This window comes from Podarcis erhardii (genome assembly GCF_964252035.2).
Source record: "Podarcis erhardii genome assembly, chromosome: 1".
NCBI lineage: Eukaryota > Metazoa > Chordata > Lepidosauria > Squamata > Lacertidae > Podarcis > Podarcis erhardii.
In genome coordinates this window covers 102,636,691-102,780,869 of record NC_138497.1, presented here as the reverse complement: position 1 = coordinate 102,780,869, position 144,179 = coordinate 102,636,691, and the positions used below count along the sequence as shown (strand labels likewise).

Below are 144,179 nucleotides of genomic sequence, written 5' to 3'. Positions count from 1 at the left end.
GTCCACCTCTTCCTCTCTTTCCTTTTCCGCAGGGTCTTTCTGCCCCCCTGTGTTCTCTCCCTTCGGGACTCCCCAGAGGCTGAATCCTCTGGCACCTCCTCCCCCCTCCTTCGCGCTTTGGGACCAGGCTCCTCCCCAGGACTCTCTTCACTTCCGCGCGCCTCCCATTTTGAACTTGGCGCGCGTACGTTGCTCCTGACCTTCCCTTCGACAGTTACACTGCTCTCGCTACTACTTTCCGCCCCTTCCGGCAGGACGTCTTGCCCTGATCTCCTTCCCCTCTCTGCTTCCTGTTCTGCTCCTTCTGACACACTGGTCACTCCACCCCCTTCACTCCGTTCCGGCGGAGCAGCCGGTCCCGATCTCCAACTCCCACTGGGGGTTCCCCCTTCGTTCCCCTGCTCCAGACTGCTTCCCCCTCTAGCTCCCCTTGGCTTGACCAGAGGGGCTCCCTTTTGGGAGTCCTCCGATTCACTGGACGGACTCATGGACAATCTTGGGTCATTGTCGTCCTCTTCCTCGTCACCCTGGAATCCTTCCCCCTCGCTCTCTGTCTCCTCCCTCATCTGCGCCTCTCTCCCTGAACCCCTGACAATACCATTTTTTAATCTCCCCCCGCCCCCATCTGGAGGGCATTTTCCGCACTGCTTTTAAGAAAGTGTGCACAAACTGGGGGGAAGGTCCCAAGTCAATAAGTTTTGAAGGAACATGATGGATAGATGTTGCTGAAGTTAAACAGCTCTGAGGATTAAGCCTGCCTGGCAACCATAAGCACACCACCTTAATGGGAGAAGGTGGAATCAAATCATAGAATTGTAGAGTGGGGAAGGACCCCAAGGGCAATCTAGTCCAACCCCCTGCAATGCAGGAATATTTTGCCCAAGATGGGGCTCAAACCCACAGATTAAGACGAAGAGAAAACATAAACATAAACAAAAGGACTAACCAAAAGCAGTCTACTAATATGGTCATCCACCAGTGTCTCTCTGTGTTTGTGAAGTACGAATGGAAAATGGCTTGTATGAAAAATCATTTGTAACTTAATACAATGTTTTGAAAGAGGTCATTTCTCTTTAGACCTGGATGCTCCTGAGCATTTTCACCAGCGTCATTTGCTGCTGGGGTGCATGGGAATGCCTGCTAGCTCAATTCATGGAACCAGGACACACATGAAACAATTCCCATGCCTTCCAGCAGCAGTGCAGGCTCAAATATGCTCAGAAGCATCCAGACCTTCAGGAGGAGGCTTTCCCATTGGTTCCTCCTCTTCATAAAGGTTGGTTGAGGCAATAGGCACACTGAGTGGCCTAGCAGCCAGGGAGCCCATTTTGTGTTCAACCCAAACTTCATTGGAGATCTCAACTTGGCTCAGATGGCTCCCATTTCCCATACTTCATTGTGATACATTGTGAATTGCAAATTTCCCATTTTTGCAGGAAAATATAAGTGTGAAGGAGCGAAGTTGTGTGCGTGTTTTTTAACAAAATGAATAGATAACTTGCTTTTGTTGTTTTTCCCCATTGTTATTTTACTCGTGTTTGAGCTTATAAAAGCTTTGGATGACTTCTCCCGAGAGCTTGTATAAAATGTTTGGCATACGAAGTGGAAGGGAATGTAACTGATCCTTTCTACTCAAGGTATTTTAACCTGTGCTCTGAGACAGAAAGTAACTGCATTAAAATGGTCAAAGCTTGGAAACAGTGATTGCTCTCAGCTGAGGGTGGTTTTCTTTCTTTCTTTTTTTCCTTTCCCTTAAATGTGAAATGTGGAACTTAGCATCACAAGGCAATTGAGTCACAGGCTGCTTTGCTTCTAAGGACATGCCTCTCTTTAAATTGACATTGGAATCTGGATTAATAATCACAGCTCCATTGCAGCAATTATCTCAAACCTAGCATGGAAGGTACAAGTGTTCTAGGGAGAGCAGTTACCCTTGAGAGGGAGGAAGGAAGGAAAAAGGGGAAAGATACCCTCCTGAACCATAAGCATATGCTTCTTGCTGCATGGAGAGACGCAGAGAGGTTGGCACTCTCAGGGCTTTGCTGAAGATGAACCGCCAGCTGTATAACCCTTTGAAACCCGGCACACATTTTCTAGGTGAGGTTAATAAATAAGCGGCCATCTATGCAGCCCAGCTGTTTGAACGAACGGCAGCTATCACTTCAAAGTATCTTTGTGCAGCAATTCACCCTCCCCGATTAAATATGAAAATCTCACAACATATTGTATATTGCACATGCTTTAATTTATTCTAATACTTTCACCAATTAAATTTTTTTGAAGCCCCATTTCGTAACTGAAGCATTGCAGAAAAGAACAGGCTGCTTCCTGCATATGTTTCTAGTTTTTATTTGCTTTTCTTTCTTTCTTTTTTTAATCACTATGGTTAACTATGGATAGCACTTTAGGAACTGATCGTCTGGAGAGAGGACTGTCTTCGCAGCAGCAGGTATTCTATATAACAGGAAAATTTCAGTGTCTCTGCATAGGTATCACACTATAACTGACCTTCATTATTTACTTTTGAACACACGGTTTCACATTCTCTCACACAAATCCATTACGCTAGTAGCATTGTCTAAAAATTCAGCTTGGTTAAGAACCATGCAATAGTTGTACAAAACAAAATTCCACTTCTCCGTAGCTCCTTAAAGTGGAAGAAATATGTAAGCTGCAATCGCTTGTGAAATTCTCAAATCTTAGCCATATGCTAATTGTTTTAAAGCTGGCCTCTTTCATTTAGAAGTTTATAACACATATTTTTTTCCTAATACAAGTAAGTGAAAGATGCCCTCAACCATAAACTAATCTTTAATACGCTATCAAAATTAATGTAGGGTCTTGCAGGAGACAGACCAACTTGTAAAATGTACAGTGGTACCTCGTGTTACATACCGTCCCTCTTATGAATCCTTCGCATTACGTGTTCCGCTAACCCAGAAGTAGATGCCCCTTGTTGTGACCTTTGCCCCGGGATGCGAGCGGAAATTGCGCTCCGGCGGCGCGGCAGCAGCGGGAGGCGCCATTAGCGAAAGCACGCCTCACGTTACTAATGGTTTCCGGTTACGAAAGGACCTCAGGAACCGATTAAGTTTGCAACCGGAGGTACCACTGTATATTTTTAGGGTTATTTCCTCTAATACAGGTGTATTGACCCTCCCCCCCCCCCCCCGGGGAACTGCATTCTCTCATGGGGAATATTCCAGGGGCTTTTATACCACATGCTCAGCAAAACCGGATACACCGTTTGGTGCAATACTGCATCTGACTCCTATCTTCATCCTTTAGGCAACATTCCAGCCATGTAAAAGCCACACCTCCATGCAGGCAAGCAAGAGGCAAAAGCACTCAAGGGAACAGGGCTGGGAAGGTATGCGTGCTGGGGAGAAAGGTGTGACTTAGGAAGAGCCCTGAGGGCCAGAGAAAGATGTGCACCTGACTTTGTTCACTCAGTGGTCTCAGGATGTGCAAAGCACACATTATTATTATTATTATTATTATTATTATTATTATTATTAAATTTATGTAGCTCAGTTATCATGAGTGACATCCAGGTGAGGTTAGCTTCTAGGCTTCCTGCTCCTGAGCCTGCTGTGTCCTTGATAGCTGCTAAATCGGAAGAGTGAGTTGGTCAAGATAAAATGTTGAAGGGCAGAGATATATATGTGACCCCACAGGGCCTGTGCTGCATTCCTTAAGGTAACCTGCTCTCCTCAGTGTGCAGTGCTGTGCCAGCGCTGAAAGAGGAGTCAGCTGTCAGCTCAGTTGGCTTTTGTACATGAAATTATGGAGATGGAAGCAGAAAGTCAGCCCTGCTAAGGGGCCTCCAGAAGGCTAACTGATGCAGGTTCCTAGTCTTGCTTGGTAGCTTATGGCATCATCTCTGTTAGTGGCTGGCAGCGAGTGCCATTGCATCATCCTAATCATAGCCAGCATCTCATTGTTTGAACTTCACACACACATTAACAGAGCAATCTTAAATATAGAAAGCCAACTATTTTGAACTCCCTTCAGGAGGAATTTGATTTATACCACCCTTTTTGGCTGGCTAAGTTCCACCAAGTTGCTAGGTCACATGACTAAGCTGAAAGGAATTCACCCCACCACCATCCTGCCATACCCCCTTTTGGAGACTTATATGGGAGTGGGGTGAGGGATTTACCCCAGGGTCTCTCTAGCTGAGACTGTGGGAGAGACTTATTTATTTCATTTTTTTTATTGATTGAATTTATATTCTGCCCAATAGACAGAGGGCGGTTCACAGAAAAGATCAAAGATCAACATAAAAACCACAGTATATATAATCAAAATAAAAACAACAACCCAATAACCCCCCCCCAAAAAAAGAGTGACATTTTAAAAGGGCATAGGGCATAGGAATTAGCCAAAGAACCACCAAATTCAAACTCATCTTGGTGTGTCTTGGGTTGGGATCACACTGCAAGGCAGGAGAGAAAACAGCTCAGCTACAACAGCAGCTCATGTCAAAATTGGGCTAAGGCAGTGGATCTTCTCCATGTTGCCTCATGCTCCTGCATTTTCAAGACACTCAGATAAGATTGACAGATGAACTGAATCCATCCATCACCTCCACCCCAACATATAGCAATTGCTAGGGCAAGTGCACTCCATTGAACAAATCAGCCTAGCTGGAATGCAATCTGTCCTCCTGGGTTGTGAAAATCCTCCTTTCTGAATTTTCAGGCAGGGCAGGTGGAATGGGAAGCAAATTCACTGGGACTTTGGTAAGTTATTGTGCTTGGTGGGCTGTGTGGGCTGTGTTCGGTTTGATAGTCCCAGGTTGTCAGGTCTTCACTAAGGCTGCTCTCTGCTGCAAAGTTCTCCAGTCCAGAACTCTATGAAGCAAAGTGGGGCAGCTCAAAGAGCACCGCTCTGCTATGAGCTTCTGCTCTGATGCAATTTCTAGGAGAACTTCCTGGCCAATTCTAGCTAATAACGATGGCTTTTAACAAAAGGTAATTTTAAATAGCTTCAATGGACCAAGTGGGTGTTAAATAATTCTGCAGGCAGGTCTGCTCACCACTTTCCTGACCTTTATGGCATTTGTTATGCATAAATTATTCAGTCCAAATTCCTCAACTGTCTACTAAAGTTTAAAAGGCGTCACTTACAGTAAGTCCTAAAAGATAAACTGTGTGAAAATGACAGCTGATCCTGTTTTTAAGAAACTTGTCACTGTCACACACGAAAACCGTGCACTCCCTAAGCTTAACGACGTTCCGTGCAACTGCTTTCCAGCATATTTTTACATTGCATGCATTTTCACTTCCAGCAAAAGCCATGAATCTAGTATTTAACAAGACAGAAAATTAATAATTCAGCTGAACATGCTAAACCAGGTAATGCAATAACACGGGTGAAACTCACTTTCCCCCTTTAATCTCTTAAATGGGAGCTGGGAGCAACAAAGTGACCACAGCCGTTTCCAGAGTTATGTAATATTAACGCCAAGGGGGAGGGGAGGGGAGGGGGAGAAAGGTACTTTTTATGTAACATTCATGGGATAGAAATCAACGGAAGTGGAAAATTTCAAAGCTGACATTCTATCTATAGCTTGTTGCGCAGCACTTCTTCCTGCAGCACATATGGCAAGAGCTACTGAACAGGAATCTGCAAAGATTTCAAGCTAGACACTCAAAAGAGTGTCTGGCTTCTCTCCCCCCCCCTTCCTTCAACTCTGAATACTGTGATTTTTGTGAAAGTTTAGCTATAGGTGACAAAACAGGCAAAGTCAAACAAAGTTAATCAATTTGTATCAAGCGTACAAATATCTCTTTTCAAGGCTAAGCTTTTTGGAGTGGAAATTATCCTTTTAAAAAATATTTCAGTGCTTCTGGCCGGTGTGTGGGTGCAGCGCTTGGTTTTTCTTGCCTTTTCTTTCTGCTTTTTCATTTTTATACCTTCTGTTCACTGAAAGCTTAAAATATAAACAAAAATGGGGGTTTTTAAAGGGAGAAAAAACCAGAAAGCAAGTTGTTGGTTAAAAAAATTTTTTATTTTTTTTTTAAAAAGGAGATAATATTGAGTATTTCTCAGTGAGTGAAAATTTGCAGCACTTCCGAACACACTTCAGCTATACCATTTGGTAAAATTTAAATATCCTAATTCTTAATTGTTAAACATCCTAATTTTAAAATAGTTGATTGGTTTGACTAATTGATTTAATTCGTTTTCTGAGCTGCTTCCCATAAAACATTTCAAAGTGAGTATCCACATTTTCCCTGCCAAAGGCAAAACTTCTGATTTTTGGAACGATTTTCATATTTATTCTCAACCTGGCAAAGTAGCAATAATGTAACGTTTTATGTATAAGCTTTTTGTATGGTGAATATTTCCTCTCAGGAAATATGCTGTTGGGTGTCACGTTCTGAGATTTATTGCATTCTAGAGCTCTATGAAAGGGCTAAATTCTCAAGGATTTGGTAAATCTCAGAAATCTCCATCTGAAGACTGATGGCACAGAAATGGTCACCATATATTTTGGGGGATTTGAAATGTCCAAAAATAAAATGAGAATTCATATGACAGCATGCCCTGCAACATTTCTCTGATGAAAATAGATATGTCATTATTATTATTATTATTATTATTATTATTATTATTATTATTATTACCTGCCCATCTGACTGGGTTGCTCCAGCCTCTCTGGGCTGCTTCCAGCATAAGCAAAAACATAATTAAACGTTAATTTAAAAAAAAAAAAACCCTTCCCTACACAAGGCTGCCTTCAGATGGCTCAGGGGTCAGATAACTCCAACATTTCTCCAATGAAAATAAGGACTTCCTACTATACGCTCCGGCATTTCTCTGATGAAAATAGGGATGTCCTAAGGAAAAGCAAGGCATTCCATGATCAAATCAGAAACCAGGACAGCTTCTGTTCCTGGAAAATAGGGACACTTGGAGGGTCTTTGAGAATGTGACAAAAGGTCATTGTTTGGTCCAAGTGACTATGTTCACTGCTAGGAAAATGTAGGCCTCATCCATCAGATGCATGCCTCTATTTAGTGTTCAGACTCAGTGTATAAAGGAAGTGGGATGATTTTGAAGAAAGTGAGTTGGTTTCAGAATGGGAGGGGCAGGGCAAAAGTGAGGTAGGAAGGCTCAATTGTTTCTGCTTGAAAAGACATGGGATGCCTATGGGACCACATGAAAAGAATTCTACCCCAGCATTCTACCCCACTTTGAGCACTCCACATAACCCACTCATTTGTCCCATTTAGGTAAAGGTAAAGGGACCCCTGACCATTAGGTCCAGTCGCGGACGACTCTGGGGTTGTGGCGCTCATCTCGCTTTATTGGCTGAAGGAGCTGGCGTACAGCTTCCGGGTCATGTGGCCAGCATGACTAAGCCACTTCTGGCAAACCAGAGCAGTGCACGAAAACGCCGTTTACCTTCCCGCCGGAGCGGTACCTATTTATCTACTTGCACTTTGACGTGCTTTCCAACTGCTAGGTTGGCAGGAGCAGGGACCGAGCAACGGGAGCTCACCCCGTTGCGGGGATTCAAACCATCGAACTTCTGATCGGCAAGCCCTAGGCTCTGTTTAGACCACAGCGCCACCCACGTCCCATTTAGTCAGGATCAATTCCCTCTGGTTCAATTGCCCCTGGTTCACCCCATTCCCAACCAATAGGCTCTTTCCTCCAGAATCAAGTTGTTGGTAACTGGTGTCTTATTATGAGGCCAACCAGACATTTAACAGCAGCCTTATCAGACTCAATTCTGCATTTTGGGTGGCAGGAGAATCTGTATCCCCTGCTGGCTCATGCAAAAAGCATCATATAATAAAAACAGATGCTACCTTATTTCAGAGACTCATTAAAAGCCATCCTAGGCTAACATTTGGAAATGTGAGGGAAATATTGCAAATCCATCCTGTAAAGCCAGGTTTTGGGGTTTTTTTCCTACTGAATAATATTGCTTGAAGCAAAATATAAAGAAACAGTAACGCTCATGAAATGGATTGCCATTTATCACAGACATTGATTGACTTTGAAAAGTCGCCTCAATAATACCAGGGAATGAGTACCTGTATAATGCTAGAAAGCAATGAGCGAGCTCTCTTCGTAAAGCAAGATTCAAAGGATGGCACATTTACATAGAGTCCTAATGCATGGTAATACATGTAATATAACTCAGTCAAAGGGTGAATGAGATGAAGCAGTTTCCCCGGCTCTGGACTGCCCTGATGAGGGTGTTATTATCACACAAATTAGTATGACTTGAATGTCTCCTTTTAAATGTATTAGGATAACAATAAAGACAGTTCACCCTAATGTGACCTCCTTCTTCCATAACATTTAACACAGTCAAATTAAAAGTGCAAATCTGTTACCACTGCCTATAAAAATAATGTACCTCATATTATTTTAAGACTCTATTTATTTTTGCAAAGAATAGAACAGGAATTACTGTAAAACCTATTTCCTTTCAACTGCAAAAAAGTAATTTACAGTCTTTGAACACAGATAGATGCCATATTGTTATGTATAAGGTTTGTTGACTTTTAATAAACAGCCTAATTAAGAATTCATAGTTTTAATATGTCCGCGTCACTTCACTTCAAGCAGCAACCATTTAATACCTCCTTCACTACGCCTTTAAACATATTCAGCTTTTATATCATTTGCAATTGGGGCTGAGGTTTTCCTCCCCCACTCCTCCCCACCCCTCAGCAAAAGGCAGAGAATTCAGAAGATGCTAATTCCCGTGCTGAAATGCCTCACCAGCAAGAGGCGCAGTGCTGGGATCTGCCACAGGAGCCGAGCACTGTGGAGAATTGTCCTCGGAAGGCCAAATAAAATCTGGCCCTTGCCTACACCGACACCACCAGATGGAGGGAGAACTCTATTCTTCTCACATTTTGACACTTTAATTTCTCACCCACAGGAGGGGGTGAGGGAGCCAACAGATCATGAAGAGAGGCAAGTGGACTCAGAAGAAGACAAGTTGAGAAATCAGCATGTGGTGGGCCCTAGGGTGGAGGGAAAGGATGGGAAAGCTTTGAGGCACTGACCTAGTGAGATGGACACAGAACTGGAGACCATCCCAGGTAATAAGAAGCCTGCATTTTGTTTTGTTCCTGATATGGTCTAAGCAGAAAACTCCAGTACCCCAGTTAGCACACTGAGAAAGCACTTCCCCAATAGCGACCTAAAGATTCGTAAAATGGCACCACCAGGGAGGTCTGTTGTGTTGCCAGGAAAGCACAAACCCTCTGCAGATAACAACAAACTGGTAGATGTGTCTTCATGGGGTCCTGCCTCTTGATATCCTTGGAGACTATAGGGTAAAGGTGAAAGGTAAAGGACCCCTGGACGGTTAAGTCCAGTCAAAGGCGACTGGACGGGGTTGTGGCGCTCATCTCACTTTCAGGCCGAGGGAGACGGTGTTTGTCCACAAACAGCTTTCCAGGTCATGTGGCCAGCAGGAGTAAATGCACAGAGGACCGTGACAAGTGCCAGAGTGCACAGAAATGCTGTTTACCTTCCCACCGCAGGGGCACCTATTTATCTACTTGCACTGGCATGCTTTTGAACTGCTAGGTTGGCAGGAGCTGGGAGAGAGCAACAGAAGCTCACCCCATTGCGGGGATTCAAACCACCGACCTTCTGGTCAGCAAACCCATGTACCCAGACTGTAGGATACATTCTAGTGCACTGTAGACTCTAAAAGCACAAGAAACATGCAACACTTTTGCATGATTCAGAGTTGTATGTGCACAGCCCCTTGTACAGAAGTCATGATCCATGTCTGGAGAGCACAGGGAGTCCCAGCAATCCTCCCACACATTCCCCCCCCCACATTGACCACTTGTACTGACAACAGCTACCTGCACAACCACATTCCTCACCACCCTCACAATAGCAATATATACATTAGCCGGCAAAAGGATTTCAGCTTCACAGCAACAAAATAATAGGCTTTGATTGCTGACAAATCAATGTCCCCTCTCAACAAATTGTTGTGAAGGCAAATGTCAGCATATTAAGCATACTAGTTTGTTTGGGTTTTTTTGTTTTTGTTTTTTTAAAAAGGAAGTTGAACAGGAAATTCAGAAAGATCCGATCTCTCCATAATGTTTGGGGGATTGTTCAAAACCACAACAGTAGAGGCTCAGATAGAATGTATATCACAGATCAGAAAAAACACCAACAAGTCAAAGAAGATGCAGCATGGTTAACAAGCAGGGTCATGGAACCATGATAGGAAAGAAGGCTTCCTTCAAAATATGTAAGTCCTGGCCGAAAAGGACCACGAATGTTCGCCCCAAAATGCAAGCAGAAAATAGTCCTATGAATGCATTGCTGAAGTGAGGCTGCACTTTTTGCCCTAGCCTCAGTGCCACATCTTCTTAGAATCATAGAATTGTAGAGTTGGAAGAGACCCTGGGAATCATCTAGTCCAAACCCCTGTTAACAACAGCTTGTGGACAGTCGTCTGTATAGGAAGGCCAATGTGCAACCACTTCTTTCATGTAGGGACTATTTGTAATTGGGATGCCTGGTTATATAGGGGTCCTTGTTGCATACACCAATTATATCTGAGGCAGTGATAAAGAGTATTATAAGGCATCACCTCACTAGAGTACAAAATTCTGGCAGGCTATTTGTTGAGCATCTACAAAATATCAGGTTTTATTAGGAAATACTCCCTGAGAAAAAGCAGGGGTGGGAGTAGGGGGTGCGTGCAGGAAATAATGGTCAAATCCTGAAAACTCTTACATAAAATAGTATCATTGAATTCAACAGGATTTGCAAAAATGAGGCAGAGATTAGTGTTCATTTATGTAAACTATACCGGGTTGCGTTTGACGAACTTTCACTTAGAGTGGACACACTGAAATTAACGACCATGAGTAACTCAGGCCCACTTTTATTCATGGTCTCCTGACTGCGACCCAACTGCTTTGGTATGTGAAACAGCAGTGCTTGTTTTAAAAGGATTCCCTGGGAGTTTAAATCAACTTACAGCACTTAGGGAGAATTTTCAGAAAGGAGCCACCATCAGCCTTATAAAATCAGTGCCAGCAGATGGACATTTGGCACACACAAATTGGGCAATTACATGCCTTAATACCCATTTGCACATGCTATTACCTAATTTGTACTTTTGGGGATTGGACCTGCAGAGTACAATTGCTGGACCTAATGAGAGCCTGGGATGAGGTGAACGGGCAGAGCAGCAGACTTACGTAAGGCCTGCTTGCACATAAAGTATATACCAAATATATATCTATCATAACAGTGCATGTTTAAGAGCAGGCACATGGATGTTTGCTCCTTAAAGACACTGAGGCGTATTACAACCGCACTGTAGCCGTTTCCAGTATCACTTCAAAGTGTAAAATCTTTCTATTAAAACAGCACCATGTCTGGCTAATGGCTTTTAAAATGATGGAAGATGTTTGGCTTTTCAAGAAAATCTAAGTTTAGAAAAATATGGCACTGTTTCTATGAATTCTTTTTTAAAGAACACAGTAATATGCTATTCATTTCTGCAGTCCAAAGCTGAGATCAGCCCCACCTGTAAAACATATGTAATGCTCTGATAATTTTAAATCACTTTGCATTGCCAAACTCCAGATTCCCTATCACTTTCAAACTGAAACGCTTTTGATAAATATGAAAGTCTCCAATAATTTTAAATCATTGTATATATGCTGCACATGCTCTGAGCCACAAATGCTTCCAAATCCAAGGGCATATAAAATTTTGAAGAGCTTCAATTATTTTAAATCACCATGTGCAGCGTTAAAGAGAGCGATTGAAATTGTTGTCATGCCTCGCATTTTTCCAAGCACTTCAGCTTGGAAAATGAGTCAAAGAGCAACATAGACATCAAGACATCTTGGACTTTGAATATGCACAGTCCGCTTCCAAAGTCGAAATTAAAGGCAAAGTGGGAGCAGCTTAAAGGAACCTAGGAAAATCCCTTTCACACATTTGACCCATTTGTCTATCTAGCAGAGGCTCTCCAGGTTTTTCAGACAGGGAACATTTCCAGCCCTACCTAGATGCCCTAGACCAGGGGCCAGCAAACTTTTTCAGCAGGGGGCCGGTCCACTGTCCCTCAGACTTTGTGGGGGTCTGGATTATTGTGGGGGTCTGGATGAACGAATTCCTATGCCCCACAAATAATCCAGAGATGCAGTTTAAATAAAAGGACACATTCTACTCATGTAAAAACACACTGATTCCTCGACCATCCGCGGACCGGATTTAGAAGGCAATTGGGCCTTAGTTTGCCTACCCATGCCTAGACTGAACCTTCTGCATGAAAGCCTCTAGGTTTTAGAAGGCCTCCAACTGCCCCCTCTCTGTATGGGTACTCTTCTTCTCTCTAAGGCACCACTCACTTGGGGCCTAATTTGCCCCGAGGGAGAGCACAAGGTAAGTGAGGGTACTGCTCCATTTTCTGACTCTTTGCATGCTCAGAGAAGGAAGGCCAAAGAGGCAGCAACTGCAAAGAGAAGGTAGTCCAGGAAGCTCCAGGGAGTTGCAGTGGGCCTCCAGTGGCATTTGGGCCTCCTCAGCTGCTCCCAAAATGCCCACCTCTGATGCCAACCCTGGAAATAAGCATAAATTGAAACTAAGGTGACCAGATGCAAAAGAGGACAAGCCTTCTGCACCTTTGATATTTAGGTGCCTCCAGGCTTGTCACTATTTTGCAGAAGGGATTCTGGCACCTTCCAGGACTTTAGGTTTGCAGAATAAAAGTGAATTAAAGTTCTCTGTTGCCCTGGCACAACAAATACGCTCTATAAAAAGCAGCCACCATAACTGAAAATAGTTCTGAGGCCTATTGACTCTTTCAGGGAAGTAGAGCTGCAAACTTGTAATCGGTTCGATTATGCATTTAATCAAGCCAAGCTTGATTCCTCCATGGGCTTGAAAGTCAAATGCAAGAGTCATTTCCCTTTGGGCACTATTTTGGTGCTGGTGTGTTACTGGACATAAGGGCAAGAAAGAAAATATGAAAGGTGGCCCCGAGCATTAAGAAGTGTGACAGCTTTTGTTCAGTTAAGTAAGGTGCTACCTCATGCATCATTTGGTATCTCAAACAGGCCCCTATATTGACTTTTGGGGAAATACGCATTTATTTGAATTTATGGCAATTAGCCACCGGCCTTTGAAAGTGATGATTCAACTTAAAAAGAAATGTCAACCAGTTGAAAACCAGAGGTTGGGGTGGGGTTGTTATTCCTGGTATCATTTGACTCATTACTTCACCCAAAAATGTGTGTGTGTGTGTGTGTGTGTGTGAGAGAGAGAGAGAGAGAGAGAGAGAGAGAGAGAGAGAGAGAGATTAACTTGGTATTTGCCTCTGTACTGCCTTTGGGTTTTCACCTCAAGCTGGCCTGACACTACCCAGCAAGCAGGGCATTCTGCATAATTCTGCTTCACTGAAAACATACTGTCCTGGAGTTAGTAGGAAAAAGGGAAATGGCGTGGGGGGGGGGGAAGCCTGGAGGCACTGGAATAATTAAGCAAATGCAGTGACAGCTGTGGCAGGTCCTGGGCAGGACTGGCTCCACTGAGCTGAATTAATGGCATCAACAGCCCAGCATCTCCATTAACATTTGATCATTAATTATTACCCTCTGACAGTAAGATTTGAAACCTTCTTATGAGTGTTCTGTTATTAATCTAGCTTACCTGCCCTGGAAGGGAAGGGTGGGGAGAGATCCAGCATGTCTCCCACCTCAATAGATGCTCTGCATTTTTTCTCACATTGCCAATTGCTTAGAGAATTGCCTAATAACACACACACACACACACACACACACACACACACACAGCGCCATGCTTTTAAATTAATCAGGCACAATCTTTCAACATCAGCAAAACTCCCCATCACGTTGCTTAACGTGTAATTGCTCCTGCCTTTATTTTTATTAGCCGTTGTGCTTTTAACATTACAGAAAGAAATAGGCAGTTATGCTTCTGAGTTGCACATCATAACCAAAGGAGGGAGTGGGGGGGGGGAGAGAGAACTGAAATAATGTTTGGTTGCTAAGCAAGTACAGGAGCGAAACTTTACTTTTGCACTAGGATTTATGGCAAGCACAATCCAAAGAGCCAGTGGCAAGGAAGGACTAAGTCCTCGGCAGTGAGAGGGTACATGTTAGAGGGTGCCAAGTGCAGATCACTGAAATGCTTCCTCTGCAGATTAAGGCTGCAATCTCATACATGCTTCACTGGGAATAATTCCCACTGAACTCAACAGGACTTCCTGCTCTTAGGAGACATGCATATGAAGGCAGTTCACAAGACCAGTATTCATCTCTGCTTAGCATTAAGACCTGTATGTGTGTTTCTCTCTGTGTGTGAGAGAGAGAAATAGTTGTGTCCAATAGCATGTTCAAAATGCTATCACCACAAATCTCAATGCCCATGTACACATTTGCATATTTTTCCATTCATTTCCACAGAGGCACAGAGAAGCTCCTCAGATAAAATGAATGGACAACACATCCATGTATGCATCAGACCCTCGCAGCTGACCAGTGGTCAAGGCCGGATTCCCAGTTACAGAGAGAAAGCTCTTTGCAAATACAGTACAGTTAATTATGCAAGGCCTCTCTATGCCCATTATAATGAACATGTATTGGCTGGGAAGGGGCCTATTATTGTGTTGCCAATGCCACCCATACATTCATTTAGGAAATGGATCGAGCACTTGCAGCTCTCTGGCTGTTGCTGGGCTCCCAACTCCTGACATTCCCAGCCTATAATGGATTGTTGTGGTCCAGCAACATGTACAGGGCCATAGCTTCCCCATCTCTTTGGGCCTCCAGTAAGTAGGGGCATGAGTATGTGTAGAGGTAGAAGAAAATACTAAGAAAGAAGAGGAAACACACCACCTGATGATGACTTTATGAATTGCCTTCCACATAAATTTCAAGGATTTACAACCATATACAGTGGTACCTTGGGTTAAGAACTTAATTTGTTCCAGTTTCTTAACCTGAAACTGTTCTTAACCTGCGACACCACTTTAGCTAATGGGGCCTCCCGCTGCTGCCACACCGTCACACGATTTCTGTTCTCATCCTGAAGCAAAGTTCTTAACCTGAGGTACTATTTCTGGGTTAGTGGAGTCTGTAACCTGAAGCGTCTGTAACCTGAAGTGTCTGTAACCTGAGGTACCACTGTAATAAAGCAGCTAAACATTAAAATAGAAAAACAATATGGAGAACCCTGCCAAGGCAGAAATCTAAAAAATCTTCCATCCTGTTGGGAAAGCTCACTGAAAACTACAAATGGTGTGTGCCTGTTGAATAGTAAGAGGATTTTTGTTCCACAAAGCAGAGGGAACGGCACTGAAAAGCCCTGCCACAAGTTGTTGTGGAGCAGGGTTTTTGTTTTTTTCATGAGTGGCTAAACTACTGCCTGCATCATTATGTGGTTCTGCCTCTCTCTTGTGCTCTTTGAGTTATAAAAGCCATTTATGCCACACCCCACAGCAGCCATTTTGTGACTGGCACTCACGGAACTTACTCAGAATTCCAAATGTGCTCACTGACCCGAAAAGGTTGGTGACTTGTGGATTAGAGAAACATCTAAATCAGTTACACAGCGTTTGCTCTGCAACCATACAGCTTGAAGGCTTGCCCCTCTCATGATTGGCAGTGTTCATCTTTCTAAAATAATATGTGATGACCACCTTCGGCTGGTAGGGAACACCCAAATGAAGTCATAGCCCAGGGCCTGGGGAATGCTGTGACAGCAACTGTTATTTCCTCATTCATAAAAGACAACACCGATTCCAGGAATCAAGGATAAAATGAACTTCACGATGTGGTGCTTAAGGTAGTCTGTTCAAATAGCTTTTAGCTTTAAAAACTCAATTGTATAGCATCTGTTCACAAGTACGTTTTGTCGTGTTCAATGGGGCTTACTACCAGGATACATAGAACTGCAGTCTAAATCTTTAAAAGCCACTCTGCAGATTTGTAGAGAATATAGTGTATGTCATATAGTTGTAGAGCTATGTATGTGGAGGCTGAAAGAAATCATAGAAATTATAGAATTGTAGAGTTGGGACTGCAGGGGTCATCCAGTCCAATGCAGGAATCTTTCATCCAACATGGGGCTTTAACCCACAACCCTGGGATTAAGGGTCTTGCACTCTATTAACTTGTTATTGCTGCTACCACTGCCACGCACCCAACTTTACAAAGACCAGTCCTCTTTGGGAAGGAGTCCTGAGAAGTAGTCTGGTCTAAAGGTAAAGGTAAAGGGACCCCTGACCATTAGGTCCAGTCGTGACCGACTCTGGGGTTGCAGCGCTCATCTCGCTTTATTGGCTGAGGGAGCCAGCGTACAGCTTCCGGGTCATGTGGCCAGCATGACTAAGCTGCTTCTGGCGAACCAGAGCAGCGCACGGAAACGCCGTTTACCTTCCTGCCGGAGCGGTACCTATTTATCTACTTGCACTTTGACATGCTTTCGAACTGCTAGGTTGGCAGGAGCAAGGACCAAGCAACAGGAGCTCATCCTGTCGTGGGGATTCGAACCGCCAACCTTCTGATTGGCAAGTCCTAGGCTCTGTGGTTTAACCCACAGCACCACCCGCGTCCCTTAGTCTGGTCTAAGCCTTACCAAAAAGTAAAGAAACATTAAAAATGGAGAGCAGAAGAGGTCTTGCAGTGGTCCAGCCACAGTTTGCAGCTCCTGGACAGCAGACAGCACAGGCAAACAAGTCAGCTAGCCACAGGCTTCCACACTATGAAGAGATGCATCTGGTATTTCTATTTAAATTATAATAATTACTGTTGGTGGTAATTGCAGTGAACACTGTTGGTGGTGGAATGTATATCACGACACTTTGGGCGTATGCAGCTGAATCTCATCCTGACCGCCAAGTTCAGCATAGATTGGGGGTTAGTCATGCTCCACCTGTGTGGATCAAACCAAATGCACTTAGGGCAATCCTGAAAGGATGCAGAGCAAATAATTCCTCTCAAGTCCAACAACCGAGTCAGTCCCTACACATCTTTGTTTGAAACCAGATCCCATTTAAATAGTTTGCACGGTAACAATGACAGGTCGTAGACATATAAGTACAGCACTGGGCAAAAATGATTTTGTTGCTTCCCCCTCCCTTGCAAAATCCTATGTCTACTATATCTCTCAATATACTTTTAGAACTGACAAGAACTATTTGAGTGCTATTAAAGGCAGCTGCCCAACCTGACAAGAGATAATATCTGCATACACTGACAGCAGGTGCTCAGTTTTGGTTTGGTTTTGGTTTCCCTTGGGCTGAAAAAGCCTAGTCCAAAAATGGGGGCTTGAGTTAGGCTGCCAGAAATAGCACCCATCATTGTTGTTATGAGTTTGTGGGTGCTTGAAAGGCTGTGTAATGTGACCTAGAAGTAAAGATGCAGACTGGAAAGCCAGAGGTTTGATTTCTGTATGAGTCCAAAGCTGCTGCTATGGGAGAAACAAGACCCTTTGAGGGTTTGAACTGTAAGTTCAGGTTGTGTTTATGTTTAAATAAACCACATATTATAAAGACACCACAGTCTCTGCTGTGCCTCATTCCCAAAAGGAAACACCAAACCTGGATAAATGCCTGGAACCTCTGGAATCTTGCAATGCTCTGAGATTGGGGTGGTATGCAACATTATGCTTGTATGAGGGCTGGATTCAGTCTGAGGATCTCAGCAAATAGTTACAGTGACAGATTCAAACAATGGTTGGCTTTATTGCTTCAAAGGGGGAAACGGTCATTGGTTATTTGTCCCAGCATGCTTTGGTGCACTCTGTGATCTTTTGCACCTGAGCACAAATTTATCAGCTTAGCCTGCAAAATGCTTCTTGACTCAAAACCTTGAGACCATAATAAGTTGCACATGAGACTTCTATCTAGCTCTTGACAACTTTTTCTCACCTCGCCTATTTATCTTCTTTAGCACTGAGCCTGAAAAAGAATTCTGTGAGATCTTAAAGCTAGCTCACTGTTCTGCTATTTTTCGTAAAGACGTTATGGCACAGTTCCTCTTTGGATTCCCCAACCCAAACCTCGATGGTTTGACATGGTGCCTCCATTGTTTCATTTAGTTACAGTCTTAGACTACCAGAGCAGTAAATTCCACCTGATTGTACTTTCCAATACTGATACAGCAAAATATTTTTTTAAAAAAATCCAGTTTTTCACTGTGTAATTTTTGTTGTTGTTGTTTTCAATGCAGCTCCAAAGAATGTAAGAAACATGGTAAATTGTCCCAATCCTCACAACAGCTTTGGCACAAAGAGCCAAACCGCTCCACACATGTACCAGATAAAGATGTATAAATCAGCATAAATAGCCAAATGGTGAATTTGTGATCTAGGCTAGTGATCTAGCCTAGAACTGGCAAGAGGGCATTGTTTTTACTGTCCTGTCACGGGGACGCAAAGGGCGTTAATAACGTTTTGCACATGCACTGAGTTATTCCCACCCATACTGCCCCATTGCTCATGGTGCAGCTTTTTGGGTGGGAAGACTAGGGAGAAAATTAGCAAGCTTACCCACACTTAGGTCCATGCACAGAAACACTTTCTGCTGACACGTTGGTCTGGCCTATTTGATTCTATGTTACCTTCACAGCATGCTTTTAACTACGTAGCCTTATGGGGAAAACAATGGCTACTTTCTAAAAAGACTTATGTAGCCTCTTGCAATACCCTCTAGCTTTAAAGGCCTGTCCTTTAACCCTGGATGCACTTTTCACATGCTTAAAAGCTCAGCCTTCTTTATCGTTAGCCCTGGCTTCTGGATATAGGCTCAATGAACAATGAAAATGACTGAATAAAAATAAACCCTGAAGCATAAACCTGAACATAACCAAGCCAAAATGTTGCAAGAGCATACATGAAATGTACAAAAAGCTGAACTGCAGTAAAGATAGCTGCATCCATAACTCATCACTAATGTTATGCAAAGCAGGCCTGCCAGATGTCAGAAATTAAGTCCTGACCAAATGGTCTGGACAGATTGTGCAGCCCATTAGACTACAGGCCAGGGACTCCTGCTAGGGTCAGGGTTGGCCTCAAAATTGCCACCTTTTGTAACTGTGCCTTTTAACAGCAGCCGAGATCCAGCAGGTGAAGGTTCGTCCATCGTTTAGCTAGGGGAATTAGCTCAGTTCAAATGGCATGCAGCTTGCCTAGCAGGTGACAAGTAGCAGGATCCACAAGGGCGGGCTTTGGGTGTCTGCCTTGCTTGCAGAAGGCCCTGGGTCCAAGTCCTGGCATCTTCAAGTAGGGCTGAGAAAGCGTCCTTTCTGAAAACGCTGTCTTGCCACTGAATCAGTGTAGACAGTACTGCCCAGGTGGACCAATGGTCTGATTCAGTAGGAGAGAGCTCCACACTTTCTCATTTTATTTCCATGCCAGGAGTTAATTCACCTGCTGGATTTTCTGCTGGGCCACACGCTGCTGGATCAGGACCAAGCTGAGCTTAAGAAGTATCAGCCTTAATCTGGCAACACCTGATCATACTTTATTACACACCTTAACAATTCAACAGCAGCTTTTATTAGAGACTAGAGCTAGGGAGGCAAAACTCCGTCTCATAAATCTTCTTCCCCCTTCTCCTCCTTATTTAAATGCCAACTTTAAACCTCTCATTTCTTTTGGAAGATGAGCCCATTAATGGATGTGTGGCCTGCATCTAACTTAAACTGCCCAAAGTGACTAGTTAATATCAGGAAAATGAGAAGCAATCGTTCACTCCTCATCCCGTGGCTCACATGTCACCATACATAAAATCCGTTACCTTCTATAGCTCATCAAGCTTCTCCCCCCCTTCATTTATTATTTAATAAACTGTTTATAGCATCCCTAATTACAAACATTTGTTATAGAGACCCAAGCAGAAATGTGTGAGAATATGCTCAATTGTTTCCTACCTAAAGTTTTAATGAGATAATACCTCCGGCCCATATGCTTTGAAAACGTTATCCTCAATTATGTAATGGGGGGGGGGAGAGCAGGATTCATGGGAAAGGAGGGGCTGCTTCTATCTGTTAACAGCTAGAACAGCTGTGGTTTTCAGCTTTCTTCTGCACTGTGCAGGAGAAAGAAACAAGTTCAGCTTCCTTATTTTTTGTTGTTGCAAAACCTCCAGGCTCAAACAGGTGTGTGCAATCACGAACCACAGTGATGAACCCAAACTGCTGCCTTTCTAAAAATTCCACTGCCCAGTGACACACTCTGGTTAAGGTTGCACAACCTTGTTTTCCACTGAGCTTCTTTTTTTAAAGATATTTTTTGATGATTCATTGCCCTCGTGGAGGTGAATTTCAATTATCGTTAATATCCTCCTTTGCTGATAGAGTAGCAAGAGAGGTTCCGCATTTAATTTCTCTCTGTCTCTCTCTCTTTGTTTGCTTGGGTCTGAGCTTTCTGCATAGTGGGGGCAAGGCAGCTTCAGGGTGCAAGGTCCTCATGTTTCTCCTGTAGACAACAGCAGAGCCAGGTGCACCCAGGTGCATTGGGCCTGATTTACACCCAACTGTTCAGATGAAACCCATCTGCCAGGATCCCAGTAAGGCAGCAATAGGGAACCTGAGGCTCTCTAGACTTTTCTCCTGCATATGTAGGAGCGCCCCCTCCAAAAAGTATGGGATCTGCAATAGCGGGGGGGGGGGTCAAACATCAAGTGTCCCACCTTGCATGAGGGGAAATGCTGTGTTAAACCCTCCATTAGAAATGAGCCGAGGTTGCCAGCTGAGCAGAACATAAACAGTGAGCTCTTCTCTTGTGCCTTTAACAAAATAGTGATTTAAAGAAACCAACAGGTGAAGCTGTTTGCAGCATGGTGATAGATGCCACATACTAATAACTGCAGCTGAAGCTCATGTTGCAGGCGCCGTTGAAAAGTTTCAGCATTCCTATCAGCTTTTTGCAGGTAGGCAGAAAACACAGATTTATTGAGCTTCAGCTCAACAGCCATCTAAGAGACATGGAATGTCTTCTCTCAATGGGGCATAATTTTTGCAAGCCTGACATGAGTGAAGCACATTTGAGATGCAATGATATTTAGGGCTGGCAGTACTCCCTTTATCTAACTTTCTTTTTTTAAAAAAAAACCTCATAAATATTTACTGATAATTAACAAGGAATAATCTAAAGCAGCTCTCAGAACAACAAGCTCAGTTGCTATCTGAGTTTAACTCCTCATGACCATTCCCACTGGTGGGTTGGCGACAACTCTATTGCCATTGCAGCAAATCCATGACTTTGCCCCTTGGAGCCCACTGGACTCAGTCAAGAGTGGCCAATGGACCGCCATACTTGTACTAGAATTTTGCACATATGAGGCATAATGCACACACATACACCCAGAAAATTTAATCCTTGAGTCAAACCTAAAGCCTGAGGAAATCATTGTGCACAAGCATCGCTGACTAGCCATGAAACAAAGTTCTACCGAATTGAAGAGGCTTCTTCCCAAGCAAATGTGCATCAGAATTCAGCCTTAAGGATGGTTGCACAGGTGAAGGTTTTTTCATGTGCCCACATTTACAGGTTTGGTGCAAGAACTACCTTGTTTGAAACATGCATTCAGTTGAAAAGCAGCTCCCTTCTGCATCCATTAGTATACGACTATCAGCAATCCAAAAGAGGCCTACTGGAGGTCAAAAGGTGCTTTTAGTGTCACATGTGAAAAGGACCCGGGACCTTTCTTCTGCTGAAGACATGGCATTTTCATGCAGTTATTTCTACATCCTTTCACCTTCCTTTCACCTCTGCCTTTCAAGAAATAGGAAGCACGCAAGATATTCGGATGCTGTGAAATTCAGCCACGTGAAGGAAGATCACTAGCCTGATATTTGCAAATATTTGCAGCTTTCCTGCTGAAATGTTTCTCAGGTATGCCAGACTTTCTCTGAGACCGTAGGAGAGCTCCATTTGGGAAAATATCCCATTGGAGATCTGGTGGTGGCAGCACTGCAGTGCTGCTCACTGTCATTCATTGAGTGTCTCACCTGCTTTGGCCTTGGATTGCTTGCACCAAGAACTGGTGGGCATGGCACTCACTTGATTCCTCTCCTCATGGTGGTTCTTCCTGAAGCTAGACTCATGCTAAGACATTGCAGCTTTCCATCCTAGTATAGTCCAGAACACGTTTGTAAGGTGTATACTGGTGGAGGGTGCTTTATAGAAAGAAAACTGGGCATATAGCCACAGAATGCTTTAAGTGCCGTTGGCTTGTGCTTCTCCTAAGTAACACATTTGGGCAGCAGAGGAAAAATATGAATGCACATATATATAATTGCAAAGTTGGAAGGGACCATGCGGGTCATCTAGCCCAACCTGCTGCAATTCAGGATTTTTTTGCCCGAGGTGGGGCTTGAACCCATAACCCTGAGATTAAGAGTCTCATGCTCTACTGGCTGAGCTATCCCAGCACCTTCAAGAGCTGCTAAAAGTTCTGCTTCCCCATATTTTTTTTCAGTCAAAGCATTACAGGTTTGTATTACTTTAATGAAGTGAGAGTGGAGAAACAATCTTCTGTTTTTTGTCGTGTTCTCCCTCCCCCTTGTAGCAAGGAGGTGTGGGGTTTAGATATGCTCTGTTTTCCCATGTCTAAATTGCCCTCTGCTTGAGGGACTTTAGGATCTTTTAGATCCCAGCTGCTTTCCAGCATGGCCTGGTTGCGATGCTTCCAACATTAGAGTTCCAACTTTGGCCACAGGATTGCACCTTTGCAGCTATCAGAATGGGTTTTCTTGAAAACTGTGTGGCCTCCACACCTCCCATAAACAGTTTTCTATAAAGAGTGCTATGTGGAAACAGTTTGGGGAGGGGGGAGGAAAGTCCGTTCGAGAGAAGCTGGATGGCAAAGTTCAGTATGTCCAAGAAGAAGGAACAGAAACTTTGGTGTTTCCAAACTCTTCTCTTGAAATCTCATGACCTTAGATTTTGCAAGCATTTCAGGAAAATTATGTGTCTACTGAGTACAGAGCTGAAGAACCTGGCTGTGATTCACTGTCTTACAGTCTGTGCAGTTAACTCCTGAATCATTGCAGGAAAGTGACTCTTTCAGCTCATCTGTCTAGCAGATCTGGTGTCAGATCGCCAAGAGGTTCGCTTCTTCAGAAAAGGAGGAATCCCAGGGAGACCCTAAGCTGTTCTAGGTGGGCCACAAGCTACATGGAGGAGTGGGGAAAACAGGGCATTGCAACAGCTTTCCCTGGAAAATGCCTTCCATACTCTCCGTAGTATATTAACTAAAGCACACAGAGGATTCATGAGCACATCCTCTCCCCAAGTCTGCTCACACATTTGACAGCCTGAATCACAATGTGTGCATGCTGTATTCAGGGATATATTTAAGCACAACATTCCTGAATACATCTCTCACGTTTGGGCAGGGGGGAGCAGGGGGGAGTATCTACAGAAAACTCACTTCATTTGTTTCTGTCCATAGTACCTCTCTGTGTCTCGCTTTGCCACACACAAACACAGTCAGCACATCCCTCGTTCTCTGAGGATGAAGGCAGAAAAGTCGCTTCTTTTAGAAAAAGGTTGCATGTGAATAGGTGATAAGTCAGGAGCTTTGGGGAAAACAGCTTTGCAAAGGTGTTGAGGTGGGATGAAGATCCACAGGCCAGTTTTTTTTATTTTCTTTTCAAGGGGCTTGACTCCCAATTTGTGTTTTTGTTTTGGATGAGGTCCACATTGTTTGTGTTATTTCCAGGTCAGCCAGCAGTAACACTCAGAACAGTATTACCTCAGCTGATGTGGAAATAAAACAGATCAGCCAGAGTTCATCAACAAAACGGGCGTGAGATGCTATGTTTTATACAGGTCCGTGTTGCAACTCCCAGGTCAGCTGGACCCAGGTCATACCTAAAGGGAGGGACACAAAGGGCAACATTATGCTATTGTGAGCAAACATGCATGGAAAAAATCTGAGGAAAGCCACCCTGTTATCATTCCTCTATGGTCCCGAGGGTGTATAAAGCAGAGTGACTAAATGTACCAAGAGGCTGAGCTGGCTGCACTGTTGTAAAGCAAGGAACAGGCCTCTAGGAGTGGACCGTATTTTTAGACATTAGAAATGAAGTGAAGTGTGTGTGTTTGTGTAACATTTGTGTGCTGTAGCTCAGTGGGCAGAGTGTGAGGATGGGGCTTGCAAAGGTTTTAGCAGCAGCAGTGGGTTCCAGGTTCAATTCCTGACACCTTCAGGTAAGGCTAGGAAAAGAACAGAGAGCAGTTGGCCGTCAGTATAGGCAGTACTGAACTGTTCAAGCAGGCCTCTCCATCTTTCTAGCTCTTGGGGCTCTCTGAAGGTCGCATCTCCTCCCTAAGTCATGCCCCCCTCCCTAGGCCATGCCCTTCACTGACCCAGCTCTGTTTCTTCCTCCCATGCCCTCTTGCTTGCTGGTTGCCGGCTGGAATGCAGGTCACACCCGTGGCCACCATCCACCTTTTCGTCTCTGGTTTCAGCCACCACTAGCCTGCGGCCCCCAGAAGGCCGCTCACAATGGAATGTGGCCCTTGGGCTGAAAGAAAGCTTTTCCACCTTTGTTTTATAACTGCACTGACTCCAGGGAGAGCAAGCGGCAAATTCCCGGGGCGACAGAAGTCCCAAAAGTAGATGATTAAGCTGTTTGTGTATGTTGCAACAGCAGGTAGGATTCTTTAGGCACAAAAATGGAAGGAACCAGACGTTTCCCCCAAAGAAGAATGAATAAGTAAGGTGACGGACTAGGCAGAATTGGCAGTGTTGACAACCAAAATAAGAGAACCTAATGGCAAAGGTTTTGTGGAAGAATGGAAGCCTTTTTCAGACTATTTAAAGAAATATTATTATATGATGAACACGAGCAGGATTTGAACTATGAGCAACAGAAGAACTTAAATATTATAGCAGTGTTGTTAAGATATAAGAGAAGACGGTCTGCTGCAGCAGAGGGAGAGAATTAAAAACACCATGGAAAAGGGGGTGGGAAGTCAACGAAAACAACAAAGAAAACATGTTTTACTATGTACTGAAATGTATGTGTTAAATTTTTGGAAAACTGAATAAAAAAAATATTATTTATTTATTTATTTATTTATTTATTTATTTAAACAGAGTCAAACTCCCAGGTTTTTAATAGTTATGTGGAAGAGGGAATGTGTGGAGTTTGCTGCTTCCCACACAGAGACAGTGTGTGTGTGTGTGTGTGTGTGTGTGTGTGTGTGTGTCCCCTTTAGCACCACATTGAAATACTGACAATAGCCCCTATTTGCTCCTCATATTATGTCACCCTGCTATCACCTGCTTTGGAGAGCCCTGCTTCCTTTCCTAAAGTGTGTGCTCAATTTCTCCTCTCTTAGCTGAGACGCTACACAATGTTATGATGGATTGCTGAGGGCAAGCTGGAGGAGTAGGTGCACTTTTCAAATATCAGGTTCAGTGCTTCCCACTTCGCTACCTGAAGTGCTGGAAACTGAAGTGCATATGCCCTGATTGGCAGGACTTGGCACCTTGAAAGGTTATTTATCACTAGAAGCAAACCACACATGGCGGATCACTCCAGAACTGCCCTGTGGTTTAGTTATCAGACATGGAGTAGGTAGAGGTGACATATGTTGTTGGATCAACTTCTGTTGCTGAAAAGAGATAATCATTCTACACCCCCAACTTACCTCCTGCACTTCTTGTTTAGGCACAACGAGAAGCAGAAACAAGAAAACAGCCACCGTTCAGATTATCGTCCATGACACCCGTCTGCTAAAAGAACAATGCAGTGCAACTTACAGCATTATTTTTTTTAAAAAAATAATTTATTAAAGATTTCTTAGTTTAAAAAAATACGTGCATCGTTTCTTTTTTCAAGTTGCGTTTTCTGTAGATCAGTTACGTTTGTTGTGAGACATTAGTGTTGCATGCAGTAGTGGTTGGGGGAGAAAGGGGGAGGGGGAATGACGAGTGGGGTGGGGTGGGGTGGGGTGGTTATGCTTCTATTTTTCTACTTAGTGTATGTGTGGGGTTTGGTGTCAGCGTCACATGAGTGGCTTTTCTTCCCATTCACTTTTTATATTTCCTTGGTGGTGAGAGAGGTTGGGGGCTTATCATAGCATTTGATAGATTGGGCAAAATAGAACTACAGAGCATGTGGGCTTCCTATCAGTGTAGCTTCCTGAAGACCGCTTAAAGACCAGTGCTTGATTGACTTGATTGAAGGAAGTTTGTCAGAGACCATAATTGTCCAAAAAGATGAAGGAATACGATAGAGCTATTGTTGTCTGAATGCTGGCTGGATGGCCATCTGTCATGGATGCTATAGTTGAGATCCCTGCCTTGCAAGGCTTGAACTAGATGACCCTTGAGGGTCCCATCCAGCTCTGTCATTCCATGAGTCTATGTGGCTGTGAAACAGGTGTGGCACATTTCCAAACTACTACAAAACCCTGCAATATCCGTTTTGCCAGAAATCATGGCAGGATGGGGAGGAAATGAACATGTTGTTTGTGGATAAGTTATCACTCTGTCAATGTCATACCATCGCAGTAGCGGAAGTTGTTCTGCTCCTGCTAGGAGTTATTTAACACTACTTTGAATACAACACTTAGAATCTTGCCTTCCCCACCCACCACCCCTCCCCATTTAGCCATATATCCTATCTCATAATCCACCTGGGGAGAGGCATTTGTGTGAGCAAATCATCAGGCAGGGGGCAGGTTGTGCATTCCTCTCCCCTGCCAATACCACCCTGCATTAACATTGCTGGTGTTGGCAGAGATCATGTGCCTATCTTGCAATATGTAGCTTCTCCTCTCTTAGCTGTCCTGGATAGAAGAGAGAGGGAAGAAAAAGGCTAAGCTGGTCTGAGCAGGATGGCCGTAGTGAAAGTCTTCATTAACCTCCTTTCTCAGAGAATTACAATCAAAACAGTGAAGCACAGGAACATCAATAGACAGCTCAAATGTAAGAAGCAGTAAACCCAACTAGAGTATGCCTTAATAGTATCAGAAGTCGTGTTTAGCTGATGATGGCAGCCGCTTATCATTCCATCAACATGATACCATGCTGGCTTTATCACTGATTCACCACCCCTCCAAAGTGATATGCCATCAAACTTGTATCACTGAGCCTTACGACATTTCCTTTCATCGTGTTGTAATCACCTGTGTCATGAGCATCTGAGCAGGTTTGTACCACATTTCCTTTTACCGGTTTGATATATACAACCTTTCTTGGTTAACCACTGAGCTACTATTTGAAATAAACAAGAGCTGTTGCTGCACTAGGAGACCAGCATAGACGACAAACCTGTAACAGAGACAGAGAAACTGTGGTCCTCCAAAACTTCCTTGATGACACTGCCCATCATCCTAGATATGACAGATGGGGCTGATGGGAACTGCAGTCCCATAAGAGCTCGGGGACCTCAGGTTCCTTATACTTTCTGTAACATGGACTCACTAGTAGACCAAGGCAGGCCATTATCTTATCCTCACCCTTGACTCCATCCCTTGTTATAGTGGCATAATTGCACTCATCTAATTTACAAGGCTATTGCAATTGTGTATGTGTTTTGAGCAGCTGGGGGAAAGGTAGTATTTTTTTTATGCTATATTAATGCAGAGGGGGTTAATCACAAGTTCTTTCCATGGACCACAGTCCTAGTTCCTTTAACTTCCATAAATTGCCTTTCTTTATCACCTTACTCATTTCACCAATCTGTGATCAGACCCAGGAATAAAAAGATAAGACACATAAAAAGGGTTGGACTAGGGCCATGTGTAATTAAGAGCATCTGCAGGCAAAATGAGAAGTGTGGGAAGCTAATCTCCAAATGCCAGCTTGGGTGAGCCAAACTCTATCCATGACAAGGGGACACAACAAGGCCCCAAAGCCTGCACCTCACTTTTTGGTGAGTAGGAAAGCTCTCCACCCTAATCCCATCCTGGGGCCCCACAACTGCAGGCAACAGCGCCTCAAGAATATTCCATATCCTGGATAAAGATCTCACAACCCAGAACAGCTTGCCTCCAGAAACACCATTCGCCTTCAAAGCTGCCTAAGGGTGCTCACCTGTTCCCTTCTCTCTCCCTTAACTTGCCCCCCTTTGTGTTTTTAGTGCTACACTCTTCAAATTGTGGGCTGTTCTTGCTTTCATTTTGGCAGCCATTCTGTCTACTACATTTCTAAGTTATTTCCAGGTCCTTGACTCTAGAATTCTACAGGTGATGACTGAGCACCCATCTTGACCATGTAAGCTATTAATAACTACACATGGACCAAACTCTCTGTGGCATGATTCGGTATTGGATCAGGCAAACCAAAATAGGATTTGGCAAACTAAAGGAACTGGAAAATGGTTTGGTTTTTTCCAAGCCCAGTTCTGAATTCAGACCCCCCATCACATGCTCTTGATGACACCAGCAACAGGCACCCAAAGCCTTCCCCATCCAGGAACAAAATGCACAAGCTCAGATTACAATCAAAGAAGAGGTAAATGACTCTTGGCTTGAACTACTGCATAACATCACGCACTGGGCAGATTCATATTCTCAACGTCGCAGTTATGGATTTCTGCAACATTATTACTAATGCCTTGTTCCCCAAATTATACTCTTTTAGAAGACTGATGTAAGAAGCATCATTGACAACCAACTCTCAGACATGTTAACTTAAGTAACCCCCCTGAGCGATGCCAGCTTCTCCGAATCAAGTCCTGGGGGTACAATTCAATATACACTTAAGGAAACTTATTTCCCACTTCAGTCAATTGTACAAACATCCTTTGCTGTGCTAGATGCACCCATGGAAGTGAAAAACATTGTTGACTTCAAGCTTGGTCTATCAAGCCAATCTCAGCTGATGCAACTAACAGTATCCCTCCATCTGTTGAGAGAGAGCACTCTGGTAAGTGACTGAGAAAAATATCTAAAGAGTGAAAGGTCGTATGGGAAAAACCCTTTCACTACTCAGTCCGAAAACATGCTATGCCAACATAGAAGTGTTTAGAAATGGGTTTATTGATTGCTGTGCCTGAGCAAAAACAGCAACCCTGATGTTAAAGCAGGATCCTATACACCCCAAAATACGTTGCTGGTTTCTATGGCAATGTATTGGGATCATAAGGGTCAGGTATAGCTCTCATAGATCCTGCGCTGCTAGTGCTGCTTAGTGGTCCCCCAACAATTGTGCTCATTTTGGAGATGTGTTCCTATCACCCCTCTTTACCCTGTCTACCGTGGTTGGCTTATAGAGATATTCGCATGTAACATTCAACAAGTGTACAGTCTGTGTACCTGTGTAAACAGTGGTTGAGCTGTAAAAATCAACCTGTGTACACTCTTTCATACAAAACACTTCTACATCTGTAGAAACAACCTGTACCTGTGTTCAGTGTGACATGTGAACAAGTCTCTCCCTCTGTCAAGAGAGAAAGAGACAGACAGAGAGAGAGAGATTTTCCCTTGACAAACCTTTTGACTGTGCTGAGCAACAGAACAGAAATACAACCAGTAATATTATGTATTTCTATCTCTTTGTCCTGCCCAGTTTCTACCTTGCTGTTTTACATCACTCTGCATTCCATAATCACCCTGATGTCATTTCAAGCAGTGCAGTGTATTGCAGAAACCTGATTCTGAAACTGGACAATAAGATTTCAGAATTCCATGTGGCAGACAGAACATAGGAAGCTGCCTTATATCAAGCCTAATAATAATAATAATAATAATAATAATAATAATGTATGAATAAATTATTTATTTATTTATTTTTATTACTTATGCCACACCTGACTGAGTTGCCCCAGCCACTCTGGGCAGCTTCCAGCATAACAAAAGCACAGCAAAATGTCTATTATCAATCCATCTGACATGGTACTGACAGTGGCTCTCTACAGACAGATTTTCCCAGCCATAACTGGAAATGCCAGAGTCTGAACCTAGGATCTTTAACATGCACATCATGGGTCCTCCGCTACAGCCCTTCCTTGCAGCAAGCCAGCATCCCTGACAGAAAAGAATGAAAAACGGGAAAACTTCTTTGTGTATTAAATTGTGCACACCTAGAACATTTCCATTCGCTTCCTGCTCCTCATAGACATTCAGAAAACAGGCTTTGCAAACGCAGCTAAAGTTGATTTCAGTCCTATTTCTATGCTACCCCCCATTCCCCTGCTACTTTGGAGAAATGGCATTGATCTTCTAGGTATCTTTATTTCCCAGAGCATGTCATTACCCACGCCAATGTTAAATTATATTGTCTCTCGGCATTTTGAAGTGGAGATTTTAAAAAGACAACATAATCACAAGCCCCGAGATCAGATAGATGGGATCATTTTGGGCAGCAAAAGTTGCCAAGCTGGTTTTCTGGCAACAGACGAGAGAAAGGAACCTCAAACAAATGATGGGTGTTTGGAACGTGGCAAAAGCAGGCGGGCTGGGAGCTATCCAAATTGTATTCCTGTAGCTTGGTTAATTTCTAAATTGTATTAAACAGCATTGTGTATTGCATTCCATAAGCATGCTATGCCATTGTGGAAGGTCAGAAGTAGGGTATGTTGAAAGAACAAGTATCCCTTTGGAGAACAAAGACACCATGGTTTCTCTCCCTCTTTATAGATTCCATTAGAACAGAGTAAATGTCAGTAAGGTATATTTGCACACATCTTTCATACAGAAAAGCAAACCACTTTGAGTCAATTTGGCTACATCTGTAGCAATGTGTAAGTGTTTGTACTGCTGGTTAAATTCTTTGATTACTTCTCATTAGGGATCAGTGAGTAGCGTTTTGGTATTTCAAACACTCCAAGTTCAGGCCAAAATCAGATTTATGTCAGTCTAATGTAGGATTTGTGATTCAATTTAACGCCATGACTACGACTCACAAAACACGAGGTGTGTGATCAGATTGCATATTGGACACCAAATTGTGGAAATGAAGCTAGCGATACGACATCAGCTCCACTATCCAAAGGGAGGAGAAAGCAATTCTCTTGTCGTTACCTACTTCAGAATTTGGCTGGGGAATTAAGAAAGAAATGTATGCATATATCCCATGCTTAAATAGCTACGTAAAAATTATCTCAAGCAAATTTGGTGATTTGGATGTGGGTTTTGGGCACAGTCCAGCCAAAGTTAAGTACATTTCAAAGCTGCAATCCTATGTGCAAACACACACACACACACACACACACACACACACACACTTGGAAGTAGCTATCATGGAGCAAAATGTGACTCATTGTCATGTAAATGAATAGAGAAGGGGGCTTTCACATTGATTTCCATAGGAAATTCAACAGTTCTCACAATGGAGGGAAGTAAGCACCGGGTTCCCTGAGGGAACAATGTTATTTAACTTGCTCGTCAATGATCTGGAAACCGAAATGAGCAGGGAGGCAGTCAGATTTGCAGATGACACAAAATTGTTCAGGACAGCGAAAATCCAAGTGCACTACAAAGAGCTCAAAAAGGATCTTCTCAAAATGGGCAAATAAGCGATACGCCAGAGCTTTGTGGCAATTTCTTCCTGTTCCAGAAACCTCCATGCCCTATCCTGTTCCAGAGGCTCCTCCCACTTGCAGGAGAAGTCTGTGGGGTTGGGTGTGTGAAATTTCTCCTTCCACAAACTTCCCTCAGCTCATGGTTTTCAAGATAATGTGAGCCACGGTGGTGTAGTGGTTTTAGTGCTGAACTGGGAACTGGGAGACTAGGGTTCAAATCCCCACATAACCATGAAGCTTGCTGGGTGACCTTGGGTCAGTACACAATCTCTCAGCCTAAATTACCTCATGGACAAAATGGAGAAGGAAGAGAACCATGTATGCCACTTTGAACTCCTTGAAGGAAAGGTGGGACATAAACAAATCAATAAAATTGTAACGACAACGTGAATGAAAAGGCAGAACTGCTTAGGGACTAACTAGAGGTTGTAAAATCTGGATTAGGAATTACAGCCCGCTTGGTGAAATTGAGCCAGCAACAAGGATCACAAAATCGAAAACTGAAACAAATGAAATGGTGTGTTGCAGCGCCATGCTCAGTATAGGGGCAGGAAAGAAATACATAAGACAATGAATGGAGCCAATAAAGAACTAGCTAAAAAAAACCAACACAAGGGCTGAAGTTAAAGAAATAATTTAAAAATAATAATAAAGCCTGCGTATCAGGAAGCCATTATCAGTGACCTATGGTGAGCCTCTCTATGTACAGAGGTGAACACATTTCCACTGTTCCAATCCATTTTGGTTTATTATGGCTTCTCTGCAGTTTGCTGGACCCAGTGGCTCTTTGGGCCTGGCAGGACTGAATTGACATGTGACATCAGTTACAGGAATGCAATTAAAGCGTGTGCTTTTTGTTGTTGTTGTTGTTATGAAAATAGCAATTGTAGGAAAGCCTGAACCGCCGCTGGATGGTGTGGGTGGGTGCACAGCATCTTGCAAAGGGCACAAGTGACCCTAGGTATGTTTCTGCACCTTTCTTACCTAAGACACTGGCCTAGTTCTCATTGCACTGAGATGAGAAACGTGTGTCCATATCAGGGGTCAACAAACTTTTTCAGCAGGGGGCTGGTCCACTGTCCCACAGACCTTGGGCAGACGGGCGGAGTATATTTTGAAAAAAAATTAAATAATGAATGAATTCCTATGCCCCACAAATAAGCCAGAGATGCATTTAAATAAAAGGGCACATTCTACTCATGTAAAAACACGCTGATTCCTGGACCATCAGTGGGTCGGATTTAGAAAGCGATTGGGCTGGGTCCAGCCCCTGGGCCTTAGTTTGCCTACCCATGGTCTATATTAGTGTGCAGGAGGTGGTTCACACAATAGAAATGCATTGTACAAAAATGTACACAGACAATAGATTTTTTTTAAGCTTAATGTCCCAATCTAGTTTATATTTAAATAATAGTTGGAATTTACAGTCCTTCCCCTGCTCTCAGTTCAAAGGTAATGGGTTTGTTTATCAAAGTTTTATCAGACATCTGTATTTACAGCTGTTAGACACAATGACATAGCAAAGAATGAAAGAGGGAGAGCAGCTGATAAATCTTAAATGTGTATTATTAATATGCAGAGAGTTGACTTTGTTTTCTATATATGCTTTATTGGCTGTGCTGCTGTTTCATTTAGATGAAGTAGTGGGGAGATTATTGTTTTCAAAGTGCTGTAAATAAACACAAGCAGAGAAAATTCTTGAATTTATATCTCGGGGATTGGCCAACTATTTCAACAAATACCTGAGCTAATGGACACACTGATCAGGACTTGTAGCATCCTGGCTAGCAGGGCTGAATTTGCCGCCCTTGACAAGAATTCCTCCCTGTTTGCATGGCTCTCTGATCCTGTGCAATGCAGGCACTGGCAGTGTGTCAGGTTACATTGGGTCATGTCTCATCTATGATGTGACATAACGTGACATAACTCAATGTGATGTGATGCACAGAACAGTCAGGTGCCCACAGGAAGAGTCGACGCCGAATGACTACAAGCAAGTTGCTCAGCCCAGCAGGTAAAGTGCCCTGAGCCCATTCGCACATCCATTGATGTAGATAATTAGTATACAAAGCAATGCTTGGGCTGTGTGCGCTCATTCCAACTCAGCTGCTTTTCCCATAAAACATACTCTTAAAAAATATTTTATGGTGGCTGTTAGCTGAGATTATTTCACATTTGGGTATTACGATACCATTAAGAGGAGGGAAATGGCCTACATCAGTATACAGTGCTGCACCTCAATCCTTCTTCAAAGGCTTGTATAACAAGAAGGGTGTACTCAAGTACGTTTGGGGGGTATCTATTATGGTCTGGAAAACATGGCTTCTTTACAGGCCTTGGTAATTCCCTCTGTGAATGACAGTTTTCTTATGCCACGCAAGTGCCAATGATTAGCCAGGAATGGCAACGGCCATTAAAACAAATATGCCACTGTAATGATATCAGTGAGGTGTCGTTACATATGATCAAAGATTATGAAGGAATGAAGCATGGGAAAGAGACTGGGGGGAAGGTGATGCTTGCAAATAGTTTAAGAAAATAAAGCTTTTAGCAGTATTTAATTATTTGATCTGTTTTCTTGCTATAATTCATGTGCTGTCCGTTTGATCTGCGGTTCACTTTTGCTAGAAAATGAAGCTTAGCAGTTATGGGATAAGAGCACAGGTCCTCTTATGAATCAGTAAACCAAGCCGAGATATCTGTGCTATCTATGATTGTTTCTTGCAAATGGATCCCTTCCCTACTAATACAATGATCTCAGCAATTATTACCAATCTTCCGCTGTAAAGGGTCTATTTAACATCTGCTTAAGTTCTAATAGTCACTCTCTGTAATTCTTACACCCAATTGCCATTCAACTCCCATCTCCCATTTTCCTCTGTTATATACCTGCCAACTTCACTTCATGCATCTGACAAAATGGACTTAAGTCCATGAAAGCTGACGCCGTAATAAATGTGTTAGTCTTTAAGGTGCTACAAGCCTCTTTTGTTGTTTATAGTTAAAGACCGAAAACCAGAGAAAAGGGACAAATGAAGAGATCTCCAGAAAACCAGAGAAAAGGGACAAATGAAGAGATCTCCTAATGTAGCCACGTCCAACAGGTAGATCGTGACCTACTGGTAGATCACTGGGCGTCTGTGGTAGATCACTGGTAGATCACTGGCTCCCCCAAAAGAAGCTCAACATTTCCCCCTGCACTCCCCCCAAAATGTGGATGCCCCCCTCCCTCAACAGCTTTGACCTGAATCACTGCCAGTTTTTAACTCTGTGAGTAGATCACAGCCTCTTGGGAGTTGGCCACCCCTGATGAATTGATGTAAGAAGTAGGGTTTCCCACATACACACAGCTCCAAGGATCAGCACTGGGAGCTGCTTTTTAAAACTTGGTCATAAAGGACCTGGAATTAGGGCTGAGTGATGAGGTAGCCAAGTTTGGTGGCAACACGAAATTGTTCAGGGTGGAAAGAACAAAAAGAGACTGCAAAGAGTAGGGAAAAGGTCTCTCCAAATTGTGTAAATGCACATGAAAATGCCAGCTGCAATTCAGTGTGAGCAAATATTTAAAAATCATTTTAAAAAATAAAAATCCTATTTTCGCACATATGCTTACATGGTCTGAAGTGAGGGTGAGCAACCAGGGAAGAGATCTTGGAGTCTTGCTTGATAACTCGATGTAAATGTTGACCCAGTGTGCAGCAGCTGTGAAAAGAGTGAGCTCCATGTCAGGGATCATTAGGAAAGGGATTGAAAATAAAACTGTCAATATCAGTTTTATGTAGTCTATGGGGCAACCGCACTTGGAATACTGGAAAACTTTGATAGACCGTGTGTGTTACCCGTGTAACTTTACAATATATAGAGCCATAGAAATTATGTTGAAGCTTGTGCAAGTTTCCCAAATTAAAGACCACAGGCTGATCCAACATATGCTTCTTTCCTATTAGAATCAATAGGGTGTCAAAGTAAACTTGGGCCCATTTGTTCCTACGCTTCCCAAACACCTTTCCTGTAAACACTGGAAAAGTTTAGTCCCTTAAGCCATGCAGACCTTAATTTGAAACAAATTAATTATAGCAAACCCTTTATTTTCATTTTAAAGGATTTTTTTTCAATATCCCCTAAGCGACGGGAGACTATGATAGCAAGTCACATTTCACTCTTCCCCCCTCCTTTTTAAAACAGTTTTTTAAATGTCAAAGGGAAACGGATTAAAAAATAGGAAGAGTCTCTGGTTTAAAAAGCATTTACTGTATTTATATCACTCACCTCTGTTGTGTTGGGGCTTCACAAAGGTATTTAACACATGTGTTTCAGTAAATGTGATTTATTGGGGGAAATGAGCAGTGTCCATTGACCCTCAAACAGCACCACCTGGGCGCAATGGACTACGGTCAGAGCCCTCCCTAGTTCAAAACCAAAAGCACAGTTTGACACAGATCTGCTTCGAGGTGGTTGTTTTTCCCTTGCTGTGTGCATGTTCCTTGTCCTCTCTGGTACACATCATGGCTCATGAATTTTTAGGCGAGGAGGGGTTGAAATAACTTCAGAGAATGGTTTCATACAGCTTTGGATCCCTATACATGCACCTCACGCTCATAATGGATTCTGTCAGGACGTTACAGGTGTACATCGAATGACAGATAACAAGCAGGGTTGTGTGGAGAGTTAGGGAGGGGTGATAAAGAGTTTGAGTTCATGAAGCAGTCATCCCAAGGTGCCCTTATTTCCTATTTAGGTATTTCTTGCCTACAGCCTTTCATGTTTCGTGCTTAGGTATTTACTGCCATAGGTTATATATATATACTGTACATATAAATGTGTGTGCTGAGCGAACTGCTACTTTTTTGGCTTAAGGGGAGTTGTTTGCAACAGGCCAAAGGGGCATTAGTGATGTAAACGAGGATGACAAGCCTGGCTAGTGTTGCTTCCCCACAAGAGATGGATGGAAGAGGAAGACTTTGAAAGGTACATAAAGGGAAAAGGCTCCGAGGCTTGGCGAGCAAAGGGTGAAGGGGAGGCTGCAGCAGTCAGAGAAGTAGCTCCAATGCTTGAGGAATATCGAGCTGTTCCTCAGGTATTTGTCTCTACAATCAGCAATCATCGCAGAGCATGGGGAGACAGTTTCGTGAGGCCGTCCTATCTATCTACTGCCTTGCTGCCACCCTTAAAAGAAGAAGGGACATAGCTCAGTGGGTAAAGAACATCTGCTTGTATGTAGAAGGTCTCAAGTTCAATCCCTGGCATCTGTAGGTAGGGCTGGGAGAGAGTCCCCAGTCTGAAATTCTGGAGAGGCACTGTTGGTCTGTGTAGATAGACAACACCCAGCTGGATGGACCAATGGGCTGACTCAGGAACATAGGAAGCTGCTTTTAACTATGTAAAAGCAAAAAAAAAGGGGGAGGTCCTAAATGGTAAATTGTTGCCATTGGTGCAAGGGAACCATGTTCTGTTCACCTAGGTGCAAAACAGTTGTTGTGATTCAGTTAGTCCGGATTTCAGAAGATACGTTGATAAATTGGGTGCCAGGATTTAGCAACAATCAAGTCCTGCTCTCGGATTTCAAAGTACAGTGGTACCTCGGGTTAATTCGTTCCGGAGGTCCGCTCTTAACCTGAAACTGTTCTTAACCTGAAGCACCACTTTAGCTAATGGGGCCTCCCACTGCCGCCATTCCACCACCATGCGATTTCTGTTCTCATCCTGAAGCAAAGTTCTTAACCCGAGGTACTATTTCTGGGTTAGCGGAGTCTGTAACCTGAAGCGTCTGTAACCTGAAGTGTCTGTAACCCAAGGTACCACTGTAGTGGACTATGCAGGCTGGATCTAGACACTTCAAAGAAGCGATTCAGTTAAATGTGTTGTAAACTCAGACAGGAAAATCCTGTTGGGAAAGATGGTACTCCACAGTACCATCTGGTGTAACAGTGTTATATGGCATGTACAATGCATATAAACTGCTTTTTCTTTACCAATCTAGCTGTCCCCAGCTCCAAATGCGCACTAGGTTCAAATGAGCGTGAATGGGTTTTGGTTTTTAAAGGGAATAGCAGCCTTTGGGGCACAGCCAATCCAAATCAGGACACTGGCAGGAACTGGGGAAGTATTAGCCCTTTCTCTCCTGCTGCAGACCGGATCTTAGCTGATAGACCAGTTCTGTAAATTGTATCACGTATACTTTGCTCCGGAGCAAAGACTTGTGGCTGGCTCTCACACAATGAATGGCTAACATGCTGCACCCGTTATATTATAGAGACTTCAGAAACATGTTCATTTGAGACTCTCAGCTTACACTTTTACTCACAGTCAGACCCATAAGGGTTAGGGTGGAGATGATCCACTTTTATTTTATTTTTTTACACTATCTGTCCGTTTTTTCTCTTCTTTCCTTATCTGTTTCTCTCACTATCTTCCTACTATTTTCTGCCCCAACAAACTCTATTTAAAAAACAACAATACCAAAAAATAAACAAAACCGAAATTGGAGGTCAAATTCAAATGCATTTATTTATATTTATTTATTTATTTATTGAATTTGTCAGTCGCTTGATCTTTCCAAAGGCAACCCAAAGCAAATTACAAGTGAACAAATGGACAAAATAATTTTCTAAGAGCAAAGCATGGGCCATTAGCTGTTTTTTGTTTTTTGTTTTTTAAAAAAATCATAATAATTCCTTGATTTTTGAATCATTTCCAGTAATAGCTTTTGAATATGTGGAGCCAAGCCTTTATGGACTTTAACAGAGACCCTCTACTGTCACTTTACAATAGTCAAAAACAGATTTTTTAAAAATACTACTGCCGAACGTTTTAGACACATTTTGGTATTTTGCTGGTATGAAATACCACGGGAAAGTACCTTCCATTTACAGAAGCCACCTGCTCTCAACAGCTTTTCAGAGATTTTTCCCTCCCAAAAAATGTGTAATACAATACAAACATGTGTGTTGCATTAAGTCAGGTTATACCAGGTCATGCCATGTGACACAATATATCCCGTATAATCTGATGCAATGCAAATCACTCACTACAGCATAAATTTGAAGAAAAGCTCCCCCCCCCCATCCCAACTCAGACAGACAACAGCTGTTGTAGATAAAGTGTCCATACTATCCCACATGGACAGGTATTCATGACTTGATATTGTCTGAATTAACGATAGATGGTTCTCTTTGGCTATATTAATCCTCTCCTGTAAATCAGTTCAGAGCATTGTGATCGCTGTTAGAAAAACTTGTTGTATAATGACACATTTCACATCATGCCTGCAGGGGTGGGGAGCCTATGAGTATCCAGATGTTGTCAGCATTACCAGTGGTCAGAGATATTGGGAGCTGAAGTTCAATAACATTCTGAGGGCCAGAGGTTCCCCAGACCTGCTAGAGAGGCAATCTTACCTGTTGGTCCCTTGATGAAAGTGTGCCAACTTACTAGTTGCCTCTTGTGGATTTAATGAGACTGGCCACCACCTGCTTTTTCAATTGCTGCCGGTGGTAACTCAGATTCAGCTATGAGAACCTTGCAGAACAGGTTGAAACCCAGGAAACTGCCCCTCTCTACTTTTGGTTCCTTACAGCCTGCAATTATTAGCATCTTCCTCCTCCTTCCTATCTATGTTTTTTTTTTCATTCCTCTAATCCTGAAGTTCTAAACAGCCTGGCCATCTAAGGGGCTGTTTGTCTCTGAACCCTCACATTACTCCAAGAACCCATCATTGGAATTCAAGGGGGGGGGGTTGCCTGGGAAAATAAATAAAATAAGCAATATTCCCTCCAAACAACAATTGCTGTAACCTGTGATCTGGTATTCGGACTCTGTCCAGATGACACATACAAAGATGTGTCCCACCCACCTATCCCTTCCAGCTCCCCTCTTTATTTTTTGTTTATCTGCTATCTTATCTTCCAGCTTACCTGACTGAAAACAGAAGACCAGTTTTCCACTGATTTCACAGAGGCCTGAGATCAGAACAAACAGAGGCATGATTTAATTAGCAGAAGTTGTGTACCACCAAAATGGATGGTTTGTGAATGTCCCCCACCCCCAGCTTTCAAAGTTATATATAACTCTTCTTGAAATCATAAGAAATTACTAAAGCCTAGAATGTATCAGGGTGGCCTTCTCCCTGATGACCTTGACCTAAGATCCTCACCTGAGATCCAACTTAGGTGCTCTTGGCTTCAGAGATAATGTGCTTGGCAAGCAGGCTCATCAAAGTGGTGTCCCATCTCTGATACAAGCTCTCCAGATAGTCTCCAGAAACAGTCTTCTTGGAGATGAAGAGGATTTAAAGGCTAGATGTGCAGCCATCAGTTCTTGGGATCCAGAGGTCAAGGGGGTCACCAAAGGGTATTCAGCAAATCCAGTCCCATGTTGTGGAACACTCTTCCAGCAGAGTTCAGCAGGTGTCTCTTGAAGGCTTTGTGTGTGTGTGTGTGTGTGTGTGTGTGTGTGTGTGTGTGTGTGCCAACAAACTTTCATAGCTGCTTAATTGACCATGCACTTTAATGATCATTTGTATAATTTTTAATGGAGCTTTATGCTTCATTGTGGCACACCACCATATGAAGTCTTCTTAAGCAGGACTAAGAGGTGAAAAGAACCGTTCGAACATGGTAAGCAGAGTTTCTCTCTCCTGCCCAGCTTCCTGCCTATCTGGGATCCTGGCTGTGCATGAAAGGTTCTATGGTTTGACTTTAGCCACACTGTGCAAAGTGATCGGGCTTATGTCACGGCGTGGAGATACCTGAGGAAATTAGCATGGCTAATTAGCAGGGTTAAACTAAAAGGAAGCAATTGTCAGGCAGCAGATAATTAAATTGCCAGCCCTGTGGGGATGTGGACTTGTGGAAGCCACTCTACAGCTGGCTCTTCCAGGGTTTTGCCTTCTTTTGCTTTTTAATGTGAATAATAATAACAATAATTTTATTATTTATACCCCACCCATCTGGCTGGGTTTCCCCAGCCACTCTGAGCAGCTTAAAGGTAAAGGTAAAGGGACCCCTGGCCATTAGGTCCAGTCGTGACCGACTCTGGGGTTGCGGCGCTCATCTCGCTTTATTGGCCGAAGGAGCCAGCGTTTGTCCGCAGACAGCTGACAGCTGACTGTGGCCAGCATGACTGAGCCGGTTCTGGTGAACCAGAGCAGCACACAGAAACACCGTTTACCTTTCCACCGGAGTGGTACCTATTTATCTACTTACACTTTGATGTGCTTTCAAACTGCTAGGTTGGCAGAAGCTGGGACTGAGCAACGGGAGTTCACCCCATCGCAGGGATTCGAACCGCCGACCTTCTGATCGGCAAGTCCTAGGCTCTGTGGTTTAACCCACAGTGCCACTCGCGTTCTTCTGAGCAGCTTACAGTGTATCTAAAAACACAAAACATCAAACATTAAAAACCTCCCAATAAGCTTACTGCAGATAGGTTTCTAGTCAAAATTTGAACTGGGGGGTCATGCAGGAACCAGGAAATTAAAGCCACCCCCCTCTCCTTTTCTGTTTGGCCCCTGACAATTGAAGAAGACAAGAAGAGTCCTTGTGGATCAGGCCAATGGCCCCTCTTGTCCAACATCCTTTTCTCACAGTGGCTAGCCAGATGCCTGTGGGAAGACGTGTATGATATAAGAGCATTTTCCCCATCTGCAATTCCCAGCAACTGGTATTATTCAGAGACATCCTGCCTTCGACCTTTCTAGCTCATCTTATCACTTTGGCTCCAACCAGCTTCTGGTCTGACCTCAAGCCCATCCCACCTATGTGTCAACTATAAGGTGATATCTCTTTAAAAAGAAAGAAAAAAAGATACAGAGAAGGTCTGGCTTAAGGGGTTTTCCCAGAGGCACAGTGATAAATGCTTCTTCAGCAGCTGCCAAGTTAATACCTGGAATAAAAAGGAACTCCTCCAGACAGCTCTTGCTTACTCAAGAGATAAGAACAGCCAGTTCAGACATTTCCACCCCCACTATCTCCCACTAAAAAAGTGAAAGTAATGCGAGTCCCTTTCCCCTGTCCCTGTCTCTTCTACAAAACTTTCTAGTGCACCCATGGCAGTTTCTCCAGTTGGCAAATGTGCCCACAGGCCCAAAAATGTCGGCAATCTCTGCTATAACAGTCCTGTGAACTGGTTAGTTTGGCAAGTAGCATCATCCTGAAGTCAACGCATGAGCTTCACAGCTGACAGGACATTTGATGGGAGTTTCTTCCCTCCTTTCTTTTTGCTCCTACCATCCACCCCTTTGGAGTCCTTTCTCCAGCTTGCATCAGAATTTTTTGGACTGAGAGATAAGAATCATAGGGATGTGGACATTCACACATCAAAAAGTTGTCACCATGGTTTTTCTCTTCCACAGAATGAGCCTGGCACCTTCCCACATTCACTTTGTTACACAGAACATAGTGCTGAAACTGATTGTCAGTTGTGCCCATCACCACATGCTTCAGATGGATTGTGTCTCATTCCTTTTTTTTTTTTTTTAATGGCATGAACCATTATTTTATTTTATTTTGACTCAGTGGTTTCCTCCACCCCAGAAAAAGCATAACCAATTTTAAAGGTTGTAAAACAGCTTCTGTTATTGAGGGAGGGGTTTATCATGTCTCAGCTGCCTGCCAATCAGTGCTGTGCATACCCAGTTTCTGCTGCACACCCACAGAAACTGTTTTCCCTCACCTCCATTTTCTAAGAAACGGATACATCTGAGCAGAATGTGGCACTTCCAGAGTGAAGCAGAGGCATCTTTGTACAGTTAGCACACATTAATGTACACTTGAACACAGAGAATTTGGGGTGTTCACATCAGATTTGCCATGGTTTTCATTTGCAATCAACTTGCTCTGCTGAATTCAATTTATCTTTTGTGGATTATCTCAGGAGTAAATGGCCCTAAGGATAGAGCAGTCAGAAGCAGCACACATTGAAAATTTTAGGGACTGGGACACACACAAAGACGTTTTAGTGATCATGTTATACTGCACAGATCTTCAGACATGGATAGGTGGGAAGTGTGACCATTTTTGCAGTTCTGGTTCTCCACCCACCCACCCCAAACAGCTATCCACTTTATTGAACAGACAGTGCTATGCTGAATTAATTTAATTGCCTGCAGCTCTGCAGTTGGTTGGGGGTGGGGAGTGTAGTGGCAAAATAAAATTCTGAAGTAACAAGTGGAATAATAAGCCCAGTGCTGAAATGGACCATTACTGGTGATCTCTCAGTTGCATGGTCCCAACGGTCAAACAGGAACGCACCCATTCATGATTTAGATTTATGCAGCACAGCTAGTTTTCAACTCAAATTCACACTAACGTCAGCATTGCAACTACAGCTTGAACCCTTAATTCAATAATGGGCTCAACAATTACACTTAAAGATTACTTACTCCTTTTCCTTTGGCAGTGTGAACGCAATCCTTGTGATCACCAAGTGTGTACTATTCATTATCTCATCCAACGATTAAGCAGACTGAAATGCACTTGTTAAGCAATGATAATACAAGGTGTAATATTTATGTCGTCTTCTGAAGATGTCTACAAGCAAATTAGCGCTGCCCAAAGTCGACGGAGAAAATGCTATCAATATCTAATATTTTCCCCCTCTTTTGTAATACTTAACTGGTTTTACATCAACAACACTCCTGACCTTGGACCTGTATTATTTAGGAATATGTAATCTTGTGCCTGGAAAGACTATGTATGTTTTCTCCTGCTAATTTGGCTTCATCTCCTTTGGTGTCCTGGTCTTTCCCCCCCGCTTTTCTTTCCTGCAGCAAAATAGGGGATCTTAAAAGACAGGGCTTATTGGAAGGAGTGGGTGTAAGGGGGCTTTTGATACACTAAAAAGAAAATGCAATTATTTGATGCCGGGACTGGAGACTATCCTAAGTTGGAAATATGTCATAAATACATTGTGCTTGGCAACTGATCATGTAAACATTTCCACATTTTTCATCATATGCAGGGGATGCTTGCTTCGTCTGACCGATATTGTCTCCTTTTAAAATGTCAGCCCTGTAACTTTGATGCTCGCGCGCTCCTTCTGTAAGTGTCTGCTCAGGCAGACAGTTTACTAATTTGAGGCTCAGCAAACCTTTCGCTGCACGGAACACCTTGAGGTTAGCGCATCTCTAATCATTATTTGATAACAGAAATCTGCAAGCATCACATCCCTAGTAACGAGAACATTGTATCTTAGCAACCAGCCTTGATAGTCAAACAATTTCATTAAAGCGTAGCACCTCTTAGCAGGTGGGTGAGTGCGGGTGTTGATAAACATTTATAACATGATCAGCCATTGTGTTTGCCAACACTATAATCAGCATGACAAATTTTATGAATTTGTTTACAAGCTCTTCAATAGCCAAACGAAGTTGGTAAACTACCTTGCAGGCTGGTTGCTGCTGCAAAGGCATGCAAAAGGTTTTGTAGAGATAGGGTGGAAGGGTTGCCAGGCAGGTACAGAGGGAAAGAACACATTGTGCCTTAGTATTTATTATTTTAAAAAATCATTCAGATTACTCCACAAAAGATGTGCAAGACTGAAGGCAAGAATAACCCCCTGAGAGACCAGGGTCATTTTTAAGTTGAAACCTTGCCCATTAATTTATTGCTGTCTTTCTAGTATTGCAAGTTTATAGAGAGGCAAATTGCAGTTGCAGTGTTCACTAAGTTGGTTCACACATGCAAAGTGAGGAGAATATCCTGGGGTCCCTTCCAGCACTATTGCTGTCTTCTGAAAACTTGTCAGGATGTAGCTGCACAGACGAGGGACACTTTCTTTGAAAAAGTCATATGGCAAGATGCACGTTTTCCAAATAAACAAAGCAAAACCAATAATGAAGTGTGAATGGTAATATTGGAGCATGCCTTGCACTTGTGCTGCAGTTTGCCGGTTTGCACATTTGTGCTCGTCCCTTGATGAACAAGACGTCAAGCTGCGACTTGCATGTGTGAATGTGCTATCGCAGAACTTATATCGAGGATAGCACTTCCACATCACCTGATGTCGCTTCCAACGCAATGCCTTTCGGCAGACTCACATATCCATCTGCCAGTCATCGAGGAGAGAAGAATCATGGTTAGACAAATCAAGCGATGGACACTCTACGGATGTGTGAACAGAAAGAGAGACCTATCGGTTTTGGCGTGACAATCTGGCATCCTTGCACAAAGTATCTTTGCTATACACTGGTCATTTCAAGGCTTTCCTATTTGTTATGTTGTGTTTTTAAATTCATAACCCAGCCCTGAGTTGGATCCAAAGGTGCCTTTTTGTTTCTGAAGGAGACTGATGAGACCAAGAAGAGGCAACAGTCATCCACTGTATCACCAGCATGGAAAGATGGTTGTGTGAATCAGATCAGAGTTAACCCTATGTTTGATTACTTGTTTGTGGGGAGTCTAGGAAGGTAAATGAATGAAGGGAAGACTGGATACCATGCAGATAGTGTGGGAAAACTGCCAGAAATTTTTCACAGAGAATAAGACTATCAGCAGCTACGATCCAGGATACCTGTGTTCCACCTCCAGTGTATGCCTCTGAGTGCTAGATTCTGGGAATCACAAGTGGGGAAAGTACTGTTGTGGTCAGATCCAAGTTGTGGGCTTCCCCACAGTGGTTGGACACTGTGATAACAGGATGTTGGACTGGATGGGCCATTGGCCTCATCCACTAAGCTCTTCCTGTGTTCTTAAGGTGCAATTAACTGAAGCTAGTGGCAAAATTCCTTGGTTTCCGCTGTTGACCTGCCCCACTTTTATCAAATCAAAGATTAATTACAGTCATAAACCAGCATGATTACAACAACGGCAAAGTTAAAACATTTCTCCAATTTTTGCCTTTATTAAGCATTTTGCAAAAACCACAACCCAAGTTTTATGGGACCAGGTTTGGGATATTTGCTGCCCACAAAGGCAATTTGCACAATATCATGTTTGTGCTAGGCTGCTTTTTTCCTTGTTTTTTGTGTGTGTTTTTAAGGCTGCAATCCATATTTACTCAGAAAAGTCCTAGTGTGGTTAATGGGACTTACTACAAGTGTACAGAAGACTGTAGCTTCAATATATTAGTTTGCCAAGTTTTCCCAAATTTGCAACAGCTACTCAAGACCTATTAAAGCCACTCATGTGACTACAGAATTTGCTGCGGTTTGCAAAGCAGCTGATGACTTATTTTCTTAACAGATGGCTCATGCTCTGCCTAGCCCTTACAAACAGAAATTAATTGCTTTGATCTAAGACAAAACCACTGGCCAGGTAACTTAAACCTGTGAACCCTGCCAGTTCTGCAGGTTAATCGGTTCAAGAAGGACACAACAGGTGAAACGGATTAATACCCAACAGTTTACTAATAGTTTACTTATAAATTTACTGAACGATGTAAATCTTTTACATTTCCAGAATGTTCCTCCTTTTCCTGCTCCTTTAAAAATCAAATATGTCTTGCTCACCACGTTCTAAGTTTTCTTTTTTCAGTTAACTCTTTCTTGCACTTATTGGAATAAGAGCTACATGAAGTACAAGTGGTGGATTAAGAAGTCATGCACATAAGCCCATACTATTTATACTCAAGGGCTGCTTGGGCACAGGCCCAATTTGCAGAAAATTTGCATATGCAAATTTATCACTTGGCTCTCCCTCAACTCTGACATCAGCCACTTGTTGCACAGCTCACTGGCAGTGCATCACCATGCAGCTGCCACGGGTACACCCAGAGCACAGAGCAAAATGCCCCAGACATGGGACCTGCAGGCCACCCCCTTGCAGCTCTCCTGCCGGATTCCTTTCTATTTGGAGCTACGGGCATAAACAAAACATCAATGTAAACCAAAGCAAGGTTAAAAGAAAGGGGAGATGGGAGTAGCAGCAGCCAGAAGGACCAAAGTGAAGTGACATCAATTCTTAATTAAAATCCACCCTGACCTAATACACCTTTCTCCAAAAAAGAAAGAAAATACTCCCAAAATGTGTTCTAAACATCATATTTTTTTGCCAGGTTGTTCCCTTTCAGAGGACAATGTAAGAAATGAATCTACTGAAAATCTGTCAATCAATTGATTAAGTGAAGAACTGGTCTCCCTTCCAACCCAATCAGTGAACTGTGGCAATAATTGTAAATATTTGGAGAGCTCTGCGTACTCCTTTGGCTAGTGCCTTTCCATAGGTGTTGTGTAGGAACCAAACTGCATCTCTAGCAATTTCCAATGCAGAGAGGGAGATACAAAAGCATAACGAATGTGGAAAGTGCATTCTCTTTAGAAATCGGTTTCACTTCTCCACTTTGGTTTCAGCTCTGCAAGATCTGCAACTCGCCTGCTCAGCAGGTCTACCGCAGGCCCCTTGTCTTTTTCGACACGGCATCGTGTGTGCAAGCCAGGCCACAGATATACACTGACAAAGTTTAGAAGGGAGGAGAGAGAACCTACTAAAATAACTCTGCACTGTTGTTGTGGTGTGGACCACCTCATTGTGCAAAGGTGCCATCTGGGCATGTTTGGAAGTTGGTTGCAGACACTTTGGGTGCTATGTTGAAATGAGGATGGGCTGGTTTTGGGTGTATCTCATTTCCACCTGTAGCAGATTTAGTGGGGGTGGAGTCTGGCCCTGGTTGCACAAGGGCTACTCTTTGGGGAGGAAAGGGTTGTGCAACTTGTGTCACGACTACCCTACAGGCATACAGCTAACATGACTGCTTACAAGAGAGGAAGGTTCAAGTCTCTATTTTTTAAGCAGTGGAAGGGATTGTGGAGTCTTGGGACTACATTTCCCCAAACCCTCTGCTGTGACCTGTGTCTCTAACCTGGGCTTTGTACATTCAAAGTATTCTTTCCCCCACAAAGAATTATGGGCACTGTAGTTTGTTACGGATTGCTGGGAATTATAACTCTGTGAGGAGTGTCCATAATTCTTTGAGGGGGGAAATGTGCTTAGAATTTCCTTTAAAGGTGCAGTGTGCACACAGCACGGGAGAGGAGAGTTGTCTCTTCATTGAAAAAAAAAGGTATAGAGAACAAGGAAAGAGGCAGAAAAGGGATCTGTAAGGACTAGAGAAGCCCCCTCAGATGATTCACTGGTGGAAAAGAAAAGAAGATCGATGTTCATGGTTTGGAAAGAAAAACATCTCTGGAATTGTCACTAGACAAAATGACTCAACAGGGAAAGCCCTGAAAGAAAGAAGCTTCTGCAGAATGATTATTGAACTGGCAAACACAGATCTGTGCTGTCTGGTTTTTCTGTGCAACCCCTGCAAGGTTCCCGGTTTACCTTCCTCCATCAAATTATCTGTTTTGTTAGCTGCATGTCACTGTGATATATAATTTACAGATATGTGATTGATCAGCTTTACCCGTACAGCACAAGCAATGTCTTGAGCTTCTGTGACTGAGTGGCCACTAACTATGGTCATTTTGTTGTTCGTAATCTTACAACCCTAACCCTAGGGGGTTACACTGGAACCACGTGGAAAGCTGATGTACAGCATCTGGCCCACATAATAAAGCCAAGTTGTTGTTGTTGAAGAGGAGTTGTTTGGACTTGATATCCCACCTTTCACTACCCTAGGGAGTGTCAAAGCGGCTAACAATCTCCTTTCCCTTCCACCCCCACAACAAACACTCTGTGAGGTGAGTGAGGCTGAGAGACTTCAGAGAAGTGTGACTAGCCCAAGGTCACCCAGCAGCTGCATGTGGAGGAGCGGAGACGCGAACCCAGTTCACCAGATTATGAGTCCACCGTTCTTAACCACTACACCACGCTGTTCATCCATATTCATCCCACCCCACAAGTTCAAAAGTCTATCATAGAATTTAGCTCGCCTTGTAGCTACATGGTACTACTGGTCAACTCTCCAGATGGTTCCATGTGCCCCATCATATGATTTTTCAAGTAATCCCCATGTGACCAAACCTTTACAAGAAATGGCAAGTGCAGGATGACCACCCCATGCAAGATGCCTCACCAAAATACCAGAGAAGATTCTGAGCTGTAACCTTCAGGTCAGCACATCTGCCCTTTCGTTGCTAGAAGCATGGCAACAGTTGTCTCAGTGGATCTGTGACTGTCAAAGTTCCACCAAAAAAGATCTATTTACCTACTTTGTAGCTGCATTTTCCCACTCATAACTGAAGTTTAGTTTCTGAGAAGTACTGAATAAAAAGCCATATTGAATGTTTGTGACATTTCTTATTGCATTCATTGGATACGTTTCTTCACCATCTTTCCAGACAATTCAAATCCTGATAACCGGTGATTATAATTATATTATTACCACTATGCATTTTGATGATGAATACCAGCAACCCAAATGTGAACATAAAACAACAGAACTAAGAACTTAATCCCAAGAGTCCTGGTGAAATGAAAAGCTTTCTGAGGGCAAAATGGTAGATAGTGTGGGTTTTGAAGGAGAACACATACCACAAATGAGAAGTGACCATGGAAAGGACCTACTTCATTCTTTGGAGACACAAGCCTTGCTTTCAACCAAGAATAGCATCCTCAGTAGCATGGCTGGCCCAAGGCTATTCACTGTCTGAGGCAAAAGACAGGCTGATGCCCTCTCATTCCAGATACTAGTAGTTACTTCAGGCAACCAGACTAACAGTTGACTCTTTCTTCAGCACTGGTGATGATGAGACAACATATTTCACTGCTGCTAAGGGTCCTTATTGGTCGATCAAAGTGCTCAAAGAGGTGCCTATTAGCCAGAAGCTCTTTTTGGCAGAAGACAGAGCCCTGAACTAGTAGCTCTGTTGGATTTGTTAAGGTTGTTTAAATTTTACCAGCCGTCTGAGCTATCATGCAAGAACGAAAGGCAAAACAAGAAGCTTGTGGGGTGCAAAGTTTGTACCTTGTACCTGTGGCATCCAAGGTAACATCCGTGCATCGTTGACTTTGTACTGTATAGTGAGCCATTAATCTACCTGAAATACCTGTAGTGAAGTGAGGCATTCTCGAATAGGTAACAGAGACTCCCACCTTTGAAACTTAAACCAGCCAGGATGAAAAACACATTTATTGCTGACGCTCATTCCCCCCTGTGTGTTTAGTTTGCCTCCCATCACCAAGGACTTGACAGGTAATAAAGTCAGCAATGTGCAGTGGAGTTGGAAGAGATAACTCACCTGACAATTAAGAGCAGTGTTTTTACATAGGTTCCCAGGGCTTGTAAAACCACAGGGAGCTTTAGTGAATGTCACAGAAGATATTAAAGGAAGACAAAACCAGTGCCCAGGAATGAGGCTGGAGAAATTATTCTGACACGTCACTCCTCACACATAAAAAAAGCATAACAGGAATCTTCCTTCAGCGCTGGCAGAAGACATTTTGTTGTCTGAAATGCAAAACAAGATGGTCCTCTCCCATTTCATGTACAGACATAGGTGCCAACTCTCTGGGATGCTGAGTGCCCAAGCACCCACAAAATTCCCCATGAAGGGTCCAGGCACCCACAAATTTCAGTGCCAGGGCCATGTACGTTGCATGTTACCCACAGCCCCAGGCACCCACGGTCGCGGCTTAGTTGGCACTCCTATGTACAGAAGCCAAACAGACTGGCAGCAGGCTAGCTGAGGGGTTCAGAGAGTCTCTATGGTGCACACAGCTGTTTTCAACACCTCCACACTCCAAGCACCTCCTGTCTAGGCAGGCATAGCCCTCTTTCCTGTACCACATGAGGAATATCTAAGTCAGGTCCTGGCAGAGAAGATCATATACATGGTGATGTCCACAAATCGTGACTTGCATTTCTCGCTTTTCCCCAACTGACAAAACCTTTTGTCTACGTGCTTCTTCTGAGTACTGTACTTCTATGCCTAAGTTCTCCACAGATCCCAGAAATGCCCAGTAAGCAAATGCACAAAATTTGAGCAGTCATTTTTACAGCAGCCTACCATGGCTGCTCAGATACCCAACGCCATTCATTCACCAGAACTCCCAAGCATTATCAATGTCCAAGAGCCCATTGCAACCAGACAAAACATGTGAAAAGAGCGTGGAACAAGGCTGGTGAGGGGTTTGGCTTTGGAGGAGTCCTAGTGGCCACACCTGCAGGGCTACTTTCAGCTCTGAGGATCTGAGGTCCCCCTCCCATCTGCTTCTGGTTAGTGCATAGGCATCCCCCAGGTTGACAAAAGTGTACATGTGTTTATTTCTGACTGCCTCGTCTGATAATTTGAGGTGATGTGGGCAATTGGCTTGACTCCACCCACTTGCTTTTCACAATGGCAGATCAATCTCTGCCTTTGGTACGGATTCTTTCCTATTCTGTTCAAGGACTCAGCTTGAATCCACACGCAAGCCCCCACTTGATTGTAAATATACAAGCAGCCAGGAAAGGAACCTTTTAAATTTGCTGTTTCCTGTTATCTTGCTTGTGATGGTTCTCACAGCATTTAGGAGGCGGTATGCCCATTTTACTGACGTGAGTGCTGAAAACAAAGTGACTTGTTCAAGGTCAGCTAAGATAACCTGTGCCTCCCTCCTCACACAACGTAGTTTGGCTTACAGTCTGACTTGCTACCCCTTGCACCACACCAGCTGAACCCTGTCTTAGACCTTCCGACTTTGATTCCTAGTCCATATAAGGGTCATTGGGTGACATTTCTCACGAAGGTGCTATGAGAATGAATAGCATAAGGATGCCGGAGGGCGGAGTGGGAGGGATGGGCTTGCAATCCTGCAACCTAAATCCCAAATGCATGTTCTTGAAGGTACATGTCATCATTTCAATGGAAATTATATCCAGGCACATGTGCTTAAGATCACGGCCTGAAAGTGCTGTAAAACTATTGGTAATAACAGTTGTCAAGATAGATCTTTGAAGAGCACTTTCACAGCCTGCAGAAAGCACTTTCACACTACAAAGTATTGCTGAAGACCTGCTTCTTATTTCTGTTTCCCACCCACCCCCACCTTACCCCCACCCCCGACTCAAAAGACAGCTACAGCAGGTGGCACAAGGACTGTTCTGCAAAGAGGGCCTGGAGCAGGAAATGTGCAACTCTGTTTAACAAGACACAGGAGCTTGACTAACAACACAGCATTTATACTTTTGGCTGCAAAGTGATAGTAAAAGATGTCAGGGAGAATGTTTCATTTTGCCTCTCTTTTCTCCCAGCGCCACCCTTGTTGCTCAACCACAGGCATTTATTTTAAGCAGCAAACAGAAGGGGGGAAATGAATGGACATTAGAGATCTTTATTTATTTAGAGCATTTCTAGGCTGATCTTCATCAAATCAGATTCCACGGGGGTGGACAAAAAGAAGGGATGAACCAATCTCTCAGTTTCCCCCCTTTCTCTCAGTTTCTCGTTCTTCCAATATTCAGCTCAGCTCTCTGCATTTCTGCCGCAATTTGATTTAAAAAATACATAAATCTTCATGCAAATTCATCAACATTTTAATGGGAATTTGATACCAGTATGTTTGTATGCAGTCTTGATATTACCGAGCACATTTCTGCAAGGAATTTTCTCTAGCATGATGCACTTTTGTATGTTATTTTCACTAATATATGCATGTTTATGTACTTTCCCCTAAGGTTTCGTAGAATGTTTTTTGGTTGGAGTCCTGCATCAAAATATTCAGAGAAGTGCGAACTTCAAAGAGCTGTGCTGAAGTTCACATAGTGGTTTGAGAATGCCACTTAAAATGCAAACAAAATCATATCTCTCCTCTGAATTTTCGGTTTCTCCAGACTGCAAGGCAGCAATTCGACTTTCCTCATCATTGTGATCAGAAATCAGGTTCAAGCGCTTCTTTGTGATCTCTAAAGGAACACACTTAGACTTCTTTGTGAACAGTGGTAAGCTATTTCTCTTATGATTGCTCAAGACTGAAAGTATGCTAGAGAGACTTTATATAAAATATGAAGGGGAAAAGTAAGACACATTCAATCTGGCATTAAAACTATCCCCTTGGGGAGGGGTTTAAATAGGAGCTCTTGCAATTGTTGGCATTTCACATCTATGCATTTGTTTCTTCTGTCTGTCTGCCTGTGTGTCAGCAGCCATATGGAGTCCAGAAGTTCTCAAGTATGTGCCTGGTTGGAAATTTACAGGGGCAACAGACATTACAAGTAGTCCCACTCAGATTTCTTTTTATATAAATTCCCCCAAGTTTTAGTCAGTGGACTAAATGCGATATTATCTTGCCAAAAATTGGAGAAGATCTTGTCTAGGTCCAGTGATTTCTGAATTTGGAGAAAGGAAGACTGTGTACAGTGGATGTGATAGGCCACTAGGAAACACTCAAATGTGAAAGGCACCAGTAGAGAATTCCCACTGGTTTGTAAATCTATATGCACCTCTTGATTTCTCCAAATACTTAAGAAGTAGCCAACATGGTGCACTCCAGATGTTGTGACTACAACCCTCATCATATCTGACCATTGGCTGTGTTGGCTGAGGCTGATGGGGTTGAAGTCCACAAGATCTGGAAACTACCACATTGGTTTAGAATGTCTGCACAGAAACCCTATTCTAGACTTTAGCACAATATTTAGCTCTTTCCCAAACAGCTGGGAAATTCCCCAAGCACAGGAAGAAAAAAGAAGAAGAATTCAATTTTTTAAAAGCATGTTCGAGTTTTAAGCTGAAGAAACTACTTTGGCATTAGATGCAGCTACCAGCGAAGAGCTGGTTAGTTTAGGCTATTGGTATTTTCTAAGTTTCGTTTCAGATGCCCCACCTAATAATTTGTGGAAGCAGTTATTTTTAAGTGTGGTGCTGCTATTACTGCCGTGATGGTTTGCTTAGGATGAAGTATGATTGTCACATGAATGCCATGAAATTGCTACTACGCTAATAGGGCGTAATTGGCAAGCAGTCTGGAATGTCCCTTAATAGCCCAAAGCACAATAGAGAAATTGTTTAAATGTAGAAGTCCGAGTGAACTTTGTCTTTTCCAGCCTCCAAAGAATGTTGAGCCATTTATGGCTATAAATCAGAATTACTTTTAACAGTGATTTTTCTGGCTTGGAGAAAATGGCTACTACTTCTGAGAGAATGAATGGGAACCAATCATCAGTCGTGCATATATGGCTATCTGCACTCGTTTTCAGAGGGACATAGACAGCAAACTGTAGAAATCCAATTAAAATAAGCAACAGCTGGTGTACAGTAACCAGTCAGTATTACCCATTAACTGATTGTCGGAATCCAAATTTACATACAAAGCTGCAACAATTTCCCCATTAATTTCAATGGATAGCTCAGGTGAGCATACACAAGGGATGCATGTACCCAGCTCTCTTATCTATTGAAATTAATGGGAAAGGTCATTTGTGCATCAAAGCACACACTGTTTTTTATTTAGATCAAAGACTGCAAAAGAAAAATGGACTGAGCACATTAATTCAATATGAATTTGGAGTCTGTAATATTATATGATAAATATCTTGGTTACACCGCATCTGTATTATTGCAATGCACTTTGCAAAGGGCTGCCTCAGAAGAGTTTTCAAATCTACAGATGGTTCAGAATGTGGTGGCTAGGCTTCATATAGGAGGAATGTCAGTCCTTTGTTGAACCAGCTGTACCAGCTTCTAATTTCTTTCTGGGCATAATTCAAAGTGCTAGTGATGATCTTTAAAGCCCTAAACCAAGTTATCTGAAGGACCACCTTCTTCCACAAAAGCCTGACCACCTACTGAAATCATCTCTGGAGGCCTTCCCAATGTCCCCCAAGACAGCTTTGTGGTGGTTGTGTACAAGGGAAGCCCATAATAAGCCACCTCTCTAATGGCTTTTGTTAAATTGTCAAAAACCTTTTTTCTTTTTTTTAGGAAGACATTTGGGTTGATGTTTTACTGAACTTATTCCGTCTCTCAGTTTCGAATTGTTTTTATTGCTGCTGTATTCTGTTATTTCCTGTTTTAGGTTTTTCAGTGTCAGATTGCAAGGGATGTTTTAAACTGTTAAATTATTATGTTATCTCTCTTGTCAGCCGCTTTGAAGAGCTCATGGTGGACATATTAAATAAATAAACTTCTGGTTACACCACTTTCTAATCTGATGGGAAAGGCTTTAATGTAGCTCATTATCCCAGAACCACTTCTTTCTTGAATGTAGCAGCTGCAATCCAGCACAGACTTCAGTAGGCTTAAGCAATCCTTGATCTTCCATGCCTTGGTCTTCCACACTTATTTGCAGGATTGTGAACAGTATCTATAGTTCCCAGGCATGACGCCCCCATAATACAGGGACTGGGGAACCTTTGGTCCTCCAGATATTGTTGGACTAAAACTCCCATCATCCCTGACCATTAGCCAAGACAGCTTGGCCTGATGGGAATTGTAGTCCAAAATTTGGAGTGTGACAAGTTCCCTACCCTTGCCACAATATGTAACACTGGCAATCTTAATGTAGGTTAAGTGGAATCACTTCCCCTACTCCCCCATTCAATTATGTGCTTAGTGCAGCAGTACTTAAATTCTCCTTAATTCCCCAAATAATTTTTATTAGCTGCTACATATGTGGAGCAACAACAACAACAAAATCATGCTACTCTTTTCCTGAAATCTATTTGTTATTATTTATAAACACCCTTATCTGTTGCTGCAACACAACCCGGAGACATATGTAGGCAGATACAACACCAAATGTTGAAGATTCTCAAATTATCAGAGCAATCTTTGCATTTGTATACTTCCATCTACTTCGGCAAACCGACCCTCAATCCTCATTTGACTCATCAGGTTACCCGCCTCGCATTAGATCTGGACTGCTATCTATAACGCAATGCTAATATCTTTACACTGTGGAGGTTTGGTATTTCATTGAATATTCCCTTGAAACCACACCTAAGGGGTCATCAAAGAAAGCCAAGCCTCACTTTGCTTTGTATTTAGCAACTGGAGCATGTATTCAAATGAGCCTGGTCCATAGGCACCCAGGCTTAGTTAATCAGCCGTGCAGCTTCCCTGACCTATCATTCCTATTGATATTTCAGAGCTTCAGCTGCGCATCACCCGAGCTTCTCTGCATATCACCGCAATGATTTACCTGCATCCGATGTAAACGAAAGCAAGCAAACAAAAACGCCAGTGCTCAGGGTGGAATTTGCTTCTTTGCTTTTCGCTCGACACACTGCATCGAAAAGAAAGAAAATTTATTGAATCAAATTTAATGACATAATAAATTCTCCCCCTACAGATAACGTGGAGGCTTAATTCACTCCCGCACTTTAAGCCTTTGCCTTCAGCATCGGATGGGTCATTAGTCTGTAATCCAGCAGCTAGCCTGTTTGGAATCTAAACTAAATCAGCAAGTACCATATCAGTAGTTTCTGAAATATGACTGACAGGTCAAGTGTCCTCAAAAAGACTGCCTGGGGCAGTTGAGACTCAGCTAGGGGAACGGCTAGAACAGAAACAGCGATGAATCTGCGAGCACAAACTCACGAAAGACTTCATTCATTCTAACTCACTAAACAGCAGTTCTTTAAGTGATTTGACTTCTATTTTTACTGGTTTTTCCCCAGTAGGTCATGCAACAAAATTGCCTTGCATGTGCCAATAGGCTTAACATACAGATCAGTGGTTTGTAGGTTTTGATTGAGTGGTGGGGCACACACACACACACACACACACACACACACACACACATTCCATCCTATCCCGTTCCTGCCAAGTTTTCTCTGCCAACAGTCTTGACAAAGGTTTTATCATTGAAACTCCTAGGTATCATCAGAGCACTTCAAAAAATGCAACTTGCATAGAATTGTAGAGGTGGAAGAGACCATGAGGGTCATCTAGTCCAACCCTCTGCAATGCAGGAATCTTTTGCCCACCCTGGAGCTCAAGCCCATGACACTGAGATTACGAGTCTCCTGCTCTACCGACTGAGCTATCCTGGCACCATCAAGAGCTGCTAAAAGTTCTGCTTCCCTGGTTTTTTTTACAGTCAAAGCATTATGGATTTGTATTATTATAATTTATGACATTTTTTCACACACTTTCTCCTCAGGGTGGCACATATGATGCTTTCCACCTTTTTGTCCCCACAACAACCCTGTGAGGCAAGTTAAACTGGGTTTCTCTGGTTTTAAATGAACACTCCCTGGCTTTAATCTAGCATTTCGTAACAGCGGCTCTATGAATTCTTGTTTGTTTGTTTGTTTGTTGACAGATTCCATCAGCTTAAAGAGAGCTTGAGGAGGCCCCACATGCAAGCAGACACAAATCTGTGTGCAGAAACAGCCTCATTCCTATCGAGGGATGGCAGTTAATTCTGCGCTAAGTGGAAACAAAAGCGGGAACTTCTGCAGATTTGCATGCACGTTTGCTGCCAGGAATAGGAATCAGGCAAGCAAATCTGATTCATATTCATTATTCAGGGGGAGTGGTGTTAGTCTGCAAATGATTCATCATTAATTATACCCACCCCTTTCCTGACATTTAGTATGAATTGAAATCAATCCGCTTTGTAGTGAAAGGAATGGAGCAGAATTGCGGAATTAACGATGTCACAGATTACGTTAAATTCAGCCAGCAGACAGCAGGACAAACATTGTTTTTGATGGAAGTTGAACTGCAGCAGAACAGAAACAGCACTGGTTCTGATGAATACAGGTTGGAGTGGAAACGGCTGCTTTCTTGCATCGCTATTCCTACCTACAGATTAGGGAATCTCCAGATAGCCCTAACAGGCAGGAATGGAATTGTTCTAAGGCACAGAACCATAGCACAGTGGTAGAGTACGTGCTTTGCAGGGATCCATTGTCAGTCAAAGTAGATACACCTAGGCTCAACAGACCATGGGCTGACTCTTCATAAGGCTAACAGTGTGCTCCTATACTTGTCAAAAGTGATTCCTACCGGGTGGCATACAATTGTGCCTGCCTTCAAACAAATCAGACTTCCACTTTTGCAACAGGGCTTCCCCTTCCACTCCTTCCCCATCCACCCCCCCCAAAAAAATCTACTCTGTGGAACTGGGGAGCCAGCTAGAGCACTGGGGTGGGGGATGGGCAGTGGCGGAGGAAGCTGCTCAGGCAGCATGCCCAGGGGTGGGGCGAGCCACCCATAGGGGCAGGGAAGGGGGGAGGCAGCTGGGGGGGAGGCAGCAGGTGGACCGTTTGGACAGCGCAGATCCTATGCACACCCAAGCCACCACATCTCTCCCAGGAGAGACACGTGGCTCAGGTGTGCTGCAGTCCCCGCCCAGCATTTTGTCACCCTCCTCAGCGGTGACATCCAGGTCCGTCCGCACCCACCACAGCCCCCTTCCTCCACCCCTGGGGATGGGGAAGCCCAGACTGCAGGGGGAGCAGAAGAACCCGAATTGTCCAAGTGGAAGCCCGCTCAGGCAAAGTTAAGTATCAACTGCTGCGTTCAGTGGGGTTCCCACTGTGTGTGTACGTGTGCATAGGATTACAACCTAAGTCTGCTATTCCTGCAATCCTGATTGGTGGAGGATGCCAGATCCTGATGGACCACACAGATTAGGCGCCATGTGCTATGCAGTCTGTATGTCTGCCTTCCTGCTGCTGAGAGTGAAGGAGACACACACACACATGCCAATGCTTATCTGGAATTATGGGGAGGAAATGCACAATTATTGTGCAACCACACCCACCAAAATTGTGTGGAAAGACTAAAAACAAACAAGAGGACTCTTGCTTGAAAAAAAAAGTGAAGGAAGTAGACTTTTGTTTGAGAGGTATTTTCTAAAGTGTGACTTGGCCGACCCTTTTCAAGCGTTATTTTGAATGTTAAAGGCAGCATATAAAAATCCAACTTTTTTTTTTCATTTGGCCTACTTACCTACAACAGCTTTCTTTGCCATTCTTTTAAAATGGGTATTTTTGCAATAGGAGCAGACTGCCTATAAACCAAAAGGCAGATTCATCTAAATCCAAAAGAAAATATATAACAAGTCACAATCCTTGATGTAATACTCCGGAACCCATGTTATTCTCTCTTTACTTAATAAAGATGGAGAGATTTTAAAATCCAGCAGATGTTTCAGGAACTTGGCTCTTAAAATGTGTTTGCTTTCTATAATCAGGCAGCCAACTCAGGTGTTCACTTTCCAAGCATATTGTTATGTTTTCCCTTTTTAAAAGGAAGGGGGAATCCTACCCATAAGAGAGAGGTACTGATTGATGCAAACTGGTGCTGTTTAACCATATGGCTTGCTAAGTTTATGTAATGATACAGCAACATTCTCACCCAGGCCCATCTATGCATACAAACACACACAGAGCTAATTCAAGGTAGCCAGGGAAAATAAATGATTTTCATTTATTTTTAAAACTTTTGTTGAACTATCAAAGATGCCCCGTCACTGCAGATCTATTCTATTTTATCTATCATTGTGTGTCTAGATACTTCTTTGTCCCTCATGAAGTGAGCCTGAAATCACTAACTTGAGATTTGCATTGTAAACGGTATATACAAAAGAGACTTTTATTTTATTTTATTAGGAGGGGAAACTTTGGGGTTGATCTACCATATCAAAGCATATATTTTTGTCTCTTTTCCCAGCTACTTCAGTGATTGTATTGAAGTGAACTAAGGGGGTTAGCTTGAAAGTGGCAAGAAATCCAGTATACCCACATGCACACACAAAATCCCATTTATTGAATTTGAACTTCTCTTTATATTACTTTATCCCTTTTTATGAAACATACCTTTCTATCTTTCTGTAATGTTATACTCAGCAGTGTTGATCACAGCAAGGGGAAAACTGAATGGTCTATAATTCAATCCTGTAGCTTTCACTTAGCGTACAAGTTTGAGTGTGTGTGAGAGAGACAGAATCCAAATGATGATGAGAGGAATCATTGTCATTACATACCACTAGATACAAGCATCATCATTATATACTTTCCTGTTCCATACGTTATGATTTGCTCTAGTGACCTAGGATAGTCTTAAGGAACATCTGCATGGCAGTTCCTAGCCATCTCAAGTGCAATACCGTTAATGGAAAGTTTCCCATGTCTGCTATGCTCCTGTGGTGTAATGGTTAGAGTGTTGGACTAGGACAGGGAGGTTCTGGGTTCAAATCTCAACTCCGCCACAAACCTCACTAGGGAACTATGTATTCTGCCTTAAGCTCCTTGGAGGAAAGATTGGATCTAAAACTAACAAGAAAGGAAGAAAATGGTGGAGTGTAGCAGAAATGGGAAACTGCCCTCCTTTTGCCTTGTTGAAGCTCGGTGTGTTAAAGTTCAATGTTCTGTGAACATCTGTTCTATGGCAACTGATCCTAATGAACTAGGAATTATGCAGTGCACTGCTTTTCTTTTGGGTGGGGCATGTATGAGTGTGTGTGTGTCCCCCCACCTGCACTATACACTAGGCATGAGAGTTGTTAGGAGAGGCTTATTCCCCTCACAGTGACGGTTCCCATAGGGGTTTAACAGCTCACACCTCTTCCCAGGGAATTATGGGAAAGTGTGTTCTCCAATAAATGAGAGCACGTGTTGCGGTGTGGGCCACCGGGCCAGGCCTCTTGTTGCCAGGCAGGTTAATAGTTGTTGCCTGGCATTATGATTGGATAACCGGGTTGCTGGGGCAAATTGTATGTTGCAAATTGGGTGGGCGGGACCATAGTCTTTAAATATTGGTGCACTCTGGTTTCTCTTTCTCTTTGCAGAGTGCATCGGATCACCCGCCCGCCCGCCCTCTTTTCCGGTTGACCTTGCTTTGCCTGTCATGGGGTCGTCTGCCTTGGCGCAGGGGCCTAGTAGGAATTTTGCCATTTGGTGATTGGCTGTGCCATTTGGTTTTTGCCTATTACTCAGCAATTCGTCACAACTTGTAAGGTTGCGGTTAGACATTGGTTATAATATGCTGGTGGTGGAGGGGTCAGGATAGGCTGTGCCTGCCCCTCCAATTGCGCTGAAGGGAATTCCGTTAAAGGAATCCTGGGGCTTGCCACGATTTCGTCCAATCCCTATCATGGGACCAGGGCCATCCAATCCCTGTCATGGGACCAGGGCCGACAAGCTTTCGGGGAGCTGCTGGGGTGAGCGACGTGGGTCCGACGCTTAGCTCAAATGACCACAAAGTTTGACTTTCCCTTCTACTGGCTACCGATCGGACCTAGGGATGTCAGTTCTGTCCCAGGCAGGGGGACAGATAGTCATAACCAATGTCTAAACAACCACTCACTGATTTTGCATTTTAATAAAGTTGTGGCCAAAATAGTGCCCAAAAACCAAAACTAAAATTACGTGTTATGTGTGAAGTTATATGAGGGGTGGCCTGGGGACCTACACATGCAATGGCAGCTCTGTGAAGGGAACAGGGATCTCCTAACAGCTCTTAACACCTTTAATAAATGGCAGTTCCTAGGATTTCCTGGGAAAAGCCATGACCGTTTAAAGTAGTATCATGGTGCTTTAAATTGAATTGAAAGCACTGTCCATATTTTTGGACTCTCCTTGAAGGGAGGTGACCACAGGAGCCAGCTCTTCAAAATTTGCCACACTGCCACCAAGGGGTTTATGAACCGAAACACTGTTGCAGAAGCTTTTCCTCATCTTTCAGCCTTCCATATTCCTGTTTTCCCCTTTCCCCATCAACAAAAGAGAAGAACGAAGGAAAAGAAGGTGCAGCAGCTATAGTCCATTCTCAGTGTTGACATATCACCCTGCTTGTCTTGCTCTCCCTTCATAGGAGCATGGGAAGCTGCCCTTTACAGTCAGACCACCGGCCTATCATTGCACTCATTTGCATTTAAGAAATGTCATTTGAAAAGCCCTGGGGTGTATCCGGGGTGTGTCATGGAAAGGAAGGATGTGCTTGTTTGTTTTGAAGTGGGGGGGGGGGATATTACCTCATGGCCAGTTTCCCTCCCCCTAGACTTTCTGTTCTGCCCCACTGAAGGACAACTTGGCCTGAGGAACTTTAGCATTTGTGAGTATTTCAGAAAGAAGCACCAAAGCCTTATCAAATCTCAACTGGGTCAGACTGATCCCAGTGATAAAAAAAAAAAAATATTATTGCTCATTTCTAACACTGTCTGAAATAATCCCGGATTTCATTTAATCTCTCTTCTGCTGCTAAAAATAACAGGCAGCAGTAAATTCTTAGTTGGGGCATATTGCAAAACGAGTGTTTAATCTCCTACTGTGGGGGGAGGGTATCCTAACATATAGTTGCCTAGCTCAGCTTTGAAGTTGGATTCCCACGGCTTTCTTTAATATTATGCTACATACATGTGCTCTGAATATGCTGCATTTACACCCTAAGCATAATAATAATAATAATAATAATAATAATAATAATAATAATAATAATAAATTAACTTTTAGTTTCTTAATTCTGTTGCCTCCTGGCTTGTAAAGTCATGTGTCAGAGGTAGGGTTGCCAGATTAATCCTCTTATTAAGATCCATCCCTAAGTTGCCATGTACCTAGGCTGGCCTGAAATGAATGCATTTTCACGGTGGTGCAGGAAGGAGTTCAGCTGCCTTTTCACATTGTCTGTTTCTTGTTTGTCTCTGTAGCTCAGTGGCCTGCTTTGCACACAGAAAATCCTAAATTCAGTCCCCTGCTTCTCCAGGTAGACTGAGAAAGACTCTTGCCTGAAATCCTGGAGAATCACTGTCAGTCAGAGAAGATGGACCGGTGATCTGTCTTGGTATAACATCACCTTCAGAGCTAAACAGTGAGCAGATGCAAACCTTCCTATACTGACATGGCTCAAACTCTGTCACTTTTGAACATCTCTTTTTATTCTGTAAACCACCCTGAGATCTTGTGTTGAAGGGCAGTATATAAAATTATTATTATTATTATTATTATTATTATTATTATTATTATTATTATTATTTTCCAGCTCAGTTTAAACACAACAAGCAGCTTGCCTTTTGCAGAAACCTCCCACACCCCACCCTAAAGTAAAAAATAAAATAAAATACAAACACCCTGCAACATTCATTGCCTTTGAAATTTTTGATCTGGCACTAAAAATAACAGGCGCAGTAAAATCTTTGACAATGACACACATGTTACAAGAACTGGTGATAAAAATGACAATCCCCTACCTCAGCACCAAAGAAGGAACAAGGAAGGAAACAACCAATTCCACAAAATGCTTACTTAGTCAAATACATAGGTTGTTGTTTTTTTCTGATGGGATCTCGTGGCACCCTTGCCTGCAGAATGCAACATTCCTTCCTCATTTTGGGGGTGTCTTACTGCTTACAGACTTGCATTTTAAGATCATGGTACAAACAGCAAACAAAAACTTTCTTCCTTTTTTTCTCTAGCTAATGAGTGTTTTAGCTCAGCCATATTTTCTCGCAGGTCAGCTGTAGCTTCTGTCCTTGCTGAGGCCGGATTCTGCAATTTGTTATCCTTTCCTCCCCCTGCCTCTCTTTCTCTTGCTAGTTTGATCATATTTTCTAAAACTACACCGTTTCTCAGACATAAGTGCTCTGTACTTAATCTCTTGTCCTCAAAGGGCATTTCATAATCTCCTGTTGTCTACCACCATATTTTTATTGGAGTCAGGGAATCAAAATGCCTCTGATAATAGAGACTCCTATTACATCATCAAAACTTGTATAAATTCAGGAACCTTGAGAAGAAGAAGAAGAAGAAGAAGAAGAAGAAGAAGAAGAAGAGGAGGAGGAGGAGGAGGAGGAGGAGGAGGAGGAGTAGTAGTTTGGATTTGATATCCCGCTTTATCACTACCCGAAGGAGTCTCAAAGCGGCTAACATTCTCCTTTCCCTTTCTCCCCCACAACAAACACTCTGTTGAGAGCCATGTCTCCTAAAACAAGCCGGTGGGATTGTCATTGGGTGTCCCTTTGTTATACAACAGTAAAATCTCTGATGGGCAAAATGCACTTACACAGAACAAATGCCTCTGTTTTGCTTCCTTTCACTTACAATGATCACATAAATAAATAGCATCTGCCCGACTGAAAGGCTTTTGGGGTTGTTGCTGGGGTTTTTTGTACCACGTTTTCCACACACAACAACTGTGCTCAACATGGCTTGCAACAAAGAGGGCAGCAATGCATCTCCAAATCAACTATCTCAGGAACAATTTCATAATAACCAGAATAATAAAACAGCAACATAATAGCAAATACAGTGGTACCTCGGGTTACATACGCTTCAGGTTACAGACTCCGCTAACCCAGAAATATTACCTTGAGTTAAGAACTTTGCTTCAGGATAAGAACAGAAATTGTGTGGCAGCGGCGCAGTGGCAGGGGAAGGCCCCATTAGCTAAAGTGGTGCTTCAGGTTAAGAACAGTTTCAGATTAAGAACAAACCTCCGGAACGAATTAAGTACTTAACCCGAGGTACCACTATATACCAAAAGGGGAAGGGGAAGCAGCATATCAATGCAACAACATAACATTAACAGAATTACACCTCCTGGAAATAACAAGGGAGGTTGAACAGTTTCACCTTGGCTCTAGAGATACCCCTTCGAAGATCTTGCTCTCAGTCCTTCTCCTGCAGGAAGGCGGGAGCTGAAAACCTTCCTGTGGTGGTTCTCACATGTCGGGAGACTTTCTTGCAGGGTTGGTGACTGCTGACTTGGATAGGATTCCCATACCTTCCAGAGTGCTGAAGGTGCAACTTCTCCTCTGGCACCAAGACTACAAAAAAAGAGCAACCCTTAAACCTATTAAATCTCTCTGGGCCATTTAGTAGCTGTGAAAGACTACTTTTAGGACTGATCTTGAAAGCTCCATTGGAAAAAACACTGATTTATCAATTGCTGGGCACTGTTGTGACAATGGTCCATACGCCTCTAAAGCTGGCATATCATGAGGCTGGTCTGACAAGAGTAAGATGATGAGAACTGCCTAGTGACCAAGGAAGCAAGAAGCCCCAAGGAGCCATACAGTCTGCAGCTGCTTAATTCCCACCAGAATAACTTGATGATGTAACTGCCCCACTACCTTTAACTGCAAGAGACATAAGCGTGCAAGGTGCTGCCCAGAAACAGCCTGCTTCAGCTGCCACTAGGTAACACTGTGGGGTCCTGTCCACTTCTACTTAGCAGAACCTGCCTCTTTACTACAAGCCACCTGGGGCAGGCAGACACCCCTAGAAGTCTCAGACTGTGAAGGCTCGGGCTCTTGGAAGGCCATGAATGTATTTAAAGACTATAATTTATATACCACTTAATACCACAGTTTCTAAGTAGTGAGCAATGGGGAATTCAGGAGGGATGTTGAAGGATGCAGGATGCACACCTGCATGCTGCAGGAACAGGCAAGACAAGGTTAATTTGCTCTTTCTAAACGGCCTTGACCCAGTGTACCTGAAGGCGCGTCTCCACCCCCATCGTTCAGCCCAAACACTAAGATCCAGTGCCGAGGGCCTTCTGGAGGTTCCCTCATTGTGAGAAGTGAGGTTAAAGGGAACCAGACAGAGGGCCTTCTCGGTAGTGGCACCCTGTGGAACACCCTCCCTTCAGTTGTGAAGGAAATAAGCAGCTATCCTATCTTTAAAAGACATCTGAAGGCAGCCCTGTTCAGGGAAGTTTTGAATATTTAATGCTGTATTGTTTTTAACACTTGATTGGGAGCCGCCCAGAGTGGCTGGGGAGACTCAGCCAGATGGGTGGGGTATAAATAATAAATTATTATTATTCTTTCTTTCTTTCTTTCTTTCTTTCTTTCTTTCTTTCTTTCTTTCTTTAATGCAGATTCTATAGACAAACCATGCAATGCATATGAACCCCAGAACATGTCTTGTTCATAGCAAACGTCCACACTGCAGCACAAAATCTGCCTTGCGACTGAATTGACAGAGCTTACTATGTTTCTCCTGAGAGAAATGCTGGTCCTCAGGGGATAGCATACTCCTTCGCCTCCACCAAATTTCCCTTTCTCCCCCCACTCCCCCCACTGCCCGGGCCTACGCTTCACAGAGCTTTCCTGTAAACACAATGTCTAGGTACTTCCTCTTCCCCCAAACATCCTCAGTGAGTGAGAGAGGCTGACAAACACCATGACAGTGCAGTAGTGCCAAGAGCCTGGGTGAAAGTTGGCCCGTAGGTACTTCTGGCATGGTATATCTGTATCTCTTGTCTCTAGTGGCAACCATTTCTCCTCAGAGGGGGAAAAACAGGGCAGAACTAGACTTTATGAGAGTTGGGGGACAGCTGAACTCACCTCTCCGCCCTCCACCACCACTTTCTCGTGATATCCAGTTAAACACAACTAGTGGCATGACAACATTGTGCTGCTGCGTTGCCTAGCTCCCAGTGCCAACAGTCAGCAACGGGAGGAGAGGCACTCACTGTATGATGCGTATCGCTCAGACATTTCAACACCTCCTTTGGCTGCCAGCTTGTTTCTTGGCCCAAGTCAAGATAACAGTGCTAAGCAGTTTGGGTCCAGGAACCTCAAGGGACTGCTTTGCCTACACTCCAGTCTACATCTGAGTCTTTCCTATCTGTTCCCCCATCTTCAGAAGCAAGGCACTTCCTCACAGTTTCAGTGCCACAGTAATAGAATTTCCTCTCAGAGGAGGCTCATCCAGAAGACTCCCTGCCTATCTCTCAACAGGCAGAGAAAGCCTGGCTCTTGAAGAAAGCCCTTTGTGTTATTCTACTACAGCACTGCAGTTTAAATGTATTTTTTTCTGCTACTTTTGTGTGTTTTATGTGGCTTTATTATCGCATAAGGTTTTATTCTCTTCTGAGTTTGTTTGTAAGTCCCCTTAGGGGTATGGGTGGGGAAGAAGAAGAGGAAGAAGAAGAGTTTGGATTAGATATCCCGCTTTATCACTCCCCTTCAGGAGTCTCAAAGCGGCTAACATTCTCCTTTCCCTTCCTCCCCCACAACAAACACTCTGTGAGGTGAGTGGGGCTGAGAGACTTCAAAGAAGTGTGACTGGCCCAAGGTCACCCAGCAGCTGCATGTGGAGGAGCGGAGACACGAACCCGGTTCCCCAGATTACAAGTCTATCGCTCTTAACCACTACACCACACTTTGGCCCTCCAGGTGTTACTGAATTACAGCTCCAAGCACCCTTGACTATGGACCTTGCTGGCTGGGGCTGTTGGGAGTTGTAGTTCAGCAACATCTGGTGCACCACAGCTTCACTCTCTGCCCTAGGGGAACTTTTGGGGCTAAATGTTCAAGTATGACATGCAGCTAATAGATATGTAAATAACAACAGCTCCTTGTTTCTCATAATGTATTGTTCTTTGCTTATAAGCAGTAACATATGAGAGCCAGTGTGGTGTAGCGATTAAGAGCTGGAGATCAGGGTTCAAATCCCCCATGAAGCTTGCTGGGTGAGCTTGGACAAGTCACTGAGTCTCGGCTTAAGCTCCCTCCAGGGTTGTTGTGGAGACTGAATGAGAACAGGGAGAGCTACATATGGACTAAAATGGCGTGTGTCTAGCTGGCCATCCCATCATCTGATTAGATAGGATCATCAGGTGAGGGAGGAAAGGCCAATTTCCAAAATCCAGCTCTCCTGGGGAGCAGGGAAGGCTTGATTTTTTAAAAAAGGTGTGACAGGCCAGAGATTCCCTATGGCTGTCTCAGTAAAAGGGCTGTGGTCAGGGTTGACTTGGGTATCAAACACTTTTCAAAAACCTCCTATACAAAATTAAAATACCACTCGAATATGTATTTGCACTCTACGGTCTTTTCTAAAAGGCCTTTGGCTCCTTTTTTTGCATATATTACTAATTTGAATATGTTTAGGGGCTTTTTTTAGGATTATGCCTGTTAACTGCCTTAAGTCTCTTTATAAAAATAGGTGGGAGAGAACTTTTTAAAAAATCAATAAAATAAACCAAGGACTTCCTGACTCACAGCTCATACGCTTAATTATTACTTGATCCCAGATTTCTGCTGCTGGTATTAATAATATTATTTAAAAAAAAAAAAAAAGCCACACAGTACATTGTTGTAAACAGAGCAAAGCATTAGCCTCTTAGAGAATCCACACTGCGCAGGCTGGATCCTGCCCCTTCCCTCACTCTGTACAAATGCACTTGAGTGCTTTGATTTTCTACTTCTGTCCTCAACACATATTCAAGTGCTGGCTTTCTAAACCATCACAGACACTGGATGGTTTTGAAAACATCTTTGGCAGTTACATTGTGTGGTTTGCCATCGCTTCTGGATCAGTGACCATGACTTCTGTTTTCTCTCCTGCCAGCAAACCCACTACCCATCTAAACCCACCACTCCATCTCTCACTGCACCTTGCAGTCAAGCCCTCAAACCGCCTAGTTTTTCATGTGGTCAGTGTTGCGTCTTCCTTATGCTTCTGAGGCTTTCGTTCCTTTCCATGCGCTGCACTAGGGCATGTTGCCTGTCAAGGCATGGCGCATTAAGCTGGCTGTAAACAAGTAGGATAACTGTTTCTGAAAGCTTTTTCAAAACCTGAACCCTGGATAACTTTCCACCAACGAAGCCATGTGTGCCCCACCCACAGTACGCAGGCACACACTTACTCATTTTGTATATTTTAGAACATCTAGACTGACTTTCTGTCATAAAGCACTCAAGGCAGATTCCAAGTGGAAATTATACATAAACTCACAATCAGCCAGCTGAGAAATATTTAAGGTCCTCTTGTCATATTGCTCTTAACCAGTGCTTTTTTTCTGGGGGGGGGGCGGGACACAGGGGGAGGTAGACCCGTAAACATTTTGTGAATCTTTGTACTTTTGTCCATTTACCGTATTTATTTTTTCCAATCTGAACTATAAAATTTTGATTTTCTTGAGTCAAAATGAGAGTACTTCTAAACATATTTTAGGGAAAAAAAGAACTGCTCTTAACACAGAAAACCTTACCTCCTTAAGCTCTGAATATAAATGCAAGAATTGTTTCTCTCTCTTTTTTGAATCAGGAAAGAACTGCGGCAATTCTCATTTAAGGAAATCAATGTTAAAGAAAAATAAACTTAAAATATTTGCAGCATGTGACATTATCTTGTCCTTTGGGATAGATCCAGCCAGCTGCCTTTTTTCCTGCCATGAGGTATATTTTATTCTGCACCAAATTTTTGTCCATTCAATTTTGGTGTTGAGAAAAAGTAGACCTTTCAGATTGTTTTTCGGGGGGGGGGGTAATTATTAAGAACGCTTGCTTTTTCTAGGTTGTTCATAGCTTCTCTCTCTATCTGCCCCACACTCCTGCTCCAGCACAATTCCCTGTCTTTTTCTTCAACAAATTCATCCCAGCAAATCAGGATTCATACAGTGAATGTGATGCCTTGGAACACTATGTAGCTTGTCAGATATGGAGGATCTGCTGACGTCACTGAGGACAGTTGCTATCAGGAATAGTTCATCAGCTGTCCTTGCCTCCTATCTTAATGCAAGCTCTGTTAAGACTAGAGCTGGAAGTTAAATTAGATTTGGTTCACATTTAAAGGCAAACTTGCAGAATTTACACTTCCTGGAAGACAATGCACACGGAAACAGAATTGTCCTTTGAAATCCGCACTTCTCTGAATTTTGTAATGTGGTTTTCCAGCCAGCTAATGTATACATATGCATATACTAGTGCAAAGTGTGTGCTTGTATAAATTCATATACAGCTGAAGGCAATATACAAAACTGCATTACATATGGAGAAATTCCTCGCAAAAAAAGGTAATTGGGCAAAAGTGTGTACAAAAATTAGGAGAAATATGCACTCAAACGAATTTTCAGGAGCGCGTTAAAAAAAAAAAGACTGGGAAAATGGAAAACGGAGCAAAACCAAAATTGACGTATTCCTATGTGAGACCACTTGGACTTTGCTGCCCCCTTTGGCTCTAGCCTCCAAGTAGTCACAGTAAAAGAAAACAGGAAGAAGCTGCTTCAAGATTGGCCCAGAGCCCATACAGTATTCAAATCTCTTGGGGTGTACCTTGATTGAATCTGTTTGCTCCTGCTTCTAATACCTTTGCCCCGCTCTATCTTGATTCTCGAAAATCCAGTCTGCTCAGTTTACTTGCATGCCTTTAGCTTTACCCGACAGAGCAATTTTCCAGCTTGCCCCTGAACCCGTTCACAAACACACACATGCACACCTGCCCAGGTGCAAGCAATCTTGCACTTAGGTGATGTCTTGTGATTGACAGTTTCCGAAGCTTTAACTTTCTTGCTCATTTATTTGTATTCATTTGGAGCACTGCCAAATGATATGACTCAAAAATCATCCAGTCATCTTAGGATGGGAGACGGTCAGCAATTTTATCTTAGTACTACATTCAGGTACCTTGTGGTATAGCCACTCTGTCAACTATTTTATTTATTTCCTCGCTAAAGTTCAACATTTAATTTCTAACACAGGTTACTTACAGCAATAAAACGTACAACATTTAAAATGACAAGTTGAAAGATACAAATTTTTTAGAGCCATGAATTAGTAGACATATATGTCAGTGACTTTGAAAGTGCCAACTTTTTCATATTTATAGATATATTATTGAAATGTTAAAAAATGAACTGAAGAAAGAGAAGGGAACTAAGAACTACATATAATGAATCAAAGATACTTAACAAGACATGTTCAGACACCTTAGTGCACATCTCTTTTATTGCATTACATTAATCAAATTCTGCGGAAGACATCCATCTCAGAAAAGTGTCACCAGGATATGCTAGGGAAAAAATATTTTTTGGAGGTTGGGGGAGACTGGCCTATCAGCTACATTGTCTTAAATGATTGTCAGCACCACATTACCCAGAAATTAAGACGAAGTACGTCAAGTGCCTCAGAAGACTACCCTGAAGCTAACATTCTGTGGGAAAACATAATTTAATTGGAGCAAGATAATGTGGCCTCGGTCATTTTACTCACAGAGAAAGTATGGTTTGGGGTGTTTCCATCTCACTCCCCCTTGGTATATAGCATTAGTGAGAAATGTGCATAGCTCAATCCATAGAGCTACTTTCAAGAATATTTTTTTATTATTATTAACCGACCAATCACATCAAATCAAACCAAATTACATAAATTCCAAATTACACAGCCGAATTTTAAATTTTTGTTGGGGGTACCCATATTTCAAGTTCCAAAGGGGATCCAATCAACTTCTTGCTTCTTACTGCTGTTTTAATGTCCACAAATCTAACCTTATGATGTTCACAGTACTATCCAGTCCTTTCTTATTGTTTTTCCATATCTCTTGTTGTTATTTTCATATATTTTTCCTTTCTCTTTGTGACCTCTGATAGTCTCCACAAGCTGGTTAGAACAGTTTGTAATCCTGCATGGATATTTTTTTTTTTATCCAGTAGCCATATCCAGACGTTTTCCATATAACATCACTTCCATACATCAAAACAGTCTTAACGTCATTAATCTTCACCAATCTGCCTCCTTTCTTAAAACCTCTGAGGAGATTCACCAGAAATGCAGTCTGAAAACAAGTCCGTTCCTCCTCCTGGCTATAAATCCTTTGGCAAGATGGCGACTCTGAATTAATTGCTGCGCCATTCCAAAAGCTCTTATTGATTCTCGATCTCCATAAAGCATACTTTTGGTTAAAGTTTATCTCCACACAGACCTTAATCATCCTGCTTGGGTCAGTTCAACCGATGATTCTAATGAGGAGGGGTTCTTGTAAATCACATAGAAGGAAAGTAAAAAAGGTTTCCCCCCCATTCAGTCCCGTTGTCAACATACCCAGCCTTTGGTGTATCTTCATCGTAAAATATTCCTGTTTCTCCAACCCATCGTCTTCTTTCGCAGAGGTCACTTAAATTAGCAGACTTCACTCCCCTTCTTCACTTGAAATATGTGCATTTGCTTCTTTTGTAATTAATTATTCCAAATTGCTGCAGCTAGTGCACGATCAGAGACAGCGTCCAGGAGAGCCGAGGTCCACACGGGGGCATTCTGCCTAGGGCCCTCACCCCCTTCTTTCAAATTAGGGGGTGATTTATGGGCACAGCAGGCAAGGGCAGTGTTCCCCATTTCCTTGGGGCAACAAGGGAGGCTGCCTACTCCCATAACAGCCTCTTAATTACCCTGTGTGGGTCGGAGAGATGGTATTGTCGGCCATCTTCCAATGCGCCCCTAGTGCCCCCCCATAGAGCTACTTTCAAAAGTAATCCTTCTCACACAGGGCTCGTGTGAAGGGTCAGCAGGGCTGGTCATCTGCCAAAGGCCAAAACCCCAACAGAGAGCCCAGCATCAAGAGCCCCCTGGACCTGTTGCAATGAACAGTAGACTCACTAAGGGATGGTTCCCATGGAGTATGTATTGACAGTCCTCCAACAGCTAGAAGGAACGTGGATCTCACATGGCAAAAAATAATAATTCAGTTTTAATTCTCACCCATTTGTAGATTTCTTACATATTTAGGTACCAGGAATTAACATTATTTGCTTCTGTCAAGGCATGATATGGTACAATCTTATCACTATTTACCAAAATATTCTTCTTTGGAGAGGTAGCAATTCAACTTGGGAAAATAATGAGAAAGTATTGAACTACATGAGGGAGTTCAAGGTACTCCATACTGTCTGGACATAAGACATTGTCTGCACATAAAGAACCATGTAGGTATTTAAAAAAAGCAGTGCAGAGGCACAGCTGAAAGTCATGATATATCACTTTGGAGATACAAAGACACTTGGAGGTTCTCTAATCACATGCACTTCAATTGTAAGGATTTTTGCAAAGTTACATAAAGTTCTTAAGCATTAGGGGAAAGTGCTATGCGAACATTAAGTAGTCAAAAAAGTTCACGCTTATTTGGAATATTTCTCACAGTAGTCCTGTAAATTAAGCCGTTATGGTGGACTCTGTACTATAGATGAGGGAATGAAGTTGAAAGGCACTTGCATTCCACTGAGTTAATGGATGGGGTCAATTTTAAACAAGACTATTTGCCACACTTCCTCTTAACATAGAGACATAGCATTGTTAATGACAGGCAGGGGAAGGTGACAGTATGGAATGGAGAACGTTCTTCAAGCTAAGAGTCACATTCTCTTCTGAGAAACCTTCAAGGACCACAACATGCCAATGTTGCATTGGACCAGACCAGAGGCAAAAGTAGTTGGAGCATTGGGTATATGCCTGAACCACTGACTCGTTTCTACACACACTTCACTCTATGCTCCACCCACACAAGCTGGAAGCATCATCAGAGTTCGGGGACACATTCCTATGAGGCAAAACCATTCAAGAAGGGTGGAAAGCAGAAGTAATGAAGGGCGTATCTTGGGAAGGGGAGTGGTGGAAGGAAAATCCCAAGGACCAGGTAGTCTGAGGTTTCCCACCCCTGAAGTAGAGGCTCATAATCAACTTCATCACACACACTTCTGAGCTTGTATCCATACTGGCAACTTCCAGAAATGTTGTATAAAGGCACACACCTTCTCAGAATTGGAAGAAACCAAGGAGACTCAAATTCTGTATATGAAGTAATGTCTGTGTAATAATGCAAGCTTCCTTGGAGGCTCCTTTTCTTGTTATTTGTTCCATCTCATGTCAGCCTGGATATCCTGGCATGCCTTCTGACCACCTTTGCTACCACAGCAATGCTGGAGAATGATTAAGGGAAAATTTGATTAACAACCATTATTTTTACATGATTCTACACATCGTTCCCCCTTCCCTTTCTGTTGTTTCATGTGCGATAATGTGAGCTTCCTCAGAGGTATGTTTTCATCTAATCAGAACTCCCCACACATCAAGGGAACGTATCCCATGTGGTCTAACAACCAAAAAGGGGAGAGAATGAAGTGCTTCATTAAAAACCGTGGAATTAACCTGCTGCATGTTAAATCTTGGGTTGCAACAAAAGTCCCGGAAAAGGTGAAAATTAAAAGATGCCACCTAAAGAGCTCTGCAAAATCAGAAATAATTTAATTCTTTACCGAGAGCTCTCTAAAACAAGCCAAGACTAAGTGAGAAGAGCAGGATGCCGTTCCAAAATTATCAGACAAAAAGAAAAGAAGATGTATGGCTGAACTTCATTCATAACTGGTATATCCTTCCTGTCATTCACACCTTCAAGTGCACAAAGTGAACAACTGTAGTAACTAGGTACAATGCATCAGCTCTTTGATACACATCTGTTTTAAAAGAGGTCACATGGAAGAGGGTTCGGCAGGGATGGGTACAGTGGTACCTGGGGTTAAGTACTTAATTCGTTCCAGAGGTCCGTTCTTAACCTGAAACTGTTCTTAACCTGAAGCACCACTTTAGCTAATGGGGCCTCCCACTGCTGCCGCACCGCCGGAGCACAATTTCTGTTCTCATCCCGAAGCAAAGTTCTTAACCTGAAGCACTATTTCTGGGTTAGAAGAGTCTGTAACCTGAAGCGTATGTAACCTGAAGTGTATGTAACCCGAGGTACCACTGTATATCGAAACCACAAACATTCGCCACTTCCAAAAAGAATCCAGAGAACTGTAGTTTGGCAAGGGTGCAGAGAATTACAACACAGGAAGTTGCCTTAGCACATAGAGACTAAGGGTGCAGTGGTAAGCTTTGAAGTGTGGGACTCGTCCCCCAGAGTCACGCCCCAAGGCAGGTATGCTGATCCATTATTACACATGCGTATACCTATCTACCAAAAAGGAGCAGTATACAGAAAAGTATTTGTATTAGCCTGGATGCAATCCAATACATACATTCTGTGGGTTAAGCTCCATTGACCTCAGTGGTGCTTACTTCCAGTTGTATAGGTTTAACTTGGAAAACACGAAAGATTTTCAGTCAGATGAAATAAAAACAGTCTTGCAAGGAAGCGTTATCATTTAAACTGCTAGAATGAAGTAAGAACGCCATCAAACAAAAGGAAAGAAGTATCCAGCCTCTGCTTATTTTTCTTCTTCTATGACTCCCTCTATGTTCTCACAAACAAACGTGAAAGCCTCATTATCACCTCAGTTGCTTGCCAGAACAAGGAGTGTCCATCAATTATACTCTGGCAGATGATGTCATCACTCCTGCTCTGAAAAAAGTCCCATGATTCAGCCATCTAAGATAACTCTGCTGTGCCTCATTACTAGCCCTTCTCCCCTGCCCACTGACCCCTTTTCCTCTTCACAGTGGGTTGCAGTTTTGTTTCCTGCTCCTTCAAGAGCGGGGCAGCTTCATCAAGATGGCTGCATGAAGGTGTGCAAAAGAAGGACTCGGAAACAGCAGACTCCCTGCCCAACTTATGCAAATGGGTGTCAAAAGTCTATAGAGCTATAGGTGCAGAGGACACTCTACTCATAATCAGGAATGATTATGGAAGGAAAGGACTGATGGGTGTCCTGCACTGCTGCCATCTTAGCTTGGGTCTCAGATGTGAGAAGCCAGGGTCTACAGGACCTGTTATCCCATGGGCAGGCAAACTAAGGCCTGGGGACTGGATCTGGCCCAATTGCCTTCTGAATCTGGCCCGCGGGTGGTCCAGGAATCAGCATGGTTTTACATGAGTAGAACATGCCCATCTCTGGGTTATTTGTGGGGCATAGGAATTCGCTCGTTGTTGTTTCTTCAAAATATAGTCCTGCCCCACACAAGGTCTGAGGGACAGTGGACCGGCCCCCTGCTGAAAAAGTTTGCTGACCCCTGCATTATCCCCTCTATCTTATCTCTCTTCTGCCTTCAATTTTCTCTTCCTCTGCATTGCTACGGAACCTTTGGGCTGGTCCTCCTTTGCCACTGGCTGGCTGATGATGATTTGGCCACATACTTGACAGAAACCCCGCCTCCTCTCCATCCCCTCCCCGCAGGAGAGGATGTAGCTCAGGCATAGGCAAACTTGGCCCTCCAGATGTTTTCAGACTACAACGCCCATCATCCCCAGCTAACAGGACCAGTGTTCAGGGATGATAGGAATTGTAGTCCCAAAACATCTGGAGGGCCAAGTTTGCCTATGCCTGATGTAGCTGCATTGCTACAGAAACAGAGACCCCCTGTATTCCTGCCCTCCCTCTCAGCCCACCTCAACTTTGGCTCCTGTGCATCATTGTTCCAGCAGGCATCCATGTTCATCATGGTGTGTGGCCTTTTGCCTGGCGGTCTTCTCAGTTCAGATTGCTATTGTCAGAGCCGCCCCCTGTTGCAAACATTCTACGCACATTCTAATAAATACACACAAGTCAAAGGAGGAATCACGATGGCATAAGGCACTTTGTCTCCTACCTGTACATGTTCTTAGTTACATCAGTGAAGAGCAAGAGGCTGGAGGGAAAGCCTTCGTAGGCTGGTTAAGAGCATCCTAAAGTAGGAGATAAACTTTATCTGTCTGTTTTGTTGGATCAAACCTCATGGACAGAACCATCCTTTTACTAAAGGAAAACATATTTTAAAATGATATTCCTGTCAGAGTCACTGTCATCGTGAGAGGCAGAGTATATTAAGGAGGGGGAACATTTCTGCTACAAGACTACATTTCCAAAGTATTATGTGGGAAATTCCATATTCAAAAGAAGCCACATTAGTTCCTTTAACAGAGTTCTTAAAGCAGCTATTTGATTATACAGACAGTGCTATATGTATCTCTAATTAAATGAATTTACCTTAAATTGTCTGATTTCCAGCGGTTCGTAATGAAACTTGACTTTCCTCTGTCCTAATCTGCCTCCTGAGACTCAAAATGGCAGCCTTCTGTCAAATTATTACAATTTTAAAATCATATTTAGCGAATTCCCTCTGTAATTGGATGCAGTGGTTAGGACAGCTTTCGTAATTACGCTGCAGTTTTCCTTTAAGACACACATATGAAAATTCTTTCTCTTCAAGCCCTTGGCACACTTGGAGTTACTGTTCCCACTCACAGCTGTCACTACCGTGCAAACTTAATAAATTCCATCTATGCATGACTTACTTAGCTAACCTCCATCCACCAGAGATATTCACATCCTGCTCAGGCAAAAAGGCGGGGGAAAGGAAAGAAAAAAAGAGAAAGGACAACAGTAAACCTTCAAACAATGGATCTCGCATTACAGTTTCACATAATAGGCTCACAGCTTTGTTCCTCAACTCAATAAGCATTTGCCAAGCAAAGAAGGACTTCCCTTAATAGCTGTTGAGAACTGTATTCTGTTCAATCAGTTGTAAAAATGCAAACGATCACCATTAAGAAGTATAGCTTTCAGAAGGATAAGGATAATTTAAGATCTCAGCAAGAGAGGTCGACATGAGAGATACCCAGAGGGAGCTGCTTGGGGGAAGGAAGGGGACAAATGGATTCTGTTGAGTGCTGCAGTGTTCCCTTCATACATAGGAACTTGTGTGGGACGCACCTCCATCTACTGAAATCTATAGGCCCTAGTGTACAGTTTGTGCAGGATGCAGCACTGCATCCAGCCCTGGACATAAGTGAGGCATGTCAGCGTGTGTGTGCACATGACACATGATACTCCAGTGGGGTGGCAGAGCCTTGTAGACTACGAAGTAGAAGAGTTTGGATTTGATATCCCGCTTTATCACTACCCGAAGGAGTCTGAAAGCAGCTAACATTCTCCTTTCCCTTCCTCCCCCACAACAAACACTCGGTGAGGTGAGTGAGGCTGAGAGACATCAGAGAAGTGTGACTAGCCCAAGGACACCCAGCAGCTGCATGTGGAGGAGCGGAGACGTGAACCCGGTTCCCCAGATTACGAGTCTACCACTCTTAACCATTACACCACACTGGCTCTACACTTTTGTATACTACAAAAGACCATGCCTGCCCCAAGCCAGCCCACTTTGTCCCTGCCTGCCCACTCTTTCTCAAGTTGCATTCTAAGATCACATTAGGGTCAGGTAAAATAATAATAATAATAATAATAATAATAATAATAATAATAATAATATATTTATACCCCACCCATGTGGCTAGGTTACCCCAGCCACTCTGGGCGGCTTCCAGCCAAATATTAAAAACACAATTAAGCATTAAAAACTTCCCTAAACAGGGCTGCCTTCAGATGTCTTCTAAAAGTCAGGTGGTTGTTTATTTCCTTTACATCTGATGGGAGAGTGTTCCACAGGGGGGGGGCACCACCACTGAGAAGGCCCTCTGCCTGGTTCCCTGTAACCTCACTTCTTGCAGGGAGGGAACCGCCAAAAGGCCCTCGGCACTGGACCTCAGTGTCTGGGCTGAACGATGGGGGTGGAGACGCTCCTTCAGGATTCCCCTCCCCCCATCATCCAAACTGAGTAAGTTCCCTCACCTACCCTACACTGCTTCCATGGTGGGTGGTGGTTTGGCATTCGTCATATAGGAATGGTGGACATTACTGAAATAGGAGGAGGACACCGCTGTCAGCATCCACCTGAGGGCAGCAGGCTAGCTTAGGGACCCTCGAACAGGCCCCGTGACATATACAGGCCTGTCCTTCAGTACAGCATCTACTGCCTGAGGCAGCCACTTCACTTTGCTTAATGGTAGGGCTGGCTGTGGACAATTCTCTATAACCAGGACTCTAATTGTTATGGAGGTGAATCTCTACTGGATAACAGAGTGAGCTACAAAACCCCAGCTGGATTTCTTTTCTCCCCCTCATGGCAGCTGACATATTGCTCTGAGGTCTATTCAGCCATGTGTCGAAAGTCCCTCCGTACCTAATGGTTTCCGTGAGAGCAGAGGGCAGTCATTAGCATGCTGAGCATTAGCATTCAGCATCTTGCCAGATTCAAAATAATATCCGGTATTAAACAAACACTCCTGACTGCCAGGTAAGATGCACATCATCCTGCATCAGCCATCTTCACAAGGTTTCTGGAGGCGGAAAAACAAAGTAGACTTCACTTTGCATTAGAAAAGGAGCGCACTGAAGCCTTTGCTACGAGCAACAGTAAAAATGCAGGATGCATCCATTTCCCTGAGAGCTTCCTGGCTGCGACTCCTGCTCCTGTGAAATTGCTGTATTCTATACTTCCTCGTCTTTACCACCCAGGAGGATAGAAAAATTGGGCTATAGTACAGGAAATGGGGAATTGCCTCCAGGGGAGAGTGTTGCAAACTGAATCCCTCTCTCAGGGTTTCTGAGCTGACTAGAGAAGGTGAAGAGGGCTTCGGAGAGATTTATTTGGGGAGGTCAGGAGGTCTCGTATGCTCAATTTGACCTCCTGAGCTGGATCCTCAACTGACAGCGTTGGAGCTGCATTGATTTACACCAGCTAAAGATCGGGCCCATTATGTTTTAATGCCTTGTCATTGCCTGCAGCCCTCCCTTGGTTCTATTTGGGTTTTTCTTCTGTGTGTAGCAGGGAAAAATGATAATGGGATAAACCCAGCACAATTTTTTGACCCCTCAAAAGGGCATAATTTTTAAAATATCACATGGATGTGGAAGGCTGGGGTGGGGAGCGAGTGTTTGCTCAGCAGCTGACTTTTCCATTTGAGTACTTTTGTAGGAAGCTCCAGCATACTCAGAAAGGAGCTGTAGAAAACTATTAACAATTCCAACAGCTCTATCCTTTCCTTTACCTGCCTAAGGTGTCCCTAATGAGGGTTGAAATGAGTTGAACCAACTGTCATGCAATATACACGTTATACATGCACACCCATGCAACTATGGCCATTTGTTGCCATTACTGTTATATGGTGGCACACCTCACGTTCCAAGAGAGAGATTTACATTAATAATAAATATTTCAGTATCTTAATAAAACAAGTAAAATTGCCTTTGTTAACCATGTTGAAATATTCACTTTTTTAAAAAATATCCTTGTTTTATGTTACGTGCATGTTTGTTGTACATCACCGTGGGAAGGGTGATTTATAAATATCCTGATTAAATAAGTAAAATAAGACTCCTTGCTGCAAGTGCATAGGTGCACTACAATAGCCATATCTGGTCTATATATATTGCTCATAGTGACATAATCCACAAGCATCATGCTGTAAAGTATGGACTTCTTTGAACAGAATTCTTTAAAAAAAATGCATTCTGGCTTTCCTGATGAAGAAAGAAAAAGAAATTAATTGCACAGCAAGCCGTGACTGCAATTCTTATCATGAAGGTATATTTTATAACCGATCTTTCCTTAAGTTGCCATTTGTTATTGCATATTAATAACATTAAATTCCATTATATTCTCAATTTCCATTCGGAAAATGGATGTCATAAGAGCATCTATAAATTATTCACATCTTTACTAAATGAAGGGCCATCAAAAAATTGTCAGATGCAATCTATACTGTATATGACTTGTGACACAATTGACAATGTAACTAATATTTTTAATACTCTCTAGTTACTTCTTAATTAGGGGTGCTCAAATGTTTTACAGCACGTGTTCCAAGTATAAAATGGAGAGATGGTCTTATGAATAACTTTTGGCCCAGTTCTCTAATCGCTTATGTGGTGTGATGAGCTCAAAGGTTTGCCCCTTTGGTGGCTCAAAGCTCCCCAGTTCCAAATTCATAGAGTTTCAAAGTTGTACCCTTGTGTCCAAGTTCCATAGAGAAAGTCTGGGTAGAAGATAGCTTCGGATCTGGGTGACTCTCACTCCTCTCACTCTCTGTTGTCTAAAAACTGCAGCAACAAAGGGCTTTCCTCATCTAAATTAGGCTCCTGAAAGCAAGAAAGGTGGAAAAAAAACTCAGTGCGGATTTTTGCAAGTCGGCATTGTGAGCTCAGTTCTGGTATCAAAAACAAAATGCTGGGCTGAGTGTGTACTTCAGTGCAAGCTGTTCCTTAATTGCAAGTGCACGTCCAGGACTCTGAGCCACAATCTTGCACTTGGGTCAGGTTGATGGACCTTGGGTGTTCTAGTTTAAACAACAACAACAACAACAACAATGGGAAGAAAACATTCTTTGACCAGAATGAGGGTCATGTATTTTACTGAAGGCCTAGAAACTGCTCCAGCGCAGACATCTTTCTTAGGCAACTTTTCTCACACTTCTATGAGAAGAGAAAATATGTTATATTGCACAATGTGACATTATGGGAATAGCTGTGTTTTGTCAAACACACACCAAGACTACTGTTGTGGGCTGGGCATGTATAGCAACAGGAAATGTTTACCAGAGATTCTAGGAGGATTTTTGTTTTGTTTTGTTTTTTGTTAAGGACATCTAAGCTGCAACTCACAGAAAAACTAAGGGCCTGGTCTCGGACTGCCAAGAGGTTTTATCCATCTTTTCATAAAAGGAGGAGCCATCTGAGGAAAGATAAAGTACCAGCCCCTCCAACAGAGAAGAAGTTGGGCACAACTAAATGCAGGGTGGACATTTCTCCTGCCTACAACTCTCTATAGTCTTTCATATCTTCTTAAGCTCCACCTCCATGAATATCTGTTTGATCAGGACAGTTTGCTCTGTTAGCTTCTTGGTTTTGGGTTCCTCATTCAGACCTTCCTTCCTGGGCAGGGCAGGAGGAGAGCAAATGCCATGAAGGTGCACATGAACAGAAAACATCATGCCATAGCATGTTCCTTCGCTCTTGGCTCAAGCACTGGCCACAGATTCTGGAACCCATCAGTCACAAGTGAAACACAGACCCCCCAGTTCCTGTTCGTCTGCCAGCAGTTGGTTGACCGGAAAGACAGCAAGATTGCAATAGTCCTCAGGGAAAGAAGAAGGGGAAAAAACAATGCATGGCTGGTGAACCCCATTTGTATGAGTAGGTCACAAGCTGGACAGGTCTGTTCTAGCTCATTCTGCCCTCAGTCTACAGCCCACTGATCAAGAAAACCCTTCTATCTTCTTCCACAGACTTGTTCCTCATATGTAGGCCTTATCTCTATTACAGGGTTAAACTGGTTTAATAGGCATTCCCTCCCTGCCCCCCCCCCCAAGAGTAATGGGAGCTGCAGCATGGAATCAGTAACAAAAAGTTCACCAGACATCATTTCCCAGGATCCATGGGGTGTGGGGCATGTCGGTTAAAAATGGTATTGCCATTCTGGGTAAAGTTAAAGGGACCCCTGACCATTAGGTCGTCATGACCGACTCTGGGGTTGCGGCGCTCATCTCGCTTTATTGGCCAAGGGAGCTGGCGTACAGCTTCTAGGTCATGTGGCCAGCATGACTAAGCCACTTCTAGCGAACCAGAGCAGCCCACAGAAACGCCATTTACCTTCCTGCCAGAGCGGTACCTATTTATCTACTTGCACTTTGACATGCTTTCGAACTGCTAGGTTGGCAGGAGCAGGGACCGAGCAACGGGAGCTCACCCCATCGCAGGGATTCGAAATGCCGACCTTCTGATCGGCAAGCCCAAGAGGCTCAGTAGTTTAGACCACAGCGCCACCCGTGTCCCTCCATTCTAGATAGGCCTATAAAACACTGCCATCAACCCAACAAAATAGATCTGTATTTTGACCAATCCTCAAGCAATGCAGATTGGGGCATGGACTATACTTTGAAGTTCTTCTTTATAACCTCCCACCTTCTTTTCCCCGCTCAAAGTTTGAATTAATTTGACATTTGTTCACACGAATGAGACACTGGGAAAGCATGGAAGGCGATTCACAGAACTCTCTCCTTTGCCCTTTTTCTGTTTTAGCCGCTTGCACACGCAGCCAAGTCCAGGCACTCATCGGACTGCAAATATAGCAATTATCCCCAGTAACGCTTTGACACTGTTACCACAGGCAAGTGGCCGGAGTGCATCAGCAGTCAAAATATCTAAGCAAGTTAACAAGCTCCTTTTACTCTCCACAGAGCAGGAGAAGAAAGGGAATCTAACCCCTGAGAAAATGTTAAAATAAAGGCTCAAGGAAGGCTTCTGGTGTTTGTTAAAGAAAATGGTGCCACCGTCTCGGCTTGATCAAGGTGTAGCATCTGAATCCCTGACAGATGTCCACGGCTGGATTTGATAGGGAAGGTTTTTGTGTGTTGTTTTCAGAACTGCTTTCTGTTCTCTGCTAATGAATGACTACAGTCCACAAGCATGTGTGTTCAAACTACACCTACCGCGTCTGGCTTGGTTGTATCAGGAGGGTGGTGGAGAGGGGGGGTTGTTTTGTTTTGTTTTGAACTCCTCTTTGCTTTGCCCCCATTTCCCCCTCTCAGCTCCATTTTCCAAAATGCCCCCACATGTACCATACAAAAGACATCTAAACTCATTAAGTAAATTCCCAAAGAACTATTAACAAATTATTTTGTGGCAGCCAGAGATATCAGATTTAATTAGGTGATCGGTGTTGACGGGGTGCAAAAACAAAAGCCATCTCCTGTCGGAAAATGTCCAGGTCTGATATATAGGCTCCATTCTTTCCTGTATGGCATAGACAATAATTGTGTTTGTGTGTTTAAAAAGGGAACCAGGGTTTTTAGACAAAAGCTTTAGACTAAGATTTGTTTTCCTTTCTCACCAGGTAACTTTAAAGAGCGGGGGAGGGGTGGCTTACGCATCCCAGTTGTAAAGGAAGCAAGCTATATAACCTACGCTGAGAACAGAATAGAAAGCAGCTCTAACAAGCATAATTTTTGCAAGCGATTAATCAAAATGTATTTAGCAAGTCATTTCCAATGATAATCAACAGACCTGCTTAAAACAATAACCATTTGGCAATGACAACACTTTTCGTTCATTCTGATGTAAGTGGGCTTTGATGCTTGAAATAAAACACAGCGCTTCCAATGACTAAAGTTTTTAACATGATGAATTATCTGACCAAGAAAATGCCATTACATGGCTCGGGGATTAAATATACGCATCTTTAAGCCTTATATGCCACAATATATTCAAGCATTGCTTTGAAGCAAAGAATTGTTCCCTCCACCCACCAACCTTATCATTGTATTTTGAACATTTGTCTTTTTCAAGACAATTATCTCTTTATTAGAAATCATTAGACAGCAACTCAGTAGCTCATTAGTATTTGGGGTTGGTATTTCTCCTCTCCTTCCTAAGAGATTGCAAACACAAAAGTGTGTAACTGCTGAAGGGGGGGAGGGACTATCACACCTGTAAATTGAGAACCTAAGGCAGACTTCACTGTTGCTAAATCCTTTTACTATTGCACAAGGCTTGTGTGAAATCAGCATTAACAGTGAGTAAAGAGCCACGTCTGCAGTCACAGGCACATTTACTGAGAAGTCAGGTACATTATATCTAGTAGGACATATTTCTGAGTAAATAAACAAAGGACTGGTCCTGTAACTGCACAATCCTGTACATGTCTACTCAGAAGTAAACTCCCCTTTCCTTAATGAGGCTTAATCCCATGTCAGTAGGTATAGAACTGCAGCCTCTGTAATTTAAGTGCCTCTGTAGGAAAAGTCAAACTGATCACTTCCTGCTATTGTTGCTCCTCGTCTCCCTTTGCCACCCTGGAAATGCCAGCTGACATTGAAGGGGAAGAATATAAATGTTGGCAATAGAAATAAAGACCCCTTTTGTTGGCTGTGATGCGCTTCACTGCAAGCACTAAACTGGGCTGCCCAAAATCAGATGCTCCAAGAAAACCATGTGATCCAGTAGTTCTGGGTGCTTCCAGAGAGGAGCTTAATTTGCAACTAGGTTGTTGATATAATCAGAAACAGGTCATTGGTAGCATGTCTGCATTACTGGATTTCCCCCCCAAAGGCATAAATTCAGATAAATTGGGAAGGCAGGCATTTTCAAACCAACAATATAGTGCAGACACTGGGGGGGGGGGGGGGGGACTGCTATGCATAAGAAGCCCTGACCCAGTCTGGAAGCACCCATGAAAAAGAATCACTTTGGTCCTCTTAGATCATGAAATTTGCGAATTCCCTGCAACTACCGCTACAGAATGATATTTGCCCCAAAATGGAACGAAGACAAAGTCCCAATGAAAGAAGAATGGCTACAGAAACTAATGGAATATACAGAAATGGCAAAACTTATCGGAAGAATAAGAAATCAAGACAACAAAACTTTTAATAAGGAATGGAAATTGTTTATTGAATATTTACAAACAAATTAAGACATTAGCAGGATTACAGTGGTACCTCGGGTTACATACGCTTCAGGTTACAGACTCCCCTAACCCAGATATAGTACCTCGGGTTAAGAACTTTGCTTCAGGATGAGAACAGAAATCGTGCTCCGGCGGCACGGCAGCAGTGGGAGGCCCCATTAGCTAAAGTGGTGCTTCAGGTTAAGAACAGATTCAGGTTAAGAACAGACCTCCAGAATGAATTAAGTACTTAACCTGATGTACCACTGTATTGTAAAAAACTTTCAGTTTATAAAATGTATAGGAAATAGACGAGAAAAAGAATAAATAGAGTTAATTGGGATATGCAGGGGGAAAGAAAGCAAATTTATAGCGCCACAAAAAGAGGGGGGAGGAAGTCAAAGATTGGTATATAAGAATCGTGTGTGTGTATGTGTGTTGCTGAAATGTGTATTTGTTATAAATTAAAATCATACATAACATTTTAAAAAAGAAATTTGCAAATTCCCTTTTTTTAAATTTCCTGAAACATTTTGTGGTGGTTTTTTTTTGGGGGGGGGGGTCATCCAGAAACTGTCCTAGTTAGCAAACAATGAATTACTGTAACTACACTATCTTCCAGCACTATGGCGTATACCAAGATTCATCTCCTGCAATGTTATGTCAGAGTATGGTGTGCTAGAATCACAATGACATTATGCCTTCTATCAGAAAGAAATCTGGTGTAAGTTTGTTGATTATTTTTTTCATACAGTTTGAGATAAAGAGGGGAAACGGGAGGCAGTATTATTGGCCATCGTGGAAAATCAAAAAAAAAATAATTTGGAAGTATTTTAAACTTACTTTATCTGACTCCTTGACAGTTAATTTGGTGTGAAAAACGGCAACAGTAGAAAACAGATGTTAAGAGGCCAACATATAGTTAAGGTCAAAGCAAACATAAAACACAGCTTTTCTTTTCTAGGTAAGGGGAAAGATTTGTCCAGCAACAGGTTTTCTGCTAAACCTGCCTTTTTATTGTTCTGCTCATGCTATCTGCAGACTATACAATGGAATACTGTCTGCTATAGTGCAATACCTCTCAGCACTAGTAATTTAAGACTTTCTTCTCTGTAATACACTAAACCATCATAACCTGTCTCTTCCTATTTAGTTTAACCTACAACCACCACATACTGATTTGGCTGTGTGTGGCTTTCTCTATTGCCATTTATTACTCTGCTCGACTCCTGAAATTCTGTTTGCAATTTAAGGCCACAAATTAGAAGCGTAAGTCATCTGTTTCCTATAATCCTCCTGTCAGGGTTGGAATCACATTTGGAGCTCAGCACCATGGCTAGTCCTGGGCCCTTAAAGCCTCTCTGATTGGTTAAGCAGGCCAAGAGCTGTACTCTGAATAAATAAAATACACTGAAGTGCAGGGCTTTAGAAGCATGGAGAGGGGAAGGGAAGGGAAAGAAAGCAAGGAGGAAACTCACCGGCACATTTATTACATTATCATGCACAGAACCAATGGCAAAAAGAGACATAATAATAATAATATGTATTGCAATACATTAGGTAATATTTATAAGGCAACTGATTGGGATTTCACGGCCCTTAGTAAATGTTACCAGCTTATATACAAATATAGGAATATTATGGTTCATTCTGTGTTCCATACAGTAAACTTTTCCATAATATTTCTAGTCTTTGCTAATCAAATTAACTATTTCCCCCTCCTAATATCACCATGAAACCCACCCACCTTTTACAATACACTGAACAAATTTCTGCTTTACTGCTCTATAACTATAGAGGCAACTTTAAGGAATATAGGTTTCTTTAAAGTGCTTAGTTTTACTTCGCACAGACCCTCAACTCACTCTCACAAAATGTAATCAAATACAGACATTTCATGAAAACAGTTTAAGGCTATAATGGTCATGTGAATGTTATTTACCTGATTGCTTGAAATCATATTTTCAGGTCTCTGCATCGCACAATGCTCTACTACAGAGAGAAGTAATGACTTCTCATACATTATTTTGAACTTTCTGTATTGCAAGATATTACCAAGCACTGCTAAAAGAACAAGGTTAAACAGTTCTTTTAATACGAACAGAATAACAATGTGGGCAAGAAATATGCCTGCCCTCAGCAGTATCAAAAAGATCCTGTTAAATTAGAACAATTCAAACAGAAATTCTGGACATATTCATCCAGGTATAAACACCACTGAATACCGTAAGACTTACTTCTGAGCAAGCATGTATAGGATGCATTGCAGATTTCATACAGAACGACATAACCAAGCATACCATATGTACTACTCAATCTTGTATTTATGCAACAATAAACTCTGCATTGTATAATAACACAGGAGCAATTTGATCCAGGCTGAACCTCAAGCAGTATATTTTTCATAGTTTTTTCTTAAACAAAACAATAAAAACTATTACAGCATTTAAAGTTACAGGAATTATTAAAAATAAAAAATAAAAAGAGCATTCTATTGCTCTTTGTGCTTCTGTAAGTTCAAACTTGGCTATGGTTTTAAATAAAATATGGCAGGTTATTCCTTTTAAATGTGCACCAAGATATTTGGAAGTTGGAAAAAAAAAACGCAGAAGAATTGGCCAAGATGTGATATTTTAGAAGCATCTGCTGTGTATGATCTGCACTTTGATGTTTTTTTAAAAACTGCGTTCTGCATTACACAAATAAATGCACATTATGAGCCCTTAATACACAAATGCAAAGTCGTGTCAAGATTCATTTGCAGCATGCCCCATGATGACTCCTGAGCAAAGGACTCTCTCTTGATAATGAATGCCCATTATTGCAAATAACCACACAACAGAAAATCATTCATCAAAGACAAAAGCACACCCAAACTATTCTGTTTGCTCCAGAGCCGAGACACCAGTGCTTGATGCTATTAAAAGAGCTTGGTGCTGGTAAAACAGTTGGAGCATTGCCATATAAATTAGGAACACACTGAAGACTTGGGGGGCTCTGGAAGCAAAAAAGCTGTATACCAAAATGCTAGAGAAGTTTCCTGGACCCCCTAGGAAATAGAACATTTGCCAGATTAAGGACAATTTTTTAAAAAAAAAAAATCTGATCTACAAACCAACTGAGCAGGAGTCTAATAGAACTAAACTGGCTTCAGTTAAGTACATTCTGGCTGAACTGAATTGCAGATCTCATGAATATAAGATCCTGACCCAACCATCCACACAATTCTCCCTGCCTTCGATGACTTTCCCATTAATTTAAACAGAAAAGGAAAAACTCTGCATATGCAAAAGGATGGGTGGGTGTTTCATCTCCTCCACTGAAGTGAACAGGGAAGTCCACTCATTCAGGAGTGCCATCTGTGCATAAGATCAGGATATTGGCCTGCAATTATCATGCCACTTACTTGAGAATAGCCCCGTTGAGCCTATTCAGATATTATGGGGTCAGCTTGGCCACTGCTTGTATTAATTACAGATTGAGTAATCTAACCTCAGGTGACAATATCTGTGCCAGTCATCCTGCAAGCTATCCCATGGCACAACCCGGTCGTCAAACCATTCAAAAGGAAAATCACATGTTTGAGTAGCATCCCACTTCCCCGACGCGCAAGACACACCACAGATAATCTCTACTTGAAGTTGCTGAGAAGCTATTTTCAGTCTGTTGCGCTAGCTTTCACAGGGTGATAGATGGAAATTGGAGGAAAACTAGATTCAGTGTGCTTGTCCGGGAAGTAGGCAGTTTTCAGTGATGCTACCAAATGATGTTGCCATATGCACAATGCAACTTTGCAAAACAGAGAGAAACAGCTAATTCCGTATCCCCTCAAAGCCTTGCACATTAAATACAAGAGTGCAGCAGTTTAACGAGTAAATCATTGGGGAAACACATACTGAGAAGATGTTGAATTGAGAATAGATTAAGTCATTCAGCTCTAAAAATGCTAAGAATAGCTAGCATGTGTATAGGAGTAGCTACAACATGAACCAGGTTTTCTGAACTATGGTTATCTGAAACCTCTAGACTGATTCACACTGCGAGTTAATCACTTTATAAATATTTATTAGGGGATTCGTTATCCTGATGCTCATAATCCCATTATCAGCATTGTTTACAGATGTTAAAAAGGGTAAAAATACAATAAAAAGCCAAGAAATTCATAAAAACAGGAAGATAAAGCAGCAGTAAAATTCCCCTTCAGGTGGGAATTTAAAAGGGCCTTCCTGGCACATGCTTCCTGGAGAGGGAGTTCCACAAATAGGATGTCACAACAGGGAAGACCCTCTGTAGTTATGCACCCATAACTCTTCTCTGGGTGAGGAGACACCCAGAGAAGTTTCTGTGACAACAATTTTAGCACGCAGGTAGACTGATGTGAATGCAGACATTTCTTCAGAAGCTATGCCCCAAGTCCCATGTTACAATCTTCAATTGTGCTCACAGAAACACCATGAACTGGTGCTGTTCTTTAAGCACATGTGAGAAATAATCTCAACACCCAGCCTAGTAAGTTGTGTAACATCTGCATTCTATACAAACTGCCAATTTCCAGTCAGTCTTCAGGGACAGCCCCATGTACAATGCACTGCAGTAATCCATAAATCTAGAATAGAAGAGTTGGAAGAGAGTTTGAGGATCATCTAGCCCAGGCCTCTGCAATGCAGGAATATGCAGTTGACCCAAATGGGGCTCGAACCCATGAACTTGGCGTTATCAGCACCATGCTCTAACCAACAGAGCTAATCCAACCTGAGGGGTACCATGGTATGGAGAATCATGGCCAGGCTTGTGTCGCAATATGCTAAATGTGTGAATGGGCCCTTACAGATAAAATGTGAGCGCAGGACTTTAATTTTGCTTCTTGTAACTTCAACTGCCAATCACCAGGTGTATAATAAAAGAATGGAGCAATCAAGTGATGTATACACATATATGCACCAATTATAGAAATAGTCTCCATTAAAGTATTCATTTTCTTAATAATGCAAGATAGCATATGGAGAAAAATCAGAAATATAAAATTTTGGTCCATATAAAAATACAGGGGGGAAATCTAGAATATATCTTATTTTTGCAGGCAAGTGCCTGTGTTGCCTCTTTATACCCCTTATATATGTGGCCTGACTCATGGCAAACCCTTGTAAATAGCATGGCTGTTTATCTGAGCTTCTGATTATTCCAATGGCCCTCTAGGCTATTTGGATAAATGATGTGCACTGTAATCATCACATCATTCTCAGTGATCTAGGAATGTAGTCATGCTTGGCATTTTCAAGGATGGAAGGACTGAGTCACAAATTCTGGTTCCATCTGTGTGCCTGGGAATCTGCATTCAATGAAAATAGAAATGAATTGAAAAAACGTTAAATGTACCTCAAGGCTACCCCATGATTCAATGGTACTAGAAGTTCAACAACCAATTGTTCCATGGTCAACTCCAATACACTAGGTTACCTTAGACTAATTAAATGAGAATGTGTCAGAGGAGCATGGATAAGAACAGCAAACTTAAGAAAACGATGCCTTGCATCTAGTCTCATTCCAGTTGAACATGTTTCTCCTGATTCAATCAAATCAAGGCTAATTCAAATCAACAGTACTAGTAATGGCTGGTCTCCCCTTGGCTCAGCTTGGACTTGAACTTGGCAGAACCTGGTTATTTTTCCAAATGAAATAGCAAAATAACCTGGCTCCTTTTTGTCAGAACCCAGTTCAGAATTCAGAACTGAGCGAGCCTTCCTTATGAACAGGAATGAGGGTCATTGGAGCTTGGGCCTCCTCACAAACAGAGAAATTCCTTCCTATTGCTAATACCAGTATTACACTGATAAATATTTATTCCGCAGTCTCATATATTGGGCCAAATAACTCCAAAATTCAATCTTCTAAACCATTAATGGAGAACATTCTTCTTTGTCAAAAGCCACATTTCCTCAAGGGGTACCACATAGTGTTGGGTACCACATAGTGGCAGTGGGTGGGACCAGAACCAAAAGTGTATTGCAGTATTTGCAGGATGGCATCTCTTTCTCACCCCATTTCTCTCTGGCACCTACAAATATGACAGGGAAAAGAGTGATTCCCCCAGAGATGGACCAGAGGGCAAAGCTGGTCCTACCGTTTCTGAAGTGCTACATAAAATTAGGCAGGGGACATGTGCAGCCTTGGAGCCACATATTGTGTGAGTGAAATGTGCCCTGGTGGAATTGGTTGTTAATTTATTAACCTCCTTAAGCTTTATAGTTCAATATCCCCATATAGTTTTTCATAGACAACAGGTGCTTTTGCTGATATTCTAGGCCATGCAGTGAAAGCAAAAAAAGAAACCAGCTACAGGATGTGATGAATTTTATAATTCAACAGGGAAATGTATCTCCTATAACGTGTTCATGGTTATACAGAAGAGATTGTCTTATCACCAGCAACATACCACTGATGGAATTGGATGATTTCTGTGATCAAAGTTGTTTTAAAAACTAAAATAGAATGAAGAGAGGATGGCTACATTTATTCCTGGAATAGAGAAACATGCCACTTGGTTAACTGAGGCCAGTTTTTTATTATTAAGATTCAGTGGAAAGGCAATCTACAACACGTACTATAGACCATGCAGAAATGCTATATAATGAAGAAGCTGCCTTGTGACCTTTCCTCAGCCTACGGGCGTTTGAACCTGACCCATTGGTTGCACCTTTTCAGGTGTTGAGCAAAGCATTCTTGATTAGGGATGGGGCCAGCCACCTCTTTTCCGCATAAGGTCCCTAGCGGGTTGACATGTCATAACATAACTTTCAGGGGGATTTCTAGTCACTTGGAACAGGTCTTACTGGTGGTGGTGGTGGTTGATAAAATAATAATGTGAAAATTTATTTTAAAAGGCAGCCCTCAGACAGCAGAGGAGAAAGCCACTCAGGCACCTGGGGTGGGGCGCCCAGGGGTGGGGCGAGCCGCCCACAGAGGCAGGGTGAACCGCAGGGCTCCCGAGTCTGCCTGCCTCCTCCCACTCAGCCGCCCTACAGCTGGGGGGGAGGCAGTGGGAGGACCATTTGGGCAACGCAGAGCCTGCCTGTGCCCTAGCCACTGCATCTCTCCCAGGAGAGACACGTGGCTCGAGAGCACTGCACGCCCCATGGTGAGTGCCTCCTGGCATTTTGTCACCCCCCTCAGTGACACCCAGGGCGGTCCGCACCCCCCTTCCTCTGCCCCTGCCCTCAGATCACCTCATAACCATGTCTAATAACATGTAAGTAGTAATTTTTTTAAGTAAGAATGTCATGTAGATTTTAAAAAAATAATAATGATGAGGAAGCACACCAGAACAAGTTTTTTTTAATAAATTTATACAAAGGAGACAGACCATCTGTCTTCCTGGCTTACTATAACCCCCTTCCCCCCAGTCCCTTGGTATGTGGGTCAGTCTAACCCCAAAGGGGCTCATTTCCACACCCAGATCCCAAAGCCATGAGTAGCAGTTTGACAGCAAGGATGGGGAGCCCATGTTCACCCCCAGATGTTGAACAACAGCTTGCTGTTCTAGGCTGCTCTGGTTCTGCCTCGTGTTCCTGGTTCTGCCTTTGCATTCCTACTTGCTCTCTAGGGTCAGAAGAGCTGAGCCAGTGACAGAATGGCTCCTTAAGCTTACTGTGACATTCCAGCAGTTCATCTAGTAACTGCCTGAGGCTATACATCCCATATAGTGCGGCTACCACCATCACCAGTAAACATTATTTTTAATAAAGCACCACTAAGAAAGAGGCAGGTGGTTACTGATCCTTTGTAAGCTGTTAGCAGTCTAGATCCCATTGGACATGTTTTCCTCTGGCATATCAGCCAATCCATTTACCCTACTGACATGAACAAGGTCAGATTCTAGGAAACATCTCCCTTGCAACTCCTTGCAACATCCTTTGCCATAGTTACTGCAAAAATCAAACATATATTTCAAAACTTTGCGAAATGTGCATTGCATCGATTCTGAACCGCCACCCCCACCCCCTCGGCTGACAAGCCAGCTAATGAAATCTGATTAGACACATAAAGAATGGGAGTAACAAGGAACATTCCATATAATTATGCTGTTTCAGACATCTTTTACTTATAAAACAAATTTCCCTCAGAAGTGTCCTTTTAGACATCCCACCAAGAGGCTTGCCAGCTAACAGGATCATGAAAGCTGCCCAGGAAGAGCAACATATCCACACCAGTTAAAATGCCTTCAGCATTTTAATGCTGTTGAGTGATTCTGCTAAATAGAATGATGGGTGAATGACCATTCTTTACAAAGTCACTCAGCTACAGCTATGCCCTTGGCAAAAAAAAATAAAAAATTGCAAACTTATGCAAACTGCAGGGACGGACTCTGTCGAACTACAGGAGTTAAAAGAAGGAGAAGGGGCTATCAGGATACAATAAAATGATGAAATCCACTCCAGCTGTTCATAGGTCTGACTATGCTCCTGTCATCAACAGCTGGAAAGGACTTGGAGAATACCCCTTCTCTTCTCCACATTTTTCATTATTTGTGCTGTGACTATAAGCTGATTTAGAGGCCCACATTCAGACAGCAAAGGTGCAGAGAGAGGCTTTTTTAGTGGTTCTCCACACAACAAGGACATAACCACAGAGTTATAAAATGCTTCAAACTGCCGATTCATCAGAATTCAAGCCTCTGCACTTTGGGGAAGTGTAGTCAGATCTCTCTTTGGGGCCTAGTCCTTTGGAACTCAGGATTAAGTCTGCAAAAAAGGAAGTCCTGACCAGCACTGAGAAATTTTTCCCTCACTCGCCTCATAATTAAGCTTGGACTTTCTGAGCTTTCTCAGAGAAAGCTGAGGGACTTTCCAAGGAAGCTTGTCTGGGGCAGCTTCCCTCCCCTTCCTTCCCACAAACTTACTGTCACAAAGTAGGAGGGTTCCTGTGCAGCGATTCAGCACATGCCTCATTTTATGGCCTGGCCACTTGTGTATATATAGTACCCACTGCCATTAAGAAGAGTGCCCCCCCCCAAAAAAGGAGTTCCCAAAGCTTTTAGCTCAAATGATTGAGCAGTGTTAAGTTTTGGATGAAGATAGGGACTTATTGAAGGGATGCATGTCTGATGGTGGAGAGTTTTGGTTCCTGGTGAGCCCATTACGAGTTGGGCATGAAATTTTGGAAGGTTTGGACTTGATTTGTAATAGTTGATGGGACATAAAGTCCAGTTTGAAGGGGTTCAGTCCCCCGCATCCATATATCATTCTTTGTCCTCCCACAATATATTCTTTTCTCTTACCATTCCACCCTCCTCCCTGGGATTTTGGACATTTACCAAGGCATTTGGGAGGGACATCTTATATGCTGATCTAGGAAATATATCTGCATCAAGAGAAAGTAACAGAAGATAAGGACATTTGAACAACTTAGTAACACGATATTATAGAATATTCTGTTCTGTAATGTAGGTATTTTTATTTGTTCACTTTTTTTTTTACTCACCCTGAGTCTTTGGGATGGCTCAGGCCATACATATATAGTAAATACACCTTCTCCAAGACCAGGGTGCCTAAATGGAAGTCGACAACCTTTCGATATCTATCCTACGCTAACAAAAGTAGCTGACAATCTTTCAGTATCAATCTGACATCAACAAAAGTATTTTCTGTTTGCCTGCTTGTCAGTTCTGCTGTATGAGTCAGAGACAAAATAACTTTTTATCCTGCTGATACTGTTGGCCATTTCACTTACCAGGTAAAACATGCACACACAAACATACACAATTTGAAACAAAATGTAACACCCATAATCGAAACAACCTTGCTTGCTTACCTAGCAGAATCACATAATCCACAAAAATAAAATACAGTTTAGGCCAGGGGTCTGCAACCCGCGGCTCCGGAGCCGCATGTGGCTCTTTTACACCTTTGCCGCGGCTCCGGGGTGGATACTAGGGAGGGGAGAAGGCGCATTGTGCGCCCCGATACTCCCCACTGTGGCGGGCGCTGTACTGGCTGTGACGTCGCATGGGGGCAGTGCGTGCATTAGTCACGCACTGTCCCGACGTCACCTTCCCGCCCGCCCGCTACATTGTAAGGGGCATGTACGCTGGTCACTGTTTTGAAGGGGAGTGAAGAACACACACCAAAAAAAAGGTAACTTGTTAATTTAACGTTTATTTCTATGAGGAGGAGTAATTCTGAGGGGTCAAACAAAGAAATAATAAAAAAGTGACAAAAAAGTTATTTTTATAATGACGAGTTTTGCGGCTCCCAGTTTTTTTTTTCTTCGGAAACGGGTCCAAGTGGCTCTTTTTGTCTTAAAGGTTGCAGACCCCTGGTTTAGGCTACTGAGTTCAGCTTGGCATATTAGAGTGTGATTGACTTAATGGGATGGCTGCAGCTCCAGACAGGAGTTACCTTATTAGGAAAAAAGCAATGAACAAATGTCTCATTTTAAGATTTCCGAGGAAATCCCATGAGGCCTTTGCTATCAGCCTCCATTTCCCTTTTATCCCAGCTTCAGCAGAGTGTTAGAAGAGTCATGCCATGTGAAGAGAAAATATCTTTCAAACACAACTTAACCTTTATTCCATTCCTGGAATCTTGGGTGGAAATCTTATATGACATGACTGAAACCTCAGGTGGCTTTGTTTGCTACAATTGGACTGGCCTGCCAGAACTGATCATCCCTCCCTCTGTACTCTTTGGTGAGATCAACACCATTCAATTAAAGCATATCTAATACACATGACTTTCCCCAAATGGACCCAGGGAACTGTAGCTCTCCCCTTACACAGCTACCATTCCCAGAGATTGTACCTTTAACAAACTACAGTTTCCAGGATTCCTTGGGGGAAGCCATCTGCTTTCAATGTGCTTTGAACGTATGGTGTGGATGTGACCGTATGCATTACTGATGAATATGGCAGGAGGAGGAACAACCATTATATTATATTATATTATAATCATCATTATGATTATTTCAATACTCATTCACCTGCCTCTGTAAGAAGGGTATCCCAGCTATTTTAAAGGAGAAAAGAAAAGCACTGTTTTCTAAAAATGATGAGGCCCTAAATAAACTAAATCCATCAGTACATCAGTACCGGGTACACTATCTAGAGGACAAGATTTTTGCATTAAGCAACTTTAATGCCATCATCTGGGAACGCTAATTTGTAGAACTCTTCCATTCTTCGCTCAGTCTCAGTGTCGGAGATGGCATTTCTTCTGCATTGCTCCACTAACAACTGCACTTCCTTTGCCAAAAAGGGAAAAAAAGGGCTCAGCACTTTTCCACCTGCCCAGTCATATAAATCAGCTGTGTGTGAGGCCCTAGACAGGTGAATTTGTCAAGCCTTAATATAGTCTTGCTACAAGTGAGCTGCTATTTATGGTGAATATTTTCTACTTGGGTTACAAACCAGAGTTTCCCTCTCCCCCGCTCTGCCCTCTCCTTCTGTTTTGTTTACCTTGCACATTTGGAAATTCTTGTCAGCGGATCCCTGTCTTTGTTCAACATCCGCTTTCTTGTGAAGGTAGTTCGCCTGTGACAGGTGAGGCTCTTAACCTGCTTAGCTTCATCTCCGCTCCCCAGAGAACCTGTCCATCTCTATCTTCCAGGTTCATGGTCTTGCCTCTCAGCCGCATCGACATGTTCCTGGGACATTAACCTGCAGGCCTAAAAAACTTCAAAAATCATTCCAACCGGAGAAGCACTTATACAAAATGTGTTTGATAGCTGTGCTTACCTTTCCTGCAGGCTTGCTATATGCCAGGCCTGCATAAGCTGCACTCTCCATTTCTGTCACTCATGTCATCTGCTCAGTGAAATCTAAAAGATCGTTGAACAATGTGTTGAACTATTTCCCTTTTTTATTTGTCTTTTCTCCCCCCCCACCACCACAACCAGCTCTTAAAAGAAGCACACGGCAAAGGGCTGCTATCAAGCAGGATGATACACTGGGAATGAAGAAAAGCATCTACGAAGAAAAACGCTGAAAACTTCCCAGTAAAAACTATGAAGATATCACAAAGTGACATGGCTTCTGCGCCTCTCAGTAAGAAAAGAGGCCCGCCTTTCTTTCCAGAGGGATGAAAAAAGGAAGTACATGGAATGTTCAGGAAGATAACTTTCAAATTCCACATCTCAGTAGTAGATTTTTCACTAGAATTTATTATAGAAGCTGGAAGGAAGGTGTGAAACAATGACCCCACAGCCCATAAACTTCTAGGTATATTTTGCTAGGGAAATAAATTATTCTTTGGTGATTTAACATATCTCTGGTTTGTAATTACTACTCAGTCCAATACCTTTCTGAACATTTGACCTGACAGGCCCCATTTATTCATTTAAGAAGAGATTTACTTACTGAAGTTGCTGGAGGGAAGCTGTGCATAACCCTGTATTGTGGGTGTCTGTGTGTCTCTAGATATATATGGTTGGGTTTTGTCTTCCTACCATAGCCAGATTAAACACAATGATATCAATGTGACTTCAAATAATCAGGACAAGTTCAAAAGACTTCAATCAGCCCACTTAGTAAGTATCACTAATTTGGATCCAACAGATAATTTATACTTGGGGTGAGGGAACAAATTTTGAAGGCCAGCCCCAGATTTTTGCCCACCATCAAAGTGAGAGGCAAAAGAGCTGCCCTCCTCTCTGTGACTTGCACTGAGAGAGTGGCAAAAAGGAAGGATGGAAGATCATGTTAGAATTACCCAGTGTATTTTACCATCTCTGTCATCAATATGCTGTTCTTCACATCAGTCAGGGTGGACCAAGCTGTCCTCAGACTTGATACACTCGCTGCCTCCTGGATACCACCATAGATGTTTCCACATGTATGAGAACTGTAAGGGTTTAAGGCATCTTTGCCCTGTTCTTATTTAGATCTCAAATCCTGATAGCAAACCATTTCAGGTAAATAAGGTCTTTCCCTTGGTTTGGCACACACTTCTACAACTTCACACTTAGCTGGGCCCAAGGTGCATTTGTGGAAAGCCAGATTGTTGTAGTTCATATAATAAGCGAACTCACTGTTCTACCTGCATGTCTGGGACAATTGCCAGGAGACTTCCGACCATTTCAATCAGAGGCATGGGTTATAAAGCTGTCAGTTTCCTTGTAGGTTAATTTGCCTTTCTCTTGGTCCTATCATTCTGCTCATTTACAAAGAAATCAGACCAGTTCTTTGTGGGTATACTTATACTGATTTCAGTGTGAAGACTTTCTTTCCCACTTTTCCTTGCCTTTCTTTTGGGGTGGGTGCAACAGTGGAATTAAATAGAGCTTTAAAACCGAGATTTGCAATTTCATCATCACCGCATTGCAATGCTAATAGCATTCTTGTGGGTAACCATACATCCATTTAAGGTGACCTTCCCCAATCATTCACAATCTCAGTATTACATGATCAACAGAAACTATGATGTCAGTTAAATACCATCAAAAATATATCATGGGTGATACCCGGTGTTAACCATACTCAAAATAGACTCCTTGAAATAAGCAGAGTTAAGTAAATCTCACTCTACTGTAAAATGGTAATAGTAAAATGATCTGAAGGTACACAAGGCCACCATCTTGCTGATGGTCAGTGTCTGAATGAAGGGTTGACTGGAAACCATATGTGCATCATCATGCATGACCATGCAGTCATAGTACTTCTTAGGATTCCTTTGTATTCAGATGATATATTGCCTACTTTTATGCCCTTTATGAATAAATGTGTTGGGGGGTGTATGTGTATGTACACAAACATGCATCTGGGGGGTGGGGTGTCAAACTGGGTCTTTGCCCTCGGTGACAGAAAGCCTAGTTTCGGCCCCACCTTGTCCCTTCAATTGAGAAATAGCTGAAGGAAACAACCAAGCCTTCTTTGTGGTTGCACCAAAGCATTTTCATTGTTGTTGTTGAAAACATCGCAGTACTCACTTATTGCAGCAAGCACTTCCAGGGCTACAGCTCAGGCTGCTGGTGTTTGGTTTGCTGTGGTCTATTTCTGGGTTTGTTGTCTTTGTCCGTGGAATTTTCTTGGCAGGGATACTGGAGTGGCTTGCCGGTTCCTGCTCCAGGTTCTCTTTTGAGAAGAGAAGACTCCCTGGAAAAGACCCTGATGTTGGGAAAGATGGAGGGCACAAGGAGAAGGGGGCGACAGAGGACGAGATGGTTGGACAGTGTTCCTGGAGCTACCAGCATGAGTTTGACCAAACTGTGGGAGGCAGTGGAAGACAGGAGTGCCTAGCGTACTCTGATCCATGGGGTCACGAAGAGTCGGACACGACTAAACGACTAAACAACAACAAATTTCTGGGTTTTAGACCTGTTGCTTATTGTGCTGCTTATTCCCTATCCTGCCCCCTGCCCACTTTATTCTGTGTGTATGATTTTATTGATATTTTACAGTGTTTTGTATATATTTTACATCACTGGTATTTCAGTGTGAGGATGGCATATATATAAATAAATAAAATAGATCCGGAATGCTCTGCTGCCTCTAAGCAAGTGCCTCTTTCCCTGTAAGAGAATGCTATATGTAATCTGGCATGTGAGAGAATAGTCTATTTTAATTCTGTTCATCTGCTCTGCAGTCCTCATGTGATCAGCTGTGGGGGCGTACAGAGCTGTCAGAGGGATTGTAGCAGGTTGCGGGATTGTAGGGACCTGGACATACATTAATCAATTATCTCTAAGCCCACATGCAGGTTGAATTGTGTGAGCATAGTACTGTTTTTTAAAAGTCACCATGATTGCACAAACTACAGTCATAATTGATAGAAAGGCCAGCTCAAACAACTGGTGCTTCACATGCCTGGATAGCTCAGTTGGTTAGAGCGTGGTGCTGATGATGCCAAGGTTGCAGGTTTGATCACCATGTAAGGCAGCTGCGTATTCCTGCATTGTAGGGAGTTGGACTAAATGACCCCCAGGGTCCCTTTCAACTCTACAATTCTATGATTCATACTGAATTACAGACCCACTGCATACTCCCACATTCCTGTTCCATTGTAGTCAGGGCAAAAAACACATTTCGTCAGAGTGAAGACCTTCATAAAATCTACAGAGCCCTTGAAATTAACTGAACCAAATCACTGAGACACACCTTTCGATATATTGTCCTGAGCAAACTCCTCCTTCCAACCTGCCTGTGGAGGAAGCATTTCTTAAACTTGAGAACTGGGTTACTGTACTGTGTTCCTGCCATAAGGCACATAAGTTCAACAAAATCAGGAACGGCATCTTTGGGGCTATGGGCAAAATATCCCATGTTAATGAGTTTCCAGACCTTAGCATTATCACCACTCCCGATTCTCATTGGCTTCTAATAAGATCTTGATCGTGAAAAAGGGACTCCTGGTGTTTGATGCTGCTTGCTTAAAACTTCTAGCTCTTGCAGCCATGTCATTATGGAGTGACCCAAAAGGCAAACGGAGAAGGATCATGATTTATTCAGTAGTATGATCTTGCTCAAAATCAAGAGGCTTAAGAATCACAGGCATTCGTTACAAGTGAATACCCCATATCAACTTCTGTGTGCGACCCCCTAACCACAGAAAACATGTGAGGGCTCTGTCTCAGCCATTGTAAGCATGCCTGGGAAATGGAAAGAGAAGTCATTGGGCTTCCTCTCCTGCCACCTCTCCTAGTTTGTTTTAAATGCCTGGAGGTGTTTTTAGAGGTTTCACGAGAGGCAATGTGTGACCCAGAGACATACAAGTGAGTGAGAAGATTGCCATTGACTTCTAATAAGATCTTGACCATGAAAAAAGGACTCGGGCCAAAGCTAACAGAACCAAAATGTTCATGTAACATTCAAAATTAAATGAAGTATATGAAAAACAAACATTTTCCTAAGCCTAAACCATGATTACAATATATTCTAACTCTGTTCAGTGGCAGCCATTTTGCCTAAATCAAATGTTACATGTTATTTTAAGCAGCTCATAACCAAAGAAATTGTCATTAGTATTTCCCAGTGCTTACCTAAGAAACAATGCCTATGTTTCACATTTTCTTCTTGTATATTTTCCTTTCTAATATGTGTCTCTTAGAAAATAGCATTATGTTATGTTATAAAATAGCTACAGCAAGTTAAAAATATGAAGTACCTTAAGTAATGCTCCTTCCCGTGAGACACCCTTTGCTAGTAGTCAGTAATGCAATCAGATATCTAGAGTTATTGCAATTGCCTGCCAAAACATCACTCATGTCTATTAAAGCATCCTGAAAAACGCCATTATATCAATTCCAGCTATAGTATAATTCCTTTTTCTTTCTGGAATGTTGTCTACTATGAGTCTGTCCACTGTAGTGACTGTCTTGTCACTGTGAATATTTTGTAAATCATAATTCAATGGCTGATTGGTGATAGTGGGCAGAAGAGAAGAGGGATTTGTACCTTTCGTAGAAACAACTGTAGTACAGCTGAGTCTGCTCCAGCCCAAATCTGTAGTCAGAAGCAGCTTCTTATAAGGCTTCCAAGGGCAAAGGGTAGAGTAGCTGGAAACACCCATCCCATGATGTTGCTCTCCCATGTTGCTCTGCTGACTGAGAATTTATGCTGAATTCAAAATGTGAGTTCATAAAGCATACGCAAAAGAAGCAAAGCTAGCCATGTTCGCCCAGAAGAAAAAATCCAAAAACCAACATTTGGGCAATACCTTTCTTAAGCCATCCAAAATGTTACAAAATACTGAGTATACTCCAGAACTGTTCATCAGGCTTATTGGTAAACAGAGAATATTATTAAATATATTATTATTATTATTATTATTATTATTATTATTATTATTATTAATTCGCCCTTCATTCAAAGATCTCAGCAAGCTAAATACAGGTCCCTGAAGTTACTCCAAATGACTGTGGGGTATGTGGGTGGTATAGGCATGGATAGCGTGATTAGAGTCACAGGCTAAATACACTATCCCATCAAAGCACCCTATTCCTTCAAGGCACATTTGAAGTCCATTCGTTCCCTCAAAGAATTCTGTAGTTTATCCCTCACAGAGGTATAATTCCCATCAACGCTTAACAAACTACAGTGCCCAGAATTAGCTGAGGGCAATGTATATGTTCCAGGCATGATAGAACAGGCAAAGACGGAAAGAAAGAAGAGCACAGTTCTGCTTGGCCCATTCCCAGCTGCTATGACAGGCAAGTCACAAATTAACCTTGACATCCATCTCTGTATATGTTTGTACCTTGCTGATTTTCACATGGGATGGTTGCCCTCCTTCCAAGCAGTGCACGGAAGATCCAGCAAACTCTGCTTCCAAGGTACCCCTTTTACTAACTCCCAGATGTTTTCAGCATAGATGCTGCAGATCAGCTGATGCTCCAGTCAACTTCATCTGATTTAGCCTGGGGTCAGTTAGTACCGTAACTAAGTACAGAGGTGTTTAACTTGTTGAAATACTACGTGAGTGTCACTGGATTGGTTCATGTAAACAGCTGTTTAACAAATCCAAATAAATGCCTGATGAACACAACATGGATGGAGCAATTGTGGCCTGTATGTTTTTCAATGCATTTTAAGTTAAACAGCAGAAAGTAGAGATTAGGGCTTCAGGTTCAGAAAAAGAGGAAAGAGAGAGATTGTGCTTTCTTATTAGACGCTGAGATTATCAACAAATCCCAAAATATGCATCCACTTGGGAGCTTTTGGTATTGCCATTCTATTGCTTTAGAAGTAAAGCAGAACTGCAAAAAAAAAAGCCTATCCAGGGGGATGGGGAGAGAGACACTACATGCAGAACGGGTTTTGCACACATTCATCTGCACGGGCGTTGACACATTTGCCAACCATTCTTTGTAGAAATCTACATTTCTGTGCCTAGCCAGTCCTTCAAACCAAAAGGATTTCACATTAGCATGGAAGACCTTGTGAACTTTCCAGTGCCTCAATTCCATACTTCACAGTGGCATCAAAATGGCCACCGTCTGTTGCGTTGCATCCCACTGAATATTTCACCGTGCACGCAGCATAGATTCCTTTTTAGCCGAACACGTATTGAACTTATTAAAGTTAAAGTGAACAGGCAGTTCACTCATACTACCACCCTACACATGGGACAGCTTAATGGCACTGTGATTAATATATGCATAAGTACAACCTGCATTATCAAGAGTAAAAAGCAAGCTAACGACTCGATTGCATATAATTACACACTATCAAAAGGTCCTGTATCCAGCACTAAAGTCAGGGGAAAAGACTTCTACCTTAGCAGAACCTTAGTATAACTTTGCAGTCCTTCCTTCTGAATGTATCACTGATCAGCTTGATGCCCACTTGAAGATTTTTACATTAAAAGAATTTTGGCATGTTTTAAAGGAAATCTAGCAGCCACATTCTCAGTTCATGGCAACTTACAAAGTAACATTTTCTTGGGCTGTCCATGCTAAAACAACTTCACTGATTTCCTTGGAAATGAGTCCTGCCCATTATGTCTCTCTAGAAATGCAGAAAGTGTGTGTGTGATAGAGGGGGGAGTGCTATCTCATCTTTGCATATTATAGGGAATAGAAGCAGAGCCCCTAGAAAAGAGATTTTGAAGAACTGGTGTTGTATGCAAATATATGGTAATAGATGTCCTTACATTAAAAACAAACTGAGTTGAATAATTGTTGATTTTTCCAGACCCCATGAAAGCCTTTGTAAAATCTCAAGCTCAGCAATTTAATAGAAATATTTTAACATGGAAACTTGAAGAAATGCAGCAAAACAAAAAACAAAGTATATGTAGCCAGTAGATATAGAGGTATTTTAAAATGTACAGGCACACTATCATGGATTTACTAGTGACAATTATTTTTAAGTGAATTCAAATAACAAATACACATTTCATAGATTATGACGTTTCACACTGCATTTCCCCCCTCTTTTTTCTTTAAAAGAAAACAATGCTAATAGTTTCCTTTTCCCTACCCTCAGTGACTATTTGCTTTCTTGATGTGGACTTTCAAAATACAAAGATGGTTTTGGCAAGTTTTCAAAGTCTTTCTTCAAAGTAAACTCTTGAAGACTTTTTTAAAAATAGAAACATGAAGAGTGTCCCACTAAGGAGGATTCAGAATGTACCATTTATGAAAGAAAGAAAAAACCCTGCCCAATAAATGGCCATATAGTCACTTGTCAGGGTCTTCTCTGTTGCCCTGTTTTATGAAATTGATTTTGGAAAGAAACTGATCATAAGAGCAAGCCATTAAAAAAAAAACTTTGTACAAAACAAAGCGGAAACGTTTCCATTATAAACCCAAATTTCAAAAAATAAAGTTACTTCTTTTGCAACTTTAGTCAAAGTTATCCTGTTTTCCAGAGCAGCTAGATAAGGAAGTGCATGGATGGAAGGCTTTGATCAAGTGGGGAGAACCCAGTTGGGGACATTTGCCAATTTCGCCTCCCCATGCAGCTCTCCACTCCCTGTTCTGGAAAGGTCCCCCAGAATTCCATTCCAGGGATGCTCCCGCTAGTGGGAGCAAATCTGACCTTTGTTTATTAAGAATTAGTGCATATAATCTACTCAACTCCCTATGCAACCAGCCCTACTGAAAGATCCATATGCAGCAATCAGACCTAATAGCTAATGGAATATGCAGTAAGAAGCATTAGAATGCTCTGGGTTACCCACTTGTACTTTACCATGGTAACCCTGCTTTCTTAAAAGAAAAGCTAGCATGACTCAAGGTACCTTCTGACCTGCTCTAGCATGTAAACTATATGCAGCAGTAAAGTCCTTCCTTCTGCAATTAGGGCTTTCATTGTACATGCAGAAGAGCAGGATGTAAACTCATACGAGATCCCACACCACACTTGAATACAGGTCAGAGGCATTCATAACAGAGCATCCCACGTGGACTGGCAGATTGGAATCCACCTGCTTGGCTTCTGAATGTGCAAGACTGTGCATATGTGGAAACAGTCACACTCAAGGCCGGCACACAGCATTCTTGGGCAAATGCCAGGATCCAAGCAACACCCACTGCTGTAGATGCCAGACCCTGTCTGCCCCCTCTCTTTTTTGCCAGATGGTGACAGAAGCCATTGGTTTCTGACAAGACACTCCTGAACTAATGCTCCATTTCATGGCTTAGTTAGCCATGGCATGAGGGACTGCACAATTACTAGGGGAGAAGCAAAACATGCTGAGGAAGCAAGGTGGAAATATAGCGTGGAAGAAGGTGGACTGAGGACTGTTTCACCCAGTTCGTGGAAAAGCACCTTAATTTTGCAGGAAAGGCACACGCTTATTCCACAGACATTCTGCTTCTGAGAAAATGCTATGAGATCAGCTGTTGCCACTCCCCTGCCTGCAAGCCATGTGGAAGGAGCTTCCCTACGTTCTTATAATTCCGGCCTAACACATCCAATCCAGGTGCAGCTTCTGCTAGCAGTGTAGCTCCATTTGGTCCGGGTGGCAACAGCAAATATGCACACCCCATTCCTGCCCTCTTGCAGGACATCTTTGGGAGAAGAAAAGGCCAAGGAGTAAAACCCTACACAAATCCGGAGTGGAGTCCCTAAGACAGTTGGATTGCATCTTCTTCCAGCAACTCCTGCAGCCAAGCTGGTGTCAAATGTATTGCTCTGCTTTCCTGTGAACCACATCAGCAAGTCCAAGAGGGGAAGGGGTCTTGTCGTCTGAGCAGCCCAGGACCTCCATACACACTGCCTAGGCTTGGACCCCAGAGAGATCACTTCAGTGCTGCAAGCACTCAAAGTCTCGCACAACACAGGATCAAATCTTGAGCCCCATGAAATGCCAAGTGATATTGTCCCACAGTATCATTACATGAATCCCAAAGTTTTTTCCTTCACCCCAGCAGAGAATTGGAGACATGGGCAGTTTCTCACCATTTAGTCCATTGTTGCTTTCCAGTTCTGCCAATGGTGTCTTTATGATACATGGTTTATTTACACATATATACAACCTGAGCCTACAAATAGAGGAGTTCACAACATTAAGACCCCAAGGGGCCCTCGCTTTCCCCATAGCCATAGCCTTGGATTCAAACAGAAATCAAATATCACTCTGGCTCTCTGGCTTCCTGCTTCTAGCTCACATCACTCAACTCTCCTCTCTGGACCTTGTCTAACTATCAGCAAGTTGAGGATCCACTTCCACAGAACCACCTCCTTTGTTCCCTTAATAGCCCATTGCCTGGGCCAAGGGGAGGCAACCTAAGGCCCAGGAGCTGGATAGAGCCCAATCGCTTTCTCAATCTGGTTTGTGGATAATCTGGGAATCAGCATGAGCAGAATGTGTCCTTTTATTTAAAATGCATCTCCAGGTTATTTGTGGGGCCAGCCTGGTGTTTTTACATGAGTAGAATATGTGCTTTTATTTAAGATGAATCTCTGGGTTATTTGTGGGGCATAGGAATCCATTCATTTATTTTTTTCAAAATATAGTCCAGCCCACCACATGGTCTGTGGGACGGTGGACCAGCCCACAGCTGAAAAAGATTGCTGACCCCTGGCCTGGGCTATCACCTCACCTGGAAGCTAACCTGGCTATTCCAAGAATTAGAAAGGGGCTCTGGCATTCAGCCTAACCCCCCCCCACACACACACACACCTGCAAACTTAACAATATATATAGACAAGAACACTTGTCATCCAGAGAGGGGAGTTACCATCTCTAAAATTACCCAAGCTGGGATATTAAAATGAGGCAAAACTATTTGTATGTGCCAACAGATAAGTCTTATGATATAAACAAATGTCTAGAAAATTAAAACCTTATGGTGTTGGCAGCTGCATTCTCTTAAGTGAAAAAGTAGAGAGTTAACTTAAATAAACTTCCTAAGTATCCCATTTATCTTTTGAAAATATTTTTGTGGAATAGTTAGTGAAATATCATGAAGTATGTATATTATCCATGGTGGAGTATTCACCTTAAGTGTATTACACTTATCCCAAATACTAAATCTAAGTAGTGCTCCTCTTTCCAAATGTCTGGAAATCTCTTTTATCAACCTATTCAAATTCATTATCATTTGCTTCCTTTTCATGATGCTCAGATCATCAGCTGGAGGTGGCTGCCTTGCTGTACCTAATGATAGGGCTGGCCCTACTGTGGAGAAACATGGATCATGCATACATGGGAAGCAGAGGACAGTGGGCCCTTCACATCATGTTTGAAGAACCCCCTTCCCCAAGATTTCTGACAGTCAGAAATAGTGCATAAAATATTTTCATCTATTGCAGGGCGGGGGGAGGTATTGCATAAGCTGAGGCAACTGTATTTTACTATGCACAGTGAAAGGAGATTGATGAACTGGCATGGGAGGCTTTTCCTAATGTTCAACACCAAACGTCTCAGCTTCCATTCCAATACTCTCCTGCAATTTTTTTCCTGAATGTTTAAATCTGAAACTTGAGCAAAGAAAAAAAAAGTATACCAACGGTAAAACTGGCCAGCCCCTGGCAATTAACAATGTATTTAAAGAAATGTTCTTTACCTCAAGACATTGCTCTGCTTCCACCAATTCTCCAAATTCGGAGGCACCAAGCCATTAAAAAAAGAGAAAAGAATGCCCCTTCCCTTTCATGTTCACAGGGAAACTTATTTTATCCAAGCTTGTTCCCTCAGGCAAGAGTCACAGCAATGCTGCGTAGCATAAAACATACACACAGCCTCCTGCCAACTTCTCTAGCAGCCGATTGTAATGTGCCAAACCAACTGATGCGGATCCCTGAATCTCATTCTGACAAAGCCAAACACCTGCCCTGGTTGTTCAGGTAGAGCTGTTGTAATGAAGATTCAGGATTGGAGGGGGGAGTGTTGAAAATGCATTTTATCCATTCTTGTACTCTGTCTGCTTAGCAAACACGAAAGGCTATTCATTAGCAAAGGGTCAGCTGTAAATCTACACAAGAGGGGAGCCATTGTGGTCTCAGCTATAACAGGCCCAAATAAAAAATTCCCATGTCTATCTAAATGTGTCAGAGGTCATTTGAAAGGTGCCCTTCCTTCGTCGAACGCTGCAGCTTCGAGGCAGTCAGAGTACTGTTGGCAGAAACCTGAGTACTAGTTTCCTGCCAGGATAAATGAATTAATTTGCTCTGCTTTCCTTTATTAATTTCCATGGTGCACACAGCAAACCATCATGGTCCTCGTTTGTCTCTCTTCATGTATATCTAGGGCTCCAATTGCTCAGGTTCAAACATGGCGACACAAAGGGGATACAAGTCTACTGCTCTCTTGCATCTCCTCTGCGACATGGGACATCATCATGATTTGACATCATTTTGTTTAGAGTTTACCCTCCCCTCCCCAAAGCCAGGCTGGGGAAAGCTCCGCACATTATGATGTCATGACACTTGTTGCCTTTTAATGGGCATTCCCAAACAGACCTGGCCCAGAGAAGCAGGTTGACACCAACCTTGCTTCCCTCATATCATTTTCCTTGGGCCTTTTTCTGCTACACGGCATAGAATAGAATTGCTAGCTGAAACCAACGGCAGGGCTCATTATGTCCATGCCCCAAATCAATTTTACAAGCAAGGTTACAAAATGAAATATGTAAAATAATCCTAAAGGAGAGTACTTCTGAGCATGAGCAGGGATATTTTCAGAGTGCAAAAGTAGCAGTCAAAATCAGCTGTCTAGAAAAGCTCCTCCTTTGAAGGCAGACGTTTGCCAATGGAAACCCACTGAGAACAGGGAGAAACACAGATAGAGAAAGGTCAAGGACTGTCCTTAACAAAACAAACCTGAGATTTAGGGATCATACACACTTCTGTTTGTCCCATGATTTCTAAGGCCCAATAGGTTTTTCTTTCATCCCGCCATTTTCCTTGGGGAAACCTGCCGTTTACTGCCGAATCAGAACAAACATCAATCAGGTTTTCTACGGATTGACATTTCTTCTGATTCATCAGTAAGCCGCAGGTTTTTCTGGGGAAAGCAGCACAAAATAAAAACCTCTCAGGTCAATGACTAGGAATCCCAAGACAAACAGAAGAAAACATGAGGGAAACGAAAGTGCGGAAGAGCCCAGAGTTTTCTTTATCCACCCCCATTGGCTCTGGATGAGGACACAGGAGTGCTGCAGTGAGGGGAGAAGTTACACCTGGTGAAATTTTCCTTGCTAGTTCACTCCTAGAAGTGCAGGACCCCTTCCAGAATCTGGCAGCCCCCTGTGCAAGCTTGCTGCTTTTTATTGAATCTCCCTGCAGTTGCTTGCTTGTTTCTTTAGAGCATGTTTGATTAGCAAGATTTAGCTGCCTCTTCCTCTGTTTTTACTGTGGGAGATATTTGTCTAGTGGGAAATATATATATTTTTTTCTCTCTCAAAAGCTACCAAATTGTAATGCTAATCTATAAAAATAGCTAGCAGGACAAGGGGGGGAGCCCAGTCGTTATGTTCTGTAATCCCTCTTTGAGAAAATGTTCAAATAGTCATTTTGAAAAGTTGTTCTCACTCGTACCAGAGACAGCTGTTCTTCACACATACTGCAAATGTTTCTTTTGAATTCCTGAGGACACACAAGTTTTGATTCGAAGCCAGGATCTCTCGAACTGGCAAAAACTAAACACACCCAAGGCTGCTGTTTTTACTGTCGCAACAAACTTTCTTCCACATCTTACAAGGGTAAACCTTTTACCCCCATATCCCACATTGCATGATTAGTCAAATAGCTAATGTCTTGTCCAAGCAAAACACATTTTGTCATTTCTTGAAAATGTTACCTTTCACAGAAGTATAGTATTTCTGACCAGCAGGGAACATATGTCAACATTATCTATTATTACACAATGTCAGAACCAGAAAGAGAAGGTGGGTGGTGGCGTGAAGAACAACTTGAGCAATTTTCTAAAACAGGCATTTGAGAAGTACAAAGCCAGAATGTTTTGTCTGATTTTAGCTGTGTCAGCAACCTGGTCCTCCCTCTCCCGCCGACCACCAGAGCAAGACTAACACAGCGACGAGTGACCCACTGCCTAGTTTGTTTGTTAGTTAGAGCCAAACGTTTGCTACATTAGAATGTTTGAAAAGAACAGCGCGCACACACACACACACACACACACCCTTTCAACAGAAGAAAAAGAGAACCTAAAATGTGTGACTAACTGGGAAACGTCAAACCCACTAGCTAAGGGAAGCACTGAGATTTTAGAGAATTCACATTCTGGCCCTATTTGTAGATTTCTAATCCCCATTCTGTGTGATCTATAAGGTACTTCACTCTGTGCAGAATTTCCATTCATCTCTCTGCTTGACGTACATGGGCAAGTGGTATCAGTACAACTGGATTCACGCAGTAAGGCAGAGGTATGAGGGGTCCCACCTTTTTCCAGCATAGCTGCTGTATTTGTGGCTGTGCACTAGAAAACCCAGGAAAGAGACACCTTTCTTGAATGTCCCCAAATTCCATAGACTTAAGCAAAACATATTTCAAGATAAATGACAGGCCAACTTCAGACAATGAAAGAAAATCAAATAAGAGTTTGAAAATCACTGCTCTTAGGATCAAGATAATAATCTTAGGCCATCCATTTCAGATTCATGCTTACAGCACATTCATAGAGAACAGGCGGCCCATTCCCATGACCACTGAATCTTTGGCACCCATCGGGATAAGTACTGTACTTGAAAATCCTGTGCATGCTGCTATTCAGTTAGCTATTCCGTTTATGTTATGTCTTTCTTCCATCATAGGAGCCTAGATGGTGTGCATGTGGTTCTCATGTGGTCTTCTGACCCACTGTCATAGTCTCGTTGCTGAGCAACAACATGTACAGCTCAGTGGAGTGGGAGGCCAGTCAACCAGAAGAGTCTCTAAGGTGTACTTGCCTGGAGGCAGAGTCAGCATCTGAAGTCAGGTCCAGTCCTAGGGTTGGGAGAACAGCAATTCACACAGTCAGATGGTCCAGGGGTTAGGGAATCCAATGGTCAAGGGTCAAGACCAGCAGGAAGTAGGACCAGGAACTACAAGCATTGTCAGCATCTGACTGCTACTAGAAGCTCTGCTTCAGAAGGCTAAAGCCAGCTGGTTCTCATCAGCGCCTTCCTCTCCGAGTCCTTGAAGGCTGATCAGCTGCAGGTGGAGCTACTCTGCCTTCTCCACCTTCAGGCACAGCTGACTGCTGGTCCATGATACCCATGCACACTGCCCCAACCCAGATTTGCTTAGCTTAAGGAAGCTGACATCACCAAATGCCTTCAGGCCATGTCCTGCTTCATCAGCCTATGACCATGGTTGTGGGAATAGGCCCTCTGACCCACCCCTAATTGTGTTGTATGCAGCAGTAAGAGTAATCTGAAGCAGCCCTGCAGGAACTTGCAGTTTTTTTCAGAAAACATTTTAGCTCCCCCAAAACACTGCTTTTGCCCTGGAAAATGAAACAGACAAACATTTGTCCAGCTCTATATAATTCTTTATAGGTGGTTTTTGTCTTCCAAAACCACATCCCTTGCATTACTGCCACCACTGCCCAATATACAGATTATTAACTCAGTTTCCCAGCAATTATATGCTTTGCATATAGCAACATGTCTGAATCGGAAATGGCATTAGATGAATATGAATATGATAGATATAGATATATGTACACACACACATAATTGAGGTGAAGTTTCTTGGGTTCACACAGTGGAATATACTTTATAGCTGCCCAGTAAATGCTATAAATTGATGTTTTCAACAGCTGTGAGTCAGAATTAACTTTTCACATAGACAGCTAAACTATCTCACACATATATACTGCATCCCTTGACATACAGATTATTCCCTCAGTTTCCCAGCAATTATTGGCTTTGCATATAGCTACATGCCTAACTCAGAAACAGCACGATAGGAAGATGTATACATAAATGCATACTGAAGTGAAGTTCATTGTGTTTATATTTAACACAGGCAAATACAGTGGTACCTCAGGTCACAGACACTTCAGGTTACAGACACTTCAGGTAACAGACTCCACTAACCCAGAAATAGTACCTCGGGTTAAGAACTTTGCTTCAGAATGAGAACAGAAACCGCATGGCGGCGGCACTGCAGCAGCGGGAAGCCCCATTAGCTAAAGTGATGCCTCAGGTTAAGAACAGTTTCAGGTTAAGAACGGACCTCCAGAACAAATTAAATTCTTAACCTGAGGTACCACTGTACACCTTTATAGCTGCTCAGTAAAAGTTATCATGTATTGAACAAGGTAAGGCACTCTAAGGTGGAGTAGAGGATGAACTGCAGGTAAGGTAATAGCCAATACATACATTGTCACTGCTACATAGTCCCACAATCTGAGGAGACCCCTAACTTAGAAAGCTTACGATTGCATGACTGGGAACCTTAAACATCCACCTCAATATGTGAGCAGGTGCTCTGCTGCCCATCTCCCATCCATACTTTCCCAAACAACTATTCATACAGTGTTAATGCACAACTAGAGCATGATGCTGATAACACCGAAGTTGCAAGTTCAATCCCTGTATTGGACAACTGCATATTCCTGCATTGCAGCAATTTGGACTAGATGATCCTCAGGATCCTTTTCAACTCTTCAGTGCTATGATTCCATCCAAGGGTAGGCTGGGTAGAGCATCTCCGATTGAGGCCAGGTTCCAATTCCATTTTATTGTATAGATTTAAGTTATCATATTTGATGTAATGTTTCATGGTGTCTAAGCTATCCTGGTAGTTCTGAGAAACCGCATGGCGGTAAATATAATTTGAACATACAATACTAGCTATGACTGCAATACTATTTATAATTGCCCATTGAACTCAGTTTGGCATACTTCTGAGTAGGCAGCCTAGGATTGCACCAAATGTGATTAGTTGTATATGTTTTGGTAGACTTTTCAAGCACAAGGAAAGAGTTGAGGGGTTTGCATTGCAAAGGCATGCAGGAGGTCTAATCCTGCCTGCATTCAACTCATCACTAGCAATAGGCCCGCATTACTTCTTTATATATAATCAGTTATTAAAATACTTGTACGCTGCTTGTGATTCCAAGTAGGATTCTTTTGGACACCACATGTCTAATTGCCATGTGAATCAATCAGTCATTGCTGTTTAAGAACACATAAATTTGATACCCGAGTTTCTAAATAATTGCTCCCTTTTTTAGCTGAAATTTTTCTCACCAAAATTGACATGTACAAGCAAACAAGCCTAAAATCTGCTATGGATTTATGTTGAACTTCCACATCCAAATGTCTATACTAGAGCTGTTGCTCATCTGAAGAATTAATAGTTGATTGATCGTTTGGGCTTTAATCAATCAAATAATTAAATCTGCATAAATCTGCATATTAATAAAAATGAATTAAATAGTAATTCTAAAGGGCAAAAAAGCATTATTTCTTCATATTTAGATTCAGCATTCATGCCGCAGCAGGCACCATTTCAGAAAAGACTTTCCATCTGTGTGAGAGAGAAGGAAGGATCCTTCTCTCACACATGGAAGGAAGGCAGGAACTTTCAAAAGAATGAAAACAACAACAGCCTCCTGTCTGATTAGTCAGAGCCACCTTTTAAACTGATATATCTAAATGGTTAATCTACTAAATGTCACAGCACTGGTCCACCTACAAATGTAAAATTAAGAATTCAAGTGCTGCTTCAACTTCAGAGACTGACAGTGCCATCCTATCCATGTTTCTCAGAAGTAAATCCAAGCATATTCAGTGCAGTTTACTCCCAGGTAATTATGCATGGGATTGCAGGCTGAATTATATAGCCCACCAGCAGTGCTGTATGTCTCTGGTGCTGTGTGTCTTGCACATTATCCAGGGGATTCATAATAAACTTGACACATGAACCAATCTCTCATGTCGGCTGTTCATGCTGTGCTTTAAAAGTTCCCAGAGGTTTGCTACAGACTGGAAGGCAGAAGACCTATGGCCATTAGGATGGAGCAGAATGTGTTCCTAGAGGAAATTGTGAGGATTCCCTCCATTTCCTAAGAAGGGAATGCATATGGGTGATTTGGTGTATTCTTAAAATAGTTCTGGAATTCCATATTCCTGGGCATAGAAGTTTGAATTTCACACTGCATTGTTAAGAACTGGAAACTTGCATCCTATCCTTGCTCTCGGGATTGGGTGTAGGGCTGTGCTTTGAGCTCTGTCTCCAGGAAAAGAGATGATAAAAGAGATGAAAAGATAGTAGCAAAAACATAAAAGACACGACTGCATTCTTTCAAAATTACAAAGTGAGCTATGAGCATTGATGAAATAAAACACCAATCTTTTTATTAAAATTATCTAATATTCTAATCTTTTTCTGGGGGTTTATCCTATCTCTCGGAAATAGAAATTACGCACAGAAGTGACCCAGCACCACACTGGATGCTGCTGACAACATAAACATAAGTTTATCCAGAAGCATTAGAGGTTCATGCAAAACCAAATAAAACCCAACTGGATTTAAAGCTTGTGGTCAGTTCAAGAAACCACAACTAAAACAGTTTGTTTATCCAGTGGAGTATTACAGCGTAGCGTAAGTGTGTAGACTTTTTGCCAACTGTATTTATTTATCTCAGTTATTTAAAATTACAGCCATAGGATTAAAGGCAAAGAAAACGAGGTCTGTGCACGTCCAGGGATGTTTCGATATACAAATGGTTCCCTTTGTCACAATTGTTTTTATTGGTGTGTTTTTTTAAAAGGCTTCCATAGAGGCTTCATGATAAGAGGGTTATTTGGTGGAATTTCTACATATTTTGTCTCTAGTTCAGGGCAGCTGGTTTCTTTCCTCTCAGAGGAGAAAGTATATTTATCACTCCAACAGTGACTCAAAACAAACAGGAAGTCTTCATCAGCAGACTCCAGGGCAAAGCAGATACTAAGGTACTGGCAGAAAGGAAACAGGTCTCAGGCTGTGGAAGACAGGCTTGCAGTGTGCATATTGCAGAAAGCCAGATTAGAGAGAGCCGCAAAATTATTTCAAACCATTCCCCCCCACCCCACCCCAGGACGGGACATTTCCCACAAGAACTGTAGGGGGCCATTCTTTTTGACACAGTGTCCTTCTACTACATTTCTCTTCTGCATCTGAACTGGGGAATGTGACCTGGCTACCTAGGGGCCCATACTTTTCTGTGAATCTATGTGCCAAAGAGGAAACGTGAGGCAAAGTGTTCTAATGGTTTCCCTCTCTCTCTCTCTCTCTCGCTCTCTCTCTCTCTCTCTCTCTCTCTCTCACACACACACACACACACCCCTCCCTTTTGATGCAGCTGCTCCGAGGAAAACCACTTTTTCCGCCCACGAGAGTTCTCTGACCGATTACTTCATGTAAATGCAAAATTAGCCAATAAAGTAAATCGTCTTGGTAAGTTTAAGGGAGGGGGGGAAATGGCAGTTATTAAAATAAATATAACTCCTAGACGATTGTTTTTAAAATATCGTGTTGGAGGGCAGCGGTCATTATTGTTCACTGAAACATAATCTCCAAGGGTGACTGGAATGCGTCTGAAGAATGGAAATACATCGGCTGCTAAAACACACATAAATAAATGTTAACAACCCAGGGGCGAACACTGACTTTATAGATCCTTATCTTAGGCTGAGCACAGTGCCTCGGCCTAGATACCTCTGTTAATGCTGCTTTCTTATTTGAATTTTTCTGTGTCTGAATAATACTTTGGGACACTGTGGACAATAAGGAAGGACTTTTTCCATGTAATCTTGCCTGGATTAAATTACGCCTCATGATGGTGGGTGCATTTCTTTGGTACAGTATGTCCGTTTGCCCACAATGCACACACGAAGCAACGGATTCATTCTCAAAGTTTCCAAACTTGTACAGTTTCTGAATGGAACTGGCATGCGGACTTAAAAGCTTTTCCTTCCCTCTGAGATGGATGTAGCTTCAGCAAACTGTTAGCAGGTTGCTTTTCCTCACCGAAACAAGTCCTCAGTGACATAATTATGTTTCTAAGTGCAGTATTTAAAGGGAGTTTAAATGAAGTACAAAATTTGGGGCACATGGTGGCGGGGGGTGGATCATAATATAACCCCTCCTTCAATCTTCTCTCCATCTTTATCTGGGACTGTGCACACACTGAACTATTTGCAGATCCGATGCACAAGCAGCCTGCAGAGGAATAAATGGTTTAGAGCAGTAGTTCTCAATCAGGGGTCCGGGGACCCCTTGGCGTCAGCGGAATGCACCCAGGGGGTCCGCAGCCCCATCCCTTGCCTCCCCCACATTTTATTCAAAAAAATGCTTTGCAGAGGTAACTACAATAGAGCTATCGAATTTTTCAAAAGTAGGGGGTCCACGGCTTGGCTTTTGGAAAACAGGGGGTCCTCAGTACAGTGGTACTACGGGTTACAGACGCTTCAGGTTACAGACGCTTCAGGTTACAGACTCCGCTAACCCAGAAATAGTACCTCGGGTTAAGAACTTTGCTTCAGGATGAGAACAGAAATTGCATGGTGGCGGCACGGCGGCAGCGGAAGGCCCCATTATCTAAAGTGGTATCTCACATTAAGAACAGTTTCAGGTTAAGAACAGACCTCCAGAATGAATTACTTAACCCGAGGTACCACTGTAATTAGCTAATTGAGAACCACTGGTTTAGAGGAAGTCTTCAGGCCGACAGACAGTAGCAGGCAGCTGTCAGGGAGGGGCTGCAGTGCGTACCAGGCCTTCCTGCACTGGTATAGATAGTCACAGCTTATTGAGAGGCTGTCAGGAACTGGGCAGAGGAGGAATGATGGAGACCGCCTCCCCATCCTGACCCTTCCAGGGAGGAGGAAGAGGAAGATACTATAGATTAACAACAGGGTTTGAGGGAGGTCACAGCTCAGAGGCATATGAGGAGAAAAGTTGGGAAATCATGGGAGAGCCAGAGCAGCACCTGGCTGACACGTTGTCATTAGAAAGCGTTCCAGGCCCTCCATGTCCCAGAACCCAGCGAGCCTTAAAAGTAGGAGAGCAAACAGCTCAAAGAAAGATGGCATTTAGCAGCACCCATAGAGGTGATGATTATGACAAATGAGGAAGTATAAGAGACGGAGGGTGGAGATTCACTCTGGACAACGCCATTATCCAAGAGGCTGGGTTCTCCAGCCTCTCTCTGTAAAGATTGAAATAAAAAAGAAGAAACTTTTCCTTGCCTTTATACTTTCCTGGGCAACCAGCTAGAAGCCTCTGACAGCATCCTGACAGAGAGGCAAGGTGGCAAGGAGTGATGCTAATTGTGATGGGCCAACTAATTATTGTGACTCAATTACACAAGAGCATGTGAACAATACTATGAGTGTATTGCTAGTACAACAGGTAGGGTTGCTATATTTCAAAGCAGGACGCCCCAAAAGTTGTCGAGCTCCAGGACAAAGTGCCGCCTTTTGGAAATTGGCTCAGGACATAAATATGGCAGTCCTAAGTACAGGTGACTCTCAATTTACATTACAGGAATTGTGTGTAAACCCAAAATGGTATATGATCAAAACACATTGGGTTCAATGGCAGTGGGGATTGCCAAAGTCTTTTTTGCCCCATTTCCACCCCCTTTTTATTTTTTAAAAAATATTTTTTCCAAGCACGTAAAGCTGAATGTGCACAAGTTAAATGTGCGCAAATTGCAAGTTACCTGTATATATTAAAATGAATTGTGGATATCCATAACCCCATAAGGTAGCACATTCTAGTTCCCATTTTTTTCCTAAATGGACCAGAACTAGAGTTGTAGTGACTTGGTGTTTATCTAAATAAAAACCTATTTTCCAAATAAATTTTAAAAATTAAAAAAATGTCCAGTAGCACCTCAATGGTTTTGACTCAATGGGTATGGTAAGCAATCACCCATCTCCTACTACCCTTCTGAGAAAAATCTCACCCCACCCTCCCACTATATATAAGGGTCTGGTGACTTCTGTTTCAGTGTATCTGAAAAAGTGTGCATGCACTCGAAAGCTTATACCCAGAACTAACTTAGTTGTTCTCTAAGGTGCTACTGGACAATTTTAAAAAAAATTAATTATTTTGTCTGCGTCAGACCAACACGGCTACCTACCTGAATCTATTTTCCAAAGATCTCCAGGGAAGGAGAATCTTGACTTAAAGTTAAGACAGACTATTTTAAAGGGGCTGCAATTAGCCATAGTTTATCATATGCACTTGTGATTAAACAGACAGAGATAAAAAGATAGTCATACACCTGCTTACCTTGCAATATTTATATATTTTTTAAAAAGAAACAACCTATGTGCAGGTTACACATCACACCTAAAGGCCGTGCTTTCCGTGTACGAAAACTGCAGTGTTTGAAATGGCCCATAGCGAAGCCACCGGCATAACAAACACTGTGGTTAAATGTCACATATTTAAAATCTAGTATCTAAGATGTTTACTTGATAGGCTAACAAGAAGGGTTATGCATGCAACTACTGCAGTCTTGTTCAACTCAGCAACAACAAGCAATCTAAAATAAAGGCCAGCTCTGTCTGTGTGCATGTCTATATTTTTTCCCCTCTCAGTTCAGTGATTACAGAAAACCCACAGTGCCAGCTTGAGACTGGCAAGGCAACTAGCACTGCACACAAAAGCAGCACAGAGACATCATTTTAAAATTCACATTGAAATATGACCAATACTTCAAATGTGAGCAGGGTAGCCACTTACAAATCACCAAAAGCTGGGGGGGGGGGGTGCGATGCTTCTTTTAATAAAAGAGGGTACATGTTTGCATCTTGCGAGTGCTAATTAATTTTCATAAGAGTGGATTTAGAAATCATGATTAAAATTTAATTTAAATAGATATACAATACCTCTTACCATAGTGGGGGAGACTCTGGCAGGTGGCCTGTGTGCCTGCCCAATCTATTGCCCAGGTGCTAAGCGCTAATGGGAAACTTCAAAGCCCTGCTCACTGTCCTGCTGGTGGTTCGTTTTCTTTAAACCAGATTTGGACCAGACACACCTTCAAATAGAGGAGTCCGTCAAATAGAGGACTGTCCTCTGACAGCTCTTCAAATAGGACCCATACACCCACCCTAAATGTAAAGGGAAGTTATTTTACACAGCCACACATTTATCATTCCTTCATTGATTGAGAGACTTACCATTTGTTTTGTTTTTTACCTTCTGCTTTAGCTATCACTATTATAAATCAAATAACAATGATCATGGTGAGTTTTAGACACTACCTAAATACTGGAAGAGAAGGCAGAAGCTAGGAGAGCCTACTTATGCCCTTCCTTCCACAACTGACTTGCAAGGTACGCCAGTCACATCCCCAAATGGAGGAAAAGAGATCAGGGCTTTTGTCCACAAACATCACTCCAGTATAATGTAATGTAATGCCAGCAGTGCACATTTCCCCACTTTACAGAGTAGAAGAGGGAAATACTGAGTCCTGATTGTCTGCAATCTTCAACTCATCACAGAGGACAGACAGACAACAGAGTAAAAAGAGGGAAGTAGAGGCAGGGGTGTTTCAGAAAGCAGACAATCTTTGGACAGCTAAGATGGATGGATGTAGTGGCCTGGCCAGTCCTACTATTAGACAGAATGAGGGAATCAACATAGGCAGCAACTGCTGGCCAAGAGTGACACTCCTCCTGAATATTCACTTTTTTCTATCTGCTGCAGGAAAAATGCTATGAATGCTATCATGTGGCCTGATCTGCTGCCATCACAGCCACCCACCTATCAATTACCTGACATTGTGTCATTCAAAGTTTGAGGTGGAAGCAAACCTAGATTTATCTCCAATCTTAGAGCTGTATTCCCATAGCATAAATATCAAATATCTGTGACCTTAGTACTTAGTGCTGAGATTTGAGATATGACATCAGGTGACAGGTGAGTGTGCTTTGACTAAAATGGCTTTGCTGGCCCAATTCAGACGTGTGGGTGGCAGGCCTATTTAGGCTTCCAGACCAGACGTTCCCCACCACTCTCTATCTCTTCCTGCTTCTGACAGCTGCTAGTGATTATTCCTACCTCCTGTAGCAGCACATTCATGGCATAATATCCTTAAATATTCTGTGGTATCTCAGCCACACCCAGTCAGGTACAGATGGATTTTTATATATAGATCATCTGTCACCCAGCTACCCCTCATAAACTATTTTTGATTACATGAACATTAACCAAAATTAACTACAACAGTGTCATTGTGGCTTATAAGTGATATGTCATCCAAGAAGGACCATAAGCATTGCCTTAGGCAAGATGTGCCTAATAACATACATGCTGTGTGCAAATGATGGATCTAGGGTTGATAGGTCGCAACTTGCAAGCCTGGACCTTTAAATGCCCAGCAATATTGCTGCAGAAGCATGAAGAGGAATGTCTGTGTGGATGTGGACTTGGATGAAGCCAACCAGTCTTCTCAGTATCCATTTCTGATGTGTTCTAACCCTGGTCAACCTATTTTTTTGCTCCTGATCCTGGTAAATAATTGAGAAGCCTCCTTGGGGTAGCCTTTCTTCTCCCCCACACGCCATCACTGCTTACCCAGACAGCAAAATATCAGTGAATGTGTTTGAGTGCCGCAATTGCAAACAGATTCAAGTGTTTACACAATGTTGACTTTCACAAGACTGCAAGCTGGGTGGGTGGGGAGTGCACAAATGAAGGGGATGTGGCTATGGTCCGTTACATTCTTGCATCAGAGGTCAGTGCAGGATAGGTGATTGCATTCTAAAGGAAAACAGCAAGTGAAGTACCTTCAGAAACATGTAACTGGCAGCAGCATAACCTGCAAGTGTCCTTGAGGAACCTGGACATCCCATTTTTTCCCAGGAGAGCATAGCAGCCATTTTGGACACCATGATATCACATGATTTTGCACTGAAATCTTGCCCCTATCCCCCCCCCAAAAAGTGCTTTTGCCAGGGCACAATCTCAGGTGGCACCCATAAACACATGCATTTGGGGGCACAGTGAGAGCACAACCTTGAAAAAGCACATCTTTTGGGCTCTGTGATCTTGCGTAGGTCACATTACTCACATAGGAGCATGGACTCAAAGATGCACATCCCAGTTTTGGGACTCAGCATGTTGAAGGGTGTGCAGGAGGGCTAGGAAGAAATCCTTGGTGTATGGGAACCACAAGGAGAAGGAGTATTACAAGTGGACAAGAAAGTCCTTCTTTTCATCTGATGAAAATATATGGGAGGATATGGGTTGGCCTTTCCTCCCGACCCTTTGATGAGGGTGCTCATCATGCTTCTCTACTTTCTCATCCACATAATATATTTTGAGCACATGGCTTCCACCTAGGAATCCTGGGAACTGCTGTTTGTTAAGGGTGCTTGACATTGTAGCTTGTGAGAGATAACCCACAGTCCCCAAGATCCTTTGTGGTAAAGCTACATGTTTGCGGGAAAGCTACATGTGTGGATGTGGCCAACAGCAGAAGTGGGGAACCTGTGGCCCTCCAGGTGTTGTTGAATTCAAACTTCCATCAGCCCCAGCCAGCATAGCTAATGCTCATTGTCTGGGAGCTGTAGTTCAACAGCATCCAGAGGGCCACAGGTTCCCCATGATGTAGAGGCAGACTATCAGGCCTTGTACCAGGGAGCAGTCTATCAGCTATAGATATAGCATCAAAGACAGTCGTACCTTGGATCCCGAATGCCTTGCGACTCAAACGTTTTGGCTCCCAAATGCCACAAACCCAGAAGTGAGTGTTCCAGTTTGCAAACGTTCTTTGGAACCCAAACATCCAGTGCGGCTTACGCAGCTTCCAATTGTGTGCAGAAAGCTCCTGCAGCCAATCAGAAGCCGCGCCTTAGTTGTCGAACATTTTTGGAAGTCAAACAGACTTCCAGAAACAGTTCCGTTCGACAACCAAGTTATGACTGTAACCATATTCTGGTTGTTCAACAATAGGCCTCAAGCATACTTAGAATCAAGTGACCAGCCCTGTATAACAGTTTGGAGTGCAATACCCACACAAATATTTCCTCAACACCTATTTTCGACTCCAGTATCCCAATGGTGGTAGAAGAAGAGAAGAATAAGAGTTTGGATTTGATATCCCACTTTATCACTACCCGAAGGAGTCTCAAAGTGGCTAACATTCTCCTTTCCCTTCCTCCCCCACAACAAACACTCTGTGAGGTGAGTGGGGCTGAGAGACCTCAAGGAAGTGTGACTAGCCCAAGGTCACCCAGCAGCTGCATGTGGAGGAGCGGAGATGCAAACCCGGTTCCCCAAATTATGAGACTACCTCTCTTAACCACTACACCACACTGACTCTCTGGTAAAGGAAAGAGTGCAGGTAAAACAGCCAAACAGTCTACAAGGTTTCATATACACTACTGCATACAATAGCTTGTGGTTTCTGATCCCTGAAAAGGGCAAACAAGTATGTAATGCCAAAGCATGGCATTGAGATAAGAATATCAGCATGTAACTCTCCTTGAATGTGGAAAATTCAGCCACCTGGATTCATTATTTTTAGCCTATTGTGATTTTCTTTGAACAACCTACAGCAGACAAGTAGTAAAAAAAGGCCCTCCCTATTTATATTTGAACTTGCCCACAATAGGCATCCATTCTGACTGGTCCTCAGGGATTGTGCATTATAATGCCCTGGCCTGGCCTACAGGAACCTGCAGACTCCAGGGAGTCTTAGGACCGGCTGTGAGGCTCTCTGAACAGCAACAGGCAGAATTTCAGGAGAGTGTGAATGAGTTTGTTCCAAAGCAGCAGGTCAAGTACACAAGCCCAAATGGGCAGCTGCACAGACCCTGCCAAACCACATCTCCCTGCAACGTACTGTATTATGTGGACCACACTAATTCATTGGTTCACTGATCTTCTATCTATCTTTCACCCCACAGGTCCATTGAATCTTTTGGAAGGAAACTCAAATGTTATAAGGAAGTAATGAAATCCCCAAGCTTCACCCTCTGATTGCCCCCAATTTTAGCCACATCCCATTGCCCTGTAGTTCAGGAATGCATTCCAGGAAAGTAAAAGCACTTCAGTGGGACATGAGGGAGTGTGGCCTGAGGAGAAAGGGGTGTAGGCCATGGAGGAAGTAAGGCTGGGTGGAGACAGTACTGAGTGCCAGACAGAGGGACCTGAAGACTACTTTTGACTCCCAAGCCAGAGATGCCCCAGCCTCATGGGTGTAGCCAGAGGGGGCAGGGAGAGGCAGCTACCCACCCCTAAATCAATAAAAATCAATAAAAATACATAGGTAGCTGAGGTTCTGCAAACCCTAACAAAAGGCCTGCTCCCCCTAACAAAAATCCAGCCTTCACTTAGACTCCCCAGCTGAGCCCTTAGGAACCACTCTATCTGACTCATGCGAATGCATGTACTCTACTACTGAACTCCTCTTGTGTGTCTCATCCTGCTGTTTTGTTTTGTGAAAAGGAAGGATTATTCCATAAACAAAGGAGATAAACAAAGACAAAGTTTTGCACAAATTTTGCCTATACTAGATTTGCAAAGATAGAAATTGCTATGATTGAAATAGACATACAAGGTATCTTACCATACTTGGGAAGACTGACCTGCTCAGTCAACTGTTTAGCGTCCCTACTCTTTATGATTCTTTATGACCTTTAAACTGGATGCAAAATGGACTGCCCTTTATATAGAGGAGTCCTTCAAATATAGAATTACACTTTGACAGCACTTTTGGATAGAGGACTGTCCTCTGTAAGGTGTGGCACTTGCATTTTACATCACTGGGGTAAGGAGAAGCAGAATCAAATACCGTACATATGTTCCCTCTTTAGGCACAGAATGTGAAAGAAGTCCAGAAGGATTGCAGCTCCCCAAAGGACATGTGCCTTAGCATTAAAGTTTGGGATTTATGGCTATGGGCTTCACTCACTAGTATAACTCTAGAAATGTCTTCTTTCCCTTGATGTTCAGAGCAGTCCTTTGTTTAGCTGACATCAACTCAACTCTTCGCCTCCATGGTTAAGTTCTCTGCCCAAGCCTATACGCGGATAGGAGCAGCAGACCACCCAACTGAATAGACACAGATGAGCAGGAGATGATTCAGCTGAAAAGCATATCCTGCCAACGCCCAGGCACATTTCTCTACAGAGCAGAATATGATGTCCAAATTCTCCAATGGCAGGGCTGTGGAGGGGGAAATGCTACCACTGGGGAGAAGAAGTGGGTATCTGTACACAGATATAGAATCTTTAAAGCAGAGATGGGAAGCCCAACTGTGGTTGTCTAAACAGTGCTGGACTATGGTTTCCATTATCCCTGGCCATTGGCAATACTCACTGGGGTTGATGAGATCTGGAGAACCTCTGGAGGGCCACAGATGCCCTATCCCTGTGTTAAAGTTATGACAGCTTTGAAACAGTTTTCTACAGACAACTCTAGGTTCCTGTTGGTTTTTGGTACCAGGACAGGATAAAACCAAATATGGTTTTTCAAAGCAGTGGTTACTTTGATATTAGATCAGAATACGAATCCTAAATCCAAGGAACAAGTTCAACTAAGGTTAATTTACCCATAAACAGCACCCTTGCCCACTCTGTCAGTTATGCAGACATACACCAGGGTTAATTTATGCAAACAGTACAAACAATTTGGATTAGGTAATGATGTAATGAATAGTAGTTAAAAGATTCAATAGACAATATTCTTCTACCAAACCTAAGGAATGGAGCAACTCTTACCTTTTGCCTTGAGGGTGGGTAAAAACTTATCTTTGAACCGTTATTATTATTGTTCATTAAATTTATATACTGCTCTTCATCTGAAGATCACAGTTCTGTTAAACTACCAAACTGTACCAATAGATATCTTAATCATAACACTGTGAGCTCATCCAGACTTCCTTTTGTGCTGTGTTTCTGTGTACAGATCCATGCTTTAAAGCGCCATGTCCAAGCACTTAATGTTATTTTTACCCTGGTGCTTTCCCTGCAAACCCACTCTTTACTACTGAATCAGAGCAAACAGCAATCCACAGAAAACTCGAATTGCCATTTGTTCCAATTCAGCATTAAAGAGCAGGTTTTCCTAGGGAAAGCAATGGAGCAAAAAAAAATTAAAAAGCATGTGGACACAGAGCTTTAAAGCATGGCCAAAAGGTAAGTATGAATAAGCCCTGCATTGTTCTCATTTTTGTCCTGCCTCATTCCATTCCCTTCTTACTTACTCCTTTATTACACCTAACTGTGTGAAGATACACCTGAATATCGCAACTTTTGTGGCAGGCATCCCCTTTTGTTCCATAAATAATTCACAACTCTTCCAGATATAAATACAATCAGTGCAGGGTTTGGTTTATTCAGAACCCAAACCTCATAACATTCTCTGAGTTTACATAAGATTTTGGAAGTCTCAGACAAACACAGGAAGAGCTACACAAACATTATAGTGAAAGGCACAAGGGAAGACATGGGGTGGTATTAACTATGTCACAGACTGCAAAGGCTGAAAAGAAATGCTGTTATGTTTCCAAGCCTGCTTGTTACAGGGCATGTACACTGCAGCCATCTATGGAAACTGTAGTGGCTTCTCCCTTAGTGCTGTGATGGTGGTAACCCCAATCCTGCAACAGTCAGCTTATCACTGTAGTACAAAGGAAAACTGGGAAGAGCCTTGCTGCATTAGGAAAAAGCATTAAAAAAGTTAAAAGGTATATATGTGTGTGTGTGGTGGTATGGTTGGAATAGCAATGAATATTATGAGTGACAAAAGGTAGCTTCGTGGAAGCTAATTTGCTAAGTGTGCACACAGGAAAAATGGGGTCTGAATGTCGTTTATGATATAAGATCCCTGAGTAGAGCACCCAGGGGGGGAAATCGTCTGACATGGCATAAAGCAGCTTCTTCTCAATCTCAATCTCTCTCTCTCACACACACATGCACAAACATACACATATATTCTGTATAACTATATAACTATATTGTGTATCTGTATAGGTCTACAGCTTGCACTGGCATAAAAAAGGAGGGAGGACTGTGATTCATCTTCAGTGATGTCACAGACACTGTCCAATTGGTACCAATTTGAAGAGTTAGAAAAATGCTGGTTGCACCTCAAAAGGTGCCTCCTGGGGCAATATAGATAGAAGCTTGGGAAAACAGGCTTGGAACTGAAAGCCATGCAACAGGAAAAATAATTATAAAGTATATGCAGCAAGAGAACAAACATCTGCAGAAGTCCACCCTGGCAAAATCACTCTACATTCTTTCTGCCAAGGTATGGAAGGAAGCAGAAGGGGAAACTGAGGCATACACACACAACCAGACAAAATAACGTTTCATCTTGAGAGTCTATACAAAAGTAAACCAAACTTTTTCCACATATGCAATTAGGTTGCTTATGATGACATTTTAAAGAAATGAATCACGTATGTGGTGAGCATCATTAGTGTTTTTCAAGCATGCAAAGCTTGCAAAAATCTTTGCCTTGTCTCCTTGTCTTGTGACCTCTCCTCACCCTTTTTTCTTTTCTTTTTTTGCTGCCAAGTAATCACCGCTCCCCAAAGGCAAACATGCTCCTATTACTATACATATATTATAATATTATTATAATTATATTATTTTTAGCCAGGTAGCTGATCATTCTCAAGTGTGTAAGCATCACAATCAAAGCATTGATGCTTTAGTACTCTGGACATTTTACAGGCTGCTTTAATCCAAGTCATCCTAAGAAATGTTGCTGCCCCAAGTGGTTACACTGTACATTCCAATAACCCAGCCATACCCCCAAGCTGTGGCAGGGTGTTAGTTGTACAACACTTAGGCTACATAACAGTTTATTTCATTTTCACGATACTTAATTTCCACATTATATTTGAGCTTTCACATGAAGTCAAAGCCACATCCAGAACTATGGTGGAACATAGCACAGGTTTAGCATTCATATCCATATCATTTGCAAACAGATTTTTTCTGGAAGCAAATAACATGAAGAGGATTGCTAAACTTGCACTATACTGTATTCCACTATAGTTCTAGAAGCGGCTTTTATGTTGTGTGAAAGCTTAAATATAATGTGTAATCTAACATTTTGAGGAAATGGAATAAACTGCCATATGAATGCAGCTCTAGAGTTCAACAACCTGTACTTGAAAACCCAAATATTATATAAGTGCCAGTGTTGATGCCCCTCCAGTTCACATAGCTGAAAGGAATCTCAACAATCTGCCCAGCCCATTGGGTTGTCTTCTAGTTGCTACAATGTATATTTTTTTCTGAAAGGCATCCTGTGTTCTTAACAGCTGCATGACTTCAGGAACATCAGCTGGTAGATTTACCTACTTACCATAAGTTCCTCTGTCAGCTGGGGAAAGCTTCACCCGCTTGCTCCTCAGCTGTTAAATGTGCAAGAGTCCCAAGGAAAAGAAAACTGGCAGTCTTAAGCGGCTTTGCACAAATAGCACATGAGTATCAGTGGACAAATTGTCCATTCTTGCCTTACTTCCCACATTCCTAGCTGTGTGCTGAACCACAGATCTGAGAACACAGCATAGAACATCAACACAGAAAGTTGACATTTGGATTAGAACAGTGGTGGCACCAGAAAAAAAAAATATGGCAGGAGGTGCACAGAGGATATAAAGTATACTACTGGGGCAGAACCTGCACTTTGTCTGATATTATGATATTTCTGAAAGAGAAATAGCATTAGAGGGCTCAGCTGACACACACACACACACACACACGCCAGTACATTGTAGGAACGCAAATAGGGGTTGCAAGGTGTCACAGGCAAGCGCATCCTTATCACACACCAGAAAGCATGGAGCTTTTTCCAGCTCTGTGTGTTGCCGGGGGGGGGGGGGAATCAAGAGACCAGGAGATATCCTCAGGCACTGCACCTAAATGAATGACTTGCTCCCTTAAATTGAAACCCTGAGCACTAATGAAGGGAAAGCTTGCAGCCTTCTCCTATAATGAATTACTACCTTCCATTGTAAGGTTCTTGAATTGAGCCCCAAGGAGATGCAGTGAACTTTGCACAAAACAAGGGTGCATGAATGATGAGGGCAGAGGCAGGAGGTGTGTGGAGGTCCCTTGCTCCTTTTTTTGTCCAATATAAAGAAAAAGAAAGTGACCGTCCAGTCACTTTTTTTTTTCTACATGAGATGAAAGATCTGAAGACCTGGAAAGGAAAATCCAGGTTTTTCTAAGTGCCCATTCTGATGAGCTCAGCTGCAGTATTATACCACCACTGGGGTTACTGTTGTCTTTATGCTAATTCCATAAGACACTCGCAAGTTAAAAGCAGACTAAAGCTTCCATTGCAGCTTCCCCAGGAAAAAAAACTGAAAAGCATCCAGTAGCAACTGGAAACAGGCTCCTACAAACAAAATAGCCTAAACTAGCATATGACATTTAACTACTTCAACTCTTTAATAACAAGTCAGTCACAAAAATGTCCCCTGTCACTCCCCATCCTTTCTCTGAAAAAGAACACCCACCTTTCAGCCTCTTTAGATGAAACCAATGAGATGAAAAGGTAGCAGTTAAAGAGTCCCACAATCACTTTCCCCCATCTCTCTGTCTTAAACCACAGAAATGAATTTTGAAAAAGGCCCACTCCTTTTTCCTCTAAGTAAGAAAGGAAGATGCCCTGCCCATGCTTTGGCAAATAGCAAAGCACTTTTTAAAAGCCAAGAAAGAGCAGCATTTTTACATGCTTCCTTTCAATCTATGGTTCATCACTGCCTAGTGGTGTTGATGGTATTGTTTTATGATTCGTCTATGTTGTTGAACTGTGGGGATCCTATGAAGTTATTGTTGTCCTCTGACATCGCAACAAGGTTTACAATAGGTGAGACAGCTTTTCTAGTAAAAGATGAAGGATGCAATCCTGATAAGCAGAGATGTGAAACTACCCAAACATGTGAAAGTATATTAGGCAGAGGGCCTTCTCGGTAGTGGCGCCTGCCCTGTGGAATGCCCATGCAGCAGATGTCAAGGCAATAAGCAACTATCTTACTTTTAAAAGTCATCTGAAGGCAGCCCTGTTTAGGGAAGTTTTTAATGTTTGATGCTGTACTGTGTTTTTAATATTCGGTTGGGGGCCGCCCAGAGTGGGCAAGATATAAATAAATTATTATTATTATTATTATTATTATTATTATTATTATTATTATTAGGAATTGCAGTATACTGTCAACTGTCAGACCAGGATAGGGTGAGAATATCTTCAGCCAATGAGCATGCCCAAACTCCTATTCAAGAAGCTGTTATAGGTGCATGCACTGTCTTCTGAGCATGTGCAATGGCTGCCTCAAATGTACACACCTCAGCTTAACTGTGAAGTGAATGTGGCTAAAGTTTTCCATTCGGATCAAAGCTGCTTTAAGGGAAAACACATCAAACAGCAACATTTCTCAAGAAACTACAGGATAGATAGGATGGTGGCTAACGTCACATATCCACGACTTCGAAAACCAGTGGTGGCAGTGTGCTGGATACAGAGTAAACAATAATGTGTACACAGCCTGAGACACACAGCTCACTCAAGCAATCTCTAGTACATCTCACAGAGTTGTTGTGAATGGGGTACTGAACGGCCTTGTTGTCCCACTGAGCTCCCTGGAGAAAGGGCGGGTTAAAACTGTCGTTAAATAAAAGATCACGCCATGCATTTCTCTGTTCCACAGAAGACTGCAATGTGATGCGGAGATGAGGGGAAGAGATGGCATGATGTCACCCTACGGATTTCAAGTTATGAGATGAGGAGGGGAATCTAGTCATAGGGCCACTGTCTTCAGCAATAGCCCTGTGATTCCAGTTAACATGGAATCCAGCGGAGGGCAAACTTCAGCTTTGCAGGACTTAACTCTGTTCTTTCCTGGAACCCCAAGATCTACAAAGTGGAAAGGCACTTACATAAGTTTTAAAGAATTCTGTACCCAGGAATTTGTTTGAGTACCAATACTGACTGGAACTCCTCCTGCACAAAAATCCACTCCTGGTTACTTCCAAGGTGGGGTCATTGTTGCAGAAGTACACACAGAAGACTTGCTAACCTGCATCAGATCAGCAGATCTCAGCCTGCATTCATCCCACCCCTCATGCAGTCTCAGAGAAGCACACTGACTGTGCAGTGTAAACTGCACATGGGCCTCCCCCCCCCAAAAAAAATCCCATATTCTCACCTACAGTTACAAAAGAATTAGGCTCATTCCTCTGCTTTTTAACCTCCAGCCGCTTTGAGTCATTTACCCATAAATATCTGAAGGAGGAATGCAGTGTTTTAATCCTAATGCCAAAACCAGAGAGAGAAACTTTTACATTGTATTCGTTAACACAGGATGCCGGCTTGACATCATTTCATAGAAGACAATGTTCACGCTCTCCCTGTTGTTATTTAGCATTTGGAAACTGTGCCAAGAAAATTGGTTGAATATGAAACAACTTCAAAGACACAACTCTGTGCCAGCCAGAATACATCAAAGTTTAACAAAGGTGGGGGGAGCTAGCTACTTAATTCACCTGATCTTGCTGGAAAGACGAGAGGAACTGTTTTTATCTATTTACCTTCCCAACATTTCCTTCCTCTCCTGGCCACTATTTAAACTGTTTTCGTATCTTCCACCCCACCTCCCAAAAGCAGAATTGTGGCAACTTTTGACTTTAAGGCATGTGAAAGGAAAAAGCAAAGGAAACCGTTTAAAAAATAAAAATAAAAGGAGGCCTGTGTTGTGTTCAGAAGTGATCAGCCAGTCATATCCTTCTGCCCTTCCCTGAAAAGAATAAAAATCCTACCTTATCATTTCCTTACCAAGATTAACTCCTGCTTCCTGGGGAGTATTTCTGAGGTAAAAGGGGGGTGGAGCAAAGGTGATAGAAAAAGGATGGGGAACAAGATTAACTCCTGCTTCCCAGGGTGTAATTCTGAGGTAAAAATGGAAAAGTAGCAAAGAAGTTGGGGGGTGGAGATTAGCTCCTGCTTCCACAGAGAGTATTTCTGAGGTAAAAATGGGAAAGTGGTTTTTAAAAAAATGAGGGAGGACAATATTAATTCCTGCTTTCTGGAGAGTATTTATGAGGTAAAAAGCAAAGGTGGTTAAAAAAAAAAAAAAAGTAAAGGGGACAAGAGGGGAGCTGAACAACCCAAACTGTCAAATTCCATTTTAGAAGAAAGGGAAAAACTGAAAAGTGAACGCGTTAAACATGAGCTGTTTCCTGCACTCAGGAGGAAAGAAAGCATGCTAGTAGCTGTGTGCACAAGGAGATCTGCAGTGGTGTTATCTCTGACCTGCAGCTTAGCCCTTGTTTCTCAGCTGCCAAAAAGCTCCTATTCAATGTTATGCTGAGTTCATCAATGCTCCACGTGTCAGGATCCTAACAGGAAAAAGCAGGACAGGCACTCTGCTCTATTCAACTGCCTGGGGACCCCATGACAACTCAAATCCCCTTATAGACTGTCCATATCAACGTGCGGCAGGTCAGAGCGCATAACCCCTCCAGAACCACAAGCCCAGGCCCACACCCTTCCCCGCTTGTCAGCACTGTCACTTTTAAACTGAACATCGAGCCTTATCGCCAAACCTGAAGTAAGTATGACAATTAAGATGGATTGTAAAGCCTGCCGCCCGCTGCACAATTAACAATCACTTGGCAGCACGTCCCACCCAACTGTTGGGTGGTATGGCAAGAACTTTATCCCTGCTTAGGACTACATTAGCATATTTAGTAGGCTGCAAAGCATAATTTCTGAGATATGGACATATTATTTTTTTTGTCTTTGCAGAAAATCTGCAATTAAGCTGCAATGTGCAGGCTGCATAAAGCAGGCAGTAAACTTTACAAACCCAATAAGAGAAGGGGGATGTTTTTTGACTCTCTCTTTTCCTTTCTGGTCTCCTGGAGGCTGTGAGCTTGTGCCTACACTGACTTGAGAGTAAACCCCCTGGGTGTTACCTCTGAGTAAACGGGCATAAGGTCACACCACATGGCTAGTAGGAGGTAAATTCCAGTGACTTCAGTGGGGCTTTTTTGGAGTAAACATGCTAATAATAATAACAACACTGCATGGGTAAATGTCTTAAATACTTCGGCACACAATAATTATAGGAAAACAGCAATATCTGGAGGGACCATAACATTTATTGTGCTGTCTAAAAAGTACAATGATGACTGGCTTTTTGAAAGAACGTGCACACGTATTCTTAATGTTTGTCATCTGCTCCTTTTTATTGTTGTCATTGTAGTAAGTGCTCCTCAGATCATAGTCACGCGAACAGTGAAAATTCATCACACGTATACCTGAAAAAACTGCACAGCAGTGGGGGTTTTTTCAGGACTCCAAACTTCCTTTACGTTTCTACTAAATCAGCTGCTTGTTAACATAATCTGCACACCAAACAGTGTTTTTATTTGGGGTGGGGTGGGGAAAATACTTGAGATGGAACTGGCTTTCAGGGCCACCACACACACATAAACACACACACAAGTCCTTAGCTTTTTAAAGTGTTGTTTATGGTATCTGTAAAATCTGCTTGGGTGGGGGTGGAAGAAGCAGAGATCTTTTTGCAATCACCAAGACATTGTCCTCTTCAACATCTGTGTTGCTGGTGGAGAGGATATCCTGCCAAATGTAATAAGACAACTGTGTGACCCACCTTGTAAAGAGAGGCACTACTAACTGATTAGTGCCCAGCAGGCGAAGCTGCTGATTCTTTTAGCTCTCAGCCCATCGTTTGGGTGGGAGAGAGAGAGAAAATCCCTTATGTTAAAAAGAGAGAGAAGGAAACAATAGCCTTTAATGGAAGCACTTCGTTTTGGTGAGGAAAGGCATATGAGAGTAGCAAATGCAATTTTTGCATACAAAGTCCTCCTTTATAAAACCCAGCCAAGCAATGGATTAAACCACCTGGTGATTTTGGCAGGGGGGAGGAAGAAACAAGAGGAAAAAGCTTCAGACTCGTGACAAAACAAAACAGGTGTACAGGTATAAAACTTTTGCTTTCCAATAATATACAGTCTTGCTTTTCTCTCCTTCTCTCTGCACACCCTGGAATGCTTTGACAGGTGCAGAAGTTCAAGTTACAGGGTGGAAGTAGCAAATAAATACACAGCATTAGTGTCTGACGTGCTTACTGAGCAACCGGGGATGTTAATAACTGGCAAGGTACACTAATCTCTGATTGCAACATTTGGTTTACCTTAATCTGGAGGGACAGCTGTATTAAAGAGGGAATTATACTAATCAGTTCAAGGCCCTTGCATATAAAACTTCCCATTAGGCTTAAAGTACAACAGCTTACGCTCATTCTCTAGGAGCCTTACATCTGGTTCTGAATAAGTCTGCCTCTCATTTGCAAGGTAGAAACTGAAAACAAGAGAGATTGGGAAAGGGGGGAGAGAGAGAAGGAGGCTGACAGTTGCTGGAGGACGGCTGATAGAAGAACAAGCCTATAATTCTTTTTTTTTAAAAAAAATGTTTTTTAAGGGGAAAAAGGCACACAAGAACTAGCTGTAAGGCATCTTAATAATAATAAAAAAGGCATGTGTTATCAACCCTGGGCCATTTTTTTCCTGTTACCGGAGGTGACCAACATAAAATAAAATTGATGATGTCAGTCAAAAACAGCTAAGCACAATGCTTGGCTTTGTTATCTTAAGTCAGAAGGTATGATAGGCTGTGCCATATGGCTTTAATCCTCCTATATCTTCTATCACCTAACAGGCAACCTTCATGTAGCATGACCTTATTTGGCAGGTCTCAGGTTAGGGCTGCCCAAAGGGGATTTTCCCTCCCTCTGTTTCTGCTATATCCAAAAAGGTTTATGTTGATTTTTTTGATTTTTTTTTTAGCCCTGCAAACTATAAATCCGACTGATTACTCTGCACTCTTTTGCTTGACTGAGCCTTTACAATCAGACATCCCCGTTAACAATAAGCTCCTAATGAATCAAACATCTATGGCATTAGTTTCACCTAGCTGCCTCTTTCCCATGCGCTGCAGCTCTTTGTCAGACCTGGCTTGATGAGAAAAGCTAGTGACACTTGGCGCACCTATTGATAAACAAGGCAGTAATGAGGGGGCATAACAAAAATTACCTCCAACAACCTGATTAAAAATGACAGGCAAAGACTACTGCAGAGCTTCACAGTTAAGGTAACTTTTTTTTTTTAACTTGGGGAGGCGGACTGGGAGGTAAACATATAATTAAGTACAACTAAAGTGACAGTGTTGCTCCCATCAAACTTTCGCTGGAAATTAAACCATCATTTATGAAGAAAGTGCTCCTTGTTACATCCAATCTATGGGCTTCTTCTGGTATGTGTCTGTGTGCCTTCATAACCGACTGTCTTTTCTCATTCTCCGCCACCCAAGCCCCGCAATATACCACAAAGAGTCAGGGGAGAGGACAGGTTGCAAACTGAATTCTTTCTCTGAGTTTCAGATCTTAGGTACTCGATTATTATTACAATTATTAAAAACGTGCTTTAAAACACATACATGTGTGGATGCAAAGAAGAGAAATGGAATCGATATAGAAAATGCCCATCAGAGAACACACGAGACTTGTTTTTAGTAGACTGCAAATGTGTTCCTAAGACAAACCCTTGTGGGTGGGGCAGATGGGTTAGAATGGCAGCCTATAGATCTCCAGAAAACTTTCAAACAGGAATGCTCGGTTCCAAATGAGGAATGTGTGGTTTTTGCATTTGTAAATCACATTATTTGGGAGGATTTCAATCACTGCACAGATATACTTGAAAATCAAATGTGGACATGGAGGGTGTGTTTTGGCTATATATGTGTATATATATATCAATCAACACGGGTGGCGCTGTGGTCTAAACCACAGAGCCTAGGCCTTCCAGATCAGAAGGCTGTCGGTTCAAATCCCCACGACAGGGTGAGCTCCCATTGTTCGGTCCCAGCCCCTGCCCACCTAGCATTTCAAAAGCACGTCAAATGCAAGTAGATAAATAGGTACCACTCTGGCGGGAAGGTAAACGGTGTTTCAGCGGGCTGCTCTGGTTCGCCAGAAGCTGCTTAGTCATGCTGGCCACATGACCCAGAAGCTGTCTGCGGACAAACGCCAGCTCCCTTGGCCTATAGAGCGAGATAAGCGAGCAACCCCAGAGTCATTCGCGACTAGACCTAACGGTCAGGGGTACCTTTACCTTTACCTATATCAAACAAGGGCTGATGTCGTCCTTCTACTTTGCAGATGGATCCTGTGTACAAAGTCATCCTCTCAGTTGAGCCCAAGTCCACATTTCCTCTTCTTTTATCCTACAGCTTCCAAAGAAAATGGTGGCAGAAGGAGAGAAGCGAAGATCATGCTTTCCCATCCAAAGGGTTGTAGCCAACTAAGTTCTACCCATTGAAATTCATGGGCCTAAATCATGTCCATTATCTTTCCTGGGTCTGCTCTGAGTAAGGCTAACACTGGATGTATTTCAAAGTTCTCAGATAGGATTGCTTCAGTTTACACCAATTGGGGATCGTCTGCTATATGTTCTGTGAAGTAGTTACCTGCTGAGTTATGTGTGGCAAAGGAAGGCGAGGATGAATAATACGTAAGAATAATCACAGCACAGGTGCAAGTATAGTAATAATACAAGCAATAATGCGTGATATCCAATATGCTCAGAATCGACACACTGAAATCAGTAAATTTGTGGGGAGAAAGTCCATTGCTTTCAGTGAGTATACTCTAGGTTTTAGCTGGATTTCACCCTGTAATATATAAATCTATATACCTGTTTGGGTTTTTTGCCCAAACAAAGGTTGCTGTGTCCAGACGTGTCTCGTTTTTTTGGAGATTTTTAGAGCAACATTGACTACTAAAACCAAAAAATAATGTCTCTGGCCCTACTTTCACATGTGCACAGGGAAAAAGAGAGGTTGTGTGGCAAAAAATAGATAGCAACATACAAGGGTGGTGCATTTTGATTCCTCAGCATTGTTAATCAGCAACCTCTATACACATTTCCTTGGGAGCATACCCGCTTGAAATTCATTACTTCTGAGTAAATACACATAAGACACTTAATAACAGTGCTCTGCAAATTAATAAAGTGGAATATTAATGATCATAAGAGGCATTTATAGACTGAACTCTTTTTAAAGTGCTTTTTAGCATTCCTTTTTAGCTTAGCCGCACTAGGCTCTGTTCTCAGTTTTCTGCACTCAAACGCTCACCTTGCTTGGGAAGCAGGGAAGAAACAATTACCTATTAATGGGAAGAGGAACAAATTAATGTACATTAAAGTGTGAGGAGCTCACATAAATGCAATTTAACCACAGTAGGTTTAAAACTTTAAGTAATGGGAACTCTTCAGAATTCCGATGCTATGTTTACACACTTGAATTCTCCTAGTGATTATTAATAGTTCAGCATCTCTCCCTTTTTACCTGCATGAATACAGAATGTCAAAGCTAATTTACTCTTCATCTTAAACATTAGCCACGAATTGCAAACAGAGGTGCCTTAAAGCCCCAGGTTCATGCTGCATTCCAGCAGTGTAACTGTACCAAATGGCGTTTCTTCTCAGTGTAAAATTGTCAAATTTGGTCATGAAATACACAATTTGATGATGACATACCAAAAAGCAGTTTGTGTCTCTTTAATGATGGGGAGCCTGTGGCCCCCAGATATTGTTGGGCTCCCACTCCCACCATTCCCAGCCAGCATAGGCAATGCTCAGGGGATGATGGGGGTTGTAGTTAAGCAACATCTGGAGAGTCACAGGTTCCCCATCTCTGCTCAATGGTTTGGTCCTCTGATTGCTGGCGGAATATCTACTGAGAAGTTTTCTTCTATTCTATTACCTTTTTATTATGGAGCACCATAAAAACTGGCATTCAGTGATCTGACTAGCGTAGAACAATGCTGGACTTTCCCTGAGAGTTTTTGTAAACCTGATAGACATCTCAATTCTTGCACTCTCAGATACACCTGGGGTTCTGCAGTTCAGTTTGCTAATCCATAAACTGAAAGCCCCCTTCAGGTCCTCAGGAAAACACACATATCAGTGCAATTGTGGGGGGGGGGCAGGGTAGTGATATCTGTGCACTGCATGGAATTTGGGGGAGAAACAGGCAGGATATGGGTAAGAGGTTACATTCAAAAAAGGAGGGAGATCATGGTTGGCCTCCAGTGATGAACCTTGGTGTCTCACATTTCAGTGGTGCCATGTGAAATGCCAAAATCCGCTCTTCTCCCCCTCCCCCATGTCTGCCACTCGTCTTCCTTTGGATGTCATATCTGTGGCACCTGCTTTGGCACCCCAGAAGCTCTAGGCCCAGTGTGACTGAACCAGCTGTACTCTCCTAGATCCACCTTTGTGGCCTCCTAGAAAGAAGGAAGAGGGCAGAACTTAATCTTGGAAGCAAGTCCAGCTACAGACAGTTACAGACAATTCGAAGGTGGAGCTGCCTAGAAACGGTCTTCTGAAACTGGATACTTATTGTGGAACAAGGTTACATCCCTGAAGCTAAGGCAACAGAAACTGTACCCTCTTTTGTTATAGAAGTGTGGAGTAAACCATTTGGCTCAAACCTGCACACACCCACACCCTAAAAAGGCGCCTTTCATTTGCTCATGCTTCAGCAGTTTTATGGATATACAGTGGTACCTCGGGTTAAGTACTTAATTCATTCCGGAGGTCAGTTCTTAACCTGAAACTGTTCTTAACCTGAAGCACCACTTTAGCTAATGGGGCCTCCTGCTGCTGCCGTGCCGCCGGAGCACAATTTCTGTTCTCATCCTGAAGCAAAGTTCTTAACCTGAGGTAATATTTCTGGGTTAGCGGAGTCTGTAACCTGAAGCGTATGTAACCCGAGGTACCACTGTACTTGATTTCACCATTTTACCCACCAAGGATGGGTGGGTAAATGGGCAGCGTGGTGTTAAGAAACTTTTGCATGCGTAAAGTTGTCTGTGTCCCATTTGCATACGGAGAGATCATTTTACATTTGGATACAGCAGAGAACTGTTGCTGTCCAGAGAGATGTTTAGTCAGTACCTACACTGAAGGGGAATATGCAATGCAACCAAAAAGAGAGAGTTAGAGCGTGCAAGGCTGGTATGAAAACTGTGAAGGGACAAAAGTCTGTGCAGAATGGCTGAAGTCCTGCTGAAGATGCTGCATGGATAAAGCTTGCATCGCCTAAAATGAAAACTTATCTTCTCAGTCAACCAAATTCTGTGCCAGACCAAACATGCCATATTCACAGATACTAAATGAACATAGTGCTAGATCATGGGTGCAAACCAACATGTGTATGACCAAACTGCGGGAGGCAGTGGAAGACAGGAGTGCCTGGCGTGCTCTGGTCCATGGGGTCATGAAGAGTCAGACACGACTAAACGACTAAACAACAACAACAAACCACAAGTTGCAGATGAAGAGAGAATTTGTGGCATCCCCTATGCAGGACCCAGAAGGTCTAATAGCACCACACTGCAGTCTTCTCAATAGAGCAGAAGCAAAACATTGAGAGGAAATCTGCATGTACTATAGTGCACACTTTGTTATATTTGAGATTTGACTAGTGGCACTCTTGACAAAAGGTTGGACTTTACTAGACTAATCCTCTCTTTCATGCACACTAACATGTGTGGAGCATAAATTGAGCATAGCTCACTCAGTGCTAGAATAATGGTGACTCTACTTCATTGGAGGGCTTTGGCAGTCGCATTGTGGTGGGTTGCTTCCAAGCCAAAGGACGTAATCTTTCCATGCTGGGGACTGTTGAAACAAAAAACTGAGGCCAATTTTTGTACCTTTGAAGTGACTTAGCATATGGGCATTTGTGCAATTAACACATCTTTTAACAATATGGGCCATAACTTCTCCAATAGCATCGTATCTCATTTTAGAATAAGAATTCATTAATAAACAAAAAATAATCTCCTGCGATAGCTTTTTTTTTAATATGGCAAAAAAAATTAAATCCTGAATTAAGTTTCTCATATGCATAGTTCACAGATGACTAAGTGTAAAGTTTAATTGTTGTTTGTTTGTTTGTCAGCTAAATGACAAATGCAACTAAAACATGTTACATTTTCCCAGGCTCCTTAATTAAGAACATATTTTTCTTTTCACTTACAGCACTGAACAAATTAATAATTAGCTACAAAAGAGCTATAAGGGGCCAGATTTCATCTGGTGTAAGCCTGCTATTAGATCTGTGCAACAAAGCCCAAGCATTTGCTTTAAGACACATTCTGCAGAACACACAATAAACCTTCCTAAGCCTGTTTTCCCTCCATTATGCCTCAATCCACACCTCCCACCTTCTCTAATGATGTAGGCTCCTGCATATGAAAACTTTACACCATTACAAACTAGCTATCCTTTAAGATACCACAGAACTCTTTGGCCCACTTCTCACATTTGGCAGCCCTATAAGTCAGCTGGGACTGAGTACAGGTGCTGTTTGTATGAATTGGGGCCTCTGGGTATGAACCGTATACCTGACCATGGCGATTTGCACAATTGTGATGGGTGAAATACAAATGGCTCCACATGGTGCCAGCTGAGCTATGAGTTCACCAGCAATCCTTGGGGGCATTTCAGTGGGATCAGGGGTGCAGTGTGTGCTTGAACCTTTGTCTCTAGAGTGGTGCATCCTTATGGTCCAACGGATTGACAAGTTGCATTTCAAGCTGGAAAGTATTCGGAATGCTTTTCTCGAAAGAATACGCTGTCTCTAAAACCCAGTTCTGCTTCCCTACAAATGGAAGGCAGCAACACTGTTGTGGGAATAAACAAGATAAATACATACATAATTAACTCCGTGACAACACATCACTTTTGGCAGGGCAAGCTGGAACAGGGTGGAAATAATGGCATCATGCTTCCTATCCCACACACAAAAAAGGGAAACATCATTTTCAGAATAGGTTTGGCAGTGCCTGCATGGTCCCAGTCCAAAAGAGAATCCCCTGGTGCTACAATCAGGGCCAACCCATGCATGAGGTGAGGTAAAGCAACCGCCTCGGGGTGGTAAAACCCCATGTGCACCCTGCTGCCTCTGCCACCAGCAGTGCTAGTTTCCAGTGAGACCTCATGAGATTCCGATGAGATTTTGCTGGAATCCACTGCATCTTTGCAACCCAGGTAAGGGCGGCTGCGGCAGCTGTGGCGGCAGGGTGGTGTAGCATGTTCCCATTTCACCATCAGAATTCCTGGTGGAGATCTTCATTCGCCCCTTCTGTGAAATCAAAATGGGTCGTTTTGTGCCATACGTGCTACAGCGCTTCAGGTGAGGATGACCATGAGGCTTGGTAAGGGATATGCAGGAGTGAAATGGTTAAAAATGCCTTTTTTAATTCCCCATTCCAGTCGAAATGCTATGATTTGCCTAAAACTTTTAAAATGGGAAGTCTACTGTAAATATCTCCAGCTCCACAGACCTGAATAGAATTGCAGCCCCCGCTACCTCTCTTACAGTATATGAGGAGTTGGATCCAAGCCTGCTTTATCAGGGTGGAAATCTCACAAGAACAGGTTGTGTGCTAAGATGTTTAGTTCTCCAACTTCTAGTCCCTGTTGGAAGTCTAACAAGAACAGACTTTCCTCACAGGGCTCTGCCATTTCCAATCGAGGTTCTTCTGCTGCCAGTCCCAGCTGGAAACTGGTTAGAGGATTGGAGGAGTTTCTGAAGTTTTGCTTCAGATTCAATTTTAAGGAGAAATTGTGGATGATGGAGAGTGGGATGTTAGACTTTCTGCTAAGTTTCTCTCTCCCCTGCTTCCTAAGTCTTAAGCAGCTTAGAGCTGCTTCGTAATCTGTTTAAATCAAACATCTCCCAACCTCACTACTGAGGTCCAGGCTTTTCTCTATTGAAATGCCATCTTCAATTTAGGAAGGAATCTGTATAGCAAGGTAGAGTGGGGGGAGGAGGAAAATAGAGACACCAGAGCCATATTTCCCATCGGGCTTAGTGGTGCGTTGCGCCAGGGCGCCGGCCTCTCAGGGGCGCCCTAGCGAGTGGGGGAGCTGTGCGGCTTTGCCGGCAGCCTTCCCTTTCCCTGCATACCCGCCAGCTGCACCCCATCAACCATGTGGCTGGTGGGCGCGCTGCTTGCCTCCCAAGCCTCCACGCGGGGTGAGTGATCCCTGCAGAGGCTTAGGATAGAAGCTGTGCCCCACCAACTATATGGCTGGCAGGCATGTAGATTCCTTCCCAAGCCTCCGCGGGAGGAGAGCGATCCCCTCAGAGGCTTGGGAAAAGGTCAACAACTCTGGGAAACAGCGTGGGGGGGGGGGCAGAGCGCCGGAGGGATCTTTGCACCACGGCACTGGATATGTTTAAGACGGCCCTGAGAGACACATTAAATGGAACATTAATAAATGCAATGAGACTATTCTTGCCGGTCACCAAAAAGGAAACACTGGGGATGGAGGTATTATAAAAGTGGATCTAGGAGGCCCTAGATTATAAAAGGGAATTCATTATAGAAAGGAATAAATGGAGGAAGGGGTGTCAATGTCAACAGTAGGAAAGAACCAGTGGGAGACGGAACAAGTACACAGAAGAGACTGTGTCTTGTGAATCTGTGGAGTCCATTTCCAACACCTTCTGTACAACCTTGCTGCTCTATATTTTAAGTTGTAGCCAGAAAATTTGGGAATCCACGTGGATGTTATCACATCAAGGAATACAACCATGCTGTCTCTTGCAGGCTCAGTTTACATTGTTGGGCAGTGGAATCTCATTGTTTTATTTTCTTTTTAGAGTATCAAATCCCCAGCTTTCACAACTGGAAAATATTGGAAATTGGTTGAACATATCTGACTTTTAAAAAATGGGTTGGGATTACAGTAATCAAAAGATGAGATTTATTCACCAAGCAAAGCAGCACCAATGTTCCCCACTCCCCTACTATATTTTATATATTTCTCTGCTGTTCTAACTTATCATTCCCTGTTACTTATATAGACACAAAAACGTTGGTACAAAGCTATCGCTGGGGAAGAAATTAACTAAGGTGTACGCTTTCAGGACTGCAAAACATATGTACTGTCCTCATAATTAGTGTTGCTGCAGTTATTTAGTACTCATACTGTGATACTCTCCCAAACGTTTTAGGTTTGATTTGCGTCCAGTACTTCAGCCATTAAGGTGGTGGTTTTGGCACTCCAATTATCACTTGCTGTGTTCTTTACTTATTTATTTCTCTTACCATTAATATTCCAGGGCAGGTTATAGCAATTTTACAATACAATATTAAAAATGAGTAGTTATGCGTACCAATCCCCATAAAAAAACAAACAAAAAAACCCTTGCTGGTCCCTGCAAAGGAAACACGGGGGGGGGGGGGGAGACTTCGCTGGTTACCCCCATACATCATGCGTTAAACTCACTGCCTTCTCCATCCACCCTAAACTGGCTGTCACCTGAAAACTCACACTGCCATAGACAGTAATTTTTGCCTACGGCTATTTCTGAAAAGTTAAGTTACTGGAGCAAATGTATGTGAAGATTCCTAAAGCAAACACATTTGGTATGAATTTCCTAAAGAATTGCTACATCCCAGAGAATGTGAGTCATACCGAAGTTCCATGGGACAAGTTCAGGGGGACCACAACTTTTGACTGACACTGATGTGCATTATTTGTGGTTGCCACTGGCCCAGTTCCTTCTGCAAGTCAGCTGGCATAGGGATTCAAGGACTGAGTCAGTTTGTGTACCACACCAGGATTTGGAAATACTCAGTAGCGACAAGATATATTCTTAGTGCTCTTGAGAGTTTCTGAGGCTGGATGTGAAGTTAGGCTCATGCCTTCCACAAGTTCTTTAATGCGTGTCAGAGACCTCAAGAGAGGCATGGTGTTCCTCTTCCATCCAGCATAAAGTGAGCTACCTCTTCCCCTCCTAAATCTCTGCATGTACAAAGACATTGGGGGAAGAGAAGATCTCTCACTTTCTGACAGATATCCTGGTGTCTTGGTCACCAGAAAGAGCTCTGTGGCAGCCACCTGGTAACTGCTTTTGTAGATCCTGGTACTAATTAGCTGGGGCTAGTGTGTGTAGACCCTAAACCCCCCTATTATCAATTCACATTAAGGACTGAACACCAGTGGCATAGCGTGGGTTGCCAGCACCCGGGGCTGCACGGAGGGGGGGTTGGGTGGGAGGGAAATGAAGGGAGGGTGCATTCAACTGCCTAACAGTTTCCACGGCACCAAGGAGATCACAGTCACAGAGAGAAAAAGAGTTGTTCCGTTGTCTAGATAAGTTACTTCCTGGTTCTCATGGAGAAACTATTTTCAACAGAGCCCGGTGGCAGAAGAGCGCTGCTGTATTGAGGCAGCACTGGGTATTGAAATGTTGTGCCCCTTAACAATGTTGTGTCTGGGGGTAATTGCCCCTGTGCACCACTGCAGAACAGAGGCAGTGATTTTTCATGGGCTGGTTCCACTAAAAGAGAACTATTCCTGCTTTAAAAATAATAATTTTTTAAAAAATCATTTCCTTTCAATTAGATTGTAATAGGGACAGGGCTGTCTTATAGTACTTAGAAAGTGTTAGGTGCTATATAATTGATTAAGGATGATAATAATAATATAAGTTCCACTCATTTCAATGCAGCTTTAAGCACATGGCTAACGATATCAGGATCAAGGACCAATGTGCTTATCCTGAAGATGGATGGCTCTTAGATACTCTAGCCTTTTTCTCCTCTTTCCCCAAGGTATTTCAGTCTACCTTGCCGCTCACCTTCCGTACCAATTTCATGCAGAGTGAAAAGTGCTCTGAGAATCCCCTGCTTTAGAATCTCAAATAAATTCCTCTTCATTCATTCATTGCCTCTTCAGAAAGAGAATGTGCGGTGAGTAAAATTTTATACAATTAGTGCTCTCAGAGTGCTTTAAATGCAAACCTGTAAGAGGAAAGTAAAAACAAATCAAAGTTAATTGTGACTGGCTGGAACAAAATGCTTAAATCAATATGATGGCGGCTCATCTGCTTGTCATTTAGCCATTACCTGGGAGACGGATACCTCCTACTGTGGCTGATTTTTGATACACATTTGCTCTGCCTTGATTCTGCAGATACTGTTTAAGCCAGAAGCTATCCCATGCTCCCTGCTTCATTATATTGTTTGTTCTTAATGTGCCTGCTGATTCTTTATGCATCCTTTTCTTTTTCTTACTGGCAGGACACATCAGAGAAGTGGGGGGGGGGACGGGACACATGGGCATTCAGAAAGTTAAAACATAGGAGGGACGGTGAAGGAGAGAAATCTGAAAGTAACATATTGTATACACTACAATGGGCAGCAAAATATTCATGATGTGTATTTTTAAAGCTCTAAACAACCGTGGGACAAGGTGCCTGAAGGACTGTTTGCTACTACATGAACCGACCTGATTGTTAAGATCTTCTGGAATGGGCAATACATCCATTTCTGAGTTGTGTTTGGTAGCAGCAAGAGACTCCCTCCTACCCCAGATTGCGGAAATCTCTCCTTAGAGATGTTTGCTCACCTCACCTTCCCACATGCCACTCAGCCGCTAAGAGCACGAGACTCTTAATTTCAGAGTTGTGAGTTCGAGCCCCATGTTGGGCAAAAGATCCTGCATTGCAAGGGGTTGGACTAGATGACCCTTGTGGTTCCTCCCAACTCTACAATTCTATCACCCCACCCTGTTTTGGCTTCTTGCCAATTTCTGGATTGTGCGGGCAGCATGAGGACAAGGGCCTGCCCCAGGTTGCGTTAGGAGGGCACCCACCCTAGATTGGGCACTGGGAGTCATATTTAGGTGCATATCCTGTTGTAAACAACACGCTACAGCACTTGGGTGATATTTGAACATGGGTTCAAATGGGCTTCTTCCCATCCCTGTTCCAGCAGACTCTCTGTCTTTGACTACAGATCTTCTCCCTGGGGTTGGGATACCTGCCTTCGTGGAGATGGCTTTGGGGAAGCCACAATAGTCTTCTATGCTCAAGTGCCTTCGCTTGAGCAGATGGCATGCGATGGATTTCCTATGGGGAGCAACGAATTGGGCCTGGAGGATGTGCAGCTGGGGCTGATTGTTCTCTTCTCCCCCACCCCACCCCCCACTCCTGTAAGGGGGCATTCTCCACAGCAAATTCTTTCTCCGCTGCCCCCCAACAACAACAACAACCCTATGGCTCTTT

At 42.8% G+C, this 144,179-nt stretch overlaps 1 long non-coding RNA gene across 1 annotated transcript; it reads right to left on the bottom strand.

The window, feature by feature from the left end:
- Positions 1-44,009: 44,009 nt before the first annotated feature.
- Positions 44,010-98,338, bottom strand: LOC309348632. Its single transcript, XR_014159494.1, has 6 exons — positions 98,120-98,338; positions 95,652-96,013; positions 93,477-93,559; positions 58,249-58,309; positions 55,487-55,570; positions 44,010-44,531 (listed from the first exon to the last, which is right to left on the bottom strand). It is a non-coding gene; the product is annotated as an uncharacterized lncRNA (long non-coding RNA).
- Positions 98,339-144,179: the final 45,841 nt, after the last annotated feature.